This window comes from Miniopterus schreibersii (assembly GCF_964146895.1).
Source record: "Miniopterus schreibersii genome assembly, chromosome: 11".
NCBI classification, from domain to species: Eukaryota; Metazoa; Chordata; class Mammalia; order Chiroptera; family Miniopteridae; genus Miniopterus; species Miniopterus schreibersii.
The window spans coordinates 27,082,813-27,190,889 of NC_138111.1; the positions used below are offsets into that span (position 1 = coordinate 27,082,813).

Genomic DNA, 108,077 nt, shown 5'->3' on the forward strand with positions numbered 1-108,077 from the left:
CCCAATCAGCCCCCTTTGGAAAAAGGTACACGGGCCTGCATCATTCTACATTCGGTCCTGCCTTACCTCGTCAAAGGTGGAATGAGCTAACTGGTACCCTCTACTCACATGAAGATCTTCTACATCTTCACAGTTGCTGATACCACATCTTTCAGTGGTCCCCAAGCCAGTTTAACACAGTCAGGTCTGATCGTTTCAAGTCTTCAAGGCACTGCTCAGACTCTCCTGAATAAAAACTGGTCTCTCAGAGAGCTGCCCCTCCCCTGCGTCACTACCTGAGATGGATGTAAGAGGGGAAGGGGACTTTGCAGCAGCAGGAGAGTTGGACTCCTTGAGCAAGTGGTCCTCTGGCTTCCTACATCCAGGGAAGTGTTTCTGTGCCGTTTGCTGCTTACTCTGCTGGCAATCACAGCCCAACTCTGTGGCTGGTATAACCCTAGGATCCCTCTCAGCCTAAAAATAGCCTGAATGTGCCCTCTGGCAGAATACACTGCACTGTCTTCCCCTGGCATTATTTTTCTGAGTCTGGTTGTGATACCTATCACACCCCTCCGATGCCTGTGTACTGAGCACAGACGCAACAGAAACCCTTCATACAGTCTCTGCACCAAGGGCTTTCCCTGTGCATGTGGGAAATGCCCCACATGTTGACCTCCAGGGTCAGACGTTTTCAAAAAGTCTCACTGATGCCTCTTTCAAAATATATCTCCAGCCCAGTCGGCGTGGCTCAGTGGTTGATCACCCACCTGTGATCCAGGAGATCTTGGTTCGATTCCCCATCAGGGCACATGCCCGGGTTGCCGGCTCGATCCCTAGTCAGGGGTGTGCAGGAGGCAGCCGATCAATGACTCTCTCATCACTGATGTTTCTCTCTCTCTCTCTTCCTCTCCCTTCCTCTCTCTGAAATCAATAAAGATACATTAAAAAAACCAAAAAAACCCACATATATATATGTTTATCTCCAGTCCAGCCTGTGCGCTTGTTGTTGAGGGTCAGGGCACATGCGAGGTGGTGGGCTCAATCTTAGATTTCACAAAATTTTAAACTTCTGCTCTTCAAAAGACACCATAAAGTAAATAAAAAGGTGATACAGATGAAGCCACGTTGACACTGAAATGTTCATTTTTTTAAAAAATCATTAAAAATAAAAGGCCAATCCACAGACTGGGGAGAAATATTTTTAATTCATATTCTCACAAAGGACTGTACCCAGAATACATAAAGACCTCTTACAATGCAATAACAAGAAGCCAATTTTTTAAATGGACAAAACATTTAAATAGACTCAAGCAAACATGACATATTGGTGGAAATAAGCATATGAAAAGGTGTTCAATATTATTACTCACTGGGGAAATGCAAATTAAAACCACAACAAGATACCAACACACACCTACTAGGATGATTTTTGTTTTTTTTTAAACTAGTAATACCAAGTGCTGATGAGGAATCAGAGGAACAGGAACTCTCACAACACGGTGCTGGTAAAGCATAAAATTGTACAGCCACTTGGGAAAACTGCTTGGCAGGTTTTTTCCTTTTCAAGTTAAACATTCACTTACCATAAAACCTAAGATTTCACTCCTATGTATACAAACATATGTCCATAAAACAACATGTATATAAATGTTCCCAGCAGCTTCCAAAAAGTGGAAAACAACTTAAATGTCTACCAGCAGATGAATGGATAAACTAACTGTGGCATATCCAATAATGGAAAACTGCTCAGCAATAAAAAGGGATGAATTATTGATATACACAAAAACATGGATGAGTATCAAAAATATTATGCTGAATTAAAGGAACCAAACACAGAATCCATACTCTATTATTACATTTATATGAAGCTCTATAACAGGCAAAACTACTCGACAGTGATGGAAATTTGCTAAGTGAATGTCTGGGGTGGAGGAGGTGGGGGGCAGACTGATTGCAAAGGATAACGGGAATTTAGGGGATGACAGGAACAGTTTTCTATATATTGACTGGGGAAATGGTTACACAGGTACAAACATCTGCCAAAACTCACCGAATTGTACACTTAAAATAGGTGTGTTGTCTTGTATGTAAATTATATTTCAATAAAATTCAAAATTCTTTTGCAACAGTTAAGGAGTAATTTTGAAGTCTTTTTTGATATCAATAGTGGCTAGCCAATAAATCATTACAGAGGTTAATCAGCCCCTCGGTAGCACAGGATCATCCTCGAGCCAGCAACCTTCTCAAACCAACCAGAGGACTGGATTCTCTGCCCAGAGGAAATGGAGATTAGAGAATCTGTTTTCCAATTCACAGAAGTTAAGAGTGTGAGTTTGCACATCCTCTCATAATTAACCCGAGTTAATTTTTTAAAAATCAGACCTAGCCTAGCCGGGCGTGGCTCAGCGGTTAAGCATCGACCTAAGATCCAGGCGATCAGGGTTCAATTCCCGGTGAGGGCACATGCCCGGGTTGTGGGCTGCAGCCGATCAATGACTCTCTCATCATTAATGTTTCTATCTCTCTCTCTCCCTCTCCTTTCCTCTCTCTGAAGTCAATATATTTTTTTTTTAATTTTTTTAAATCAGACCTAAGCTATGATGAATTTTCTAAAAAGCTTTTTTTATCAGAAAGTTAATGCTTCAAAAGTGAAGAATTTCCATTGTGGGAAAACAGAACACCTCTAGTACATATTCTGATTGGGGCTGGACCTTCCAAAGGCAAAATATCATCTGGATGTATTCTGGCAGGTGCGCACACACACACACGACCGGCAGAAATGCTCCCTGGCCACACTCTACATGGCATAGGGGGACAGTGGCTCCACAATCAAGGAGCAGGTTTAGAATAGCCAGATGTTTTTATCAGGTTTTTATTGATGTAACTCGACTTACAAATGTTTATTACGATGACTTTTTTCTTCTTAATTCTCACCCAAGGATATGTTTTTGTTTCTCATTGATTCCAGAGAGAGAAGAAGCGGGGGGAGGGAGAGAGAGAGGGAGAGAAGCTTCGTTCCACACACGCCCCAGCTGGGGACTGAACTGCAACCTGAGTATGTGTCCTAAATGGGAATAAAACCTGAGACCCTTCAGTGCACGGGATGATGCTCCAACCACTAAGCCGCACCAGCCAGAGCTATTCCGATCACTATCAGGCACTGGCCTGGCCAGTGTGGCTCAGTTGGCTGGAGCGTGCCCAGACACCAAAAGGTGGTGGGTTTGATTCCCAGTCAGGGCACATACCCAGGATTCGGGTTCAATCCCTGGTTCCGGGCATGTGCGGGAGGCAAATGATGGATGTTTCTCTCTTACATTGATACTTCTTTCTCTCTCTCCCTTCCTTCCTCTAAGATCAATAAACAATAATATTAACCTATTTAAAAAAACTATCAGGCACTGGAAAAGCTTTCTGTGTAAGCACAGGAAGGGGAGAAAACAAAGTAAAACTTGATTAACTGCCCTCTACCTGCCTGCCCTACCTTACACCTCTCCTCACCTCCATCCCCTCAACTCTTGGCCCCCTCAACCCTCAGTAAGTGTTAAAACCACACCAGAAGGTTTGGGTTGGGCGAAAAGTAAAGGAACACCTAGGATGAAGCTATAGATAAGAAGTGGGGGCAGAGGTGATTAATTCAATGACATTTGTCTTTGTAGTCTCCAGCATCCATGTCCCCTTGCTAAGAGTACTCGGATGTCCTTTCAGGCAATTAACTCTCCCACTTGGGTACAGCCTTGTTGGGAGAGTAAAATCAAATGTTTGCCCTCCCTTGACAAAAACCAAGGAGTTTCCCTCTGGGCTCCTTCCCCCAGATGCTTTCTTCCTATATCCAGGTACAGCCATCTAAACTTGACCAATCAAATGGTCTCCTGAGACTTGTCTTCTGTAGCTGAGTGATTGGAGAAGTAAAGAAATGGTTTGCAGTGGAGCCAAGCAAGAGAGTCGAGCAGTTGCTTCTCTGTCAGCTCCAAGCCTGGTTCCATAGGTTTCCCTTCCATCCTGTGAGGCTCTCCTAAGTGGAGAAATAAATATTTTAAGTCTCCCCTTCCTCCCCATCCCCTTTCCTTTCTCAATCCACTTTATCAGGGTTAATGTCTGTTACCAATTTGGTGTGTTTTCTTCCAGACAACTTATATACATCTCATTTTTGTTTTTAAAAATGCATGGATGTGTACTACAAATAGGATTATATTAAACATATTGTTATGCAACTTTTTATGAGATTTGATTGTCTATTTATTTTGTATCTTCTCATCATTCCTGATTAAAACTATATGCAAAAATCCTGCTAAAGTTAAAGTCTAGGGGTAGGGTGGGGCTCAATCTCACTATAATATGGCCCATTAATTACCCATAACAGGATGGATTTGGGCTCAGTTCAGCTGAACAATGAAGATCCTAAAGAATGTTAACAGTGTGTCAGGCTGAAAAGTTCTTTTAGACAGTAAGAAGGCTCGTAAGCAGGGAAATCTCATGATGAAGATAACCTTTCATGAAGAATAACATGGCAACAGTGTATGTGATATAGATCAGAAGGAGGAGAGACTGGATGGCAGGGAGACTAGTTCAGTGGCTAATAGGAAGTAGTAGTGCTGAGGAAACAAAATTCTGGACTACAGCCATGGCCAGTGAAACAGAAAGAAACTTTTACTGAATTATAAGAAGGTAGACTAATACAGTGGAAAAAGCAAATGACTGGAATTAGAGGAGCTAGATTTGAATTCCAACTCTGAATTTATTAGCTCTGTGACTTTTTGGCAAGGCACTTTCCTGTTCCATATCTCAGTTTGCCTGTCAATAAAATGAAGAACTTGGAATATCAGGGCCTCTAAGATTATTTTTCAAAAGGACCCTTCTTTTTTTTTTTTTTCTAAAAAACTTTTAAAAAGCAAGATTGTTCTAGTTGAAGCATGGCTAACGGGCTCAGAGCACCAGCTATCCTTAATTTCACCTCTCAGCCACCTCAGAGGCATTCTTGAAGAATCTCCAGAGGACTAGGGAACAACATTTGAGAAATCTCTAAAGACTTTACTACCAACTCTAATATTTAATGACTCAAGGGGGTAAAACTGGCAGAGACAGGTGCCTAGGAAAATAGCAATGACTTTAATAGCTGCCACAAAATCATATAATAGAAAGGGTGAACTGACTTCCAATAAATTTGCCTGCTTCTGCTTATAGGCCAAACCCAAGTTAATATCCAAAATCTCATCCAAATCTTGTGCAAATGGTAATCTAACCTCTTTATAAACAATTTAGTCACAAATAATTCATGCCTAATTCAGCTCATTCCAATTTGAGGTCCTCTGACTATTCAAATGTTCTTCCTTAGTAAGCCAAATTCTGTCTCCCATCACTGTCATCTGAAATAAAGGTCTGTGTTCCACCTCTGAAACTAAACCAAATAAATCTAACCCCTCTTCCACAGGACAGTCTCAACTGTTTGAAAAGAGCTATTAAGTCTGCCTTATTACCCTTGATTCTCTCTTGCTCTGACCTGCCATGAATGTTCCACAGAGGTGGTCCACTCCAGTCTGGGTCAATTCAACATTTTCTAAGCATCTAAATGCAAGCAGATTTTCATTTATTCGTGGGTTTAAAGACTTAATCAAACCAGATGATATTCCTTACAATAAATGCCTAGCTTCATAACGAAATGTAAATAGAACCCAAATTCATTATATGTTAACTATTCTTTTCTTGCTAAACATGAGCTGCTCCCAGTGTATCAGAAGTAGGTTGCTAAATCTTTGACCCAAAGCAAATTGTGAAAACATCTAGCCCGGAATCCAAAGAAATCCAAGACTCAAGGTCCAACGAAGCAAGTATAAATGACTCTACAGCTCATAATCTTACCAACTCCTAGGGGAATATAATTCTTACCAGTACAAAATTCAATGATCACCAACATAACATGGAATATCAATGTGAAAAAGCTTCATTCCCCATTCTTCATCCCACCCATTCCTTATTCCACTACCAGGTCTGCAAAATCAGGGTCTGGGGCTTGGGCCTAGGTATCTGCCATTTTGGGTAGTTCGAGAATGGGGAGTAGAAAGTACGACTGAGTCCCAAAGGAGAAAGCAAGCGGGCATAGCCACAGTCTGTGATTCCTTGTGGGAGCGCTCAGCCTTTACGGTTTCCTGTGCTCCAGTTGTCCTGGTAACCTGAGGCCTCCCTATTTGTGTTGGCATCATGAGGCCAAGAGCGGAAGCAAAGCTGGAACACCAGGAAGACTTGCAGGGAAAAAATGTGGGTAATGCAGCAGTTATGCCACAGGAGGGTCAAGCCTAGGGCATAAAAATTACCTGTTTGGGTAGGGGCTGGGGGTACTGTCATGTAAAAACTTGATTTCCAGATTCCACTTCCAGCATTTCTAATTCAGTTGGCCTAGGATGAGATCAGGAACCTGCAATTTTAAGAGGCTACCTCCTACCAAGTAAGACAAAGACCACACTTTTGAAAATCTAGGCTAAGCAAACAAATCAACAATTGGGGCCCTAGCTGGTTTGACTGAGTGGTTAGAACGTCGGCCCACAGACTGAAGGGTCCTGGGTTCAATTCCAGCCAAGGGCACGTACCTCGGTTACAAGCTCCATCCCTGCCACCACTCCAGCTGCGCGCAGGAGGCAACCAATGTGTCTCTTTCACATGTTTCTCTCTCTCCCTTCCACTCTCTCTGAAAAGCAATGGAAAAAAATATCCTCAGGTGAGGATTAGAAAACAACCACACACAATTGGGGAGAAAAAGTATAACCATCTGTCAACTTCAGAGAGGTGATATTCTAGAACAGTAGTTCCCAACAAGGGATGAGGGTGGGGAAATTTTGCCCTCCAGGGCACATCTGGCAATGCCTGGAGCTATTTTGGGTTGTCACAACTGAGAGGGTATCTCTGCTGTCTAGTTGGTAGAGGTTGGGGATGCTGCTAAACATTGCACAGGACAGCCCCACACCCCGACAAGAGATTACCCAGCCCACAACAGTGGTGCCATGACTGAGAGGATATTCTGCCCCTCAACCCCATCACCCCCAATCCACAGAAATCAATGCTCTGTACACAGTTTTATGTCACAGTACAGAGACTTATGAGAGATCCCCTGTAAAAATTGATACCCCAAAAATAATTTTTTTTAAAAATAGTGAATGTTATTAAAAATCTGGATAAGGAGGAGATGAGATAAATAGACAATAAAGGGAGGGAGGTATGGACAACAATGGTGAGGGAATCAAGGGAGGAAGAGGCACTGGGTGACAGCAGTGGGAAATGAATGCTGCTCCCTCCTCGGGTACAGCCTACTCACATGCAGAAGACTGGTAAAGAGGCGATAAACTTATTAAAATTAACATTGAAGCAAAACCAAAAAAAATGAAAGACAAATGGATAAAGGAACTGTGAAGAATTAGCTTTAGGATTTGTCAAGCATAGATCTGGAATGAAAAGATGTTAGAGAAACTCCTGGAAAGAATGCTAAGAAAAGAATATGAGAGGACTCCTAGGAGGTCAAGAATTATGTGAGAAAGGAAAAAGCTGTTATTTGTGATCTTCTAGCCCCAATCACACCCAAGAAAGATGGGTCCAGAAGAAGTTCCTTGGTTTTCCTGAGCAGAGCTAATGAAGGGGAGAGGAGCTGGAGAAACATGAGCACACCGAAGAACTCTCCTCAGAGGGGAAGAGGGCGGGAGTGGTGCTGAGACAATGGACTGGGGCGCAAAGAGGAGGAGGAAAGCGGTTTGTGAGAAAGAAAAGAGAAGGGAGAGATTTAGCAGCCACTGTCAGGAAAGGGACTTTCGGGACCCTTTCTCTTAGGGAAAGAGAGAGATTAAATGAGAAAGTTTTTGAACTTTTGCTTTGAGTTATGGATGAGATAAAACCTTCATCTTCTCCCCTTTCTAAGAAATCTTCCATAAAAACTGACATTACTATCAGGACTCTTTGGAGTTGAGTTTGGGTTTTTTCTCAGTTGTGACAACATGTAAAACTGGCTTCCAAACAGATCAAGAGCCCAGTTACACATGTTTTCCGTGTCTGAGGTGACCATAAGACGTTTTAGAACAGCCAAAAGACAGCCATGTGACAAGGTACTAAGTCACAGAGTTTTTAGAGCTAACACAAGAGTTACTCGCCTCATCAGGCTATTTAAATTTAAATTAACTAAAATTAAGTAGAATTAGAATCCTGTTTCTTAGTCACGCTTAGAAACGTACAGTGTTCAATAGCCCCAAGTGGCTGGTGGCTAATGATGAGACAGGACAGGTAAAGAACATTTCCACCATTGCAGAAAGTTCTACTCAACAGTGCTGGAGTAAAAAGAAAAAAAAAAAATTTCTTTTAAAAAGAACTTAGACAAATAAGCTAACAAAACCAAACCCTTTTCAAATCTTTAAAGAGCTGCCACACTGAAAAAGAAGTAGATTTCTTCCATATTGTTTCAAAGGGCAAAACTAAGGGGAAATATGAGATGTTATAGCAAGACAGATTTCAGCTTAATAACTATCTAAGAACTAAAGCCAGACAACAGGGGAACTGGCAGCCTCCCCTGCAGGAGGAGGTAATCCATCCCCTTCAGTAGAGACAGTCAAGCAAAGCCTATCGATCATCTTTCAGGAACAAGAACTACATGCCTTCTGCCTATCTAGTTCTGAGTCTATAATTTTAAAAAAAGCAATTTACAAATGAGATAAAAGTGTCTCATAAATGGAATTTTAAAAGTTACTACTGCATTAAGCAGATTGTGGAGCAGGCAGGAAAAATAAAAGCAAATAGACAGGGAATTTAGTCAAAACTGGGTGGGGGGAGGTATTTATTGGTGGTAAGGGCCCTCATGAATGCAAGGGAAAAAAACAAAAAACCAGAAAAATCTGGTGAGAATGGTTCCAGTGGGAAGAGATGAGGTAGGAAAACTTCAATGTGGATTATTAATGAAAACTTAACTATAACTGAAATCAAAACTACAACCATAAAATCTTTTCTATTCTCTGCCAGAGAGACTATTGGGCTGTTCGGGTATAGCAATTGTATGTTATTGAAACTCTGGCCCCTCCATCCCATCCACCTGCCATTCACCACAGCCTTACAAGTCTCTCTCAGCTCCTGAAACAGCCTCTTTCACGAGGTCTCTTCATCCTCACAGCAATGGCTCTCCTCTCAGCCCTACCCAGTCTATACAGAATGCCAAACGATGCTCTCTTAAACTTCTATCCCACCTATAAACTGATCCATCCTCATCTTCCACCCCAAAATACATTTGGCCTGATTATAATATAATGTAATATACTAAATACATATTCATGTTCTTTTTTTTGTTGCTGCTAAATCTTCACCTGAGGATATTTTTTCCACTGATTTTTAGAGTGAGTGAAAGGGAGGGAGAGGAGAGAGACACACATTGACTGGTTGCCTCCCACAGGCACCCTGAACCTGCAACCCAGACACGTGCCCTTGACCGGCAATCGAAGCCACAACCCTTCGGTGCTCAGGCTGACACTAACCACTGAACCATGCCAGTAAGGGCCATATTCATACTCCTATATTGACTTATGGTTCTATAATCTGTGCATTTTAGTCTGTGTGTGTGTGTATGAACATGAGAACATTTATGCACACACGTGATAATATCTACTTTTGATAAGCATTTAGGAATCTGACACTAAGATTATGAAGTCCACTACACAGTGCCTAGTCCTACACCAGGCTTAAGTGGACTTTACAATAATGGCATGTCATGCTTCTGGATGCAGAATGTGGGAAGAAGAGACTGAAGTACATGTGAATTTGAAAACTTTTTTTTCTTGTAGGAAAAATAATGGAAACATAAGTATCTTTTCTATATCTAGAAGAATGTTTAATCACAAAAAGAAGGCTGAAGCCTTGCAAGTATAATAGAGTTTACAAACAGTCCAGAATGGGAAAAAGGGGATAGAAGACAGAAGTGGATCAAGCAGAATTAAGAAAGTACAACCTTTTAAAAATCTGAGGTCTTCCCAAGGGAAAGAAGAAAAAAGAGAAGATTTCAACAAGAGAGTGTTAAAGATGGAGAAGAGCCAGAAAGGGCTGTGAGCTTAAAAAAATAATAAAATTCAATGAAGAAGCAGTGGTGTATGTTGGCAAAGAGAAGTGTTGAGTTGAGGGGAGGGAGAATTTATAGTAGAGGAAGTTGGTGTGAAGTTTTCCTCTAAAGATGCCCAGCAGAGCAAAGAAGGAATGAAGGCAAAGGCCACTGGGAATAAGGTAGGGCTGGAGCTGAAACAGCACAGGAGAAAGCAACTGGGCCCAAAGTAGGAATTTTTTTTTTAATTAACTGACCCAGATTTTCTTGTTTGGGGCCAAAGGCAACTGCAGGGTTTAAGGATCTTTAAAATAAATTATAAAGATCCTAACCCTTATAATTGCCATTGGCCCAAGACAACATAAATTATAAAGATAATAATAGAATTAGAGTGAGTTTCTGAGACAAGTACCAAATACCATTTTAGAGCTGGTTTTAGAAGAGAAATTGGACTTACAAATTGCTATGCTATAGAAATACCGTTGTGAATAAAACAGCTTTAGCTTTCTCTCTTTATCAGCCACAGGGTAAATATATAAACTTTGCAGCTACATACAAATCCACAGAAGATAGTATGTAACCTAACATATATGGTAAAACTTAGTTGCTTGTCTTTGTATACTGTAGCCCAATGCCTCCATTCCAAGAAATATTTTACCTAGATCAAGAATACATAGGGCAGGTTAAAGAGCAGAACAGAAAAAAATTAAGGTTAAAAATAAAGACCATAATATGAAGGAGAGGAAAACTAGATGTACGATGCTACTAATACAGAAAACAGGGACATTAACAACACAGAGTTCAGTCAAATCAATAAGGGAAAAACGGAGGCAAGACAAAGGAAAAGAATCAACGCTATGTAACTAATCTTGATAGCCTCACTTTGGATTTTAAGTCAAATACTGAATCAAATTTTTCAATTAAAAAAATTCAACGGAATTAAATTGATAAAGTGTAGTCATGCAACTTTATATGACTACAAAAAGTAGCAAGTGACTCTTTTTTTCCTTACAGAGACTGAATGGCAGGCAGCAGTGCAAGACACAGATAATCTTGCCTACTCACTCACTACTCTTCCTGCTCAGAGACCAAATCCAAATTCCTTACACCTGGCATTCAAAGCCTTTAATGACCTAGCCACAACTGTACCCGAATAACCCTAACTCCCCCTACTCCTTACGCCTACTCTTCACGGTCCCAGTGCACAGGCCTCTGGACCGATCTTATCTCTAGGGGTTGGCCATCTCCACCTTCCTACCGGACAGGAGTCTCCTGCCTGCAGGCTCTGGTTGGCCAAGGCCTACACTGGCGAGGTACGGTCCTGCAGCCCGCCCCCCAGTCCTCATTGTGGTCTCCGCAGCCCTGCGACCCCCTCCCCTTTCTGAGCCTCCCAAACTCGGACTCTCCGTTTTGCCCGGGCCCCTTTCCCTCCCCACGCGAGGGCCTTCTCCCTGTTCCACGACGTCCTCCCGGCGGCTCGCTCCTGCCTGCCTCCTTTCAGGAACAAGCTCTGCCTTCTGCCTCTATGAGGTCTTTCTCACCTGGGGCAAAACCAGGACCTGGACCACTCAGCACACCCCTCCCCCATCCCCAACTCTCCCAGGTGCTCCCACCACCCTCCCGGTGCTTCCCCGAGCCTGCCCGGCGCCCCTCTGGAGCTCCTGTTCCCCAAATCTCCCCGCCGCCGCAGCCAATCCCTCCTATCCGGCCAAGGCGGTGGGGGTCAGCGGTGACTCACCCGAGGGCTGGCCGGCGGCTGGGGGACCGGAATGCGCTCACTTCCTTAGCAGCACGCACCTGCCCGGCACCGCTGGAGCGCTGCCCAGCCGGGCCTCCGGCGGATGTTTTCTGTCCCCGCGCTGGCGGCGCCCGCCAAACGCCCCCGCGCCAACCGAGACGGCCCCCGCAACTGGCATCTCCAAGGCCGCAGGAATCACGGGGTTGAGCCCTAACCACTGACACCCCTACACACACACTTGCTCATTCAGAAGCTGGGCCCTCACCCCGAGAAGCTACAGACGCGCGCGCACGCAAACCCCCCACTCCCCCAGGCATTCAAGTGGGTTCGACCAACACCTCCCCGCCGCTCCCCAATTTCTGGAAAAGGGATCTTGGCTCAGCCGCAACCTTTCTTCCCAGAAGCCCCCTACTCCTACCTCGTCTTCATTACAGACAGTTCTCACTTCTGTCCCCATTGCCTCACATCAGTCCCAATCCCCACTAGGCCCCCTTTGCCTTCTAGCACCACCACCACCTTCAGGCTTTCTAGCTCCCCCTCTAGTGTCCACCCCCTATTGGGTTGGCTCCAGGATGCAGGAACACGAGGTAGTCTATGGTCCAGACTTCAGGTGTCAGCTAGTGTACTTCCCACAGAAAGGCTGCGGCACAGCTACTGACCACTAACAGGGCTTTCGGGGCCCATGTGGCAGGGCTTCTGACCCACCTGCTCCAGCCCAGAGAGCAGTTCAGGGCCATGCCTCCCCACGTCAGCCTTCATCAGGGCACCCTGCTTCAACCCTGAGTTCTCTTCTGCCTCTTGGCACTCCTCTAAAGGGAAAGGGTATCAGACCTGACTAGGCTGAATGTGCGGTAGTCTGCATCTCCCTCCACTTATGCTGTCTCCTTGGAAGAGAACAGACGAAGTTTGAGGTGGGCTGAGGAATTGTTTCTGAAGGTGAAAGGGTGAGAGGCAGGGTAGCCCTCTACAAAAGTCAGCCAGAGGGGTTGTATCGGATCCACTGGATGACAGGGAGTGGGAGTCTTGGGAGTAAATGGAACTGGAGACTTAGAAGGAAAAATAAAATACATGCCAAAGTGATTGGCCCTGTAGGTAGGAGGAGAATACCTGGAACAGAGGTCTCTGGAGTGCAGAAAAATGAAAGAAATCTAGGTTAGCCAGGGGCCATTAGTATTGAAGAGACAGCCAGCATTCGACTGATCAGAAAGGAGAACTTGAGAGTTTGCATGAGTGAGAAAGGGAAGAAATGGGTAAAAATCCATGAGAAAAAGCAGGGGTCCTAAGTAAGCTGGGAGGGTAAGAAAATGCTCTCTCTTCCCAGGGTGGAAGAGAGGTACTGGCCTAGGAAAAAGTCTTATCAGCAACACTGTTTCTCAGACCAAACACTTAGGATTTCTAGACTACAAGGACCAAAATCAAAATACTCTGGAGCTAGTTTTTGAAGGAGGCGGTGGGATGATGTGGAGCATGTGTGAAAGGGACAGAGGTCTATGCCAGGAGATAGCTGGAGCTCAATGTCGTTAAAAGGAGTATGGACCCATTTTGTCTCCGAGCTCTAGCACCAACCTCAGTAGCTAATCTTTTCTGAGGGCTATGTGCTAGGGACAGACAACATGCGCTACTAGCTTAATCCTCTTAACAACCCTATGAGTGTTGCTATCCCAACTTATAGATAAGGAAACCAGTTTAGAGAGGTGAAGTAACTTGCCCAAAGTCACATAGCTCTTAAGTGGAGTCAGGATGTGAATCCAAGTAGTCTGACTCTGCAACCTCTGCTCTTAGTCACCCATCTTGGGGCTCTCCACAACCTGCAGGAAACCCAAAAGAGGACGTCAAAGGATAAATTCCTAAATCCTCATTCCACAGTGTACAAGAAAGAGGAGTACCTCTGGGAAACTGGAATGATTCATAACATTAGAGCATTTAAGAGATGTTCCTCTTTGAAAGAACCATCCCCATAGGGAGAGATCGTGTATCTGCTGTATGTTTGGGTGATGAACGATGGATAAGCCATCTCTGGATGCCTGTGGAAAAGAGACACCCCACCCCGTCACCCCCATCTCTGAGGGGCAGCCATGTCTCTAGGATACTTCAGGGAGACCCTGTCCTAGGGTCTGAGAGAAACATTCTCCACTCCAGGTGCCTGTTTGCTCTCCTGGAGCCTCTGGCCGTCGCACCCTACAGCAGCTCCTCGGTTTGGCTGGGGCACAGGATTAGCCATCCCCAGGAAATGCCTCCCTCCGGTCCAGGCAGGGATCCCAGCATATCCACCCCTGGAGAGAGTGTGTGTGGTATTGTGGGGTGGGGTGGGGTGGGAGATGGTGGAATGCTTCCTTCTCTCCAGGTCAGAGAAGAGATCTGGGGACCACTTGGGGGCCCTCACCCCTCCCACCTCCTTGCTGGGGGAGTGCCCAGTCCAGTGCCCCTTCCATGGCCACCTCCCTCCCCCTAGCTGTGCAGGGGCATGAATCAGCTCTCACAGCTTGTTAAAGCTGGACCTCTTGTTTTCATGCCCTCACCCCAGGAAACAGAGTTACAGCTTTTCCAGCTCTACTCAGCAGGGGGCCAGGGTCCTCACTTTATAAACATCTCCAAGCCTGTGAGAGCAGAGGGCACGGAGATGGTGTGAGACAGGAGCCCAAGGGAAAAGACAGAAACTAAGACTCAAGGAGAGAAACAAAGAAAAGCCAAGGAGACAAGACCTGAGTAGCCTGAACAGAAGACGAGAAGGGTCCAAAAGGGCTGTGCTACCGAAATGGCCCTAAGGATGCTCTGGGCTGGACAGGCTAAGGGGATCTTGGGAGGCTGGGGGATCATCTGCTTGGTGATATCTCTGCTCCTTCAGCACCCAGGAGTCCACAGCAAATGCTACTTTCAAGCTCAAGGTAAAGCTGGGTGAGGCATTAGGAAAGGGCGAGAAGCAGAGGGCATTCACTGGGAGGAGCAGGGCTTAGAGATGACCCTGTATCAGAATACCAGGACTCCCTCCAGCTCGGAAACAGGAGAGATTAAATATGGGCACAGTGTGCACTTAACTCTCTCCTACTCCAGGGTGATTCCATCTGCCGCCACGGCTCCCCTACACACTAACATTTCCTGTTCTTCCCTAGCCCCCTGCCACTATGAAGGGAAATATTTTACCCTGGGTGAGTCTTGGCTCCGCAAGGATTGTTTCCACTGCACCTGTCTGCATCCTGTCGGTGTGGGCTGCTGTGACACGTGAGTGACCAAAAATGGCCAGAGAGAATGGCTCTGATGTGAGTGACTGAGAGGTGGCCAGGGCATGACTAGATTCTGTCCTGTTAGAATGAATAGAATAGCAGTATGAGGCTGGCCGAACTTCAAGGTACCAACAAGAGTGTGAGAGAGAAGGCTTTAGGCTACAAAGTGAGGGAGGGAGGGGTGGATCTAGGGGGAAATATTCCTGCTATGAAATGAAAAACTCCATCTATGGTAGGTGAGAATTTAGTTAGGGGGACCAAAGGGGCACTAAGGGAAGATATGGGAGGAATGCTGGAAGAGAGGGAATATGGGGAGGGAATAATGGTGGCCCTCACTGTGCTAACTCCTTCCCCATCCTTTGGGTCCCCAGGTCCCAGCATCCCATCGACTTCCCTGCTGAGTGTGAGGTACGACAAGAGGCAGGAACCTGCCAATTTTCCCTGGTACAAAAATCTGACCCTCGGCTGCCCTGCAAAGGAGGAGGGCCTGACCCAGAGTGGGGCTCAGCTAACACCCCTGTTCCTGGGGCTCCTGCTCCCCACTCCAGCTAAACTCAATTGATCACCCTTCTGCTGACTGCCCACTGCTGCTGCCACTTCCAGGGAAACCACTAGCAGCTGCCAATTTATTCTGAATAAATAAATTAATGCTACAGCTGAAAGCCTGCTTCTTATTGTCCGTGCCATTGGGCCCCAGGTGGAAAAAATGGGCCCTACTAGAGTCCAGGTGCTGAGCTCTCAGTATCCTGAAGAAAGTAGTGCTGTGGTGGGCCAGTTTCAGATGGTTATGGTGCTGGTGCTGGGGCCTGGGGCTGCATATGAGGCCAGGGTCGGGCTTGTAGGCAGCACCTTGATGGGGAGGTCCCAGCTGAAGGTGTCTACAGGCACTTGCTCAGGCCCTGTCCAGGTGACAGGCTCTGGCTGCTCCACAGGAGGTAGGAGCACCAAACCTGGTTCTCGGGATGTTACAAATTCAAAATGCAATCGCCACTTCAGGGACACTGTGGAAAAAAGACATAGGCAGAGGCGTTAGAAGCCAGAAGTAAAAGCCAATGACGGGGTGAAGTTAGCAAATGAACAAAAACCTATATTCGGGAAGAGAGGGAGAAGTCTCGGGACAGGGAGCTAGGATCAAGGGTTTCTCCGAAGAAACCTAGTGTGTTAACCATCAACATGACAATAAGAATAGCAGTGTCAAGAACCTAATAACCCAAGTGTGAGGCAGTCAAGACTTGGGAGCCTGAAGTACAGGTGCTGGGGAATCTGAGATCAGTGAATCACAGGGTCCCAGTAAAAATGGGTAAAGAAGATCTGCAAAGCTGTTAAGAGTTTAGGGGTCAGTGCATCTAGGAAACAGGTTGAGGAGTTAATAAAGTATTAAGGATCAGAAGCTGGATGTGGGTATGTCTGTGAGTCTGTTAGGAATCAGGATCCATTACACTGTACCCAAGCACAATATTTTACTCTCTCTCCCCACCTCCGATAATGGTCAGGGTCTCACCAATGGCTGTGCAGAAGCCTGGGGTGGAGCTGAGAGGGATGGGGAGAGAGAAGCTGGTTCTGGTTGTATGTAGGCAGGACTCCTGGTGTCGGGCATGAGTCACATGGGACACAGAGGGCGTACCCCCTGCCCCACGGCGCCGCTGGTACTCAGGCTGTACACGCTCCTCGGTCTGCAAGCTTACTGAAAACTGGGAGCAAGAAAAATGTGTGCTAGCAGGCATTGGGAACTGCTGACTCTAGGTGACAGGGCAGCCCAACCTCAATCTGCTTTACCAAGACCCTGAGTGACCCCACCATCCACTTCTACATACTACCCCTCTTTATGCAGGCCCTTCTCCTACCCTAGCCCTTCAGGCCCAGCACCCCAAAAGCCCCTCTCCCTTCTCACCTGCAAACAAGCTACAGTTCCTTCCCCTAGGTTTAAGGTCCCCACCACATCCTCGCCAAGTCTGTATACAGATTTGAAGATGCCAAATGTCCCAACTTTTCCTCGGCCATCACTGATATTGTATAGATCTGGGGAAAACGGGACAGTGTAAGCCTGGAGTCCACACTGGAGAATGTCTAGGGCTGGGAGCCAGAGGCCAAAAGGTAGGGCTTTTCTTTAGAATCTGGGGTGAGATGTCGGTGGACCCTCAGAAGCATATGGCAGTTAGGAGAACCTGCTCTGAGATGGGAACACCGAGAGGGGAGGATGGGACAGGGCAGTTTCAAAGGGCTCTCACGGAGGCTGCGGCAGGACGTGGCAGCCATGAGGCGCTCCCCAGCCAGCTCCGCCGGCCGTGAATCCTTCCTCCCACCTTCATCCTCCTCCAAGAACGGACTGGAGGGGGCCACAGCCTCATCCTGGGGGAACCGGACATCTTGAAGGCCTAGAGAGAGAACGAGCAGAGGAGCGCTGGGAGGGAACAGACGTAAGAGGAGAGGTTAGGCTCCTCAAACCTGAGGGGGCTGGAGGTAGGGGAGCCGTGGCTGAGGTGCACACTAAATCCCTTCTCCAGAACCCCCCTTCCACAACCCACACACGCCTTCACTAAGACCAGGAAGCTTCCCTCCCGCTCACAAGCTCTCTCAATATTATTTCTGCTTTGGTGAGGGTCTTCCCTAGCCCTTCCCTCCAGGAACCCTTACTTACCAGTTAGCACAAGAACCCTCAGAGGGACCCTGAGTAAAGTGATGGGTGAGTTGACACGCTGGCAGCCAATGGTCAGTTTGTAGACATACTTAACTGACTGACCTCGAAAGGAGGGTGGTCCCTCTACGGGCAGCACTTCACTGTAGGAGTCTGGTTGGGAAGTAGTAGTCAGGGCAGCCAGAGGCAGCCAGCCAGAAGTCCTCCCTCCAGGAATCTTGGGAGGAGTGGGAGACAGTCACTTACATGATTTGGACTCTCCAGGGTCTAGCCTCAGGTCACAGAATAGGATTTTTGGTGGAGTGGAAAGGATACACTGACCCCTCTCACCTAAAAGAGATAAAGACTACAGTTTAATTACTCTAGTGTCCAGTACTGGACGAGGCTAGCACAGCAAGTGTGGGTAGTAAGTACTGCTAACAAATGGCAGCCTACAGTAAGCTACCCCTCTTTTCTTGCTGTGAGATAGCAACAATCTTACACCCCCAAGTAACAATTACAATCCCCCCATATCCCCAAGTCACTGAGACTATAATGACCCACTGGACAACTTAAAAATTTCACCCTCTGGTGAAAATTACTCCATTCCCACCAAAGGCAAATGTCCCGTCTCTAACCTCGGTGTGGCAGAAAGACAGTCTGGCTCTCAGGCTGAACATCTGGCTGATTGGAGTCTGGGGGAGGCAGTGCTACTCGACTCTCACTGGCATGGAACTGACAGTGGATCTGGGCACTGGCCCAGGCCAGAGCCTCACTATGGGAGGAAGTAAAGGAGGCATCAGAGAGGGAGTTCCTGACCTCACCAATGCTCTCCCAAACTCCCTACCACACTGTCTAGAGACCAACATGGTTAGGTGGCTGTCTTAGGGATCAGGAAATCCAGAACCGCAAAAAGAAACCATTATTACCAGAGTGAAAGGGGGGTCAGGGGAAGGCAGAAGAGGGTAAAGAGGGGATAAATGGTGACGGAAGACTGTGGGTAGTGAACACACTACACAATATACAGATGATGTATTACAAAATTGTATACTTGAAACCTATATAATTTTATCAGCCAATGTCACCCCAATAAATTCAATGAAAAGAAAAAGAAAAAGAGACTGCTAAACAAAGAGAAGTATACTGTGGCTAAAAGAGAATGGGGGGGAAGGGAGAAAAGGGGAGTGGAGGGTTATGTCTACCACATCTGTTCACCAGCCCTTTCCTGCAATGACAGCACAATGCGCAGGAAGGTGGTGGTGTAGCTACAGGACGACCTGAGATCTGGCTTAGCGCTATGGATACCAGGCCTCCTCCCACAAAGACCACCGTCCTCCGAACCAGCATTCCCACCTGGATGCAGAAGTGGCCGTGGGGGGCAGGGGGTTGGTGACAGTCACCACACACTCCAGCGCCTCCCCCGCCAGAAACACAGGACCTCGGCTCAGCTCTGCTACCACTTCAATCATGGCAGCTCCGGAATGGGACCTAGAAGGAAACAAAGGGGGCCAGAAGTCAGTGCCAGGGCAGGGAGGGGTGTCCGAGTGGAGCCTGGGGGTAGGGACCAGAGTGTCAGAGGGAAACGCCTGCACTGGGGGGCGGGGAGGTGGGGGGGGGGGTACGGGGGGGCAGCTGCATAGGGGGAGGGCGTCACCGCGGGTCCCAGACGCCCGCCCCTCTCTGAGTGCCGGGTTAGTCCCCTACCCCCCTGAACCCCCAGCACGGCCTCTGCCCCCCTCCCTCAAGGTTCCACTTTCCAGGCCCAGACCCCGGGCACTAGTCATCTCGCGCCCCCAGGCCGGGCACCTCGAAAGGTGGAAACTGGGGGTCTCGGCACACCCAGGCCCTCACCTGTCGCCCCTCCCAGACCCTGCCCGGTGCGTCGCGGCGTCCGCGGCAGAGGCGGGACTTCCCTTCAGCCCCCTCCCGGGACCGAGCCCCTTCCTGCCGGAAGCGCCCGGCTGGCCCGACCGGAAGCGGCTCGAGTCCCGCCGCCTTGGGTCACCTTCCCACGGCCTGGCACCTGGGCGCGGGCGCCGCCCCAGACATCGGCCGGTGCCCAACCCTGGGGGACCTGGTGCCGCGGCCCGGGGACCAGGCGGAGGCTGCCGCGAGCTCCCAGGCCGGTCCCGGGGGCGGTGCCTTGCGGGCCGGTTCCCCGGGCTCCTCCCCTCTCCGCAGGCCCAGTAGTCGCCCTTTGGCCCGGCAAGCTAATCATCGCGGCCCAATGACGACGAGGCCCGACCCTTCCCGCCCAGGACCGAGAGAGACTACTGACGGGGAGCCCAAGGCGGCATCATTGCTGTCGCCTCCGCCGCAGCTGCAGCAACAGTTCCCGGGGTCAACAGAGACACCTGCTCACCTCAGCTTTCCCCAGCGCCCGGCCCTCCAGGACGGCACCTAACAATCGGCACCCGCATCTGGACTTGGCTGGCGAGATACTGTGTATCTAAAGGCTCGGGACCTGGGGCCATCGAGGTCGTGGGGACCCAGGATCCAGGGAACATGGGAACCGAAGTCCCAGCTTCGGAGCAGACCAACTGTGCCAAAGGGGATCCACAGGTGTATTGTCCTGAAGATACTGGAGGCACTGAGGCTGTGGAGGTTACTGACTGCGAGAGACCTGAGGACAGTCGATCCCAACATGAGTTGGGCTACAGCAATCCAGAGGACTCTGGGCAGCTGATGGCTTCCTACGAGGGTAAAGCTAAGGGCTACCAGGTGCCTTCCTTTGGCTGGCGCATCTGCTTGGCTCATGAGTTTGCAGAGAAGAGGAAACCTTTTAATGCCAATGACATCTCCCTAAAAAACCTGATAAAGCATCTGGGCATGGGCTTGAGGTGAGTAGATCCCATTGCCTAGAGTACCATAGGCTTCACTTTGTTCCAGCACAAGACTTCCAGCAGGGTTGGGGAAGGGTGAGAAAGCAGGTTTGTGCCTTGTCCCAGTCAAGTGGCCCCTATCCCCAACATATTCTGAGCCCTGATTTTGGAGAATGAGACCAGGTCGCACCTTTTTGCAACCTTTTACTCCCCGTAAATTGTCTTTTTAGCAGGAAAGAGTAGAAGCATCAGGGCTGCTGCAGTCAGCCTTTCTCATTAAGCTCCCTCTCACTCCCTCTTTTCCAAAGACTGCTCTTTGGAGTTAGCTATATTTTGCGGTAGGACGGGAAAGGATAGTGTGGCTGCTGAGATACTGACACAATGTTGTTTTATGTGGGACGGGGTGGTTCTCAGATTCTCCTGAGCATCTGGAGTATTCTCTATACCTCATTTAGGCGCACCACATTACAGTCCAACACTCATCAAGCTTTAGTTCCAAGGAGTCGGTGAGAGCCTGCCTGCTCTCTCAACCCTAAGGAGAGGGTGATGAGAAGTGCTGTTCACTCTACTCAGACAGGTCCTGACATAAAAAGCAAAGACCTTTGATCAGAGCAGCACTGTCATAGGTGTCCCCAAACCTCTTGGGAAGTCTTCGAGCCTGCCTTGGTGACCTCTCCCTCCGCACTCTCCCAAAGATTGCAGACACCCGAAGAGCTTATTCTGGGCTGTAGAACTCCTCTGGATCCCTCCAGATCCCCACCAAGTTCAAAAACTAGTGATGAGAAGCTGAGACCTATTAGCAGGAACAGGTGGATGTGAGGACAAAAAGCATCACCCTGAGGTCATCCTGAGTCAGTCCATACAGTAAACACAGAGCCAGGCAGGGAGGCATAAAGGTTGGGAAACCCAGCCCTGACAGCCTTTAAAGGGATCCTTCCCTACCCTGGCCTGTGTTGCTCAGTGGTTAGAGCATCATCAGCATGCACCAGGTCTCAGGTTCGATTCTCAGTCGGCGCATGCATGAGAGTCAACCTATAGATGTTTCTCATATCGATGTTTCTCTCTCCCTCTCCCTTTCTCTCTCTTTAGAATCAATGAAAAGACATATCCTAGGGTGAGGATTTAAAAGTAAATAAATAAAGGGGTACTTCCCTTTCTCAGTCAGTACTGTGGGACTGAGGAGTCCGTTTACCTAACTCCAGCCCTGGGCAGTGGGAAGGGCCTCGCCCTCCAGGCTGCTTCTGAAACTTACCCAGCCTAATCTTTGTGTCAAAATAGGGCTAGGTTGCTAAGAGAAGCACACTGGGGTGCATGTGGTGGGGACATTGAAGTCAAGAACAGGTGGGGTCCTGGCCGGGTGGCTGTGTTGGTTGGAGTATCATCCCATACACCAAAAGGTTGCAGGTTTGAAACATTCCCGGTCAGGACACATACCTAATTGGGGCACTTATGGGAGGCAACTGATCAGTGTTTCTCTCTTACATTGATGTTTCTCCCTCCCTCCCTCTCTCTCTCTCCTCCCCTTCCTCTCTCTCTAAAAATCAATAAAAACATATCCTTAGGTGAGGATTAAGAAAAAAGGAGAGGTGGGTATCCTAGCCCCTCTCTCCCTATGTATGAGCTGAGTCATAGAAGCCTGAAGCTATGCTCAGCCCCCTGGACCTTGGCTTCCCAATACCAGGATAGGGTGGTGGCCATTGACACAGGGCTTTTGGAATGGGATGAGGTCCTGTACTGAGGAGAAAGCAGGAGTGAGACAAGGAAGAATTCTGAATGATAATTCTTAAGTTGGGGCTGAAATTATGAGGAAGGCCAAATAAATGAAGAATGGCCAACTGCTAAATTAAGGGAGTGGGAGAAAGGCAGACTCTAAAAGAAAGCTGAACTAAGGATACTCTAATCAGGAGCTCCAGCCTGGACAGTGTGGCTCAACAGTTGAGCATCAACCTATGATCCAGGAGATCACGGTTCAATTCCCGGTCAGGGCACATGCCTGGGTTGCCGGCTGGATCCCCAGTAGGGGGAGTGCAGGAGGCAGCCGGTCAAAGATTGATTCTCTCATCATTGATGTTTCTGTCTCCTTCTCCCTTCCTCTCTCTGAAATCAATAAAGATATATATATATATATATATATATGTATGTGTGCGTATATATATATATATATATATATAAACAAACAAACAAAATATATATATATGCACACATACATATATATATATATTTTGTTTGTTTCTTTCTTTCTTTTTAAAGAGCTCCAGCAAGACAGAGTTTTCTTGGCCTCAGTGTGATAAGAACTCAATTTTGATTGCTCTCCTTTCCAGAGTCCATTCATTCAGTAAATATTTATTGAGTGCCACTTCTATGCTAGATATTCCTTTGTTCTACCTATCCTCATACCTTGCATTTCCCCATCGCTGCCCTAATCCCCACTGCATTCCTCTTTCCCTTCACCAATCCTTTCTGGCCTCTAGTTTCAAAGTCCAGTTTCCTCTAAGCTGGTAGGGAAGATCTCCTACCTTCCCATCATCTCATCCTTTGTCTTCCCTTCCTTTCCTCCTACCCCCAGAACATACCTCCCTATTCCTGAAGCACATTTCTTCTCTCCTTGCTCCTGTCCGTGTTCATCTCTCTTATGCTCCACTGTTTGTACAATCATATGTAAATTCAGCAAATATTTATTGACTAGCCCATGTGCCCTGCCTGTGCTTGAAGCTATGGATAATAATCAACTAGTCTTTGTCACTGTCCCTTTCCCCAAGGAACTTAACAGTATGTCAGACTCACATGAGGAACGCAGAAATAACGACAGTGTCTGATTGGAAATTGAGATAGTGTATGTACAAGTAATGATCATACTTGACACAGGTATTCCCCTTTATGTCCTTCCTATCTATTATGTCATTTGCTCATTCCATGAGGTAGGTAGGGCAGGAGGTATCCCCATTTTGTAGATGAGGAAACTGAGGCTCAGAAGGGTTACTTACACAATTACATGGTTAAATGTGTTGTGCTTGGATAGTGGGTATAAAATGGCTGGGTAGGAAGGAGAGTAGAATTGGGAGAGTCTCTCAGGGCAGGGGTTGCTTAGTGAGGACCCACCCTGAATTGGAATTTGTAGAAAGTAAAATTGGAAAATGATCTAGGACAGATGTCATTGAATCCCAAACAATCATTTTCCTGTGGGACATAGAGCTGTGACAAGCCCAGGAAAACTTTGAGGGTTTTTTGAAGACTTTACTGGGATATTATGAGAAAGCAGAATCACAAAGCTTACAGTTTAGAAACCATAATTGGCCTTTCAACACCTGAGACAAAAGCTGCTGGGGTAAGCTAAAACAGTAGCAGTGGAGTTAGAGGTGAGGAAAGACCAGAAAGCTCCCAAGGAAAACAGTGAGGAGAAACAAAGACAGTCCCACATTGTGAGCTGGGGTGACTGGAAAAATGAGGGCACCTTTAACTGTAGAGAAGTTGAGGGGAGACATTTGGGAAGCAAAGGTGTTGGATCCCTGGAACATTTAATAAGAAATCACAGCTGGGTGTCAAGAGGTAGGTGACTGCGGCCCAGGAGGCAACACCCACAACCCCTTTCATTCACATTGCCTCGTGCTCCTCAGGTACTTGCAGTGGTGGTACCAGAAGACTCAGGTGGAGAAGAAGAAACCTTTCATTGACCTCATCAACTGTGTACCCCTGAGACAAATCTATGGTGAGCCTCATCCCAGTTCTGCCCTGTTCATAGAGGGCCCAACCTCCAGAGAGGGCATGGAGCTAGGCAATGATGCTTCTAGCTTAGGCAAGCTTTACTGCCCCCACCCCCTAGAGTTTTTCCCCCCAGCTTTATTTATAATTGACATATAACATTGTATAATTTAAGGTGTATAACATATTGATTTCATATTCCCATGATTTTTAGAGGAACCCATCTTTATAGTCTAAAAGGTGAGAAATGGGCTTGTTTTCCTTCCCCCATTACCTCAGTAACTATCCTGATTCTCTCTCTAGGTTGTCCTTTGGGTGGCATCGGGGGAGGCACTATCACCCGAGGCTGGAGAGGCCAGTTCTGTCGTTGGCAGCTTAATCCTGGAATGTACCAGCACCGGACAGTCATTGCTGACCAAGTAAGAGCCAGGCAGTGGAGGAGAGGGCCAAGACAGTACCTTCCCAGGCCAGGAAGGGCCTCTTGGCTAGTGTAGGATGTGGTAGGTAGATGTGTACATGATTCAGTCCAATACGTCCTTTCAGGATGCTTTCTGTGTGCCTAGCCCTATGTACTATAGGAATGAGACCCTCACAGAACACATGCTCCTTGAAAGAGTAAAGAGCCCTGGCACCTCTGTGCCCTCCATTTCTCTAATAATGCCTCCTACTTCCTTGCTGCCCCAGCTCCACTAGCTGAGCCAGAACTCAGCCACAGAGAGTGCAGAGAATCCCCAGATCACTTCACCTGGTTGGAAGAACATGTGGTAGGACCAGAAGGGAAAATAAAACCAGTCTACAAATGCATGGGGAAAACAGCTGCACATAGAGCACCGACTGCTCACCCTGATTTGCCAGCCTTCAAGCAGAGGTTAGCTCCTCTGCTGGTGATCACTCTTCTGTCTGGCTGAGGGCCTGGGAAGCCCTTCCTCACCCAGGCATAGATCTCTAGCCTCCTTCCCTTTTCTGAAGCTTTGCTTCTTTTCCCTGTTCCTTCATCACACGTGAGCCTAAGCTTGCCAGAGGCATGTGATCTACTTTTCATCATCTCTCTCTAGTGACCTCCCATGTTGAGTTGTCCACCAAGTTCCTATTTCCTGTCTGAGGGATGCCTCCAGCCTCAGCTCATCTTCAAAGGAGAAATGACTAGCAGACCTTGAGTTCAATTAATGACAGCGCCCTTCCTAGCTAGATTTACCAGCCCTGCCCAATGGTCCCAAGCTTCCTCTCTGGCTCATTCCTCAGGTATCCCAAGGGGAATGCCCTCCAGAATGGTGACTCTACAGTTAAAGTAATTATTGCATGCTTAACATGTGCTGGGATTTTTGTGTAATATTTAATATTTAAAGACAATCCTACAAGGTAAGTGTCATTATTATGCTCATTTATAGATGAGGAAACTAAGATCTAAAGAGGTTTAGTAACATGCCCAAGATCATATGGTTGGTAAAGGAAGCACTGGGATTCAGAACCAGTTCCCTCTGTGGTTAAAAGCTCATGGTCTTAACCATTATCTACTATTACAGAAACAAAAAAACTACTTTATAGATATGTTTAAAAATATCAGGCCTACTTTGAACCAAGGGAAGAGATATCAACCCCTCAGAGCCCCAACCTCCAGAGGCTTAATGGTTTTTTTAATCCTCACCCAAGGATATGCTTTTATTGATCTTTTAGAGAGAGAGGAAGGGAGAGAAAGAAAACCATCTATGTGAGAGAGAAACATTGATCGGTTGCCTCTCATACATGCCCCAACCAGGGACTGAACCCGAAACCTAGGTATGTGCCCTGACCGGGAATTGAACCCACAACCTTTTTACACTCCAACCAACTGAGCCACCCGGCCACGGCGAAGCTTAAATTTGTATTAAGGGAACAGGACTTTGAGAAAATGGAGACTGTGAGACCACATCAATGCCAGAATGAGAGGGACGGATAGTACACTAAGAAAAAAGGGACACTGCTGTGGATGCCCATTCTCTGCCTACACATGCCAACTCTGCCTGACTGATTGGGACTCATAGCTGGAGAGGGTGACCTCAGTGAACTAGAGAGGGCCCCTGTCCTCAACCCATGGAGCAGTCAGTCGGGTCAGAATGTAAGTAAACACATTATAACATACTACACTAAAGGCTTAGGGGGATACACAGGAGAACAACTCTGCTTGAAGAGAGGAGATGGGATTTGGCCTAAGCCTTGAAGGATTGGGGCGAGGGGGAGGTTCACCAGATGGAAAATGAGCCTGGGCAAAGGTATGTAGAAGAGAAAATGTGTGCTCAAGGAATAGTGAGTATTTGATATGACCAGAATACAGGTCTTTCAACAGGTAATGAGTCTAATGGGCAGGGACGGGCCAGATCAAGGTCTTGAAAGCCAGGTAGAAGAGTTTAGTCTGAGGGCCATGGGGAATCACTGGAACATAAACACAGACTAACATATCTTGATTTGTCTATAAGAAAGATCACTCCAGATGAGTAGGGGTAGAGGGTAAGAGCAGAGACAGTGAGGGCCCAGCTTAGGGCAATAAGACCACAGTAGTAAGAAGGGAGAGGAAGTCTGGGAGATAGATGGAGAAGGAGGCAGGATTAGTGATGACTCACTGAGCTTGGAGGAGAGGCCTGCAGGATGAGCGAGGCTGTGATGCAGTGGTAACCATTGCAGGCTCTGGAAGGGGAGGAGCTACTTTGAGGGGAGGGAGACTAGTTAAGCGCCTATGGGTTACCCCTTTCTAGCCTCTCTTCTTTCTTGATTTAGTTCACAGTGTGCTTGCGTCGGGAAGGGCAGACTGTGTACCAGCAAGTCCTGTCCTTGGAGCGCCCGAGTGTCCTGCGCAGCTGGAACTGGGGCCTGTGTGGGTACTTTGCATTCTACCATGCCCTCTATCCCCGAGCCTGGACTGTCTATCGGCTTCCTGGCCAGAATGTCACCCTCACTTGCCGCCAGATCACACCCATTTTGCCCCATGACTACCAGGTGAGATTCCCTGTTTCTTCCATTGTCCTCCCTTCCCTGGGATCTGTCTCTGCTGGAAATTCCATGACCTGTGAAAGAAGGGGTTTTTTGCATGAACATCATGCTGGTTTCCCAGGACCACTGCCCAACTGTTCTTCTGTCTCCTGGTAGACAGCCTGCCTGGGGATATGGGGAGATGCTAGTGGAAATCAAGAGTATATTGTGAATATTTGAGTCAGGTCCTTGGTGTGAGGCTTGGCCATGAGGAGTGGGCCCAGGAGGGGCTACACCGGGACCATCTGAGTCTGATCTTTTGCTCCCAGGACAGCAGTCTGCCTGTAGGAGTCTTTGTGTGGGATGTGGAAAATGAAGGGGACGAAGCCCTGGATGTGTCCATCATGTTCTCCATGCGGAATGGACTGGGAGGTGGGGACGATGCCCAAGGGGGTTTATGGAATGAGCCCTTCTGTCTGGAGCGTGATGGAGAGTCTGTACAGGGGCTGCTGCTGCATCATCCAACCCTTCCAAATCCCTACACGATGGCGGTGGCTGCACGACTCACGGTACGGAGCAGCCTGTCCTATGCTATACCTTAACCCTGAACCCCTGCCCCCAACTGGCCCGAGCCCACCCCATCCCACCATGATCTCTTCACTTGCTAATCTCCTGAGTCCCACCCTCACCACAGCCCTTAAGCCTCTAGAACTTGGAGGAAGTGGGAATATGTAACAGGAAATAGAGTGTTTGTCAGAAGCCAGCATACTTGTGGAGCTTCCCCTCACAGCCTTTGGCCCCTTAACAGGCAGATACAACGGTAACCCACGTCACAGCTTTTGACCCCGATGGCACTGGGAAGCAGGTGTGGCAGGATCTACTTCAAGATGGACAGCTGGACTCCCCTGCTGGTGATGGGGGGGTCTAACAGGGAGGTGGTGGGGAGAGAGGTTGTCCCTGTCTTGGGAGCAGGGTGGGAGCTCCCAAGCTCTCATGTTAAGGAGCCCTGGGGCTGAAGGGGGTGCCTGTGCTGATTCCTCTTGTGCTTCTCAGGTCGAAGCACCCTCTCGCAGAAAGGGGTAGGCATCGCTGGGGCTGTGTGTGTTACGGGTAAGCTGCCACCTCGAGGCCGGTGCCGCCTAGAGTTCTCACTGGCTTGGGACATGCCCAGAATCATGTTTGGAGCTCAGGGCCAGGTCTACTACAGGTGAGGGGACCGAGAGAGTATAGGGATCCAAGGTGGTAGGGCTCTGACCGGGAGCCCATGTTCTCATCCCTTCCCTTTCTTTCCACCCCAGGCGGTACACAAGGTTCTTTGGCTCAGGTGGTGATGCAGCACCCGCCCTTAGTCACTATGCACTGTGCCAGTACCCAGAGTGGGAAGAGAGGATCTCGGCTTGGCAGAGGCCAGTACTAGATGACAGGTACCAATGGGGCCCATCTCCTAACTTTGTCCCAGGCACTCACACTCCATCTAGGACTCCTTGATTCACTCTCCACCCACCAAAGTCAGCAGTTGGGCTAGGATTCACTTGGTGCCCCTCCGCCTCCCACTGAACCCCAGAGTCCTTTCTTTCCTGGGAGGTCCACACACATTAGACCATCCCATCCTCCTGACTCCCCAGGTCCTTGCCTGCCTGGTACAAATCTGCACTCTTCAATGAACTATACTTCCTGGCTGATGGAGGAACAATATGGCTGGAAGTTCCTGAGGACTCTCTACCGGAGGAGCTGGCAGGGAGCATGTGTCAGCTCCGCCCCATCCTTACGGAGTACGGTCGATTTGGCTACCTTGAAGGTACGGCTGCTGGTGGGCCATAGTATGGCAGGCCGTATCTGTGAGGCCAGTTAGTGCCCTACTACCAAGCAGGATGGTAAGTTTTGCCTGCCCCAAGTTATTGGTTGGGATGAGGGGTAACTGGCAGGTATGGGTGCCCCTCCCCTAACTCTAGAGGACAAGCTAGGGAGGGAGGGGAATACAAAGGGGAAGCAGGAATTCTGGCAACAGTGTGTCTCCCTCATTCCTCCAGGTCAGGAGTATCGCATGTACAACACATATGATGTCCACTTCTACGCTTCCTTTGCCCTCATCATGCTTTGGCCCAAACTTGAGCTCAGCCTGCAGTATGACATGGGTGAGGGTCTCTTTTGTGCCTCTTCTGTCCTCTCAGCTCCCCATACCCCTGAACCTTTGTGATCCCTCAGATTGTCTTTTCCCCCAAATATGTATCTACATCCTGTTTATTGGTTTCCTTCTGGGGTCACACGCACAGCTCTGTACCACCCCAAGCCTGCCCATTCTCTGACCCCCCAACTTGTATGTCTGCTCCCCCAGCTCTGGCCACACTCAGGGAAGACCTGACATGGCGACGGTACCTGATGAGTGGGATAATGGCACCTGTGAAAAGGAGGAATGTCATCCCCCATGATATTGGGGACCCAGGTAAAAGTCCTTCCACCTCAAGGTCAGCTTCCCTCCCTCAGCTTTTGCACCTTCTACCCTACCCACCAATGCAAATAAACCAGGTTTCCTTCTCTCCCGCAGATGATGAGCCATGGCTCCGTGTCAATGCATATGTGATCCATGATACTGCTGACTGGAAGGACCTGAATCTGAAGTTTGTGCTGCAGGTTTATCGGGACTATTACCTGACGGGGGACCAGGACTTCCTGAGGGACATGTGGCCTGTGTGTCTGGTAAGGGATGCATGTACAGTGGCCAGTGCCAGGGGCATGACTGGTGTTTGGGGAGAGACAACTGGCTATTGTCTTTCCTTAGTATCTAGGTCTTCAGTATCTTGGTCCCTTTCTAGGCCGTGATGGAGTCTGAAATGAAGTTTGACAAGGACCAAGATGGACTCATTGAAAATGGAGGCTATGCAGACCAGACCTATGATGCATGGGTCACCACAGGCCCCAGGTTGGGGAATAGGAACTTCTAGGGGGTCTGAGGTGGGAAACTAAGCATTAAGGGATGGTGGGCTCAAGGAAGAGTGACTCATCACCTGTTATATGGCATGGGAGTGGCTGGAGCTGCCAGTCTGATCCCTAAACCTATTTTCCTAATCAGTGCTTACTGTGGAGGACTGTGGCTGGCAGCTGTGGCTATGATGGTCCAGATGGCTGCTCTTTGTGGGACACAGGACATCCAAGATAAGTTTTCTTCCATCCTTAGCCGGGGCCAGCAAGCCTATGAGAGACTGCTGTGGAATGGTGAGTTGGGGGATCCTAAAGAGTCTTAAGGCAGCTATGTGAACACAAGGAGACTTACTTTTGCCCTTCCTCCACTTCAGGTCGCTATTACAACTATGATTGTAGCTCTCAACCTCAGTCCTGTAGCATCATGTCTGACCAGTGTGCTGGCCAGTGGTTCCTGAGGGCCAGTGGCCTAGGAGAAGGAGACACTGAGGTAAGAGAGACTAGGAGGAGGAACCAGAAAGGTGGGTTTTTCCTGGAGGTACAAAGCAAATTTCAGAGACCGTGTTTCTGGCTTTGCCCCTCTAGGTATTTCCTACCCCACACGTGGTTCGTGCTCTCCAAACTATCTTCGAGTTCAATGTCCAGGCCTTTGCAGGAGGGGCCATGGGTGCTGTGAATGGGATGCAGCCCCATGGTGTCCCTGACAGATCCAGTGTCCAGTCTGATGAAGTCTGGGTGGGTGTGGTCTATGGGCTGGCAGCCACCATGATCCAGGAGGTAATGCACTACCTTCCCCATCTCTCTCATCTTTACCATGGCCCAGCACACTTCCTCAGCCCTCAAACATTTGTACTGCCTAACCCAATGCCATCTTATTCACCCAAAAAGCCTCCCTTTTTTCCCTGGCATGCATTCCATCTCTTACCTTCAGTCTTCTGCCTATGGGTTAAGTTTATCTACCCCATTAGCTGGGAACTGCCTGAGAGCAAAGACCCTATTGTGTCCATCTGTACAGCTAAACTGACCATTCAGAAGTTGCCAACTAATATGACTGTCATCTCTCCCTACAGGGCCTAACTTGGGAGGGCTTCCAGACAGCTGAAGGCTGCTACCGTACTGTGTGGGAGCGCCTGGGCCTGGCCTTCCAGACCCCTGAGGCATACTGCCAACAGCGAGTGTTCCGCTCTCTGGCCTATATGCGGCCACTGAGCATCTGGGCCATGCAGCTGGCCCTGCAGCAGCAGCAGCATAAAAAGGCCTCCAGACCAATAGCCGAACAGGGCACAGGACTAAGCACAGGGTCTAAACTCGGACCAAAGGAAGTCATGGCAAATCCAAGCCCAGAGTGAGCCCTCTGAACTATGGGAGGGAGACACTAACAGCCTAGCCTTCCACCTGGCATTTACTCCTCCCCTATCCCCGAGTCTCCTGCAACCCTGAGCCACCAGACAATCATGCCCCGTCCCTTCTCCCCACCCAACCATGCCAGTAAAGGGGTTGAGGGTGACCCAAGCATCAGAATCACTTATTTATTTCCTCACCCCATCCCCTCACTGCATGTTCAAGGTCAGTTGATTCCCCCAGGCCCATTCATGGGGTGATAGACATACATGGGTACAAATAAAAGACCCAGAAAGCTGATAAGTGTGATGTGTTTGAGCCCTGAGGCTTCCTGACAGGGCACAGAAGCTAAAACTAGCCCTCTTCTATTCCTTTGCATTTGAACAGACTGGAGAGCCCAGGCCTCCCACCTAGCCTGAGTATCTGCCCTGCAAGATAACAGATATGGGGCTGGGGGCAGGAAGCCATTCCCCCTCTCTTGTGAGATTTGCATGCAGGGGAAGGATGGGACCTGGGCAGGGGAACTTTGAGAAGAAATCAGGGAGTAGTAACTTCAGGGGAGGCTCTGTGCCAGGAGCCTGAGGCAGGTGCGAGGGCAGGCAGCAAGAGTTGCCAGGAGCCTGGAGTTCATGATCTGAGCTATCCTCTGGTACCTCCGACTGTAGGACAGACAGCTGCAGCTGATGAGGGAGGGCACGAAGCTGGCGGGATAATACTGAGGAGAAAAAGACTCTTTAGAGGCAGGCCCAGCTTCTCCCACTAGTTCCCCCTTAATGGTATCAAGCCCCTCACCTCTATGCTCAGCTGGCAGGCTCCCCCTTGTGTCAGAGGAGTACATAGCAGGTACAAAGATGAGACAGAAGCAAAACAGTAGGACCTGGAACACAAGAAAAGGAAAGGATGGAGAGCTGGATTGCACCCATCCCTGCACCTGGGAGAGGGATCTCTCCTTCCATCACCATCCTTACCAAGACACAAGTGCTGCTGCTGCTGGTTTTGTTTGATATCTGAATCACCATGGCCTGGAGTCTCCTCAACTGATCCAGGAGGGACCTAGAAGGGGACAGTGAACAGCATCTGACCTGGCACTGAGATACAATGAAACCCTCCGGTTAAGGTCACCTCTCCAAAAAAAAATTTTTTTTAACTTAATAACAGGTATTCCTCCTGTATACATGAGAGACCCAGAAACACTGAGTAACTCTCTTTTTTGCCCTATTTTTGCAAATGACTTCCTCTCTGTGGACAAAATACCTGTTAATCATTAAAACACACACCTCTGCGCCTGTCCTGACTTAACTCCTTTGCAAATAGTCAGTGGTTCTACACTGCCTAATTAGCTATGCAGGTAATCCTCACCAGGCAGTCTATGTTCTCTACCTCTGGCCCAACTCACCTGTTAGGGTTCCAGCCAAACTGGACTATTCTGTGCTCTCCCTAGAATGTTCCTATCCCTATCTCTACCCCTGGAATCCTATCTATTATCAAATGTCATCTGCCCCATGTGGTCTTTCTTACTCTGTCTTTCTTGATACTTAACTTACCCTTCGTTAGGTGTGAATTTATTCCCCATTACTATGACCTTCTTAGAATCAGAAACCCACTAAAGGCCAAACACCAGACCTTGTGTGTGGGAGCTGCCCTGCTGGAAATCAAGCGTGGAGCAGGGAAAGAGTGGGACAGTATTAAATGAGAGGGATGAGAAAGGAGGGATGTTAGAGAGTTGCTTACATATTCTGTTCCTCCAGGAGCTGTACTTTGTTCTGTAGTTCCAGATTCTGGGCTGTGTATTTCAAGACCCTGAGGGAGTAACAGGGATGTGGGGATATGGTCTATATCCTCCCTTCAAACACCTACCACTTCCAGCTATTTCTATTACCCCCACCCCAGAGTCCCTCTCCCATTATACCTGCTCTCTAAACCCCCCACATACACCTTCTTCTTCCTGCGGCTCTCTTGAGCAGACTTCTTATTTCGAATCTTCCTCCGCACTCGTTTCAGAACTTGTTCCTCTAGCTGAGAGAATACAAGGAAAGGGGGTATCGTCAGAACACTGGACCAAAGAGTTGTAAGGCAACTGAGTTCAATCATCTTCCTAATGCAGGAATCCCTTCTACCAATTCCCTGACCAATAGGCACTTGGCATCTGCCTGAATGCCTCCAAGGACCAGGTGTTAACACCCTCATAAGCCAGACCATTTTAAACAATTTTATTCATTAAAAATCCTCCTTATCCTGAGCGAACATTTGCCTCTATAATTTCTATTCATTGGACTTACCTAATACCTCATCTCTGGGGCCATAGAGAACAAATTAAATGACCCTTAGCTATTTTTAAGGCACTCAACATTTCCTCATTTAATCTGGGCAAAAATTTTAACTCATCTCCTCAGGATGGACCACATCCTTTTAATATCTGTCAAATATCTGGACTCTAAACTGGACACGAAGATGTGGTCTGGCCAGTACAAAGGAGAACAAGAGAGGCACTACCCTTCTAGAGGCAATACCTCTACAGCCTCCAAACCTCATTCACCTTTTTAGTAGCCATATCACACAGCTGACTCATACTTTTAAATTAGAATTTCTTAATCTTTCTGTCAGTGAACATTGACTTCATCACAGTATCACAATATCGTGCTTGTGAAGTGGCCACTCATTGCTTGAAACTTAAAACTCTGGAATTTAGATTTATTCTTGTTATACTACTCGATATAGCCTAAAAACTTAATTCTACCTGTCAGGTACAGGTGGATTACCATGAAGCCAGTGAAATTTAAGTGTCAAAATCCCTTGCTTGCAGTCCTTTCCAAGTCCCTATACCAATGCACTGATAATTTTTAATTCTTTCTTAAAGAGAACACCAAAATTTGTGTAAGCCCTACAAAGCCAGGATCTGTCCCCGCATCCAGCATATCAACTATATCCCCCAGCTTCCTATTAGCAGTAAGTTTGCTAAATTTCTCACTTCAGTCCTTTTTCACATTACTGATAAAATTAACAGAACTGGCCTAATTGGGACTCACAACCCCCCTCCAGCCTTTACTCAACCATTTGAAGTCTTACCTTAGTGAGAGGACCTGTTCCAGGCAGAGTAAGCCCCTCCTGCTCCAATAGCCTCTTTTCCTCATCTGTCAATATCAGCCCAACAGTCTCCTGGGGTTAGGAAAGGTGGGCAGCAGAGTTGCAAGGGGAATGAGGAATCCGGTCCCCACCTCTGCAATGTGGGAATAATCCTCCCGTGAATCAAATCAAGTACCTGCTCTGCCGGGTCCTCCACATGCAGTGGAGTCATCTGGGCCCCCTCGTTTCCACAGTTCCCACTATCTGCAAAAGGGAAAGTGAAAAGCCAGGTTCACGAGTCCTCTCCCTCCCCCCAAACTTCACTATTTCATACTCACCTAGATCTATGGAAACATGTTCTTGTGAGAGAGAGTAGGTGTGATCATGGTGGACAAAACGGGGATCAGAGTTGCTGAAAATGTTCAACGATGCTGGGGGACTCGGCAGGGAGCTCAGGAAATCCTCTACGTCCCAATCGCTTAGTGCCTACACAGGGTTCAAATGAACAGTCCTTGACCTATCACCACCTCATGCCTCATAAACACCCCGCCCTGCGCCAACCCGACTCAGAGCCCCAGAGCCACCTCAGAAAGCGGCAACTCCCAGTCCAGTGGAGCCTCGAAGACCTCGTCGGGCACCGCCCCCAAATCTCCCCTTTCCTCTAGCAGAAAGCCCAGTAGGTCCTGTTCACCCGGGTCCAACGCCAGCTCCATCTGGGAAATCTACGGAAAGAATGGGTAGAAATACAGGAGTTCACCCCTCCACCTGGCCCCGACCCCGAATCCCATGCCCGACACCCACCGATTGTCAGTCGGCCCCACCTAAACGCTACTCCCTCCTCGGCCAGCTTCTAGCCTTCGGATCTTGATTCTCCACAGCTTCCAACACAACGGAAGTGACGCGCGTTCCCGCAAAGCATTCTGGGACTTGGAGTTCCCTGAGACGCGGAAGTGGCCTAGGTGCCGCGCCACGTCCCGGGAGCTATGCAAATCGAGGGGACGTCCCTGCCGCCTTCTCACACCCTGAGGGCGGGCATTCTGGGGAACCGGCTCCGCCTCCGCCCCAAGCTAGGGAAACGAAGTTTCCGAGACTAAAGGGGATTTCGAGCGCAGTTCGAGAGTTTTCCCCCTGCTGCGCCGCACCCTTGCTTCCTGCTGGGGAGGGGCGGCCCGTGTTCCGCGCGATCCCGAGCATCGAGAGTTGGGGCCAGAGCAGCTTCCTGCAGTCCCCGCAACCATAGAGCGCGGGCCCAGGGCGCCGCCCACGGGTGGGGGACGTTCGGGGACGGAAGTGGCCTAAAGAGTGCCGAAGGGAGGGCGAGGCCGGATCCCGAGAGCCACCGAGAGAACGAACCGGCTAGCGGGCCGGCGGGCGGGGCATAATCCAGGCAGCGCAGGTAGGTCGGACCGGGACCAGCGGGAGCCTTTGGGTGGGGCCGCGAGGCCAGGCCCGGGAGACGGGCGGGCGGGGCCCTTGACTCTTCTGCGCCTCCTGTTTTGGGTCTTCTTGGGGAGGTCAGCGTCCAGTCTATCTAGGCTTGAGCTCGAAATTAAAGTAGACCCTTTTGCGGGAGCCACGCCCTTTCTGGGAGCACATCTCTGTCTCAGATAAGTTTTGGGGAGGGCGAGGAGTGGGGTGACAGTAAGGTGCAGGGCGGGTATCGACTTTGAGGTTAGCTGATAGCGGGTTATGTGAGTAGGAAAGCTTTGGGAGAGTTTGGGATTACGTGGAATTGGGTGAACTCAAGGTTAGCTTTAGAAGTTACAGAGCCAGGGTTAAAATTTAGAGTTATTAGTATGAGTCAGGTCTTTTTTATGTATGGAAAGTTTGGATTAAGGCCATTATTTTGTTTTTTAGGATGGCCAACGTAAGTCAGAGTTCAGGGTCAACAACAGGAATTAGGTTAGAAATTCAGCCTTTAGGGATTAGAGAACCATGGCATAGTCAGTTTTAGGACTAAATAGTGAAGGGTTGAGTCAGGAAAGGAATGAATGTCAAAGCCGGTATTGGGAAACAGGAAACAAATTAGGGTCAAGGTTAATGTTAGGAATTAGGGTCAGTTTTAGACGTTGTAGTTGAGGTCAAGGTCGATGACCTAAGGCAGGTAAAATTTAAAAGATTGACTGAGCTTCCCCATCATTTTATAGCACTCTCCTGCAACTTTCACCCACTCATTCACCTGCATACCCCTTAGTCATGTGCTGAATACCCCACCCCTAGCCCAACACAACTGGCAAGTAACCCTGGTCCCTGCTCTGTGCCATCCCCTGATTGTAAACCTCCTTAATTTCTTGGTGTAGTTGTAGATCCCCTTCCCCCACTCCCCAAACAGAAAAGAGGAAATGAGACCCAAAGAGGAAACTGGGTCTTGCAGATCCCACGCCCAGCCAGGCCACTGACCACACCCCCATTTCACTCCCAGCCTGACCCTGCCACTGACCGAAGCACTATCCCTTACTCAGTCTGACCCAGCCACTGGTTGCCTCGCCTCCTCCCCTCCACAACTCCAGCTTTGCTTAGACACTACCAGTGTCCCTTCACTCTCCTCCATCCCAGCCTAATTTAGCCACTGACCACAGCCCCATCTCTTCTCAACCTTCTGTAGCCTGATCTAGCCTCTGACCTCACTTCATCATTCCCTGATTTAGCCACTGTCCACATAATTGTTCTTCCCCTTCTTCCAGCCTGATCCAGTGGCTGATTATATAAGTATTTTCCCTACTACCATCTTCCCCAGCCTTCCTCTATACCAGGAGTAAGGAACATTTTTGCAGCCAAGGGCCATTTGGATATTTATAACGTCATTTGCAGGCCATACAAAATTATCAACTTAAAAATTAGTTGTGAAAAAAGCTCCTAGATTTATTGAATTTCAAGTCCCACCTGCAGTTGCTTTGGCAGGGCTAGACCAAATGATTTTGGGGGCCAGACATTCCCCACCCCTACTCTATGCCTTGTCTTCCCCATTTCCAGCTTGATATAATCACTAACCCCATCCCTTCTTTTTTTAATTTTAAGAGGAGATATGTGCATGCATTTTATTTTTTTTAATTACAGTTGACATACAATATTATATTAATTTCAGGTTTGCAACACAGTGTTTAGGCATTTATTTATTTACCTTACAAAGTGATCATACCGATAAGTCTAGTACCCGTCTGACACAGTACACTAACCTCATCCCTTCTGCCCCTACCTGGTACTAACCACATCCCCATCCCCTTTTCCCTACAGCCTTGCCACATCCTCTAACCATAGCCTCATCTTCTCATTCCCAGCTCAGCCTGATCCTTTCTTTCCCCCTTCCCAGTTTCTTACCTACACTCAAGCTGCCCCAGCTACTGAACGGCTGCTAATGACAAGAAGCTATGGGACCCCAACCTGACTTTGGGTCCTGGTCCCTTATGGTTGACAGGACAGACTGTCATCAGGTCCTGTCTGTTCTACCTCTTAAAATTTCTAATGAGTGGCATCCTTCTCTCCACTATTCTATCTCTGGTTTTATTATCTCTCACTTGTGCTAATGCAGTGTCTTTCTAACTAATCTCCAAGGTAACTGCCAGAGTTATTTTTCTAAAATCCAGTTCTGGTTATGTCTTTTCTGCTCACAGCCTCCCTTAGCTTATGTTACCCTCTCGTAGGTCAAATCCCTCATACTTCTTCTCTCTAGTCCTCCCCTGCCTTTTCATCCTAATCCTGACTTTCCCATCACTGCTCCCTTGCAGGTACCCTGTGCTTCAGCCAGCCTGTCTACTCACTTCCCTGAATGCTCCTCCGTGATTTCCTGCTGCTTCACCTTTGCTTATGCTATTCTCTCTGCCTGGAATGTTACCCCTGACTCATCTGCGGCTGGTGTAGTGGAGAGCTTGGGCTTTGCAGTCAGAGAGACCTGGGTTCGGATCCTGGCTTCACAATTTAGGTGTGTGACTTTGGGTAAATATCTTGAACAAGTGTTTAACTTCTTTGAACCTCATTTTTATAATCTGTAAAAGTGGAAATAATGACACCTACCTTGCAGGGTTGTTGTAAGGGTTAAGTGAAATTGTGTATGCAAAGCAATGGACAAATAGTTAATAAAAAGATAGCTCACTATTATTTTATCTTTATTTTTTTAAATCCTGACTTCTAAGGACACTTTTCATGGAGACTATGTTGTCCTCCTTCCCTAACCTGAAGGGATCCTCCCCTGAGCACACAACCTCTTACCACATCCTGCCCCGTGGTGTAATTCTGTAGTTATCCACTAATCTGACTGGGAGCCCCTTGAGGGCAAAGGCTAGGTAGGGCTTACTCTTGGTTCCCAGCCACTAAAAGTTTGACCCAGGGTCTTCCCTACCACAGGTCTTCAGAAATGCTTACTGGATGAATGGAGGGAGAATGTCTATATGATGGGAGAAGAGATGTAGGGAGACTGTTGTGCTTGCTGATAGAGGTGTATTTGTGGGGAAGCTGTGTGTGTGGGATGAGGTCTTTATGGGAAGATAATGTGGTTGTGCTGGGATCTGTGTAGGGGCTGCATGTTTGAGATAGCGTGTACCTAGAAACAATGTAAGGAGCTTTGTGGGAAAGAGCTCTGTGCATAGGCTGGGGTGCATTTGGGGAGAATGAATATGCATGGGTAAGGGTGTATGTAGGTGAGCAGGGGCTGTGTTGTGGGAGGTCAGATCCAGATCTTCAGCTGCCCCTTCCAGCCCTAAATGAGCCTCCAGCAACGTGAGGCCGGATATGTCAGTCTCACCCACAACCCTCACTACCCCCCTCCTCGTGGTTGCGGACTCAGAGGCCAAATTTGGTAACAGACTGAGTGTTACTCCCCCAACTTTCTTCCATTCTGACTCTCTTCGGCTTTCTCTCTCCCTTTGTACCTCTCTATAACCCCTTGTCTTTCTGCAACTCTGTTTGTGGGTATCTGCTCTGACTGTATTCTCCATGTGCCCCAAATTCCTTACCCCCAGTACACTTACATTCCATTCCTTGCTGGGATTTGACCTCCTGTCCTCCTCTCCCCCACCCCCCTCCAATTGCCCAACTCCTCTGGAATGTATCTCAGGAATGTCTTGAGGGAGGAGGAGTTCCCTGGGAGGGGGACATGGGGGGGTGTTGTTGCTGTTCCATAAAACATGGAGAGGGTAACAAAGTTCTCAGGCTATGGCAGGAACTGGGTAGCTTCTCCCTATACTTGTTCTATGCCCTCATCACCCCCAATTCATTCCTCAGTTCCCTTTCCTCCCTCACCCTCTTGTAGCTATGTGGATATCCAGTTAGAACCAGCCTAAGAGTAAGGGTAGGCATGACTCAACTCCCTTATCGGGGTCTCAGCAGAGGTTTCCGTACTTGAGGAAGAAGGGGGTGTCCATATGTCCGGAGGAAATGGGGAGAGATGTGCAATTTCAGCTTAGGGTGGAGGGTCCTTTCAGTCTTGCCCTCAGCTCCTCTGACTCCTCTACCAGCTTCGCTCCAACCCTCCAGAGACCCCACATCCAGGTCTGTCCAACTCCTGGGAGAAGTGCCCGAGGAATGGGGAGGTGGGCAGAGAGCTGGAACTGGGGAGACTGGGAGGGTCCTCTCTCTTTGGGAGTAAAGATAGTGAGCTGTGGTTTCCTCTCTTTTGAGACTCTGGACTATTGAGGATGTCAAAAATGGTCCATCAGATCCTCACCCAGACCCTTCCCACCTCTGCCTCCTGTCCCCTGTTTCTTTCTAAATTTTCAATCTCCCTCAACCCATGCTTTCTAACCTCTTCACCCCCCAAAAAATACCCCTTCCCAACTTCCCTGGTTTTCAACTGCCTTCTGTACTCCAACACTCCCACTTCTGCTTCCATTTTTGCCCCTAGTCCTGCTTTCCCTTGGGGCTAGCAGTTGGCCAAGAGGGGAACGAGCAGCCTAGATGTGCTCACTCTCTTAGTTAAGAAGCACCAATCCCCTCATGGAGCTGGGTCACATCATCAGCTGCCGGGCAGACTTGTCCTCTTGTGCACTGTGCGCCACCTGCTGCCTCTAGTGGCTCCTCCAGCCCACTAAGAGATGGTGACAGAAGGGTGTGGGGACGGGACAGGTTGGGACTAGCATCCTGAGAAGCACTGAAAATACCTTCAGGGAAGGCCTCTGAGACTGAGGGCAAAGTCTCTGAAGGACTTACTGAAGAGGAGTTAGCATAGGAGGAGTTGTGAGGATTTGTTGACTTAGAAGGAGCAGGGACTGAGAAGGACTCGGTTCTTTCTCTGTCCTGCCTTGAACTTTCCCCCTCTCCCCATCTTCCACAGGGTCTGATTCCCCTTCTGCAAAATAGAAGAGTTGACTGGATAATTTCTGAGATCCCTTTGGATTAGAGGGTCATTATTCTAGTTTGATTTCCAGGGAAGCCAAATATGGGCCAAGCTCCTTGGGGAGCCCCCCAGCATCCCAAGTTAAAGGAAAGCTGGGACAGGAGTGGGCCTAGATGGCTTGAATGGCCAGTATTTGATCTCCCTGCCAGACTACCTAGAGTCTGTGTTTGCAGGCTTCAAAAGCCCTTGGGAATTATCTAATATAACATCTTCATTTTGTAGAGAAGGAAGCTGAAGCTGTGAGAGGGAAGGTCATGCGATGAGTCAGGGCAGAGCTCTGAAAATCCAAGACAGGGAAAAGCCAGCAGGATTTAGTGGGAGACAGAGAGAAAAAGGCTGAACTAGGAAAAGATGAAAACAAGGCAGAGTCAGGGCTGGGAAAGGAGCAGGGACAAGGTAAGAGAGAGACACTTGGAAGAAAGAAGGGAGGCACAGATTCCAGTGGTAAGGACAGGGCACTGTGCTCAGGTAACATTGAATTTCAGACCTGCTCTTGCACCTTGCACAGCAGCCTTTCCTTCAGACATCGTAGATGGTTGGTACTGGTCCTTTTGAAGTAACTAATCTTTCACTCTTTAGAATTAAATAAAACAAAAACAACCTCATTGCTATCTGCTTTGGTGAGTTCCTTTCAAAAACAGCCCTCCCTGGGACTCCATCTGGGGGACCTCCTCTCCTCCTATGAGGGTGTTCTAATGCCCTGATGCCATGGGACAGGTGTAGCCAGCCTGGAGAGGAGAAGCTGCCACCATGGTTGCACTTTCGCTGAAGATCAGCATTGGGAATGTGGTGAAGACGATGCAATTCGAGCCGTCTACCATGGTGTACGACGCTTGTCGCATCATTCGTGAACGTATCCCAGAGGCCCCAGCTGGCCCTCGTGAGTCTGATTACCCATGTGGCTGGGGTGGGAGTCCTCGGTCCCTTCTCTGTTCCCAGGCTCTTGGCCTTGAAGGATGACCCTATTTATTGTCCCCTAAGGCTACTCATCCCTCAGGTCTATGCTCCATGGTTCCCGTCCTCACCTTTAAGCCCTGAGTCACTGGGGAAATAGTAAGGGCAGTGGCACAGCCATTCAGCCACGTTGGGGTCCTCATAAGTCTGAGGTGGTCCATTCTCTCTTTTAGCCAGCGACTTTGGGCTGTTTCTGTCAGATGATGACCCCAAAAAGGGTATATGGCTGGAGGCCGGGAAAGCTTTGGATTACTACATGCTCCGAAATGGGGTGAGTATCACTTCATCAAGGATCACCAACATCCTCTTCCGTCAACTTCCCTGTTCCACCTTCTATTTTTTCAGCACCCACATCTGTTGTCTCTGACCCCTCCCGTGCTTTCTATCACAGACAGTCATACTACCTGCTTTTGAGTGACTCACTGTAGTCCTTTTAGTAATCTCCTTTCCTCCCCTCTGACTGTGTTAAAAGGAAGTAATACCGCTAGCTTTAAGTGGGCCCCTACCTCCTATTCCTGCCCCAACAGGACACCATGGAGTACAGGAAGAAACAGAGGCCCCTGAAGATCCGTATGCTGGATGGAACTGTGAAGACTATCATGGTGGATGACTCTAAGACTGTCACCGACATGCTTATGACCATCTGTGCCCGCATTGGTAAGGGGTCTCGGTGGGGCTGACGGCTTGGGCAGGGAACTCCAACTCTGGCAAAAGATGCTGCTACCAACCCCTCCCCCTCCCCCAGGCATCACCAACCATGATGAATATTCTCTGGTTCGAGAGCTGATGGAAGAGAAGAAGGAGGACGTGACCGGCACCTTACGGAAGGACAAGACTCTGCTACGGGATGAAAAGAAGATGGAGAAACTAAAGCAGAAATTGCACACAGATGACGAGTGTAAGCAGAAGTAGAAAAGAGAGGGCACTGGAAGTGGTCAGGGTGGCAGGGGGCAGCCATTTATTTTTATTTATTGAGGACCTGCTTTCACAAGGCACTGTTTTAGACACCGGGTATGCAACAGTAAGAAAACAGAGTCCTATACTCATAGAACATAGCGTATTAGTGAGAGGAGGTAGGAGATGAAGAAATGAACAAGCGGAAAGCCAGAGACCAGGCGGCACAGGGGCCGTGGGGGCTTGGCATTGAGCAGACTGTGTGTGTCCCAGTGAACTGGCTGGACCATGGTCGCACCCTAAGGGAACAGGGAGTGGAGGAGAACGAGACGCTTCTGCTGCGGAGGAAGTTCTTCTACTCGGACCAGAACGTGGACTCCCGGGACCCTGTACAGCTGAATCTTCTTTATGTGCAGGTGTGGAGAGGACTTGCCTGGGGTGGTGGAGGTAGGGAGAGGGGACCATGAAGGGCATCCCTTTGCCCACACAAAGTTTGCCTCCTTTCCCTGTGCTCTCCAGGCACGTGATGATATCCTGAATGGCTCCCACCCTGTCTCATTTGACAAAGCCTGTGAGTTTGCTGGCTTCCAATGCCAGATCCAGTTTGGGCCCCACAATGAGCAGAAGCACAAGGCCGGCTTCCTTGAGTGAGTGACTCACATTCCACACCCCATCTGGGCCTAGGACTCTTGCCTTTGTGACACCAATCATCCTGTCTCCATCCCAGGCCTTCTCACCCCATTTTCTCTCCTGAGATACCAGAGTTTGACCCACATAGGTACCCTTTTAGCTTCCATCAGCCATTTATCTCCTTACTGGTCCCATATGGAATACGAAATAGTCCAAATCTCTGCCCCTGCTACCTATGTCTGAAGAATTCTACTGCAGTCGCCAGAGGGAAATAGGGTACATTTTTACTCATAGGGAACATTACATTTAAAAAGTCTTCATCCTCTGGTGTTGCTCAGAATGTAGAGTTTGGCTTGACTTTCTCAGCTTCCTACAGGCATGGTCATCCTTCTAGTGAGTGCCTTCTGTACCTGGTTCCCTGAAATTCTGTTCCTGACCCTCTTTCCCTCAGGGACTGAGCTTCCAACTCAAGTTCCCTCAGTCCTTTTCCCTGTAGGGACAGACACAGGCTGCATTCAAGAGCTAATGCTCAGTCACCTCAATTTCAGGGACAATTTGGACTCTGTTCGCTCAGAGTTTTCCTTCCCAAAGATAACACTGTCCTAGACATTTCCTCACACCCCTAGGCCCACAGTCCATGGCCCATATATCCCTGATGCTGTCCACTACATGCTGATCCTCCCTTTTCTGGTATAGCCTGAAGGACTTCCTGCCCAAGGAGTATGTGAAGCAGAAGGGAGAGCGTAAGATCTTCCAGGTGAATGGGGACAGGGGAGAGTGTTTGGTATGACCTGGGAGCTTTGCTGCTTAATCCTACTGACTAAATGGACCCCCGCCCCTTCCCCGTCTGCTCCTTCCTCTCTTCCAACCACCAAGCTTTTCTCCCACCTTTCCTGTGCCAAGAAAGCAGAAGACCTGGGCTTTTAATCTCAGCTCCATCACTACATTTGCCTTGGAATTCAATTCAATATTCTTGTTTTCTTTTGTTTACCTCTAACGTGGGATAACAGTACCTTCCCTGCGTAGGGTTGATAGGAGAATCGTATGAGATAGTATACCTGAAATTAGTGTGAAAAGTATGTCTTTGTACAAATATAAGGTGTTATCCCCACTCTTTGAATATTCAGCCCAAAAGGCCTTCTATTTGACCTACTTTCTAACTATCCATTCACATCTCCAGAATGTCTGCAAGTTCCCTAACTATATCCCTTGAACTTTTGCTTCTGCAGATCCTTTATCAGCCCCCAGAGCTTCACCCTCTCATTTCTCATACCCTGCACCCCCTAACCTTTATAGTTAACATCCCAACCTAACTCTTTGTGATATTAGCCTCCCCATATTTTGCTAAATCTTTTCTCATTTCATGCTCTAAGGCACACAAGAATTGTGGACAGATGAGTGAAATTGAGGCCAAGGTACGCTACGTGAAGCTAGCACGTTCTCTCAAGACATATGGTGTCTCCTTCTTCCTGGTTAAGGTGGGTTATGGAGTTATGGACCCTTCTCACTGCCCTTCTTATTTCCACTCTTACCCTTGCCTATCTGAAAGTCTGATCCTGCCCTCAGTCTCATTTCCCAGCATTCCCTAAGAGTCCTATTCTCTACCTTGTGAAAACTTTTCCATTGTCAGTTCTCCACCACCACTTCTCTCCCTACCTTGTGTTTTCCCTCCCTTTCCGTTTTCCCTGAAGTAGCTTTGTCCTGGGCCCATCCATAGACACCCTAGTTTAGTACTCCTTCCCACCTCAGCACGCCCTTGTGGTCTTGATCTGACCTGACCATTCACTTCTCATTCAACCTCTGACCTATAACTCCAATGACAACCTCTGCCTCACAGGAAAAGATGAAAGGAAAGAATAAGCTGGTGCCCAGGCTTCTGGGTATCACTAAGGAGTGTGTGATGCGAGTGGATGAGAAGACCAAAGAGGTGATCCAGGAATGGAACCTCACCAACATCAAACGCTGGGCTGCCTCTCCCAAGAGCTTCACCTTGGTGAGCCTGGGGGCTCAGAGGGGAAAGGGTTTGGAATTTTCAGAGAAGGTGCAGCTGCAGAGGTCTCTCTACCTCCCTTGGGGCAGGTGCACTGAATGTAACTCCAGAAAAAAAAGAAAACTTTGGAACTATTGCAGGAGCACGGAGGTTAGAGTAGAGGAGAAACTGCTGGAGAGTTGAGTGATGCTTAAATGAAACGTACTCTTTAAAATCAGCAGAACAAAATTGTAAACATTAAGCTGAGATCATAGGAAACTTGGGGAGAGGGAAGAAAAAGGTAATTGAAAAACATGCTTTCCCTCTTTCAGCAGCAACTGTACACTGTAATTTTCTGCTCTGGCTTTATATTTTGGTATTAACTTGATGAAGTACCCCAATGAGAGAAATTAGTAAATGCTAGTTTTCCATTTTCAAAGCTGGTGCTAACCTTCAAGTGTGGTCATTTAACGGTAAATGTTAATGTCCTTCTAATCTTATTATCCTGAGAGAAAAGAGATTTCCTAAATGGCATGTGTAGCATAAAGACCACTCCTCAGAAATAAAATATTTCCCTCCTAGAGGGCTATTGGCATGGGGAGAAACCCTTATCAGCTCGACCTTGGAGCTCCCATCCTGCCCTTTCCCATCCTGGATAGATTGCCAAGCTTTCCCACTGAGCCCAACCTTATCACCCTAGGATTTCGGGGACTACCAAGATGGCTACTACTCAGTACAGACAACTGAGGGGGAGCAGATCGCACAGCTCATTGCCGGCTACATCGATATCATCCTGAAGAAGGTGTGCACTCCTGCCCCACCAGCCTTCTCTTTATCTCACCTTCTCCCCAAGCTGCTCCTTTAGAAATGGGGACCCCGCTTCTGGAAAACAGCTGATTTGGGAAAGGAGGCTACCTCTCCCTCACTTCCTGTTTAACTCTTGTTCCTTTTTCCTTTTTACAGAAAAAAAGCAAAGACCATTTTGGGATGGAAGGAGATGAGGAGTCTACTATGCTAGAGGACTCAGTTTCCCCCAAAAAGTATGAAGGGAGCAGGGCTCATCCCATCCTTCAGGGGCAGGAAGGCCAGCCTTGACCCCCCAGACTGTTAGGGGGTATGGAATCCTTAGGATGGTTCTTTAACTAGTTGAAGGCTGTAATGAGACCTCACACACACCCCAGACCACAGAACCTGTGAAGGCGGTAGAGCTGGGTGGGAAGGGGATGAGAGGAAGACCTCTGAGTGCTCCTCAGTATTTCCCCTGTCTAGGTCGACAGTCCTTCAGCAGCAATATAACCGGGTGGGGAAAGTGGAGCATGGCTCTGTGGCCCTGCCTGCCATCATGCGCTCTGGAGCCTCTGGTCCTGAGAATTTCCAGATGGGCAGCATGCCACCTGCCCAGCAGCAGATTACCAGTGGCCAGATGCACCGAGGACACATGCCTCCTTTGGTAAGAGTGCCCCCACTGCCACCACAGTATTAACCCTGCCCCCACCCTCAGCTGAGCCTAGTCACAAGTTAAGCAGTCTTTTCCCCTGTCCCTATTTGTATTCCTCTCTCTAGCCTCATGTCCTCATTTATCTTCTCTTCCCTTAAGTGTTCCCTCTTACTTCTCTCCTTGTAGACCTCAGCCCAGCAGGCACTCACTGGAACCATCAACTCCAGCATGCAGGCTGTGCAGGCTGCCCAGGCCACTCTGGATGACTTTGACACTCTGCCCCCTCTGGGCCAGGATGCTGTGAGTATGGGATGGAAGAGAGGCCAACTGTATTGAAGCTGGGACTCCAAGGAACAGGGTTGGGGTTAATCAAAACAGAGCAGATCTTGAATTTTGTTTCTCTTTCTCTCAGGCCTCTAAGGCCTGGCGGAAGAACAAGATGGATGAATCAAAGCATGAGATCCACTCCCAGGTAGATGCCATCACAGCCGGTACTGCCTCCGTGGTGAACCTGACAGCGGGTAGGCTGGATGCCAAGCTCATTGTGTGTGGTGGGATAGGGGGAGGGGGAGGGTGTGCAAGCATGAGTGTGACTGGCTCGGGTGTGACTGCACCTTGACTCATGGAAGGGACTATGTGTGTATGTCTCGGGACATGTGTGTGAGTAAGTGCCTGTGACTGTGTTCCTTCCCAGCTATCGTCTAGTCTGCCCTGCCTCTCACACATGCTCCTCTTCCTCCCCTCAGGGGACCCTGCAGAGACAGACTATACTGCAGTGGGCTGTGCAGTCACCACAATCTCCTCCAACCTGACGGAGATGTCCCGTGGTGTGAAGCTGCTCGCTGCCCTGCTGGAGGATGAAGGCAGCAGTGGCCGTCCCCTGCTGCAGGCAGCCAAGGGCCTTGCGGGGGCAGTGTCAGAACTGCTGCGCAGTGCCCAGCCAGCCAGTGCTGAGGTCAGGGTCCACGGGAATGGAGCTAGGGAGGGTAGATGGTTTGAGCCCAAGGAATAGGGGACAGTTCAAGCTACAGAATAAAAGTGTGGGATCCATGGGCACGTAGGACCTGTGGGCGTGTGGGAAGGGATTGGGCAGCTTCTGACTGGTGTTCACTCTCCACAGCCCCGTCAGAACCTGCTGCAAGCAGCTGGGAACGTGGGCCAGGCCAGTGGGGAGCTGTTGCAACAAATTGGGGAAAGTGATACTGACCCCCACTTCCAGGTTGGTGACTTACCCAACCCCCAGAACCCCAGCTTTGAAGAGGTGACCTCTGATCCTGAGTCCAGCTCCTAGTCCTGCTATTCTGACTTGACCCCTCAGAGTTAACCTGAACCTGTTTCCAGGAATGATACTGGGAACCTTCAACTCTTTTTTTTTTAGGAGATGAGAATTCAGAATCTCTGAGTCCAAACTTAACCTGCTAGTTCATCCTTGGCCCTAATTGATGATATTTTTTAGCCGTCTGTCATCTTTTTCCCTATCTTTCCCATACGTAACCCCAGCCCTTACTCGAGAACATCTTAAACCCCTTCCAATCCTTTAGACCTTACCACCTTGAGGACACTGTTCCTCTAGCCCCCCCCCCCTTTCCCCACTCCATGCCAGTTTCCTCATTTGACTTGTCATCCTGGATTTCCCATGCAGATATGTGCACCCAGAGGGTCTGGGGTTCGATCTCCCCACGATCCCCCCACGGTAATGGCCTCTGGCCTGGGCCTTCCCAGCTTTGTCCTCTGAGCCGCATACACTCGCTTCTGCACCTCTCCCCCAGCCTCCTGGGGGAGCAGGACATGATGGGAGATGGGGAGGCAGGGCTTGGGAAATGGGATCCGGGAGGGTAGTGCAGGGACTTGTTCCCAAGGCTCCATGGTAACTGCTCCCAACCAAGAATGAGAAGAAATGAAGAAAAGAAGCTGGGGATGGGAGGGACTGCTAAAAGTACCTCCTCTCTCCATCCTGCTGTAACAGCGCTGCCCTTCCCTCCCATTGCTGACCGAGTGTATCCGCCTCACACATTTCTCCCTTTGGTGTAGGCTCTGTTTCTCTTGGTGTGGGTTCTGTCCTACTGGGTGCTGAAGGCAGGGGCTTGGGGTAGGTTCTGGTTGCTTCTGCATACACTGTCATGTGATTGGAGTCAGTGGGAATAATGAACCAGCTTACGCCTCTGAGAAGGGTCCAGGGATCCACGCCTGATCTCAGACCATACTTACTGCTTTTTTCTCACAGGAGGTGCTAATGCAACTAGCCAAGGCCGTGGCAAGTGCTGCAGCTGCCCTGGTCCTCAAGGCCAAGAGTGTGGCACAGCGGACAGAGGACTCAGGGCTTCAGACCCAGGTTATTGCTGCAGCAACACAGTGTGCCCTGTCCACCTCCCAGCTGGTGGCCTGTACCAAGGTGAGTCCCAAAGGTTGCTCTAGCCCATGCCGAAGAGTGGTGCTGCCACCCACACAAGAGCCTCTCACTTTATCTCTTTAGTTCCTGCAGCCTCTTTACCCAACCCAGTGAGAAATACCCCACCTCATGACTCCTTTCCCTTGCCTACATTTCTGACATTCAGTTTTCCCACAGGTGGTGGCACCCACAATCAGCTCACCTGTCTGCCAAGAGCAGCTGGTGGAGGCCGGACGACTAGTAGCCAAAGCTGTGGAGGGCTGTGTGTCTGCTTCCCAGGCAGCAACAGAGGATGGGCAGCTATTACGGGGGGTAGGAGCAGCAGCTACATCTGTCACCCAGGCCCTGAATGAGCTGCTGCAGCATGTGAGGGCCCATGCCTCCGGGGCTGGGCCTGCTGGCCGTTATGACCAGGCCACTGACACCATTCTTACTGTCACTGAGAACATCTTCAGCTCCATGGGTGATGCTGGTAAGGACACCACCTCTGGGAAGACAGAGAACCCCACTGAGGTTCACCAAGCCCACTGGACATTCCCTTGCAGACCTGACACCTCCCCCTAAGGACTCAGCACAGTAGACTGGGTTCCCCATTTGTAATGCAGGAATAGAATCCCTGCTCTGCCTTCCATGGCACATTAAAGAGTACATGAAAGTGTATACAGAGACACATGCAAAGTGGCACTGTTAGGAGATAGGCTTCCCCACTCAATTCCACCCCATCACCCCAAAAGCCTTTACAAAAAGTGTCTCATCCTCTCAAAACTGTTTGCTGAAAATACCCATTGAAGACTATTTTCCCTCCCATCAAAGCTCACTGGGAAATCTGTTTTTCACCAAGATCCTAAGCCTAGAAAATCATAACTCCAAGGAGATCACACGAGAATTTCCCCCCAGTCTCTGTGGTGACAAAAAGCCTCATCTCTACCTTGTCTGCACCATTTTCTTGCGCCCCTGGGACCCTCTCAGTGTCTCTGGCTTCCTCACCTGATTGAGCCCTGTCCCCTCAGGTGAGATGGTGCGACAGGCCCGCATCCTAGCCCAGGCTACCTCTGACCTGGTCAATGCCATCAAGGCTGATGCTGAAGGGGAGAGTGACCTGGAGAATTCCCGCAAGCTATTAAGTGCTGCCAAGATCCTAGCTGATGCCACAGCCAAGATGGTGGAGGCTGCCAAGGTACAGAACTTCTGTGTAGACTCCCAGCCCTGAAAGGAAGTAGACCATTCCGGATGGTCACCTTCATCTGATGGGAAAGACCCAGGTAAAGCAGAAAATACAAGAGAACAAACACAGGAGCACTTAGGAAGTAAATGTGTCCCTAAGTTACCGGTGGACGGTGGCCCAGGCTTCCAGCCTATATGATTTCCAGAGTCCTTGCTGACTGATTGACAACTGTACCCTTTTTCTTCCTCTGAATCCAAGGTCTGCTGTTCCTACTTCCCCCTACTTTGCTGCCACCACCTGCCTGGGATCCCTCTGCTTCCTGGTTTCTCCTATGAATGCACATAGGCCTCAGTCCCAGGGCTTCCACTGTTAGCACTGCAAAGACAAGGCAGTGGGACACAGGGACACAGGGTGCAGAGGACTACCAGGAAGAAGCTGAAAGACTCCCAGGTCCCCTGAGCTCAGGTGTTTCAGTTTGCAGGAGTAATTGGATCCCCTGCTTTGGTATTGCTCTAAACTGCATTCTTCTTGTCCAGAGAATCCTGCTTACCCCCATTTGCTAGTAGTATTTTGTGGGGAGTCAGGGGAGAAACATGGCTTTTTTCCTGAAGAAGGAAAGAAACAGTTTCACGTAAAGAAGGGAGTTCAGCATCCCACAGGGAATCCAGGGTCCACCCAAGATTTCCCATTCGCCTGCCTGAGGTGTCTCCTCTCAGTGGTGATTACCTTTCAGTAGGGATATTAGAAATGACTTAAGGAGAAAAAGTCTGAGTCTGGAGAGATCAGAGCAGAGTTTATTGAGGGTCCACAGGGATGCTGGATAACGACTGTCTGTCTCTCCACCCCTTAGGGAGCAGCTGCCCACCCTGACAGTGAGGAGCAGCAGCAGCGGCTACGGGAGGCAGCTGAGGGTCTACGCATGGCAACTAATGCGGCTGCACAGAATGCCATCAAGAAAAAGCTGGTGCAGCGCCTGGAGGTGAGGCTGGGAAATAAACCAGGAGCAAGAGTGTGAGTCCTGTGGGGGGCCTGAAACTGGGAGGGACATGTGAAGAGAGAGTCACTTCATATTTCCTTGGAGGATGTCATGGGCAGAGTAGGCCAGGGACTGGGTATGAAATGCCTGGGGCTTATCCTGACTACTCTGTCCTCACAGCACGCAGCCAAACAGGCTGCAGCCTCAGCTACGCAGACCATCGCTGCGGCCCAACATGCAGCCTCCACCCCCAAAGTCTCTGCTGGCCCCCAGCCCCTGCTGGTGCAGAGCTGCAAGGTGAGACCCCCTTGAAGCATGTGAGGGTGGGAGGAGGTGCGGGAGGAGAGGGACTTTCCCCCAGCCTTAGAGGGAGAGGGGGTGATGCTCACGACATTTTCTTCTACAGGCTGTGGCAGAGCAGATTCCACTACTGGTGCAGGGCGTCCGAGGGAGCCAAGCCCAGCCTGACAGTCCCAGTGCTCAGCTAGCCCTCATTGCTGCCAGCCAGAGCTTCCTTCAGGCAAGGCACCCTCTCCCCACCTCTCAGACCAAACCCTTCCCACGCTCCTGAGTCCCCTAGAGCTCCCACAATTTAAATCTCTGCCAATAGCCTCTGTCCAGTACTGAGCCCCAGTGTTCACATCCTATCATTAGTCCCTGTACCAAGCTCAGAGGAAGGATGGTACCCTTTATCTGCCTGCCTGTTCCCCAACAGCCAGGTGGGAAGATGGTGGCAGCTGCGAAGGCCTCAGTACCCACAATTCAGGACCAGGCTTCGGCCATGCAGCTGAGTCAGTGTGCTAAAAACCTTGGCACCGCATTGGCTGAGCTCCGCACCGCTGCCCAGAAGGTATGGGAGTTGGCTTGCTTTTTGGAAGATGAGGGTAGAGTCCTGTGATAATGGGGAATCTGTAGAATAATCTAAAACGGATACTCATGTAACCTGAGGCATCAGTGGGATATAGCAGTACCTCCTACACCCCAAACCCCCATGTCATTGTAGGCTCAGGAAGCCTGTGGGCCTTTGGAGATGGATTCTGCACTGAGTGTGGTACAGAATCTAGAGAGAGACCTGCAGGAGGTGAAGGCAGCTGCTCGAGACGGCAAGCTTAAACCCTTACCTGGAGAGACAGTAAGTATTCTTAAGACTTCATTCTTACTCAAACCCTGATGTCTTTCTTCCCACCTATGCCCCAGAGCTGCCCAAAACCTCATTTAAACTGCTGCTGTCCCCACATAGCTTCTCACGTTCCCGCTTTCCATTTCCTGTTGTATCTGAGCACCCCCCTGAGACTCCCCATTTAACCCTAGATGGAGAAATGTGCCCAGGACCTGGGCAACAGCACCAAAGCAGTGAGCTCCGCCATCGCCCAGTTGTTGGGGGAGGTTGCCCAGGGCAATGAAAATTATGCAGGTCTGTGGGCAGGGCCAGGAATGGGACATATGGTGAGGGGGGTGGGGGAATAAGGAGCTGGGTGAGGGATGGGGCCTCACAGGAAACCACTGGGACCAGGGCCTGTTCATGAAGGTACCTTTTCCCCTTTCCTTCCTCTCCTGTCTTCCCAGGCATTGCAGCACGGGATGTGGCAGGTGGGCTGCGGTCACTGGCCCAGGCCGCTAGGGGCGTAGCTGCCCTGACGTCAGATCCTGCAGTGCAGGCCATTGTGCTTGACACGGCCAGTGATGTACTGGACAAGGCCAGCAGCCTCATTGAGGAGGCAAAAAAGGCCACTGGTCATCCAGGGGACCCTGAGAGCCAGCAACGGCTTGCCCAGGTCAGGTATTGGGAAGGGGCCACTTCCTCCCTCTCCCCCAGATCCCATGAGAAGGCCCACTCCGATGGGGCAAAGCCTCATCCGCACTGACGAAGGGACAGCTTCTCAGTTCTGCTCTTGAGATCTCCTCCTGGATCCCATACTTTCTCTCCATCCTAGTACACGTGTCTCAGGCTGAGGCAGGGGCACATCTAAACACCAGGTTTGGGAAATTTGATCGCTGTTACTTGATACTCTAACTTCAGCCTACTCAGCTGCAACACCCCTTTCCCCCTTTCACTTTCAGAAGCAGTAGAGCAGTTATCTTTTGTGTCCCATAGGTGGAAGAGGGAATCTCCCAAATTGTTTCCACTTTGACAGTGTCCCATCTCCTTCCTACCTCAGGTGGCTAAAGCAGTGACCCAGGCACTGAATCGCTGTGTCAGTTGCCTGCCTGGCCAGAGAGATGTGGATAACGCCTTGAGAGCAGTGGGAGATGCCAGCAAGCGACTTCTCAGTGACTCGGTAGGTAGGACTAGGGGTGTGGGGGGAACATAGGAGCCCAAGAAATCCAAGCTTCTTTCATCTCTAGACCTCTCCTTGAGCCTGATTTCCCAGATTTATTCCTTTTCATTGCTCCCAAGCTCTGGAACCACCTCCCAGCACTCCTTTACCAAGGTCTCCCTCACATTCTTGCATCTGACTTTTTCTCTGACCCTGCAGCTTCCCCCCAGCACTGGGACATTTCAAGAAGCTCAGAGCCGATTGAATGAAGCTGCTGCTGGGCTGAACCAGGCAGCCACAGAACTGGTGCAGGCCTCTCGGGGAACCCCTCAGGACCTGGCTCGAGCCTCAGGCCGATTTGGACAGGACTTCAGCACCTTCTTGGAAGCTGGCGTGGAGATGGCAGGACAGGCTCCGGTATGAAGAGGCACAGGGTCTGGTTCAAGGGTTAGATAGGAGGCACCTGTGTGACCATGGAGTCCTGCCCTGCTCCTGGCTCCCTCCCCTCCCCAGTGTCTAGCAGTACTTCAGTGCGTGGACAGAAGATACCTTTTAGAGACAGGTAAGAAGGGACTGGACATTGTGTTGACCTCTTCACCTTCAACAGAGCCAGGAGGACCGAGCCCAGGTTGTGTCCAACTTGAAGGGCATCTCTATGTCTTCAAGTAAACTTCTTCTGGCTGCCAAGGCTCTGTCCACAGACCCGGCTGCTCCCAACCTCAAGAGTCAGCTGGCTGCAGCTGCCCGGTAAGTAGGACCTGGGAAGCCCAGTTCTAGAACATTGGAGAGCCTGGGGAAGGGGCATTTCTTGAGATGTCCCTGGCTTAGAAGTGGTTCCATACAGAAGAGAAGTAACTAGTAGGAATGATAACCTGTGCACCCATTCACTCAGCACTCTGCTCCTCCCAGGGCTGTGACTGATAGTATCAACCAGCTCATCACCATGTGCACCCAGCAGGCACCAGGCCAGAAAGAGTGTGACAATGCCCTGCGAGAATTGGAGGTGGGCACTTGGCAGGGTTGAGGTTGAGGAAGGTGTTCTGAGTTTGGGATGAGGGGTATCTTACTTTGCTCTCCACCTATAACAGACGGTCCGGGAACTCCTAGAGAACCCAGTCCAGCCCATCAACGATATGTCCTACTTTGGCTGCCTGGACAGTGTAATGGAGAATTCAAAGGTAAGTGCAGCTGGGAACCCAGGAGGCCAAAGGGCAGGAAGATGGAACTAACCAGGGGCTGCTCTACCCCACTGATGATAGAACCTGACTCCTGATACCCTCTGTTCCTCAGGTACTGGGTGAGGCCATGACTGGCATCTCCCAAAATGCCAAGAATGGAAACCTGCCGGAGTTTGGAGAGGCCATTGCCACAGCTTCCAAGGCCCTCTGTGGCTTCACTGAGGCAGCTGCACAGGTTATTCTCAGTTCCTGAAATGCCCCTGCTTTCCCTTCCCCACCTTGTGCAGCCTGACACACACATTATGTTTGCAAAGCCAACTCTATGGAAACGGGTTCTTTACCCCTCCTGAAGTACAGAGGTTTGTCAGTAATCAGAACACCAACAGTTCTGATCACTGTCACCCCTGAACCCAGGTACTTGGGTTATGATTACACTGTCCTACCATTGGGCCTTTTCCAGCCCTGGCTTTCTTGGTATATACTAATTAGCATATGTCAATAATTTTTCACATACTTATTACTTTATTAAAATAGTATCAGTGACTAAATTTCCAGTCATCTGCATTACCACTTAACTTTGCTTTTTCTACATTATAAAATATAAAGTAACCTATTAGCTCTGAGAGTATTTTGCTTTAGTATATAAAATTTTAATACTCACTTGAGAGTTTATCATCTCAGACTGCTTCCCTAAAAGCCTACCTTTCAGCTCCCTCAATCTCCCCTACCTCCCATTGCCCTTTTCTGTTGGGTGGCCTCCTCTAAATGGCTTGACTTATTTCTGGGAGAGCTTAAAGAGGAAAAAGCACAGCTATCATGCGTTGAATTACGAACCAAACCTTATGATGGTCTTTGAAGCATAAAAAAATTTTGGCAACCATTACACCCATTCCCCTTTCCTCTTTCCAAATCGTTAAAGCTTGGAAGTGTTGTAAATGTTAATTAGGCTAACAACCTCCATAGTTTTAGAACTATGTCTAAAAGAGGCTTTGCATGCAGGGGGTGGGCTGGGGAGCTTTCTATTGTGTCACTATAGTTTGTTAATACCTTTAATTTGTTATTAACTTATTAGCGATGGTTTATTTGTTAGTAATCATTTCATTAACATTGTTTAATAACTTAAGTTGTTAATACCTAATTTGTGTAGTTTGTTAATACCTCCACTCACATAGAACCCTGGTCACTAAACTTACTCCTACTCTCTTTTGTCCCCACTATCCCTATTTGACTTCTACCTGAGGAATATTCTTTATTTCTCTCTCCCCAGGCTGCATATCTGGTTGGTGTCTCTGACCCCAACAGCCAAGCTGGACAGCAAGGACTGGTGGAGCCCACACAGTTTGCCCGTGCAAACCAGGCAATTCAGATGGCCTGTCAGAGTTTGGGAGAGCCTGGCTGTACCCAGGCCCAGGTAATTCAAGGGAACAGGTACCATGGGCAAGTCTGGTAAAGGATACCGAGCCAGGATGGACTGGCCCCGTGGGGAAGGAGAGGGCGGAGCGCCATCTCACACCTTCCACACACAGCTTCTCTTTGGGTGATTGTCTTTTCCTGCCACATTTCTCATAGTTCTTTCAGTTACTGCTAAGTTCACAACTTCTCTGTAGATGTTTGAGCTTACTCTCCTACTGACCCTATTACAATTTCTCCATTATTGTGTCTGTCTGTCATTTCCCCCTTCCTCACACCCTGTTCATCTTTGGGTGTCTCTGTCTCCCAGATCTTTCTTAGTTAGACTTCCAGAGGTATTGCTCTCCATCCCCCAACCTAAATTGACTCTTCCCTGGGTGTGTACTCTTCCCTCCTGCCCTCATCATGGCTCTTCCACATGTCTGTCTCCTCAGGTGCTCTCTGCAGCCACCATTGTGGCCAAACACACCTCTGCACTGTGTAACAGCTGCCGCCTGGCTTCTGCTCGTACCGCCAATCCTACTGCCAAGCGCCAGTTTGTCCAGTCAGCCAAGGAGGTGGCCAACAGCACAGCCAATCTTGTCAAGACCATCAAGGTTCCCAGTGTTTGAATTCTCAGCCTTTCCCTGACCTATCCAGTCTTCTCTCCCCTGAACTCCCCCCCCCCCCCAATCATTCCCCAAGGCCTTCTACCAAATCCCTCCTTCCTGAGCCCAAGTCCTTTCCTATTTATACTGGTCATTACCAGCCTGTCCCTGCACCTTTACGCCCAGGAGGGAGACCTGGGCTACGCCTCCTTTGCCTCTAGTCCCTCCTGAGGGCCTCTGTGTCACCCATTTCCAGGCACTAGATGGGGCCTTCACAGAGGAGAACCGTGCCCAGTGCCAGGCAGCAACAGCCCCTCTACTGGAGGCTGTGGACAATCTGAGTGCCTTTGCATCCAACCCTGAGTTCGCCAGCATTCCTGCCCAGATCAGCCCTGAGGTGAGGTTGACGTGAAAGGAGAGCTAGTGGGCCAGCAGCCACCTCATCTCCTTGTCAGTTGCAAGACTCACCTCCCTCCTCCCCACTCCCCAGGGCCGGGCTGCCATGGAGCCCATTGTAATCTCTGCCAAGACAATGTTGGAGAGTGCTGGGGGACTAATCCAGACAGCTCGAGCCCTGGCAGTCAATCCCCGGGACCCCCCACGCTGGTCAGTGCTGGCTGGCCATTCCCGTACTGTCTCGGACTCCATTAAGAAGCTTATTACAAGCATGAGGTATTGGGATGGAGAACCCTTGTGATGGGTACATACACTGTGGCAGAATGGAGGGGTGGGTGCTTAAGTGCAATTGGATGGGATAGTGTTGGAGGACTCCTGTTATCAGATTTGGGGGATATAGGGATAGATAGGCTAGCTTTGTTTTAAAGGGATATTCTTGGTGTTAGAGCCTGTGATGTATCTGCAGGGACAAGGCTCCAGGGCAGCTGGAGTGTGATACGGCCATTGCAGCTCTGAATAGCTGTTTACGGGACCTAGACCAGGCTTCCCTTGCTGCAGTCAGCCAGCAGCTTGCTCCCCGTGAGGGAATCTCTCAGGAGGTAAGGAGGAAGAGGGTTATGTGCAAAGTGGTGTCTGGGAAGAGAGAGGACAGACTTGAAGGAGACAGATTCCAGAATGGGCTTCACAGGGACATCAAGAAGCTGGAACATGCCAAGGGGGTTAGTTAGTTAGGTTAGTATGGAAGGAAGCGTGGGGTCCTGTGCAAGTAGAGGGTCCTATTCTAGGTTACAAGGCTAAAGTCTGCTTCCTCTCCAGGCCTTGCACACTCAAATGCTCACTGCAGTGCAGGAAATCTCCCATCTTATTGAGCCGCTGGCCAGTGCTGCCCGAGCTGAAGCCTCCCAGCTGGGACACAAGGTATCTGGGGAGACAAGTGGGGAGTCCCAGGGGTAGGGTAAAAGAGGGTACCTGGTCCAGCTGACCACTATTCCAACACTTTGCTTCAGGTGTCTCAGATGGCCCAGTACTTTGAGCCACTCACCCTGGCTGCAGTGGGTGCTGCCTCCAAGACCCTGAGCCACCCACAGCAGATGGCACTCCTGGACCAGACTAAAACCTTGGCAGAGTCTGCCTTGCAGTTGCTGTACACAGCCAAGGAGGCTGGCGGCAACCCCAAGGTATTGAGGGCTGGGAGGGAGGGGCTGCTAGTTAAGGGCTGGAGAAGCAGGAACAGGACCCCACCTCCACTCACTCACTCTAACCCACAGCAAGCAGCTCACACCCAGGAAGCCCTGGAGGAGGCTGTGCAGATGATGACAGAGGCCGTAGAGGACCTGACAACAACCCTCAATGAGGCAGCCAGTGCTGCTGGAGTCGTTGGGGGCATGGTGGACTCCATCACCCAGGCCATCAACCAGGTTAGAGTCTTGGGGTGCCTGTGAACACTGAGGCTACCCTGGGCCAGGGTTCCAGAGACCCTGACAATCTTTGTCCTTCCCTTATGCTACCCCCTCAGCTAGATGAAGGACCAATGGGTGAACCAGAAGGTTCCTTCGTGGATTACCAGACAACTATGGTGCGGACAGCCAAAGCCATTGCTGTCACCGTTCAAGAGATGGTAAGTTTGGGAGAGTTTAAGAGGACTTCCCTTGGGGAGCTGAGTTTGGACATAACTTCACCCTTTCCATTATTACCAGGTAACCAAGTCAAACACCAGCCCTGAGGAGCTGGGCCCTCTTGCTAACCAACTGACCAGTGATTACGGACGTCTGGCCTCACAGGCCAAGCCTGCAGCTGTGGCTGCTGAAAATGAAGAGGTAAACATAGAGGCAGCCGTGACCTTCCCCCTGCTTCTCACAGAGAACCCCAGTGGCATATCCCTTGTCCCCACCATGTCAGCCTTTGTGGCTGTCCCACCCACAACTCCACCTAGTCTTTCATAGAATGAGGAACACACCCTCAGGGCCTGTGACCTAGGATATCCCAGTCTGCCACTGTTGTCTCTGCCCGCTCTCCTCTGGGCCTATGACTGCTGCTTTGCTCTACTACAAGTCTGTATTCTCTTCTTAGTTCTTCCTTCTCTAAGCTCCTGGCTTTCCAAGAAAGCAAGTAATTGGATCTCAGCAAGATACACCTAATCCCCAACCCCAAAACTCTCCACAACTGCATACAGGCCAAGTTGTAATCCATGGCCCTCTGATTTCAAATACCCTAGCATAAAGTGCTTCTCCCCTCTCCTCTTCACTGTGCTTAATACAATCCTCACCAGCTGGTGCCCACATGCTATTATTATCCATGTGTAGGAGGTGACCTCCTGCCGGAAGGATGTGAAACAGGAAAAGTCTCTGTGCTGCGATGCATGTTTTCTTAGATACTCAGTGACTTCCAAGCACAGTGGAAATGTCTGAGTGCCTCTGGTAAAATCCACCTCCCTTTTCCATCTGCTCACAGATAGGAGCCCACATCAAGCACCGGGTACAGGAGCTGGGGCACGGCTGTTCTGCTCTCGTCACCAAGGCAGGTGCCCTGCAATGTAGTCCCAGTGATGCCTACACCAAGAAGGAACTCATAGAGTGTGCCCGGAGAGTCTCTGAAAAGGTGACAGTGCTCATCCATGCAGACTGGGGGACTGGCCCTCCAGCCCTGCAGCCTTTCCCATCCTTCAGCTTTCCCAGCCCTCTCCTCTGTTCCTTCTCCCAGCACTCAGTGACCTTTCCATTTCACATGGCACCTACCAGAGTCACCGTGTGACTTCCCACCCCTAGGTCTCCCATGTACTGGCTGCACTCCAAGCTGGGAATCGTGGCACCCAGGCCTGCATCACGGCGGCCAGTGCTGTGTCCGGCATCATTGCCGACCTTGACACCACGATCATGTTCGCTACAGCCGGCACACTCAACCGTGAGGGTGCTGAAACTTTTGCTGACCACCGGTGAGGAGGGAATGGGGTCTCAGAAAGGCAGGGTGGGGGTAGGGCCAGAAGAGGATGGAGGGGCAGGGGACCTGAGGAGAGCTGACTGGGCCGGGCCCTCCTTCAGGGAGGGCATACTGAAGACTGCAAAGATGCTGGTGGAGGACACCAAGGTCCTGGTGCAGAATGCAGCTGGGAGCCAGGAGAAGTTGGCACAGGCCGCCCAGTCTTCTGTAGGCACTATCACCCGCCTCGCTGATGTGGTCAAGCTGGGTGCAGCCAGCCTGGGAGCTGAGGACCCCGAGACCCAGGTATTCACCTGACACCCCTAATTCTGGTCAGATCCACTTCTTGTTCCCCCTTTTCCTCCCACAGACCAGAGCCTCTGCTCTCCCACACAGGTGGTGCTGATCAATGCAGTGAAAGATGTGGCCAAGGCCCTGGGAGACCTCATTAGTGCAACAAAGGCTGCAGCTGGCAAAGTTGGGGATGACCCTGCTGTGTGGCAGCTCAAGAACTCTGCCAAGGTTGGAGGGAATGAGAGCAACCTCAGGAGAGGGAGCAGATCAACGTGCTTCCCCCATTCCTTAAATGATCCCTCCCCCCACTACTCTGATGCCCCTAGGTGATGGTGACCAATGTGACATCATTGCTCAAGACTGTGAAAGCTGTGGAAGATGAGGCTACCAAAGGCACACGGGCCCTGGAGGCAACCACAGAACACATACGGCAGGAACTGGCGGTGAGCACGAGTCTGGGGCATCAGGACCTCAAGTGAGAGAGAGGGGTTGTGCTAGACTGAAGCTGTATCTCACATGTGTTCACAGAAATGTAAACACATTCTCCTCATTCATTGCCAAACCTTTTTTTTAAATGTATCTTTATTGATTTCAGAGAGAGAGGAAGGGAGAGAGAGAGAGAAACATCAATGATGTGAGAGTTATTGATCGGCTGCCTCCTGCACGTCCCCTGCTGGGGATCGAGCCCACAACCCGGGTGTGTGCCCTGACCAGGAATCAAACCGCAATCTCCTGGACCCTAGGTCGATGCTGAACTGCTGAGCCACTCTATCCGGGCACCAAACTTTTTTTTTTTTTTTTTTTTTAATATATCTTTATTGATTTCAGAGAGAGGAAAGGAGAGGGAGAGATAGAAACATCAGTGATGAGAGAGTCATTGATCAGCTAGCCCGCAACCTGGGCATGTGCCCTGACCGGGAATTGAACCCTGATCACCTGGATCCTAGGTCGATGCTCAACTGCTGAGCTATGCCCGGCCAGGCTGGGCACCAAACTTCTTAACGGAGCTATACTCAGATCTTTCCCTCCTCACCGTTTTACTCTTTAGCATTTGACAGCTATCTTCTTTCACCACCATCCTCCCACTTTCTCCCATCATTAGTGGCCTATTAGTTGCCACATTCAGTGGCCTCTTCTTGGCCTCCATCCTCTTCACACATTTCCAGAACATTTGAGTGGTAGTAAGCCTGTCTTTGAAATTCTTTCTCCCTTTGGCTTTCTGGACATTGGTTTTTCTCTTGCCTGACACATCATCTACAATCATCATTGCATCACCTTCAACCTAGTAAACAAAGAGGCCTTCCCAAAGTTCTACAGATAGCCTTCTTTCTCTACTCTCTGTCAAATTCAACCATTTTCGTTATGTTCTCTAAGAAGTTGACTTCCAATTCTAAGCTTAGCTATTTTCAACGGCCTGTTTGACATTACCACCGAGATGCAGTACGTTCCAGCCAGCTGTTCTTCCTGACATGCTGCTTACTTGCTGCTAATGGTGGTAACAACCTCCAGGCATGAAGATTCCCCTCAGTCATCTCTGACTTCACTGTTTATTTGCCGTATCAGATCATTGCCAAGTCCTCCCAACTACCCTTCTCCGTTCTCTTTTGGTCTCACCCCTCCTCGCCCTCCCCCACTGGGACTGCTGAACCAGTTTTCTACCTGGTCTCCCTGCCTTTAGTCTCTGTCAGTCTCATCTCTCCTATTCATCTTTCTCATTTCTGAATTCATCCTTCTGATAATCTGTTTTCATCTCTACTTGGAAATGTCCAAATTGAAACTTTTAACTTTCTGCTTCCCAAACCTGATCATTCCTTCGTTCTTTCCATCTCAGTAAATGTCACCTGTTAGTAACTCAGTTCCTAAAGCCAGAAACCCAGCTTTAATGTTTTCCTCTTGTTCCCCACATCTAGGCCCATCAGCAAGTCCTGTTAGTGTTCTCTCCGGATCTCATTTTCTCTTTTCCTCATCTCTACTACCAGCACCTTGTCCAAACAACCATCAGTCCTTAGTTGTATTTATGTCATAGCCTCAATCTTATTTCCCTGCTTCTACAACTCACCAGCCTCCCCTCCCAATCCATTTTCTCTACACAGAAGCCAGAATTATCTTTTTAAAATATAAATTAGGTCGTGTCACTTCACTACTTATAACCCTTTAGTGACTGCCCTGGCTTCTGTGGTAGATTCACACTTCTTACCATCACTGGCCATTTCCTATGGCCCCTGCTGACTTTCCCAAACCCATCCTGTCCCTCTCTTCTCCTTTTCCATACCCAGTCCCATCGCACTCTGTCAGTTCTTGCCCAGTGTAGGCCCTTGCACTTGCTTCTCTCCAGCTATTTTAACATTTGGCTCCTTCCAATCCTTCAGGCTTCAGCTTAAATGTCTGCTCACTAGAGAGGCCTTCCCTGACCACTGATCTGAAATAGGACCTCATTTTTATTTCTCATCATAGCATCCTCTCTATTTTCTTCAAAGCCCAGATCATGTCTTTAGTTTTTCTGCTTGTTTACTTACTTTTCGTCTGTCCAAAATAGAATATAAGCTCCACAAGAATAAGGATCTTGTCTACCTTTTCCCCTGTTGCATTCCTAGCACCTCACATAGAATCTGCCACCTCGCTGATCTGTAATAATTTGTTGGAAGGACACATACATCGAGATATTTTTATTACTTTTATATATTATGTAAAATTCTAAGTTCCTTGGTCTAATATTCAAGGCCCCAACAGCCTTTTTTCCACCATCCATATAGTCTAGAATACTCCTTAATACTGTCCCGCTTGATATCCTGGTTACTCATGCCCTACCACTTACCTAAAATACACTTCTGTTACCTATATCTCTTTTTATAATTTTTATTTTTAGAGGACTTTCACTGAAGTTGGGGACAGTGAAACAAGAAAGGGTCTAGAATAATAGGAGAGGGACTAGGTGGGGAAGTGAGCTTAGACTGAGCTGCTTTGGCTCACTAAGAAGTCAGAGAAAAAGGGGCCTTTGAGACAGGTTCAGGGGGCTTGCCCAGGATGAACTGCTGAACTGCTGCTGCCCATTGCTGGGGTCTCTTGAGAGTTTAGGAAATGCATACCTATGGGGGAATAAGAGGGATGGGGAGGGGAAAGGCCCGTGAGGGAGAGTGAATATCTCTGTTCCCTGTATCTCTTAAGACCCAATGCCCTCTTGCCCTGCCTCAGCCACTTACCCCTTCAGGCTCCTCTGTAGCTTAGGAATAAGAAGCCCACCTCAAAAGCTGCTTCTTTAATTTCAAGCTCTCCCCAATTACTTCAGTCAGAAATGATGACCCTGCTGGACCCTGCTGCCTGCTATAATATTAGCTGAGTCTGTGAACTTCTCCGAGGACTTGACCTACGATGAGAACTCAGTGAATGCTTGCTGAGTGAACACATGAATGAATGAACCAGATTAGCCAAGTGCTACATTGTCTTACAGTCTCACTATAAAATGTTTTTCCTTGTTCTGCCCCAATAGGTCTTCTGTTCCCCAGAGCCGCCTGCCAAGACCTCTACCCCAGAAGATTTCATCCGAATGACCAAGGGTATCACCATGGCAACAGCCAAGGCTGTTGCCGCTGGCAACTCCTGTCGCCAGGAGGATGTCATTGCCACAGCCAACCTGAGTCGTCGTGCTATTGCAGATATGCTTCGGGCTTGCAAGGTAGTAGCCCTGGTAGTGAGGCACCTTTAGGGCAGAACATGGTAGGGGAGAAACTACAGAGGTTTGGGAGACCTGGAGCTCTTTGGGATCCCAAAGTTAACATATTACTCTGTGGTATAGGAAGCTGCTTACCACCCAGAAGTGGCCCCTGATGTGCGGCTTCGAGCCCTGCACTATGGCCGGGAATGTGCCAATGGTTACCTGGAACTGCTGGACCATGTGCTCCTGGTAAGGAGGAAGTCATCTGCTCCTCATACCAGCTTCCCTGAACGCACAGTCCTCTTGCCACATGCCTTAAACCCAGCTCTAATTTTTCATTCAAATCCCCACCCCACCCCATTCATCCTATTTCCCAAATCTGTTCTTATTTCCAAGCCTCCCTTCCACCAGGGCCCCATTATTCTTAGCATCTTTGGTCCTTTCACTCACCTCTTTCTCTTCTTTTTCTTATCTCCTCTCTTCCCACCTGACCTCCTCCTTCTCTACCTTCATCATCTCTTCTTTCTTCTCATTTCATCATTCTCCTTGCTCCTTGTCAGCCGGTGAGTGACATGCAGCCCACTGTCTTGACCATGTGTGCCGAGTGCACCTGGATAGGCAGCGTGGTGTTTCAGGGCTGTGGTATGGAGTGGTTTAGGGATGGTGCTGAGGGCCATGGTCTGCCCCATTTTTAGGTCAGGGTAGAAGCTAAGGTCTGATGCTCTCTGTTCCCTTCCCCTTTCTTCCCCAGACCCTGCAGAAGCCAAGCCCAGAATTGAAGCAGCAATTGACAGGACACTCAAAACGTGTAGCTGGTTCAGTCACTGAGCTCATCCAGGCTGCTGAGGCCATGAAGGGTGAGGGGTGACCAGGGCCAGGGAGGAAAGGGAAACCTTTGTCATGGGGAGATCCCTGCTTCCTGGTTGGACTGCTCTGAGGTAGCCTCTGCCAGTATTCCCCACAGGTGCCAGAGGCCTGGTGATACTAACCATGCTGCCCAGTGCTCCTGACCTCCCTGCTCTGGCTTACCCCCTTCCTTCCCCACTTCTTCCCACCAGGAACAGAGTGGGTAGACCCAGAGGACCCCACAGTCATTGCTGAGAATGAGCTCCTGGGAGCTGCAGCTGCCATTGAGGCTGCAGCCAAAAAGCTGGAGCAGCTGAAGCCCCGGGCCAAACCCAAGGTCAGTCCTGCTCCCTCCCTCTTTCCTACCCTCCTAATGGCAGAATGTCCCCACCTTCAGCCCCCTCTTATTTTGCATCTCTCTCTGCAACCTTTGTCTCCATTGCAGGAGGCGGATGAATCCTTGAACTTTGAGGAACAGATACTGGAAGCTGCCAAGTCCATTGCAGCTGCCACAAGTGCCCTAGTAAAGGCTGCATCAGCTGCCCAGAGGGAGCTGGTAGCCCAAGGGAAGGTAGGTACTTGGATACCCAGAAGCATGGGGACAGCAGCATCTTTGTAACAGGAGGCTTTTACATACATACAGAGAGTACAGGTCTGAGCAGGCTCTCCTCCCTCCTCCACAGGTGGGTGCCATTCCAGCCAACGCACTGGATGATGGGCAATGGTCCCAGGGCCTCATTTCTGCTGTGAGTATACAACACCCACTAGGTCTCTCTGAGCTAGAAAGACTTGAGAAGGCTAGAGAGGGGATGGACCAGGGTAAGAGGCACATTTTAATCCTATTTTCTCACTTTAGGCCCGGATGGTGGCTGCAGCCACCAACAATCTGTGTGAGGCAGCCAATGCAGCTGTACAAGGCCACGCCAGCCAAGAGAAGCTCATCTCATCAGCCAAGCAAGTAGCTGCCTCCACAGCCCAGCTCCTTGTGGCCTGCAAGGTCAAGGCTGACCAGGACTCTGAGGCAATGAAACGGCTTCAGGTGAGGAACCTTCACCCATCCCATTGAACCTTGGGCTGTGCTGCTTTAAATTGTCCCCTCCAAGGCATGCTTTTCGGGGGGGAGGGGGGCGGGGGGGGGATTCTCTCACCTGAGACCCTACCTGTATTCTCAACCTCTTGCTGCCTTCTCTTTGCCCAGGTTGCCGGCAATGCGGTGAAGCGAGCCTCGGACAACCTGGTGAAGGCGGCGCAAAAGGCCGCAGCCTTTGAAGACCAGGAGAATGAGACAGTGGTGGTGAAGGAGAAGATGGTCGGGGGCATTGCCCAGGTGAGCTTTGCCCCAGACACTCAGCAACACTGTCAGTAGGGCAGTAACGTTGCCTGTGCTGGTCCCAGCTACCCTGTACCCTAATGCACATACTCACTGAACTGAGTTCCTGACCTCCATCCCTCAGATCATTGCCGCCCAGGAAGAGATGCTCCGGAAGGAACGAGAGCTGGAAGAGGCGCGGAAGAAGCTGGCCCAGATCCGACAGCAACAGTACAAGTTCCTGCCTTCAGAGCTTCGAGATGAGCACTAACGTAGCCGCTTCTATTTAATGCAGACCCAGCCCAGAGACTGTGCCTGCCACTACCAAAGCCTTCTGGGCTGTCGGGCCCAACCTGCCCAATCCCAGCACTCCCCAAAGTGCCTGCCAAACCCCGGGCCTGGCCCCGCCCAGTCCCGCTGCACATCCCCGTCCCCTCCCAGCTCCAAGTGCCTTCATGCCCTAGGGCCCCCTAAGTGCCTGCCCCTCCCTAGAGTATTAACGCTCCAAGAGTATTAACGCTGCTGTACCTCAATCTGAACCTGCCAGGGCCCCAGCCCATTCCACCTGCCAGCAGCTTCTGGCAAGTCCCCACAGCCTCAGCTCTACTCATCCTTTTTGATACTATCCTCCTCACACCCCAGCTACCGATGGTGGCTGTGGGATCAGAAGCCCCAAACAGGTCATGCTCCAATAAAGGTGATTCTGCCTGCAACTCTGCCCGGCGTCATGAGGAGATGAGAGAATCCCCAGGACAGTGGGGAGAGAATGGGATTGAGTTCTGTCACCAGCTTGATCTGACTCAGGAATGGAGTGGGGCAGACTGTGGCAATCTGCCCTCTGAGGCCCCTTCCTCTTCCTTGCACCCAGATTCCTAAAGTCATCCTAGTTGGGAAGCTCTCCCAGAGAAGTCATACTCCTGTTGTCCCCTATTTCACTGGCCAGTGCCCATGCCTCACCAACTGTCATTCTACTGTGGCAAGGACAACAGCTGCCACTGTGCTTTGTGGCTACCAGGGACACACTGTTCTTCATAACTGCTCAGAGTATGTGAACAAATCCAGTTCCTGGCCAAATTCGAATTTTCAAAAGCTAAAAATAATAAGCCTATAAAATACAAGTGTCTGAGCCTAAGAGAATTATGGGTACAGATTTGGTTGAGGCATTTAACAAGCAAAAAAATCCAACTGGGGCACTTTTAGTCCCTCTGAGATCTTATCCCACTGCCTAGAACAGCACTAGAAGAAAAACTGAAAAAGCTTGACCCAGGTGTGAGACTACAGTTAGGAGCAGAGCTCCCCTAGTGGCCGCGCCAGTGCTGGGCGCTCTGTTCCAGCTGCCCTGTGATCTGGAAGTTCCCGGAGGGAGGTGGTCAGGGAGGAAGGAGGTGAGTGATGTGTGCTTCCACTTCCTTCTGCATTCATCCCCTCTGTCCACACTGCATGGACTATCTGGAAGACCCCATAGGTCTGCCACTGTTCCCATGCGTGATTTTTTTAGCCAACTCTGTTGCCCAGTATGTTATTCCCATCTGCTGCTACTCTGCGCACCGTTCGCCTCCCTGAAGCCATGACACCTACTCCCACCCTGTTAAGAGTCAGTATAAAGTAGACGGAATTACTTTGTCCTTCCCAGGGCAGTGCATTGAGGAAGGTGCCAACTTCCTACCACTACCCCGTCACCTTTGATTCATTCAATATTTACTAAGCGATGCCCGTGCTAAGTACTGGAACATAGAGATGTATTATCACCTCCCTGACGCAGAGGACCGACAACTCCAATACACTGCTGTGGCCCTCTAACCCCAAATTGTGTCCTAGCGTTGTGAGTTGAGGATCTTAGGGATCAAATCCATTCTCCAACCTCCCCAACAAGTGGTAGTCCAGACTGAACTTCAGCTATGAGCCCAGGACAGCTGTTCACTCCTGCTACCACTTCCCTGTCATGTCTCTACGTCCCCGATCACATACCTCTCACCAGTGATGCCCCAGGGAGCCTTCTGGAGAGTGAATCGAATACCTGTTAGACCAGCAGTTCTTAAAATGTCCTCAGGCATAGGGGTTCCCAGGACCCTCCCAGGGGTCCATAGGTGAAGATTATTTTCATTGTAATACTAGGACATTATTTTCCTTTTTCGCAGTGTTAGCATTTGTGCTGATGGTGCAAAAACCTTGGGTAAACTGCCTTAACACAAATCAAGGCAGTGTACTAATAGTCATTGTATTCTCACCACCATGTACTAGCAATTTAAAAAACAAATGCTGGCTTCACTCAAGACTGTCCTTAATGAAGCAGTGAAACCTTATTGATTTTATTCCATCTTATTCCTTGAGTAGCAAGTGTTCTCAGTGTTCTCTGTGATGAACTGGGAAGTGAGCACAGGGCACTTCTGCTGGACTTGAGAGTATGACAGTGTCTTGAGGAAAGCACTTGGGCGGTTTTTTGAGTTGTGAACTGAACCAGCTGCTTTTTTCATGGAGCTCCACATTGACTTGAAAGAGTAACTGGCAGACAAAGCATGATTATCAGACGGGTAGCAAGCTGACCTTTTCCCAAAAAGGAACAAAGCGAGTCTGTCAATTCAGAGAAAAACCTGACAGTATTTATTGCCAATGATAGCACTGGAGCTTTCAAGTAAAAATTAGAATTTTGAAAACCTGTATCTGCCACCATGAACTTCACAACTTCCCAAAACGTAAAACAGACTTTGCTGTTGAAACCAATCCTGATATTTAGGAACATGATTTTTTTTTTTTTTTTAATAATGCATACTGAAATGTATCAACATTTGGAACATCTGCATAGCTCAGTGAGTCAATGTTTTTTTCCAAATGACCAATGCATGATGTTACAAAATTACCCCTGGGTGAAAGATCCAACCAAAGTGCAATACAGACCAATGGATTTTAATGTAAAATAATAAAAGTTATAGATATGGTTTCAGGTTCCACATGAACCCTTATGGTTAAGGGTTTTTAACCCTTAAGAAACTACCATTTGTCAAGTGTTAGTGTCATAGCAAGAAGAATATTCACAATTACCTGAAAAAGCTATAAATATACTACTCTCTTTCCCACTGTGTTTCTGAGACTAGATTTTCTTCACTGTATAGTACTTAAAACAAACCAAAGTATAGCAACAGATAGAAAGCCAAGTAGATTCTGAGAAAGCAGTTGTCCTTTATTAAGCCAGAGATTAAGAAGATTTGCAAAAATGTAAAATAACTGCCATCCTCACTAATTTGGGGAGGTGAATATAGTTATTTTTCATGAAAAACATGTTAACATGATTGTGTATTTCTTTCTATGACAATATTTTAAATTTTTCTCAATTTCCTTTTTAATACGGTAAGTATTGATAGATACAACATACTTCAACAAAAGCTTTTTGGATTTTCAAATGCCATCCTTAAATTCTAAGAGTGTAAGGGGTTCTAAGACAAAAAGTTTGAGAACTGCCACACTAGACCATGAGTTCTAGATCCTCATAGTATTGGTATCTTTGCATTCCTGGAATATAATGCATAAAAAGTTCACCTGGCAAAGGTTTATCAAGTGCCAACTTTATGCCTGGTGCCGTGCTAGGCATGGGGGATTCAGAATTTAAAAAGACAGTCCCTGTTCTGAAGGACTCACAGACCGGTGGAGGAGACAAACAGGTATGAGAACAGTTATAAAAGGGACTATGATGAGAGTGATAGGAGCCTGCACCATGAGCATACACCTATTAAGTGGAGGGGGTGGAAGAGGAAGTAGCCAGGGGATGCTTCCCAGAAGAGCAGACACTCATGTGAGTCCATAGGGCCACCAGATTTCAGCCAAGGGAGAGCATTTTAGGGGGAGGGAACAGAGTGCAGAAAAGGTAGAGGCTTTAAGAAAAGTATGGCTATTTCCAGTGCCTACAGTAGCTCAATATGAATGCAGCAAGAAGTACAAGTCTGTATATTGGGGGTGAGCTTGAGAATGAAAGATGAGGCTAGAGAGCTCCGCAGGGGCCAAAACAAAGGGCCGTCTATACCATATTAAGAAATCTGGACTTTTATCCTAGAGGGAGGGAGTAGGGAGGGTTTTGGAGGGTTCTAGTATCCGCTTTGCACCAAATTTTAAAAAGACCTTGGGTAGCAATGTAGAGGACTAGTTGAATGAGTGAGTTGGAGAACCAGGAGTAAGACCACCACAGACCCAGGCAGGAGGTAATAAAAGGAACTGCCCAAGGCCACCCCAGGGACTCTGAAGAGGAACCTCCTAAGTAGGAAGCAGAATCCACAGGATTAAGTGGATGTGGGGAGTGAGGAACAGGGGAGCGCTTGATCATGCCCAGGGGTCAAGCACTGGCTACAGCTGGATGGAGGTACCTTCAGGAGTTTGGGGAAGGCGAGGGAAGCAGGGAGTTAGTATACGGTCAGGCTAGTTCCCCGAGTAGCGGCAGGCAGCTAAACAGATCTCAATGCATTTGCGTGCCCCCCCCTCCGCCGCCCCGGTTCCCACGGTTCCTACCCCCACCAGCAAAAGCCAGGCCTCCCACCCCGCCGCCCCTGGGGAGCGAGGCGGAGCGCTGCGCCCCGCTTCCTCGCCTGGTCTCCCTTAACCACGCCGAGGCCGCCTCCGCTTCCTCTCCCCACCCCATCCCGAGAAAGACGAAAACAGCCCCGCGCGGGGCTCCACGCTCCCCGACCCCAGGAGCCCGCTCCGGCGACTGCTCCCCGCGGTGCGGGCTGGAGGAGGGGGGCCGCCTCTCCCCGGCTCCCGGCGCGGGGCCCAGTAACTCTTCCCCACGGCCCCAGCCTCCTCCGCCCCAGACCAGCCCCGCCTCCCCACGGAGAAACATCCCAAAAAAGGGCAGAAAAGATATTTCGGCGTAAAGTTGGCCCACGGGGAAGAGAGGAGAGCCCGCAGGGAGAAGGGAGGGAAAGCGGGGGCGAGGTAGGGGTGACTGGAGGGGCGGTCGGACTCCTCGAGCGAGGAGGGGAACGAGGAGGGGCGGGCAGGGACGCGCCCCGGGTGGGGGTGAGGGCGGGCGGCGCGCGTGTCCCGCCCGGCTCTAGCCGCGTGGAAAATATGCGGGGCACGTGGGGGCGGGGCGGGCAGGACTCGGAGTTGGGTTCCCAGCCGCCTGGCGACTGTAGAGGAGGGGCCCTGGCTCCTGGGGCTGGGGCCGAAAGGGGAAGCGAGGGGAGGAGAGGTCAAGCCCGCCCTTGGGGGCAGCAACCCCGGGCCGCGCTCTGCACCGCGACCAGGGCTCTGGGCTCGCCTCCTGCCTCAGTTTCCCCAAGTCCCTGGTGAGGCTCTCCGTTATCACTACCACATCGGTAACGCAAATCCAGAGTCTGGGACTCCGGGTAAACTGAGGCACTCGAACCGCGGTGGAGCCCCGCCTCCCAAGAGACATTTAATCTGGGGGGGATTTACAGGAAACTTCTAAATTAAGGTCTGCGGCTGCTGCAGCTAAGGGGGGGCACGCAGGTCCCTGGGCCTGGGCAGCTGCCGTGAGCTCACGCCCTGAAATAGCCCCGGGGGCCCCAGCCGCAGCTGCCACCCGGCCGGGCTGTCACTCAGAGTCGGCTCAGAGCCCCCCAGCCCGAGGGTCTCCTCCCCTCCCCTCCCCTCCCCTCCCCTCCCCAGAGTTAGGGTTTTTTTACCAGACCGTCAGGGCTACTTTCCCTTCCGACGGCTTGGGGGGGGGGGGAGGCGGGGCCCCGAGGAGGCGGTCCAGCGGGGGTGGGCGCGGGGGGCGACCGACCCCCCCGCCCCCGTCCGGGCAGCGCTTCTGCCCCTACAAGGTTTGGGTCGCGGCAGGGGAGGGTCCCGGCCCCCGGCTCCGCCCGGTTCCTCCCCTCCTTTTAGGCACTCGCGCGGCTGGAACACCCCAGTCCCGCCTGGTGCTCCTCGCCCACCGCCCGCGCGCCCGGTCCGCGCAGCCAGCCCGCAGCCAGCCCATTCCTCCCGGTCCGCACCGCCGCCGGCCCGCCCGTCCCCCGCCGCAGCCATGGACGCCATCAAGAAGAAGATGCAGATGCTAAAGCTGGACAAGGAAAATGCCATCGACCGCGCCGAGCAGGCCGAGGCCGACAAGAAGCAAGCTGAGGACCGCTGCAAGCAGGTGGGGGCCCAGGGCCTAGTGCAACCCCCTACCCCACCCCCACCCCAAAGAGGGTGGGATAGGCCCTGCCCTGCCCTGGGCCCCTTATCCTAGGGCCTGCTCGCTAAGGCTCTCTCTCAGCCCAGTGCCGGGAGGTTGGACCCTCACAGTGCCCCCAGGAACCTAGCCAGAGCCACACTTCAGCTACCCACCATAGCCTGGGGAGCCACAGTCCCCCAGTTTCCACTCCTGCCCTTGCGCAGCAATAATGGGCCCTGCTTCTCCCAGGCTGGACACTCTCTCTGCCCCCATCAGTTCCCTCCAACACCCCTGGCTGCACTGTCCCTCCTCTGCTAGCCCTTCTCCCTGACTGCCTCTAAATGTCTCTCAGTACCCCCTCACACACCCTGCCTCCTCTCTGAGCCTGGGCCTGGCTGACCAAGGATTCTGTCTCCCAGCTGGAGGAGGAACAGCAGGCCCTCCAGAAGAAGCTGAAAGGGACTGAGGATGAGGTGGAAAAGTATTCAGAGGCAGTGAAGGACGCCCAGGAGAAACTGGAGCTGGCCGAGAAGAAGGCTACTGACGTGAGTGTGGACCTGGGGGATGGTGGAGAGTTTGCGCATTGGGAGGGGTCCTGGACTTGGGGATGAAGGGAGTGGGGAGCTACATATCCCAGCACCAGGACAAAAATGTTTTCCCTCAGGAACCCGGGCCAGGGCAAGCTTGCACAAATAATCCCAAGCAGTGGGTAAATCAAAACCACCTACCACTTCCTCCAGAGGACGTAGTAGCCTTGTAATTCCATTTGGCTCCAGCTCCTTGAATGTACAGTGTTCAAACAGTGAGTCATCGTGGGATTGGGTGGTAGAAGAATTTACCATCCACCTCAATTAATCCTCCAGCTGAAAATGGAGAGGAAACTATAGCTACATTTGTGGGGTGTGGGGTGTTTGTGTAGGTGTTGTTAGGCAGGAGGAGAGGAACCTGACTTGAGTTACACTCCTGGGGGGGGGCATTAGAAATTCCCTGGTCCTGACCTCTGGCTCTAGTAGCCCTGCTGTGCACTGGGGCCCCAGCTCAGGTTTAAAAGGCCCCTCATTTACCCTCATTAAGTTGTCAGCCTCGAGACCATGCCAGGCCACGGGGCAGAGGGACAGGGCCACAACTGCCAGGGCAGCTACTTTGGCAGGTCTTGCTTACTCAGATTTCTCTGCCCACCCCACACCCCCTAAGCAGACTTCTCTAGCTCCTGTCATTCCCAACCCCCACCTTGAGGTAGTAGAATGGTCATAAGACTTTGGACATAGTTACTTTTACCATTCTCTGCCTCAGTTTCCCCATTTGCCTTGTACCCAGGATTGTTTTAAGTTTAAGATGAGCCTACTGTTGTGTTGGTGGGATGGGGGATTAGCATAAGCATGGTCTGACCATGAGATCAGAAATGGCATTACTGTTTGTGTTGACCATTACCCATGTTTCCTACTTCCCTCCCCCAATTCCCACCCTAGGCTGGTTTCTCTGACCTCCGGCCTTTGGTGTTGGTTCTCCACCAGCCTTGGCACTTGGGAGGGAGCTGACCTGCAGCTGCTAGCAAAGACAACCCTGGACATCTGACACTCTATAAATAACCAAGGCCCAGTGCAGCTGGAGGCAGAACTGGAAACCCAAGGAGCTGGGTGGGGGCTGGAGGGGAGGAGGGTGGACAGGGACAGAGCATGGGAAGCTGGGCAGCAGTGCCAGGAGTAGAAAGAAAACTGCCCAAACTTATTTTGTGACCTTGAACGCAGCACTTAACTTACAGAGTTCCTTCCTCCATTTCTCCCTTTCCTGCTTCCTATTTGTCCAGTGGGGACAGTAGTGCCTGTCTATTGTTAGAGAGCAGTATCCATAGCCAAGAAGAGCTTGAAAAGCAGAAAATGGTCAATGTTAGTCCTATTATGAGGACCCCAGGACTTCTCAGTTATTTTGTCACTCCACTATCATGAAGCATTTTCCTTTCAAAGTTTCAACTTTCTCTAGAGTAGACCCCCACAATGTCCCCATGTCATTCTTCCCAACCCCCAGTGCTATCCACAGAGTCTTTCCACATTGAGTCACCTGGCCCTATGCCCTTGATGGGCTCTTGTCACTGTAGGTGGCCTTCAGCACCTGGAGGACAAGCCGACTACTTTCTATATATGGTACTATGTTTCTTCCGCCCGATAGTACCACCCAGGACCTGCTTTCAACCCCCTCTGCCTCCAGTGCTGCCACCCGTCTCTTCCCTCTCACTTACTTCTTCCCCTATACTAATCCTTTCTCCTCTCCATTTTTAAATCTCAGGGTCTCTATGTCTTTGTCTCTGATGAAGAGCCAGGGATAACCTAACGTTTATGGAGTGTGGACTCTGCAGGCAATGTGCTCAAGTGCTTTTTGCATGTTATTTTATTTCCCAAAATCATCAGAATTGCTTGGAAGCTTAAAAATTTTTTTTCCAAGTTCCTGCCCTGGAGATCTCAGTTCAGTGGATCTAGCAAGGAGCTAGAGAACCTGTTTAGTTATATAAGCCCCTTAGGTGGTCCTATTAACAGCCTACAAAGAAGGAACTGTTATTGTCAACTCAGATCTAAAAAGGAGGAAACTGAGGCTTAGACAGACTAAATAAGTTGCCCAAGATCACACAAGTGTTGAGTGGCTGAGCTTGGCTCAAAGAAAACAGTCTGAATCAGAGCTGATTCTCTTAACACCAAACTGGACTGCTTCTCTCATTTTCTTTTGTTGGGGCCCTTCTTGCTCTGCCCTCTCTCTTTTTTTTAAAATCCTCACCCAAGGATATTTCTTCCATTGCTTTTCAGAGAGAGTGGAAGGGAGGAAGAGAGAGAAACATCTATGTGAGAGAGAAACATTGATTGGTTGCCTCCTAATGTGCCCTAACTGGAGCCAGGGTTTGAGCCTGCAACCCAGGTATGTGCTCTTGGCCGGAACTGAACCCCGGGACCCTTCAGTCTGCAGATCGACATTCTAACCACTGAGCCCAACTGGCTAGGTCTGCCCTCTCTTTTTCTCAAGATACCATCAGTTTCCATGGAACTTCTCCAAAACCTGCATGGCTTTGCCTCTGTATTTCAGGATCAGTGTCTGAGTATCCCTCACTCACACTGTCCTTGTACCGCCCCCAGTTGCCTCCCTGCCTTGCCAGGGAACCCCTTTCTACAGCCGTGGATGTTCCATACAGGTTGGGCTTGCCTCCTAACCCCTTGCTGGGAGTCTGCCTGGCAACTAGTAACGTCACTTGAGCTTGAGTCTATGATTGGCTATTTTAAGCAGCATTGCTTTTAGGTTGGCCTGATTCTTCCCCACTCCTTTACCTTGGCGGGCTCTGCTGTGGAGTCGGGGCTGCCTCAGACCTGGTCCCAACACTTGGAGTGTTCTCTGTGGGGACAGAGCTACATGCAGATAACCATTGGGAGCCTAATTATGCACAGTGCCTGAATTGGTCCTGTAGCAGAGGAGTGGAGCTTGTCTAGGAATGCATATTTGGGGCTGGAGCATAGAGTCTGGGCAGAAGATATAGATGGTTGGTTAGAGGGTAAAAAATAGGAAGACAGGAAGCATAGACTCTGTCTAATAAGAATCTAACCATCCTCTGGAGCCTCGCTGATCTTCATCCAAGGTAGACAAAGCCTTTCTGATCTCTAACCTTTAACCCATAGGCCGAGGCAGATGTGGCCTCCCTGAACCGCCGCATTCAGCTGGTAGAGGAGGAGCTGGACCGGGCGCAGGAGCGCCTGGCTACAGCCCTGCAAAAGCTAGAGGAGGCTGAGAAGGCAGCTGATGAGAGTGAGAGGTGGGCAGGGGGCCCTCAGCGTTGAGCCAGGGAGGGGGGATGCTGTCTCTGCTGGTCCTGACCCCACTCTCACCCCTCTCCCTGCCTCTCAGAGGAATGAAGGTCATTGAAAACCGAGCCATGAAGGATGAGGAAAAGATGGAGCTGCAGGAGATGCAGCTGAAGGAGGCCAAGCACATCGCTGAGGACTCAGATCGCAAATATGAGGAGGTGACAGCCCTGCTCCACTTCCTTGTCACTCCCAAGCCCCAAACACCCCCAGTCATTCACCATGGATCTATTCCTTCTCTCTCCTCCCTCACCCCAGGTGGCCAGGAAGCTGGTGATCCTGGAAGGAGAGCTGGAGCGCTCAGAAGAGAGAGCTGAGGTGGCTGAGAGGTAAGGATACGCTGGGCTGGCAAGTGAGACTTAGCCTGAGCCCTTGGTTATGGGGCACTCTGCACAGTGGGGAGGCAGTTTCTCAGACTTGGGACCATAAGGTCAGGTCCTGTCATCTGACCCCTACCCGCTGCCCCCAGCCGAGCCAGGCAGCTGGAGGAGGAACTTCGAACCATGGACCAGGCCCTCAAGTCCCTGATGGCCTCAGAGGAGGAGGTAGTAACCTCTCTGGACCTTTCTGGGCAATGGCGCCTTCTCTCATCTCACCTTCCCCTCCATCTCAGGCTGCTCTCTCTCATCTGCTGGGGGTCGGGAAGGGCCTGGGCTTCCAAACTCTGCCTGCTGTCACTCTCACAACTTTGCTCTTCTCTTCTCTCCTCCCCCCTCCCCCACTGTGCCATCTCCACTGTCTCCCCCCACTGTGCCCTCACACCCCACCCTGCCACACACCCCCTGCAGTAAATGTGGGGACCTAGAGGAGGAGCTGAAAATTGTTACCAACAACTTGAAATCCCTGGAAGCCCAAGCAGACAAGGTAGAGGGGGGTAGAGGGGCAGTGAGGATGGGGTCCTGCAGGGGAGGGAGGCGATGGGCCCAAGCAGGGTGGGGCTGGGTGTTCCATGGAGACAAGATCATGAGTAGCCTGTGGGGCTCAGGAGAAATGAAGGATTTATGGGGACAATCTACTAATGGCATGTGTATGTCCCTAAAAGTATTCCACCAAAGAAGATAAATATGAAGAGGAGATCAAACTGCTGGAGGAGAAGCTAAAGGAGGTGAGTCCTTCCAGTCTCCACCCTCCCCTCAAGCCCCACAGTCCCTACCAGAGACTGCCTGTGGCAGAAAATTTGGAGATAGTGATAGAAGAGAAGGAAGGCCTCATTTTTTTGTCATTTCCACATCTTGCCTTTACTCCCAGGCTGAGACCCGAGCAGAGTTTGCCGAAAGGTCTGTGGCAAAGTTGGAGAAAACCATCGATGACCTGGAAGGTAAAGGGGATCTCCCCTGTACCCCCAAACTGCACTCCCCATGACTGTCAGTCTGCCCCTTATCTTTGCATCCCATTATATATGCTACAGATAAATTAGGGTTGGACCACCTAGGACTCTACAAACTCTGGTGGTCGGTGCCTACCATTTATTTACATATTTGTAACCAGCTACAACTCCAGTGCTTCTCAAACTTGAGCATGCTTGAAAATTCCCCAGAGGTTTTAAAATGCAGATTTCTGGGTCTTACTCGGAAATGATTGCTGACTTTGGGCTGGAGAATTTGTATATCTAACAAGCTCTCTGGTAAAGCTGATGCTGCTGATTGGTCCTCAGACCACACTTTGAGTAGCACCGATTCCATCTCCAAGTGCAACACAGTAGAGCTATATCACAGAGACTTCTTTATTACATAGAGAGCTATTTGGTTTAATATCTAGGTTTGCAAAACAACATTGATATAAAGTACTACTTTAAGCTAGATTTGGTGTAAATAATCATCCAGGTATTTGCTAGTCTATGCCTATTTCTCATTATCACATTGTACCTAAAACTGTCTTTCCTTTCTATTGTACGATAACCCTTCACTTTCATAATTCCAATTTCTCTTGCTTCCAGCCTTCTCAGGCAAGCCTCATTTTTAAAAAAATATGTTTTTATTGATTTCAGAGAGAGTAAGGGAGAGGGAGAGAGAGAGATAGCAACATCAATGATGAGAGAGTCATTGATCTGCTGCCTCCTGCACACCTCCCACTGGGGATCGAGCCCGCAACCGGGGCATGTGCCCTGACCAGGAATCAAACCATGATTTCCTGGATCCTAGGTCGATACTCAACCATTGAGCCATGCCAGCTGGGCAAGCATCAATTTTATCTCCAACTTTGTAAGACTTTAGGTCTTTCTGGCTTGAGCACCCTTCCCTTGAAGCAAGCACTCCTGCTTATCCAAAGGACTATGCCCTCAGGTCCCCAGAAGAGACAGGAACTCCTGGGAGAAGAACCAATTTAGGGTACAGAGAAGAACAAAAGAGACGGGTACAGAGAGGGGAGGAGGGGACCCTGACGACTGTCTAGCCTGCTCTCTGGCCTCTCTCTCTCTCATCTTTGTCCACCTCTCTGATTCTTGTTCTCTCTTTCCATTATCCTCTCTCCTTCCTTTCCTCGTTCCCTCTATTCCCTCTCCCCACACTCCCACCCATCCCTGGACCCCTCCAGACGAAGTCTATGCGCAGAAGATGAAGTACAAGGCCATCAGTGAGGAGCTGGACAACGCACTCAATGACATCACCTCTCTCTGAGCCCCTCACCAGTGTGGCCCCTCTTCTCTCCTCTCCTTTCTATTCTCTCTGAGGAGGGATCAGTCAGGAGGAGCAAAAATTGCCAGCATTGCACAGCCAGGCTGGGCACAGCCTAGGAGAGTACCCATCACATGTGCTGCCCACCCTGGCACTGGCTTCTTCCTTCTATCCACCCACTTCCCCCTCCCCCCGCCAGCCTCTACCTCTCTCTGCTGCTTAATAAACTCAACTTGGTCTCCATGCTGTTTTCCTGCCCTCCAGAGAACACTTCCTTTACCCCCACAAGAGCACTGCTGAGACCTTGGCTCTTATAGTCACCCCAATATTGTGACACCCACAAAACTCTGTGGTCCACACTGAAATCCCCTCTGCACAGCACTCACAGTCTGTCGCTCTGTCACTGCTGCATGTGAGCATGGTATAACTCCATCAGTCACCGTGAGCTCTCTGGTGCCCCTGCACACCCAGGCCTGTCACTGACCTTGAAGCGCTGAGCTGGGGTTCCAGGATCTCAAGGAATGACCGGAAGGGAATGGGGTGGTGAGGTGAAGGGGAGGGGCAAGCAGGTTGTGAAAGGTCTGAGATGAAGTTTGGAAAAACATTGGATGCCAGCAACATGGGGTTTTCACTGCAGGTCTGTTTTCTGCTCAAATCTGTCTGTCTGTCTATCCCTCCCTTTCCTGGCTCAGTCTTTGTCCTTCCTTCTGTTTCCAACTCTCTTAAACCTTCTAAAGGATGAGGGTAAGTTAGTTTTTGACTCAGGCCTTCCCATCCCACTTCCATGACTCCAGAGTCTTGAGTGAGGCATCCGTGTCTGTCCTGGTCAGTCCATCCATTTGTCCCTACCACGGGGTCCTCAGATCCCTGAATGCTTGTGTCTTCATGAGCCGCCAACCCCCTCCATGTCTGTCTGCCACATCCCCTGTCCATGCCTCCCCATGTCTCTCTCCTCATGTCCCCCCTTCCCCTCATGTGTTGCTTCCTCTCACAGAGACCTTGGCCAGTGCCAAGGAGGAGAACGTGGAGATTCACCAGACCCTCGACCAGACCCTGCTGGAGCTCAACAATCTGTGAGGGTTGGCCCTGCCTCCAGCCAGGCTACAGTTGCCGCCCCACCCAATAAAACTGATGTTACTGGCATTGCAGGGCCCTTTAAGCCTTTCTTTGGTGTTGGCAATGGTGGTGGTGGTTTTCCAAAGTGGAGAAGGCTGAGAGGATGCCTGAGGGGAGCAATGGAGTTGGAAGGTCCCGAGTGAGCAGGGCCCGGTTCCATGCTCTGTGACACTTCCTTTTCCATAGTAGCCAAGGTGTGGGGGTGCTGCACTCATTTAGGAGGGGTTGTGAATAGTCTGGGTGAAGCAGACAGGACTGGTAGGGCTGGGGTTACATCTAGGCCCTTACTCTTCAAAGAGCAGAGGAGCTGCTGTCAGCATGACTGCCCCATCCCAACAGGTGGCTGAGCTGGACAACACAATCTGAAGGCAAAACTGCAAAGCTACACAGCTTTTACTTGAGCAGGGTGAAAGCCCCAAAGCCTCAATGTGAATTTAAGCCTAGATGCTAAGACTGCCCTACTCCCAGATACATACACTGGTCTACATATATGTACATGCGTGCGCATGCGCACACACACACACGGCCATTTCAACAATCTCAGTCAGTTCTGTTCCCTTCCTGATAGCAGGATGCCCCACCACCACCAAAGATGTCCATACCCTAATCCTGTGAAATATTACCTAACGTGGGAAGGGACCTTGTGATTAAGCCAAGGGTTGTAAGATGGGGAGATTATCCTGGGTTATCAGGATAGGCCCAATATAGTCACAAGGGTGCTTATAAGAGGGAGGTAAGAAGGTCAAAGTTGCAGGAGAAGTGACAATGGAAGCAAGAGTTTGGAGTGATGGGAGGCAGAGGCCACAAGCCAAGGAATGCTTGGCTTCTAGAAGCTGAAAAGGGCAAGGAAACAGTCTCCCCTCAGTGTCCAGAAGGAACCAGTCCTGCCAACACCTCCAGAAATCTAAGAGAATAAATTCACATTACCGTGAAGTTTGTGATAATTTGTTACAGCAGCAGTAGGAAATGGATACCCCATCCTGATTTAGGGAACAAAGCTACCTTCCACATATTTTTATTTAAAACATTTATTTAAAAAAAATCTTTGGTGATTAAAAAGGAAGTGGTGTAATAAGGACAGAACAAAGTCTCCAGCTCCCCCTCAGACTCCTCTGGCTGGCTTCTCTGCACTTTCTCCAAGTTCCAGGCCTCTAGGCAACAGTCTCTGTGACCTCTGCTGGATGGTAGCTGGCGGTCCCTTTGGTCCCACTTGGATGTCTACATGACAGGGAAGCCTAATCAGAAAACTGGCCCAGGATGAGCTCCTTTGTGTGCAGTTTGCATGAAGCTGTTCTGGACTCCACATAGGCAGTGGGGGCTGTGCCTGAGCAAGAGGGTCAGTATAATACATACTTTTGCTGCCTTCTCATTTGCACAAGGAAGGCCACGCTGGTGACCGCAAAAAGAATGCCAAAAACCAGGGCCAGGATGTCACCTGTAGGGAGAGGAGAGGCTGCCTCAGGGAGTGAAGAGAGTCAGTCAGGGTTCCCTCAGGGCCTGCTTCTATATATCTCCCCACCCTGGCCCTAAGCTCTCCAGCTGCCCCCAGCACATCAGAATCTAGAAGAGACCAGCAACGGGATGGAGATGGGTACATAAGAAGGGGTAAAATAACCACCCTTTTCCCCCCCTAAAAATGAAGTAAAAGGCCGTTTTGGAAGGAGGGTGCTAGGAGATTTTTGGAGCTTCATTTGACCAACTCTTGCCCTTGGGGACAATAAAGGACACCCCCTACCACCACCTTGATCTGACACTCTGTCCTATTGGGGTTGGAGGTCTGCTCTGCAGAACAGGAGAGGCCCTAGATGTGGTCCTGACTAGCCCCTGGGACTAAACTGTGCCAAGGGTTGTCCCCAGCATAAGGAGCCAGAGAAGAGGCCCAGACTCACCAACAGCGAGGCAGGAATTCAGGTGGACTGAAGAGGAAAAGGAGACGTTAGAGCCGGGGCTGTGACACCAGTGACAGGCAAATGAGGACACATGGGAGGATGAGAAACCTGTGGCTGGGGAACACGGTAACATGGGGTACGGGACAAAGCTGCACCTGGCTCCACAGTCTGCTCCACTCCAGCAGGGAAGGAGGCCTCAATCATTCGCCCATTCAAAGGCTGCATGGCTCGGAAGTTCAGCTGTAGCCGAGAGTCCCGGGGTCCCCACAGGGAGCTAGAGAGGCTGTGGAGCTAGGGAGGTCATTAGACAGTGGAAGGAGGGCTCAAGACAAGAAAACGAAAGGACCATAGGCCTACTCACAGCCCACGCATCAGGTCTCCACCCTCTATGTTCCCCTCTTTCTCCCACACGGCCCTTTCACTATGCCTCCTCTTCCTCACCTCATTCTAGACCCCTTTCCTGACATCCCCCACATCCACACGTTTCAGCCCCACCTGCTTAGCACTCAGTCTCACTGTGTGGTTGAAAACAGTCCAGATGACCCCTTGGGCACAGGGGGGGGTTGTCAGAGACCCCTCATATCGGAAGTAGCGGCTGAGGTCGGAGGGCAGCAGTGCAGATACATCCAGTCCTGGGACCCAAGTCTCTGAGTCTGTGGAAAGGACCTGTGCTGGAATCTCACCTAGATGGCTCCCCTCCAAAGCTTGGGTGTAGGGATACAGTTTCATATCCCAGAAGCCAAGCTGACTCAGTTCCCTGAGACCACTTCTTCACTAGGCGTATCCCTTCCCAAAACTCAGCACAGACAACTTAGGAGAAAGCAAAGGGCTTTGGGGCCTCACAGAGTAAGAGAATTGCTCCTTAGTTCCTCCCTCAGAGTCTCCACTCTTACTTTGCATACTATGATAACATGCTGGACCACAGGTTTAAGCCCAGAGAAGATAAAAAAGGAAAATGAGCTGAATAACTTATAAATAAATATGTTTATAACTATAAAACACACACACAAAACTCAAAAAGCACAGCTCCCTCTAGTTTAGCAAAACTTAAGATCCAGTAGGGTGAGATTTAAAATGACCCAGAGTGACTGAGAAGAAAAAGATTTCCTACAAAAGTATTTACAAATTTAAAATATGTGATGCTTATGAAGGAGAATAGATAGTTTTCAGAAAAATTTTAGTTCTCCAGACTCAACCCCTGAAGTTCCAAACACTATTTTTTAATTTTTTTTTTTTTGGTCTTATTTGGTTTGGGTCTTACTCTGTTTTTTATGTTTGGTGTTTGGTTTTAAACCATAAAACCTGTGAGCAGAAGTTTGCCTTTGCCTGTTTGCCTCTGTTCAGCTTCATAGTTACTATCAAGATCCTAGTCATTCAGTTCACACATCAACACTCTCCCTATGGAAGGGACCCCCATCTCCATACCTTCCTCAGCAATTTCTTCCAAATGAGACAGCAACTGCTCATAGGCGCTGTTTTCTTCTGGGCCTTCCTAGGAGATGACAGTGCAAGACAGGTAATACACGTATCTAGGGCTATAGCTAGAGGCCTGAAGGTGAGGTGGGGTTCCCACAGTCCTCCCTCGTTTCTCAGCTCTGAGAATGCCAGAGGAAACAAAATCTTATGTATTACTCAGAGTTGATTTACTCTTGTTCTGCAAACTAACCTAACAAGCTCAGCAGGCTAGTTTTCTATTGCAAATTGGAGGAGCCGGAGGAGGAGGAAGGTGGGCCACTCATATCGTGAGGATACAAGGCCCTCATGACCTGGGCCCCATTCCTGAAAACCATAATGACCTTTGTACTCATGTTACCTCTGCATTCACATTAATAATCCATGTGATTGACTTGGAGGAAAGACATGTTATTTCCGAGGCACTTATCTGAACTTTGTGATTTGAAGCTGGCGTTGAGTCAGTTAGGGTATGAGTGAACCTAGCACCTGTGTCCTGGTCCCTTCATTTTAGTAGCTTCCTCTAATCACTGTGTATGTAGCCTTGATCATTATAGGTCCAAAGAGGTCACTAAATGTTTCTCTAGACTTGACTGCATTTCACAAAGGGGACATTATTGTTATAGGGGCATTAGAGAAATTACTCTTCCTGATGTCCACTTTATTGCATCTGTCATTCCCTGAATGGGCCATATTCTGAGTCTTTGCACATACCATTTGCTCTGCATGGAACATCTTTTCTTTCCCACTAGTGAAGTCTTCAAGTTTCACCTCCTCTGAGAAGCCTTCCCTGACCACTTCTGTTACTCTGTTCCGTTGTATATGTCTACCATATCAGCTGTCTTTAGAGACAAGGATCCAAGTTTCTGAATCCATTTTTAGGCCCAGTGCCTCCCTCACAGTGGGTGTTGAATGAATGGACTAAGGAGTGAATGAGGTTGATAAGGAGGTGCTGCCAGGGTGAATATGCATACTGAGCCCGGGGGGGCATGGGGAAGCAGGGTGTGGGGGGTGTACAGGGCTGGTACCTGCAGAAAGGCGGCCAACACGGCCAGGCCCCCTGGGCGTCCCAAGGCCTCGTCAACTTTGGCAAATGCAGTACTCAGATGAACCACGTGGATCTGCAAAGGACAGGCGGGTAGGAATGGGCAAGATCCCCTCCCCCCACGCCCACCTTAGTCCCTCTGCAGGCAGCGGCGCGCTCACCTCGGCAGGGAAACGGTGGCCGCCTACTGTGTGCTCCGAGCCTGGGCGCCCCGCAGCCCCCCAGTGCAGATGCAGCTGCAGGGCCCGGTACTCCCGCCCGGGACCCAGAGCCATCTGCAGCCCCGGAGGCAGAGTCAGCTGCACTGCGGAGGGAGAGCGGGTGAGCCGGCCGCTGGCCGCCGCGCCGCCCGACAGCCAGCCTAACCCCCCGCGCCGGCGGGACTGTCCCTCTCCTCAAGGCCCGGTCCCCAGAGAGCCTCCGCCCCTCGCCTGAGGCTCCGCCCGGGGCCGCCTCACCCGTGTGGCCATTGTTCCGAAGGCGCAGTTTGGGCCGTGGCGGGAGTTCAAAGCCAAGGAGCTCCAGGGGCCGAAGGGCGGGGCAAAATGCGGTGAGCTGCGGGCGGATATCTACCGGAGACTGGAAGCGGTCGGCGCAGGCTGGAAACACCTGGGGCCAGGGCGGCTCGCCTGCGGTGGCAGAGTACGGACGGGAAGTCCAGGGATAGGATCGGGAATTTTTAGGGAGTAGGATGGGACAAGCGAAGAGGTGGAGTCTGAAGACAGTGGGGAAAGAGAAATCGGAATGTGCGCAGACGGAGGTAGCGGGCACTGCGGGGGTCAGGCGGGTGCGGATGGGGGGGGACGCCCAGGACTGGAGCTCGGTGATGGCCGGGAGGCAGGTGGGCAGAGCTGGGCCTGTGCCGGGCCGGCTGTCTCACCTCCATAGCGCCAGTGACTGTGGTCATCCCCTGCGCAAATGAGAAGGGTTAGGAGTCGGGTCTTTGAGCCCAGCCCCCACCCCACCCCACCCCTAGTGGCCAGACGAGGTGGGCCCCGCTCACTAGCAGGAATTCACAAACTCAGGTGGGCATAGCAGCGAACAGAAATGCCCAAAGCTGACCAGATGTAAAGCGCAACAGTGCAGCCAAACAGAATACCACAGCCTGGCGGCCGCACGGAGATCCTACCGGTCCTGCAGATGCCAGTTTGCAACCACTGTGTTAGTAAAATGGGGGGGCTCAGTCCCCAGGCCCAAATTAGTAGAGCATCTTTCCTTTCTCCCTTACCTATCCCTCCTCCCTGCTCATCCCTCTTCCCTTTCTGGTCTCCAACTCTTTTCCCAAAGTTCCTGGCTTGGGAGTCAAGATACCAGGACCCCCTACAGGTTGTTTCCTTCTTCCTAGATCTGTTTCCTCACCTGTAAACTGAAGATGAGGTCATGTCCACAAGCCCTTCCTGCTCTTCCGCTCCCCCTCTTTCCTCTTCACTTCCCTCATACTCTTACTTCTCTTTACCTAACGTTTTCTCTCTTTTCATGTTCCGCAACCTTCCCCTCGCTTTCCCACCTCTTCCTACCCTTGTCTCTCCATCCGCCCCCTTTTTTGCTCTGAAAGGGGGGAAGGGCCTGGTATCACTGGAACCCCTGGGGTTGGGAAAAGCTACCGTCAGAGTACAGGCTCCTTTCCTTTCCTGAATAATCTCTGCTTGGCTGGGAGCTTAGTGAAAGGAGACACAAACCTCCTGGAACCTAGATTTGGAGGGCTGATGACTGCTTACCTTTGTTGTTCCTTTGAATGTCAGTGGGAGTCTCAGTAGTGGGCAGATCCTCTAACTTCAGAGAGTCCTCCTCTGTTTCAGTCTTCATTCCTGGTGGGTCCGCCTCTCCACGTAGATCCTCTTCACTGGGCAGGTCCTCCTCACCCAGCGGGTCATCTTCCCCAGATGAATTTCCTCCCACGGAGGGAGTCCCCTGCATCTGGGATAGGCTCTGGGGATGGGCAGGTACCAAGAGCAGCAGTAAGAGCAGCAGTTGCACAGTGGGGCCTGGAGCAGGGGCTGAGATCAACAGAGGGAGCCAGGGACTGGGGCACAGGGGAGCCATGTGGCTGACTGTACGGTGTTCCAGACACGGTGTGTGCGGGCTGTACGTGCATTGGAAACAGGAGCTGGTGGGGGAGGAGCAAGCCTGGAGGGGAGCAGGCTGACTCACAGAGTGCCCTTTTGTAGAGATGGAGCCAAAGTCCCTCGGGTCTGCCTGGCCCTGTGCCCCCTCCTCGATACCATGGCCTGGATTGGGGTGGAGTGAGGGCAGGTGTGTGCACAGGCACAAGGTTATCGGGGTCATGGGCTCAGCCTGGAACCCAAGGCACCACCTGGCACTGCACAGGCTTTCCCTGGGCACCTCCCGGCGGCCTGCCAGCCAGCCTCAGCTAACACTGGCCTGCTTCCCAGCCCCAGGCAGAGAAGGGGAAAGACAGGGAGCTGGGGCCCCCATGTCCGCTGGCTGAGAGGAGAGCAGTCCATGTGTGCATCCCCTGCCCAGCCAGGGAGCAGGAAAGGGGGAGGGCAAGCTGCTGCAGGAGCTCAGGGAGGGGGGTGGATGGATAGGTGGGAGGTAAATCTGAGTATGAATGGAAAACTGAGTATATGTACAAGAGGGACTCTTATGGGTTTAAACTAAATTTAGTTTTCATCATATTACACCTCTGCTCAAAAACCTTCACTGACTTCCCACTGTCTCCCAAAGTCTCTTCCATCTGTCCATCTTCTCCCTCTAGTTGACTTCCATGTCCCTTCAAATTTTACCCAAGAGACCTTCCCATCTTATCTCTTCCTACTGTTCTTCATACTCCAGCCAAATTAAACTATTCATTTTTCCCCAAAACCTTTGACCACCTTTGTTCATCTAGTTATCACTGCTGGGAATGCCTGCTATTCACTCTCTCTTTTTTTTAAAAAAATTTTTTTAATTGATTTTTTTTTTTTTTTTTAAAGAGAGAGGGGAAAGGAGAGGGAGAGAAAAAAAGATCGATGTGAGAGTGAAACATTGATTGGCTGCCTCCTACTGGAGATCAAGCCCTGAGCGGAAATCAGTTTGGCAACATTTTGGTATATGGGACAACTCCCAACCAACTGAGCCACACTGGCCAGGGCAGCCATTCACTCTTTTTTTTTTAGCATCTACCATATGTCAGGCACCTGGCTAGAGGTATGGAAATGAACAAGATAGCTGCTGTCCTGGGGAGCTCACCATCTAGGGAGTGAGGGCAAATACTACCATAAGGTTTAGGGGAGAGAGATGAATTCTGCTTCAGAAAGTAATACAGAAGTAGCCAAATTTGGTCAGGGCTATGAAAAAGAAGCAGTTCAATTTGGTAAAAATGATGGGAGAATTGTATTCTGGGCAAACGGGAGGCATCAAATATTTTGAGCAGGAGAATGACAGAATTCAATTCCTATATTTGGTCATGTTGAGGGATGGTGTGGAGCATGGATTGGAGGGGAAGAGTAGGTGCTAGGAGACAAGTGAGAGGACCCCAAGAATGGGCTTGGGGTTCCCAGTCTCTGCCTATTCATTTAATGAACATTTATTGAGCCTCCTCCAGTTCTCCAGGTACTGTCCTAGGTCCTAGGGATACAGCATTGGACTGGAAACAGCCTCTACTGTTGTGTATCTCACATTGTAGTAAAGCCCCTATGGTTTCGACAAACCAAAAGAGAGTAAGGCCATCTCAGGAGGTTGCAGGGGTTAGGGCATGGACATATCTTTATGATTGTACATGTTAATCAAATATATTGAAATATTTCTAATTCTGTTGGTAACTAGGGTTACTCCGGGGTGCTACTGCTACCCCAGCTCCTACCTGGGGACTCTCCTGACCTTCTCATGATCTCTTATCACAGCATGGCTCCAGAACCCCACTTATATGCCACAGTCAGCTTCTACTCTGATGGATCAGTGCTTGTGCACCCACTACCATGTTAAATAGTTTTACCACCTCCCCCGTCTAAATCCATTCTGTTATTCAAGACTCAGCTCAAAAGCCACTTCTTTCAGGAAGTCTTTCTTGACTAACTTTGTACCATAGGAAGAGATTTCTGGTGCCTCAGTACTTTGTCTGCCCTCACTGATAACCTTGCCCACCATCTAATGCATTTTAGGATGATTTATGACATTTTTATCTGTTCTAATAGCCTTGAGCTCCATAAGGGCAGGGTCCAGTATTTGATTGATTGAGTCATTATTTTATTCAACACCCATTATTAAGCATTGTCTCTCTGCAGATCACCTTGCCTGAACCTGAGAAAAACCAAATTGACTAAGCTGACTTCCTTGCCCTGAAGGAGCTCATTGTCAATAACCTGTGCATGTTGAATCACAACTGTTCCAGGTGCATGATATCACATTTTTATGGCATCCCAGAATATCTGCCTTGTCAGAGTGACTGCCATACTGTATACCAAAAGCTTATGTGGCCAAACAACAGCTGTCCTCAAAATAGTCATTTTAGAAGATAATTAGCCTAACCATCTAGGTTGCCATTTCTGGACCAAATTAAGAGCCATCCATTCATGGCAATCTGATCCAGTGTGCACTCTGGACGGTCAGCTCATGGTCTTGGTCAGCTATGTTGTCAGCACCTTGACACATGGAAGGTCCATGGTGATATCTAAATTGGATGGAGCTGGAAAAGATGGAATGTGGTAACAAGTGATCTAGTTGAGGTGGAAGAGGTTATGGGAAGCACAGGAGACAGAAACACCATGCTAACTGGAGTCTGGCGTTCTTATATCTTGACATCTTTTCCAACACCAATCCCAGCTTTATTTCATTTTCCCTTTTTCCAAATATTCTGAATGTTACCATCGTTTTGCTTTTTAGGTCTCTGTCAGGATCTCTTTGTATACTTCTCGTTGCTACTCTGTATGTTCACACATCTCCCTGCCTTCTCTGCTGCTTTCTCTCAGTACTTCAGAGTCCAGATCTGTGTCTAGGTGCAGATCTCTCTTTGTTACAGCTCCATAATTTTCCAAATGCCATTCTGCATGGTGCTGCCTCTTTCTCGAATTCTCTGTTTCTTTGTGTGACTGTGTCTTTGGTCTGGGTGGGGAATGTGGACTCTGACCTGGTATCATACCTTGGCAGCTGGGAGTCTGCCAACCCCCAAAACAGGTTTGAACTTCCAGAGTCTTGTTCCCTGAGCCTCCTTCCCCAGGCTGGGACAGAGTGTACTCAGGACTAATTGACTGGGCCCCCCCCCCCTCCACACACACACCTGGCACACAACCTTAAAGCCAAGTCTCTGGTCATTAGGATCTGTTTCTATCCCAGGATTGCAGAGGAGGGCGCTATTCCCTGGTGGGTAGGAGGAGAAAAAGCCTCCTACTCCCCAGCCATGGACTGGAAGCAAAGACAGACGGAAGCCCTTCTGGGGCCTTGAGGCTGACCTGTAGTTCTGGCCTACCTCCTCATCTATGTTTGTTTCATAGGACTTCTGTGGCAAACTACCACAAACTGGGTGGCTTAAAACAACAGAATCTTTTTTTCTTTCACAGTTCTGGAAGCTAGAAATCTGCAATCCAGGTGTTGGCAGGGCCCTGCTCCTTCTAAAGGCTTTAGAGCCTCTTCTAGCTTCTGGCGGCTCCAAGCATTCCATGGCTTGTGGCTGCATAACTCTAATCTCTGCCTCCATCTTCACATGGGCTTCTCCTCTTGCCCCTGTCTCTCCACTGGGTGTCTCTTTTAGGAACATGTCATTGGATAGGGCCCACCAGGATAACCCAGAATCTTATTTCAAGATTTTTAACTTAATTACATCTGCAAAGACCCTTTTTCCAAATAAGTTCATATTCACAGGTTGCAGGGGTTAGGGTGTGGACGTATCTTTATGGGGACCACCAATTAGCCCACTATGACATTAGCCATCTTAGAACTGAAGTGGATGCACAGGGTGAGAAGAAATGGGTTTGTTTTGGCGACTCTCATACCTTCTGCCCTCATCCCTCTTCATATGTTTTGTAGGCAATTTCACCCACTTCCAGGTTTCTACAAATTCATGACAGCCAAGTATCCCTATGTTGGCCTCTCTTCTCCATGTCAGATCCATAACCACCTGCCTAATCAACATCCCCACACCCTTGGTGATATGATTGAGTTGCTGGATTGAGCTAACCCTATGGCCTACCTGCATCTGGACTTTTCAGTAACATAAGCCAATAAAATCTCTTACTGTTTAACCACTTTGAGTTTACTATTACCTATGACATAGTCTTACTGGTATAAATTCCTCCCATGGCTTGGCCTCTGTCTGTCTCTCCAGTCTCCTTTTTCATCACTCTTCCCTTTGCAATTTATGCTCTAGTCTTATTGAACTTCTAGCAGTTCCTCAAATGCACTGTGTGCGTGCATGTGTGTGTGTGTGTTATTTCCAAGTTCACTTTCTCACCTCTACTCCACTGCCAACCCTGCCCCATCAGGTTTTGCTCATCCTTCAGGTATCAATTGATATTGTTACTTCCTCCAAGAAGCCTTCCCTGACTCCTAGATGAGGTCACTCCTGCCTGCATAGAAGCCTATACATCCTTTGTAATGTTTATCTCACTTTATGGCGACTCCTTCCCATGTCAGCCTTGCTGGACTATAAGCATCCAAACAGCAGAGGCCATATTTCATTATCCACCATTTCATCTCCATGCCTAGCACAGGATGTGGCATATAAGAGGCATTTAATTTTTGTAGAATAACTGATAATTGTTGCTGAAAACATCCCTAGGGCTCCTCTGGCATCCAGTGAGTTGAAAGCAGAGGTTGAAGGTAATTAAAGGATAGAGAAGCTGTTGACTGCCTTCTGACCCTCTCCCACTGGTCCCTCCTTCCTTTGGCTTTGGGAGTAGAGTTGGAAGTAGAGAGTCTGTTTCAGGTAGACTATGGGGTGTGTCTGACTTGCTCTGTGGGAGACTTGGTCCCCAGGAAATCACTTGTCTCTAATTATCTTAAGTGTGTCTTCTTAGTGTTTCCCTCTTCTTCCTCCACATTTGGATGATTCCCCCATCTGAGCTCACAGTAAGCTCTATAAAGCACACTCACATACTGGCAGCACGCCTAAACACACCCATCACCACTACACCCGAGGTGCTCTGCTCTGTTCTCATCAACTGGGCCCAAGGTGATACCGACTACTATGAGATTATCTGTCCCCTTCCTCACTTGAGATCTTAGTGTAAACTATCCCACATTCTCTTGAGAATGTAACCAGTCTTCCAACTATATGGTTTCACCAGTTTCCTTGTGACCTGAGTTCAAGGTATAATCTGACCCAAACTCTCTCTTTCCTCCACCAAGCCCTTCAAGTTTTTTCTCCCTGATCTAAGTCCAGCATTTCTCCTTTCTCAGAATTCTTAGAATGTCAGAGAGCTAGAGGGGACCTCAGATCCCCAATAGTACCTTGGTTCTTGGCGACGGGCCTAGATTCCTAGGAGTCCAGAGTGGTAGGAATGGGGTCTAAAGTCTATCTAAAACTTTAGTTTTTAATATCATTTTTAGTTACAAAGTAATGCACACATGCTCAAGCAGAAAACTTAGGAAAGGCAGAAAAGTATAAGGGAATTTTAAAAATCACCCTTTTTGTCCTATTCACTGCTTTAACCTCAACGATCTAGTGCCTGGCACTGATTAGGTGCTTAATAAATATTTGCTGAATAAAGTATTCTCAGTCTCACCTCCCAGAGACAAAAACTACTGCTTTATCCTTCTAGTCATATATATTATACATAAATTGGATCATATTGTACAAACAGCTATGTGGTCTGCTTTCTTTTTCTCAGCAATACACTATGTACCTTTTCCCACATTGATAGCTTTTTAACATCATTTCAATGCTTTCATATTATGCCTTCAAATGGCTGTACCACATTTTCCCAGCCAATTTACTACCTTTGGGCAATTAGGTGTTTTTCAGTTTTCTATTGTTACAAACAATGTTGTGGAGCACATTCTGGCACATATATTTTTGTCCACATATCTGTTTCTTTAGAATGCATTCCTAGAAGTGGAATTGCTAGGTCATAAGAGTAGGCACACTTTAAGATTTCTCATACCTACCGACAAAACGGCACTTCCAATTAATTGACCCTCCAGGGCTACTGCCAATTTTCAAAAGAACTAAATTAGGAAAATCTGGTACATATTGTCTTTCACTAGGTATCACAGACTAATCAACTGCAAGATTTTGCCTTTGGTCATAATTAAGCAATTCTGAACCACTGTGTTAGTTATTGACACCTGCTGACCAGAAGCTAATTGGCTGTCAGATTTTGGAACAAGAAAACGAATTAGTAACTTAAAACCTATAAGCTTTTGTCCAGGGGCCAAAATATTTCAAACTTTGTGACCCGTGGGAGCTCCTAAGTGTAAAGAAGCATTGGGGAAGACCGAACCCCAGCGTCTGGCATGGGCCCCGTACGGAATATGTACTGCAACTATTGCACCATTCCCAGTTCTACAGCTGGGACACTGAGGCCCTGCCAGTGTCTGCACTCCCAAGTCTAGGCCGCTGCCCCAATTTAGCGCCGCGCAGGAGGGCCTTTCACCTGCCCCACTCCGCCCTGTCCCGGCGGCCCGCAAGCACCTGCAGCGCCGCCCTGGCGGTGGGGCGAGGCCGTAGCGGGGACCAGACAGGCCGGCAGCCGCTCCCGCTCCGTCCCGCGCAGCCTCCCGGCGCCAGGGGGCGCGCCCCTCTCGCTGCCCCGCCCCCGGAGCGGTTAGCATTTGAATCTCCGGCGGGCTGTGGCCGGAAGTGTCGACCGGTCAGCTAGGCATGGAGACCCCGGGCCCCAGGGCTCGGTGCCCGGTGCGAGAGCAGCGTGACCGCTGGGAGCGCAAACGCGCCTGCACCGCCCGGGAGCTGCTGGAGACCGAGCGGCGCTACCAGGAACAGCTGGGGCTGGTGGCCACGGTGGGGACCCTGCACGCTGTCTCGTACGGGGCAGGGACCCCAGGGTGTGGGAGGGTCTCCTTGAGGTCGGTGATCCCGAGTACGGGGGTCTGCCCGGGGCTGCATGGGGGGCTGGGCAGACTTCTACAGGTTCTAGCTACGCCTTGGCGTCGGCCTCGGCCTCGGCCTCGGCCTGCAGACTGTACACAGGTGTTCTCTCCTCCCGCAGTACTTCGTGGGGATTCTGAGAGCCAAGGGCACCCTGCGACCAGCAGAGCGCCAGGCCCTCTTTGGGCCCTGGGAGCACATTTACGTTGCCAGCCAGTGAGTGGAAGGGGCGTGGGGAGAGGGAAGGAGGGAGAGCCCTGGCTTCGGGCAGTGCGCGGAACTTGGAGTCAGCCAATGACCTCACCTGTGGTCCTGGCCCAGTGCCCCAGTTCACCATCTGTAAAATGGGGTAACAGCACTACCTATGGGGCAGAGTTGAAAGAATTAAATGTGGTGCTTGAGCATTTCTTTGGCAGCTCTTTGATTGTCCTCACTCACGCAGAGAGCTGCTTCCCTATCTGGAAGAAGGGCACTGGGGACAGGGGCTGGAGGGCTTCTGCCCCCACCTGCAGCTCTACACCCAATTTGCTGCCAATGCAGAGAGGTCCCGGACCACCCTGCAGGTAACTTGAAGATGACCTCAAGTCCTTCCTCTTGCCCCATACATTTCCTCTTCATCTGGAGACCCAAACCTCATTGATACCATTTTGCATTTATAGAGCACTTCAGGTGCCCAGTTCTTTGCTAAGTTCCCTGTAGGGAGACAGGGGTTCTCTCAGGAGCACACAGCTTACTGAGGGCTGGGGATGTGTACACAGGTGAATACAATGTAAGGAGTGCCTTCTCCCTCTGCTGCCCCCCCTTTCTCCTCACACCAGGAACAACTAAAGAAAAGCAAACGTTTCCGGAGGTTTGTGAGGCTTCAGGAAGGCCGCCCTGAGTTTGGGGGCCTTCAGCTGCAGGACCTGCTCCCTTTGCCTCTGCAGAGGCTTCAGCAGTGAGTGAACTCACCCTGACTCAGCCAACTTCTCTTTTCTGAGTCCCTCAGCTTTGTGGAGTCTGTCCCAATGCCTCTCTCCTGGGACAAATTGCTCCTAAAATCCGTTGGCAAGAGTAAATGTGAACCTACTGGAGTACCTGGAGTCTGTAGCCTCAGGCCCTTAGCTGGGACTGTGGAACTCTACATTGAAGTGAGGCTTGTAATAGGGCCAGTGACGTGGTATTTGGAAGAGTTTGCTGAGATGAGAGGCTGGTCCGGCTTAGAACTTCTGAAGCATCTACCCCTGACTCTTCAGTGTGGGATGGGAAGGGGCCATGTGGTGTCAGCTCAGGTTTTGAAAGAGGGATACAATAGCCAGAAGCTGATTTTTCCTGGCTTTGCAATGGAAGTATGTGTAGGGGGTTATATGTGTGTCAGGCAGAGGGAATTTTCCCCAGCTCTACTTCCCCTCATAGACTTCCAACTGTCTAATTCTAGGTATGAGAACCTTGTTGTCGCTTTGGCTGAAAACACAAGTCCCAACAGCCCTGACCACCCACAGCTCACACGTATGTTCTTACTCTGCCAAAACTCAGGCAGAAGGCTGCCTTTCTTGTATCCCTTCCCGGTTGTGACCTCCAATAATGTCTGGTATGACCCTACCTTCAACATGTACATGATGTCTCTATTGTCCTGCCTACTCTTCAAGAAGTTAGACCCTAACCCTGGTCCCCTCAGGAATAGCCTTTCTTTCTCCACCGCCAGTACCCAAAGTCAAAGATGTGCCGGGAATGGGGTTGGGGATGTTATTCCAGGGTCTGCTCGGCTGATAAGTGAGACCGCCCAGAGAGTCCACACCATTGGTCAGCAACAGAAGAATGACCAGCACCTCCGGCGGGTCCAGGCTCTTCTCAGTGGACGCCAGGCAAAGGGGCTTACCTCAGGTAGTCTGTGTACTTCCCCCTCACCCCTCTTCTTCTATATTGTCAGCACAGACCCTGTTTCCTCAGCCTCCCTTTCCTTCTATTTCCATGGATCTTGGTTCTGGAGCTGCATCAGAATAACAGCTCTCCCATCCCCCAGGTCGCTGGTTCCTACGCCAGGGCTGGCTGTTGGTGGTGCCTCCCCGTGGGGAACCTCGGCCCCGCATGTTCTTCCTGTTCTCTGATGTGCTTCTCATGGCCAAGCCTCGACCCCCATTGCACCTGCTGCAGAGTGGCACCTTTGTCTGCCGGGCCCTCTACCCCATGGACCAGTGTCAACTCCACAGGGTCTTTGGTCATTCGGGAGGCCCTTGTGGTGGACTGCTCAGTGTAAGTAATAAGATGCGAATCCTAGGTAAGGTAGGAGAGGCCCAACATGTAGCTGTTTATCTCCTTGGCCTGGGCCCCTTTCAGAGGAAATGAGCCATGTACATTGAGAGAGGATAACTGAGTCTTTGGGGTTCATACTTAGTTCTCAACTCAGTCCTGAATGACACCCATGGGAGCAGCAAGGCCTTCAGCTTTAGCCTGGACTTTTCTGAGCCATGCACTAAGAGGTGGTCTCTCCCTAGCTGTCGTTTCCCCAGGAGAAGCTACTGCTTATGTCCACAGACCAAGAGGAACTGTTGCACTGGTATCACAGTCTAACTTTGGCCATCAGGTAAGTTGTGTGTTTCCTTGGTAAGAGTGTTTGATGAGGCCTAGGAGCTGGAGATGAACAGTTCTGATCCTATCTTATGTCCCACGTCTGTCTGGGACACCTCCCTAACCCCACCCCTACCCTGTAGGTGATTTTTGTCTGAATAGAGTGCCAATGCCTGAACGGACTATCTTCTCTCCACAGCAGCCAGAAGAACTAGAAGAATCTTACAAATTCCAGAACCCAGGATACTTCAGGGATAGGTCAGGGTCAAGAGTACTAAACTAAGCAAAACACAGTCCTTCATGGTTTGAGAAGGGTCATTTTGTGTTTGCTTGGGACTGGGTTATTTGACCAGCTCTTAATTAAGAATCGGGAAACCAAGTCTGACCCATTTGAACTTCTGCTGGACCAGCCCCTCTAGCACAGATGGAGGGGTTTGGGGCTGATAAGCTTGGTGCTGTGTCAATGGCCTGTTGTTCAAGGCTGTGGCTTTGCAAACTTGGCTATTTTTATAGTTTATTTTCCCACTGGATTTAAGTAAAGGTTTTTTTTTGTTTGCTTTTTTGGAAAGGTCTTTCTGTCTCAGCTATGTGATATGAGAAAAGGGATTTCTGTGCCCAGAAGGCATGATAGTCGCCTCAGGAATACAAGGAAAAGAACCAGAGCTCCCTCTATCTTCTCAGCTCTCACACTGGGAGGCAGCATCTTTTTGTCCTAATAAGGAAAGCTTTTCAAGAAGGGCCAGTTGTTCTTAGGCACCTAGTATGGGTGTGTGTGACCAGCTGGAATGAAAAAGCACGCAGGAGCATCCAGTCACAAGAACAGAATTTGTTTTACTAAACCTTCAGCTGTTGTCCCTCCTTCCCAGAGGGGGCTGTGACTGGGGTCCTTTGCTGCATCTTCTCCTTAGCCCCTGCTCCACTCCCCAAGGAGGAGCTGGGTTCCTTGTCTCTGTGCTCCAGTTTAGGGGCTCTTCCCCGGCCTGACAGCCACCAGCCTCCTCATGTTCCTCCTTTATACACAAGTCCTCAGGAAACGGTATGCTGGCCTCTGTGAGGGGAAGATCAGGCATGTTCCGGTTTCAGATACTTTGTTTCTACCTCCACCAGACTCTCATCCCCAGCCTGTTACCTGGTTCTGGAACCTCCAAGCCCTTGTTTGGCATATTCTTTTGTAGCAGCTGGTGGATGGTGTGTAACTTCATGTTCAGAAGCTCCTGCTGTGCTCCAGCCAGGGTAGTCACACTGTGGATATGTCCACTCAGAAGCTGCCCAATCTATGTCCCCACTTCTCACCTGCCACACATTGCTCTCCTTACCGCTCAAAAAGGGGGTCCAGCTGGGCCATCAGATTGTTCAGGTGTTGTTCTGTCTGGGCCAGCTGTTGTGTCAACTGGGCAAGCTGGTGCTCTGGAGGCGAGGGAGAAAAGGAGAGCAAGGGTTACTTACCTTCTGCTGTCCCCTAATTCCCCACCAAGTACAGACTTCTGCAAAACCCACCTGACTGCAATGATTCCTTCTTGCCTGCCTCCTCTTGGAGAATGGCAGCCTCATCTTTCCCCTGCTACGGAAGAAGGAAAGGGTGATACTGCAGCAACAAGGTTCCCCATCACTTGTCTCCAAAGCCAGTAAGAGGAGGAGGAAGAGGAGGAGGAGAATTTGAGGTAGAGAAAACTATTGGATTTTTACCTCAGAGAATCACAATCACATCTAGCCCAGCTCCTCACTCAGGACATGAAGCAGCCTGTCAGTGCATCCTCACAAGCGGTCATTCAGTCTACAGTAACGCCTCCAGGGAAAGAGCAGCTCCCTCCAGTTTGATAAAGCTCTGGCTGGTAGTTTATATACAAAGCCCAAAATTGTCCATGTATCTTTTTTTCATTGTGCTGATTAGAGCCTTCCAAAATCATGTATTTTCAACATGACAGCCACTCAGGAATTTGAAAACAATGGTCATTCCCCCCTCCCCACTCCTTCCCCATGTCTTCTCTGGTTTAATATCATCAATCTTTTTCAGTCAGTGCTCATTTGACACGACTTTCAATGGTTGCTTTACTGAGCTTGTGCTCTTAAAGCAGTGCCATGAAGAGAATAAAATTCTCCAGGAGTGTTCTGATCAGAAGATAAAGCACAATACTTATTTGGGAGGTGGGTTGTCACATCACACAAATGAACTTTATTAGCCAACTAATAAACTGCTGCTGTTATGTCCAAGAATAGAATTTATCTATCCTTATCAAACTTCATCATTAAATTCAGTCCTTTATCCTAGCCCGTCAAGTCTATTTGGGGTCATGATCAGCTATCCCTTCTAGTTTTACATCATCTCCAAATTGGTTCAGCCCTCTATTTCCCAATGCAACTGAGTGACAGGGCCAGGGCTGCAGATACAGCCCTGGGAGGTACTACTTTCCATTTCAACAGTTTCAGTCCACCGACATGTACTGTCAGTTCATATTTCAGGGCCTCCTTCCCAAGAACATGAGCCTGCTTGGAACCATGAACTCAAAAAACACTGACTACAGTAATCAACCTCTTGTGCCAAGGTAGGAATCTCACTGGAACTCCACACTTCCTGGGTTCAAATCCCAGCTCCACCAGTTACTAGCTCTGACCTTGAGTCACTTAATCACTTCATTGGCTTGTTGGGAGGACTAAACGTGATGCTCATTATTTACAACTGACTACGCGCCCTTCACAGCCATTACCTCGCTGGAGGCAATGGATGCTCAAAATAACTCCATAATGTCGGGAAGTCAAGGAACTACTGTTCGTTTCACAGACCGGAAGATGTCTCCGGTTCTTGGCACCATAACGCCCCCATGGGAAATTCAGGCCCGGGGCATCCCCACCCCTGGCCTTCCCGCACCTGCAAGCACTTATATAGCACAAAAGCCACCACAGCCGCCGTGTACAGCGCCCCCAAAGGCAACGCCTGAGCCGGCTCGTGCTGGTCCTTGGGCGGCGCCCGCCGCCGGGGTTCCGTGGCCTTAGGGCCGACTTGGGTGGGGTCCCCTGCGGAGGAGGGCAGAGGAGGGTCAACAGAGCTGCGACCTGGGACCCCTGGGCAGTCCCAGCCTCCCCCCAGCAGCCCTCGCTGGTACCTGGGTGTGCCCGGAGGTCGAGGCTGGGGTGGTCTCCGAGGACCCCGGGCAGCGCAGACATAAGTAGCAACCCCAGTACACCAGCGGGCGAGGCCGCGCTCGCCATTGTGGGCCGACAGACTAAGGCCCGGCGCCGCCGGAGGCCGCAGGGCGCGCCAGTGCTCATGCGTAGGTGTGCGGGTCTGGTTCTGCCCTCCCAGAAAACCACGCCCACCTCACTGTGTGGGCGGGGCATGTAGATTTGCATAGGACTATTGGCCCAGCTTTCCTATATTACTTCATTTCTTATCTACTTAGGTATTCTATATTAGCAAGAATGCCTCCAGAAGTCTTAGGAGATTATGCCAGAAAGTAATTTTTATTTCTTAAACCACCAATCTTTTCGCCCTAAACGAAAGATAAATTTGCTGACGGACGTATAAAAGGTCGGGGTGACAAAGTTCCCTGGTACAGCTCGTGCTGAAGGCCTGTTACCTAGGCTACAGACGGAGGACCTGGTTCCTTATTTGCGCCTAGGGGAAAGTCCCCGGACCCGCCGGCAGAGAGTGCCGCGTGCGCGTGCGCGTAGACTTCCCTGCCTCTCGCTCTTAAGCCCGCCAAGAAGCGAACCCGCCCCGGCGGGGGAGCTGAGCGGCGTGTTGGCCGGGCGTCGTCCGTCAGCTTGTCTAGTTACGCAGGCAGTGCGCCCCCGCGCACCAACCTCACGGGGCTCATTCTCAGCGCGGCTGCATTTTGGAAAGCAGCCGGTTACGGCTCAGTTTGTATCATTCTTTCTCCACTGATGTTTTTAACGTGAGCTGCTGTGAACCAGCCATTCCCCTTTTGCAACAGCTAATAACGTCTACACAATACACAACGTTAAGATCTCAGTTCAAACCCTTCATTCAGAATAAACTTTCAGTTTATTAATTACTGCAGCTATTGTATCACATCAATTATATCACAATAAAGCTGGAAAAATCCATTTTGATTCATTAAAATCAATTCATTAAAAATCAATTAGTCAATTAACTACCGCTAGACTAAATGCCACGAAAGCGGAGGCCATATCTCTTTTTCGTTAAGATTTTATTCTTACAGCCTAGCTGGCTCTATCAAGCACTCAAGGAATCCTTGTTGAATTAAATTAATATTTTCAAAATGACCCAACAGTTAAATATAATTAAGGTAGTTCAGGAGGCAGCTCACATGATGTTTCTCTGTCTCTGTCTCTCTTCCTCCTTCCCTTCCTCTCTCCTTTCCTCCCTCTCTCCCTCTCTCTCTAAAAATCAATAAAAAGTTTCTTTCATATTAAGCAACAGACATACAAATAGGAAAAGTCTTAACCATAAGGATGTTTGGCAAAGCCTTATAAAAATTTCATTTCACAATAAATTCCAGAAATTTTCAATATAAAAACTCTGAGGTCACCTAGAATGACATAAAGTAATTCAAGTTTAATTTCTTTGACTTTATAATCATTGTGCTATCCTCGTTTATTATAAATCCATGGGTTAAATATGGGAATATGTACTATCATAGGAGTTGAAGACAGAGATAGTATCCAAAGAGAACTTGAACAACTCCAAAATGTTAAGAACTAATTCTAGATATAAACACACTTAGATGAATCTGCTTATGTCAGTGGCCAATTGTATAATTGGGAGTTCTCTAGATTAAGTTCCATGTAGATTACAATGTTTTTTTAAAGGATAAGTAATACAAATGTGCTAATTTGAAGCTTCTGTATTATGAAAGCTCATCAGTTACCACAACAATTTAGAACTTAGATCTACAAAAGATTTTTCAGAGAGGAGTACTTTATCACTGACATTTTTTAGAATTGCTGGAACATGGTAATAAAAAGGAGACTGATTTTTAGTTGGTTTTATTTTTAAATTCTCTACAGATGATACCCTCTTATTGCCTGCAACCGGAGGATCAGGACTTCTCCTTCCATTCCCATCCTTGGCACACCACTGCAATCATTTAAAATTAAAACACACACACAAAACACAATATATTGTATGGACCAGACAAAACATATCTTTGACCTCTGGTCTATAGTTCAGATTTGGAACTTAAACTCCCTCTTCCCACATCAGTGGCCTCCCACTGATTGGGCTGTCTCTGGGCATGGCAGGTACTCCATTCCCTGTAGTGAACAAGTGCAAAGACAGGTTCAGTGTCCCAGGATTTCTTTACAGGGGCAGAGGTTTCTTTAATTCAACTCACTTTTGAGATTGATAGTTCTTAGGGACAGTTTGAAGTGGGTCAGGAGGGAGTAATCTAGCTTTCTCTATCCCCAAACTGTTATACCAGTAATAACAACGGCAGCGGTCATCTTAACATTCACTGTGGATCAGCCTTGGGTGCAGTGAGACGGTACATACCGGGAGATCTCCCAGGCCCATCCCACTTTACAGCATGCTCATCGAGGACCGCATTCTCAGACTTGGAGAGCAAAATCAGGCACCCTGTGGCATAAGGGACTCTCATAAAGCCTGGCTTCCTTGTCTTGGGGGTCCTGCCTCGTGCCATTTCTGCCCTCCTTGGAGTCTTCGTGGGCTCACCTACACAGTGGCACAAGTTTGCCTCTCTCTTCTTGGCCAAAGTGGGTACAGGGCAAAGGGGAGGGGGTGTGGGGTGGGGTGGTGCGGAAGTTTAGGAGCTGCTGGGTGGCGCAGGTGCAGGCACTGGGCGGTGTCTGTTCTTTTGCTCATCCCTCCCCTCCCCCTTCCTCCCCGGAAACCAGCAACTTTGCCATCACCAGTATTGAGGATGATGAGCTGTGGGGGCCTGGCCCAGGGAGGGGTGGGAGTAAGGGGGGCTGCTGCAGCTGTCAGACCATAAACGAGGCCTAGACCTAGGCTCAGGGCAGGATGCCTGCACACTCATCAGCAGTCATGAACAGAGGTGGCAACTGCACGGATCCAGACACGCTAGTGCCCGGTAAGCGGGGCGGGGCAGGGACAGGGGGAGGGGTCACGTGGCCCCGGGTCCCATCTGCTGGGATCTGGAGGGTTGGGCTGGGCAGTAACACCCACCCCTCTATTCTCTCACATCCACAGGAATCCCCTCCTTTACCCAGGCCTGGGGATTGTGGGCCCTCTTAGGGGCTGTGGTGCTGCTGCTTCTCATCTCACTGGCTGCACACTTGTCCCGATGGACTAGTGGCTGGAGCAGGAACCATCCAGGACAGGGACAGTGAGTGGGGGAAAACAGAAATGGGATCATTGAGAATTTCTCCTTACCAAGAAGTCCCCACTTATCCCCTAAACTTTGTATTGCAGTTCTGGAGGGTCTGTGGAAGAGGTCCCCCTGTATGGGAACCTGCATTATCTGAAGACAGGTAGGAAGCTGGTAGAGGGGAGAGGCGCAGAGGTCAGGTCCTGGGTGGATGGGATGAAGGGCTGTGAGAGGAGGAACAAGAGGTGATGGTCACTTCCTGTTACCTGTCCCAGGACGACTGTCTCAAGAACCAGGGCCAGACCAGCAGGATCCAACACCTGGAGGCCCCACCAGGGTGAGTCAGTTGTGGCTGAGGAAGAGGGGAGGAAGGAAGTGGGGGGCTCTTTTTCAAGGGTCCAGTGAACTTCTAACAGCCTTGCTATCTCCAGGCTGCAGAGGAGGTGATGTGCTATACTAGCCTGCAGCTGCGGCCTCCTCAGGGCCGGATCCCGAGTCCTGGAACCCCCATCAAGTACTCGGAGGTGGTGCTGGACTCTGAGCCAAAGTCCCAGGCCTCAGGCCCTGAACCGGAGCTCTATGCCTCAGTGTGTGCCCAGACCCGCAGAGCCCGGGCTTCCTTCCCAGACCAGGCCTATGCCAACAGCCAGACTGCACCCAGCTGAGATGTAGGGCATCCCACGGTGAGGCATGCATCGCCCCAGCCTCGTCTGTTGCAGGGGTTACTGCTACCCTGGTCCGGGGCATGACTATTTCCCAACAAATCCCCAAAGACAGTCAGCCAGTGCCCAGTCACAGGAGGTGATGTTCCTCAAACCTCCTATCTGACCTGTGGGGGAGGTATCTCAGGGGAAAAGCAGGCCCCCAGTTTCTTGAGGATGAAGGAAACAGAGGCAGTGGCCCCCTCTCCGCTTCCTCCTCCTTCCGGAGTTTTACCAGATCCTCCCCACTATTGCTCTCTTACAGTGTACCCCTGACACCTTAGTGTCTCCTCAGACACAGGAAGTGGGCAGTGGGGGAGGGGGTAAGAGCCTAAGAGGACCTGGGTGGGTATACCCCTAGGGAGTCCACAGCTGGGGGTGGGGCGTGGTCCTGGAACCAAGCAACCTGAGGAACCCAAGCCTGGCTTCTGATCTGAGATCTGAGAACCCTGGCAGGAGAATACCAGTCTGCATCCTAATGCCTCTGTTGTGTTCCCAAGTTTTTAAATAAAATTTCTCAAAGTGTTTAGATTTTACCTACTGGGCTACAAACCTGCAATAGACCACACATGATGGGAATGTGAGTTTTGCTGTCTGCACAGAGCACTTCCCAGGGGAGTCTAGCTGGGGAAAAGGGCCCAAGAGGAGCTGCCTCATCAACACTGCGGGGGTGAGTGCCAGGGGTGGAGGCCAGAGCCCAGCTCCTCAGATGCTGGTGTGCTGCTAGAACGTCCTCAGAATTTACACTCAGAGTCTCTCCAGTCCCATCACCTGGAGTCTGCAAACTCACCAGCCCCTGACCTACTCTCTCCATGAACTCTGTAACTGTGCTGCACCCCTCCCTCCCCCAAGCTGTGGTCTACGCCATCTCCCCTTAGTGCCTCTGTAGAGGCAGGTGCGGCTTGACAGGCATGAGGTTAGAGGGATAGAAGAAAGAGGAAACTGAGGCTTTTATTTAGAAACTTCTCTCCTTCCCACTTAGACTCCCAGAGAAGCCAGTGCAGGGAAGCCTGCGCCTGAGACCGGCCTGGTGGTCCCAATAAGAAAGGGGACCTCCCCTGCACGCTCGCGCTCTCTCTCTCTCTCGCTCTCTCTCTCTCTCTCTCTCTCTCACATCCAAATGCCCTGGGGTTCTTGGATCTGAGGACCCCAACCTGTGCCTCTCCACAAGAGGCCAGGGTCGAGGTTAAGAGCAGGCAGTGGGGCTGTGTGGGAGGACTGTGACTGCGGGGGCGGGCACCGGATGCGCGGAACCACTGGCAGCGGGATGTGGGGTTCTGAGGCTGCTGTGCTGAAGACGGCTCAACGTGCCCACGACCTGAAGAACTGAGGGCTTGACTCCTGGGGCCCGCCAGGAACCGCAGCTGAGGCCGCAAACGTCCCCAACCCAGACCAGCTCTCCCCGCGGGGCTCTGCGGCACCGGCTGCCTCCCGCCGATTCAGGACCAAGCTCCGAGCGCCCCCTCGTGGCGTGGTGCGGCCTCGCCACCACCTCTGCGCAGGCGTGACGCTGCCTGGTCCGCGGCATGCTGGGAGATGAAGTCCAGAGGTTTCGGGCCCGCCCTGGAGTCTAGCCGGGGATGGCGCTGAGCAGGGCGCTGCGGCGGCCAGAGTTCGCAGAACGTAGAGGACTCTGTGTGGAGCTGGGTATGACTAGGACTTTTTCCTTCCAGTCTCCGAAGCCTGGATCCTCTGCCTTCTCTTTCGCCTGCAGCCCTTTGATTTTTCTTACCTTCTTATCCGGCCTGTCACTGAGGCTCAGCCCTAGCCTAGGACCTCATGACTGCGCGCCGGGTCTGTGCAACTTCCTACCCGATCCCCGCGTCTGGGCAGCGGGATGCCCCTCAGACGCCCCCTGAGGGCCCCCTGCCACATCCCCCCAGCTGGTTTAGTTGTCTCTTTACCAAATACCTGGGAGTCCTCTCCCTTTCCATAGCTCCGGGCGCTTCCCCAGTGGCCTCCCTGGTCCCACCGGCGTTTGTTTACAGGCAGGAGGAATGCGCGTCCCAAGCAGACTCCCAGGAGCGCGTCCTTAGGGGGAGCCACGAGGGCCTTTTGGGGCCCCGCTTCCCCCCTGTTCCTGAGACCCCAGCTGGGAGGACAGGGATAAGCCCAAGACGCAAAGAAGAAGGGTCTTTGGGATGGTCAAAGGTTCAATGATAGGAAGTTCTTAACGAATTATTTATAGGTGGGGAGGGGCCCCCGAAGCCATCCGAAGCCATCCAACCCAGGCTCCTCCGTCTTGGGTCTTGCGCTGCACTCTGTCAAGTGGAGTCTAAACTTTCAAAATGGTTTTGGCTACAAGGAGGGTAACATATCAGGGACATGGAGAGAGGCCAAGCCTTAATGACTTCATTTGAAACCTTGGATCCAGCCATGCCCAGAACTAGATCTGCCTCCTGAACTTTTTGGTTATGTAAGCTAATAAATTCCTTTTTTGCTTAGTCAATCTAAGATTTTTTTATCTCTTGCAACTTTGAGTTCTGACCTTCTAATAATGGCTTGTTTTTAAGTCTTCTGGTGATTATCACTTTATCTTTCAATGATACTTAGACTCGTCAGAGAGAGGAGATTCTGTGCATCCAGCCACCCTAGGAAGACCTCCCTTACACCCCCCCTCTGATCACTCTCAGCTATAGGTGGGGAACTTTAAGTGGGCTCTGCTGAGGTCTTGGCAGAGAATTTGAGGACAAATTTCTGGAAAAGAGCCTCAGAGCCAAGAGCAAGGCAACAAGTCCCAGAAACAGCCTGCTTCCCAGGAACAATCAATGGCTTTGCCGAGTCTCCCCTACTCTCCAAAAAAACTAATGAAGGATTGAATTTCTCAGCCCTCGAGTCTAGGAAATGCAGGCAAAACAGAGGGCAGAGGTCTGCTGGAGGAAACAGATGAATCTCTGACCGAAAAAATGTGTGAAGCTCAAACACAGATTTCCCTGAACTAGAAAATGTGGTATCAGAACTAAGAATTTCCATGGATAAATTAAAGGAGAGGATGTCACTGTTAAAACCCCAAAACAGGTCTAGAAAATTAAAGATGAAGCATCTCAAAATGTAACAAAAATATGGAGATGCAAATCATGTGGTTAAAGATGGGAGACTGGAACAGACCCAGGAGACTTAACTCAATTTCTATGAGTTCCTGGTGAATAAAGGAACAGGAGAGGAGAGGTCATCATTAAATAATAGATTAAATTTCCCTGAGCTAAGATTTAAGTTCCAGACTGGACTAGATAGGAAAAGACACACACTTAGCCATATACAGGTTAAAATTCCTAAGTTCTAAGGATATGGGAAATCTTAGAGCACATTTTCAGGCAGAAAGTTCTTTCTTCTTACCTGCTACCCTAGAAGTTAAAAGGCCACAAAACTGAACGTGAAATAATGAAAGAAAAGGCCTGTAACCCAGACCCAGCCAAGGAGGAAAGAAAGATATTAAAGATTTGCAAAAGGCACCAAGTATCTCATCTGAGAAATACTTTTAAAACTCTAATGAGCCCTGGCCTGGGGCGGGGGGCTAAGTTGGTTGGAGCCTCGCCCCATACACCAAAAGGTTTCAGGTCTGATTCCCAGTCAGAGCACATACCTGGATAGGCTCAATCCCTGGTTGGGGCTTGTAGAGGAGGCAACCAATCGATGTGTCTCTCCCACGTAGATCTTTCTGTCTCTCTCTTCCTTCCATTCTCTCTGAAAAGCAATGGAAAAACATCTTCAGGTGAGGATTAAAAAATGTATATATAAAATTAATAAAAACATCCTCAGGTGAGTATTAAAAAACGCACGAATGAAGCAACAAATGGATCAGAGCAGAGACTTCAAAATAGGGGAAGATGAAGAGGAAAGCAAGCAGTGAGGAGCAATGAACCATGGTCTATATTTTTCTATCTATAGCTCTATATATTTATAACATGTAATATAAATGCTAAATAAGGTCTCTTGGAACAGACAGAACACACTGTAAGGGAAACTCTAATAAGTATTAAGTTATCGCAATGAAACTCTGGAATCAGCTGGTGGGTATCAGGGGAAGGTAAGTGTTCCAGGACCTAAGGAAGGGAGAGTGAGAGGGGTGGGGGAAGGGTAGTGAAAGTAATTTAAGACCATATATATTAGGGTGGGGAGGAAGTAGAAGATAAGTGGAGTATGATGGAAATAGTTGTTCTGTAAAATAGTTGTTTCACATACTAGAACAGCCATGTGTCTAAGAGAACAGGGCAAGGGACGGTAACTATTAATAAAATGACAAACTCCAAATTAACAAGGGGGAACTCTTCTTTCCCTTTCCTAGCAAAGGAAAAGAGTTCACAACAATGTTTAAACATTTAAAACCAAGTAAGATGAAACTAATAAATCATATATGTCACTCATTACAGTAAATATGAGTGGACGGAATTCTTCTATTAAAAGACTGTCAGATTTTGTTATAAATTAAATTCTGGCCCATATTACGGAAAAGAAAGACACTTAAAGCAAAGTGATAAAGATGCAAAATAAAGATGCAGGAAAGGTATACAAGGCAGTGAAACAGAAAGCGGAGATAATACTGATATTCAGCAAGGGCAGTGAGTTACAGGTTGAAAGCGGTGTGAGGGTTGCCTGCAAAGAAGTAGGAGGGAACTTTAGGGGTGATGGACATTTTCTGTATCTTGATTCTGGTGGTGGTACATGACTGAATATCTTTGTCAAAACTCATAAGATTGTACACTTAAAATTGATGAAATTTATTGCATGTAAATTATAATACAGTAAAGCTGGTTTTAAAAAAGAACAAAATTATCATGTTCACAAAATATAAATGCTGACTGAAAAAACAGTGTAATACCAGAAACCCTCTCAATTACCCTGTATTATATATCCCTGAAATGCCATAAAGATAGCAAGCTTTAAAAAAAGGAAAAATAGTAGTACTTATTTCAATAAATTATAAAAAGAACAAAAAAAAAGAAACCAAAAGTAATAGGGATATAACAAAAACTGACATAAATGAAATGCAATGAAATGCAAATGAAAGTACACTTAAATTATGATCTTTATTAAAGAGCATAAATTAAAAAAAAGTTCTTAAATGGGCTAGTAAAATAAACTCGCAAGTCTAAGTAAGGGGGGGAAGAGAGTAAAAACAGGATTAATTATGAGAAAGAAAACATCATTACAAATATGGGAAAGAAAGAATTATAAAAAAGTGAAACTTAAAATTTCTTTTTTTTTTTAAACATATCTTTATTGATTTCAGAGAGAGGAAAGGAGGGGGAGAGAGATAGAAACATCAATGATGAGAGAGTCATTGATCGGCTGCAGCCCACAACCCGGGCATGTGCCCTGACCGGGAATCGAACCCCGATCGCCTGGATCCTAGGTCAACGCTCAACCGCTGAGCCACACCTGGCCGGGCAAAATTTCTTAACTAATATAAAAATTTAGAGGAAATGGATATATTTCAGGAAAAATATAAATTACCAAAATTGATCCAAGAGAAATAGGAAAGCTTGAAGAGTTCAACTTATCCTAGAAAAGACTAAAATAGAAAAATGATTAAAGA

At 49.7% G+C, this 108,077-nt stretch overlaps 10 protein-coding genes across 35 annotated transcripts; 6 read left to right on the top strand and 4 right to left on the bottom strand.

The window, feature by feature from the left end:
* Positions 1–1,165: 1,165 nt before the first annotated feature.
* On the bottom strand, positions 1,166–19,734 carry RGP1 (RGP1 homolog, RAB6A GEF complex partner 1). Of its 6 annotated transcripts, none has more exons than XR_013999930.1 (10): positions 19,452–19,734; positions 18,954–19,088; positions 18,239–18,375; positions 17,868–17,951; positions 17,625–17,774; positions 17,215–17,361; positions 16,878–17,005; positions 16,488–16,677; positions 15,704–15,987; positions 1,166–3,991 (listed from the first exon to the last, which is right to left on the bottom strand). XR_013999930.1 is itself a non-coding variant. In XM_081152424.1 (9 exons), the coding sequence occupies exons 2-9, from the start codon at positions 19,067–19,069 to the stop codon at positions 15,764–15,766; spliced, it is 1,176 nt and encodes a 391-aa protein (XP_081008550.1). In that variant the 5' UTR covers positions 19,070–19,088; positions 19,452–19,734; the 3' UTR covers positions 15,594–15,763. The 6 variants fall into 6 exon arrangements, 3 of the variants coding, with proteins under 3 accessions (XP_081008550.1, XP_081008549.1, XP_081008551.1); XR_013999931.1 differs by lacking the exon at positions 1,166–3,991 and adding an exon at positions 13,489–13,573; XR_013999932.1 differs by lacking the exon at positions 1,166–3,991 and adding an exon at positions 14,999–15,064.
* Positions 14,429–15,538, top strand: MSMP (microseminoprotein, prostate associated; the record flags this gene model as incomplete). The annotated part of the gene is made up of 3 exons (XM_081152437.1): positions 14,429–14,650; positions 14,876–14,984; positions 15,358–15,538. The coding sequence occupies exons 1-3, from the start codon at positions 14,521–14,523 to the stop codon at positions 15,536–15,538; spliced, it is 420 nt and encodes a 139-aa protein (XP_081008563.1). The 5' UTR covers positions 14,429–14,520.
* On the top strand, positions 19,685–31,957 carry GBA2 (glucosylceramidase beta 2). Of its 2 annotated transcripts, none has more exons than XM_081152421.1 (17): positions 19,685–20,440; positions 24,037–24,128; positions 24,425–24,540; positions 26,873–27,091; positions 27,394–27,633; positions 27,873–27,975; positions 28,118–28,271; positions 28,363–28,488; positions 28,690–28,862; positions 29,095–29,199; positions 29,400–29,507; positions 29,610–29,761; positions 29,878–29,984; positions 30,135–30,277; positions 30,358–30,473; positions 30,569–30,760; positions 31,054–31,957. In XM_081152421.1, the coding sequence occupies exons 1-17, from the start codon at positions 20,106–20,108 to the stop codon at positions 31,330–31,332; spliced, it is 2,760 nt and encodes a 919-aa protein (XP_081008547.1). In that variant the 5' UTR covers positions 19,685–20,105; the 3' UTR covers positions 31,333–31,957. The 2 variants fall into 2 exon arrangements, with proteins under 2 accessions (XP_081008547.1, XP_081008548.1); XM_081152422.1 differs by having other exon boundaries at positions 19,803–20,440; positions 27,399–27,633.
* Positions 31,499–35,334, bottom strand: CREB3 (cAMP responsive element binding protein 3). 4 transcript variants are annotated; one of them, XM_081152426.1, is made up of 10 exons: positions 35,209–35,334; positions 34,972–35,109; positions 34,726–34,873; positions 34,584–34,651; positions 34,391–34,480; positions 33,234–33,340; positions 33,056–33,124; positions 32,293–32,377; positions 32,117–32,201; positions 31,499–32,039 (listed from the first exon to the last, which is right to left on the bottom strand). In XM_081152426.1, the coding sequence occupies exons 2-10, from the start codon at positions 35,098–35,100 to the stop codon at positions 31,735–31,737; spliced, it is 1,086 nt and encodes a 361-aa protein (XP_081008552.1). In that variant the 5' UTR covers positions 35,101–35,109; positions 35,209–35,334; the 3' UTR covers positions 31,499–31,734. The 4 variants fall into 4 exon arrangements, with proteins under 4 accessions (XP_081008552.1, XP_081008554.1, XP_081008553.1 ...); XM_081152428.1 differs by having other exon boundaries at positions 33,258–33,340; positions 35,209–35,292; XM_081152427.1 differs by having other exon boundaries at positions 35,189–35,279.
* A 122-nt stretch (positions 35,335–35,456) lies between these two features.
* TLN1 (talin 1) lies at positions 35,457–66,689 on the top strand. Of its 4 annotated transcripts, XM_081152418.1 has the most exons (59): positions 35,542–35,783; positions 38,113–38,306; positions 41,433–41,595; positions 41,843–41,940; positions 42,197–42,326; positions 42,415–42,567; positions 42,837–42,979; positions 43,083–43,210; positions 43,890–43,950; positions 44,567–44,671; positions 45,031–45,186; positions 45,863–45,964; positions 46,126–46,202; positions 46,432–46,612; positions 46,787–46,900; positions 47,013–47,121; positions 47,347–47,555; positions 47,721–47,819; positions 48,243–48,293; positions 48,825–48,992; positions 49,167–49,461; positions 50,000–50,166; positions 51,005–51,133; positions 51,311–51,427; positions 51,537–51,650; positions 51,846–51,980; positions 52,134–52,262; positions 52,442–52,544; positions 52,697–52,905; positions 53,290–53,409; positions 53,608–53,805; positions 53,996–54,135; positions 54,298–54,391; positions 54,477–54,566; positions 54,679–54,801; positions 55,834–55,977; positions 56,411–56,572; positions 56,820–56,960; positions 57,054–57,235; positions 57,426–57,558; positions 57,776–57,877; positions 57,967–58,137; positions 58,228–58,377; positions 58,476–58,577; positions 58,657–58,776; positions 59,411–59,557; positions 59,725–59,891; positions 59,998–60,181; positions 60,272–60,397; positions 60,496–60,612; positions 63,657–63,842; positions 63,963–64,070; positions 64,573–64,678; positions 64,880–65,004; positions 65,113–65,238; positions 65,351–65,413; positions 65,524–65,706; positions 65,866–65,994; positions 66,122–66,689. In XM_081152418.1, the coding sequence occupies exons 3-59, from the start codon at positions 41,466–41,468 to the stop codon at positions 66,245–66,247; spliced, it is 7,677 nt and encodes a 2,558-aa protein (XP_081008544.1). In that variant the 5' UTR covers positions 35,542–35,783; positions 38,113–38,306; positions 41,433–41,465; the 3' UTR covers positions 66,248–66,689. The 4 variants fall into 4 exon arrangements, with proteins under 4 accessions (XP_081008543.1, XP_081008545.1, XP_081008544.1 ...); XM_081152417.1 differs by lacking the exon at positions 38,113–38,306 and having other exon boundaries at positions 35,457–35,783; XM_081152420.1 differs by lacking the exon at positions 48,243–48,293.
* A 449-nt stretch (positions 66,690–67,138) lies between these two features.
* TPM2 (tropomyosin 2) lies at positions 67,139–79,655 on the top strand. 7 transcript variants are annotated; one of them, XM_081152432.1, is made up of 10 exons: positions 67,139–67,361; positions 71,818–72,073; positions 72,511–72,636; positions 75,745–75,878; positions 75,971–76,088; positions 76,186–76,256; positions 76,716–76,791; positions 76,970–77,032; positions 77,176–77,245; positions 78,460–78,782. In XM_081152432.1, the coding sequence occupies exons 2-10, from the start codon at positions 71,960–71,962 to the stop codon at positions 78,540–78,542; spliced, it is 855 nt and encodes a 284-aa protein (XP_081008558.1). In that variant the 5' UTR covers positions 67,139–67,361; positions 71,818–71,959; the 3' UTR covers positions 78,543–78,782. The 7 variants fall into 7 exon arrangements, 6 of the variants coding, with proteins under 6 accessions (XP_081008558.1, XP_081008557.1, XP_081008556.1 ...); XM_081152431.1 differs by lacking the exon at positions 67,139–67,361 and adding an exon at positions 70,788–70,896; XM_081152430.1 differs by lacking the exon at positions 67,139–67,361 and adding an exon at positions 71,133–71,252.
* A 1,019-nt stretch (positions 79,656–80,674) lies between these two features.
* On the bottom strand, positions 80,675–86,113 carry CA9 (carbonic anhydrase 9). Of its 5 annotated transcripts, none has more exons than XM_081150611.1 (11): positions 85,760–86,113; positions 84,922–84,951; positions 84,500–84,670; positions 84,203–84,345; positions 84,025–84,117; positions 82,970–83,036; positions 82,061–82,197; positions 81,700–81,835; positions 81,545–81,571; positions 81,009–81,090; positions 80,675–80,873 (listed from the first exon to the last, which is right to left on the bottom strand). In XM_081150611.1, exons 1-11 carry the CDS (start codon positions 86,082–86,084, stop codon positions 80,807–80,809), a joined length of 1,278 nt encoding a protein of 425 aa, XP_081006737.1. In that variant the 5' UTR covers positions 86,085–86,113; the 3' UTR covers positions 80,675–80,806. The 5 variants fall into 5 exon arrangements, with proteins under 5 accessions (XP_081006737.1, XP_081006736.1, XP_081006735.1 ...); XM_081150610.1 differs by having other exon boundaries at positions 81,685–81,835; XM_081150609.1 differs by having other exon boundaries at positions 82,040–82,197.
* Positions 86,114–92,758: 6,645 nt separating this feature from the next.
* On the top strand, positions 92,759–96,367 carry ARHGEF39 (Rho guanine nucleotide exchange factor 39). Of its 3 annotated transcripts, none has more exons than XM_081150613.1 (9): positions 92,759–92,937; positions 93,146–93,240; positions 93,467–93,587; positions 93,843–93,961; positions 94,442–94,512; positions 94,759–94,890; positions 95,027–95,256; positions 95,499–95,587; positions 95,771–96,367. In XM_081150613.1, the coding sequence occupies exons 1-9, from the start codon at positions 92,800–92,802 to the stop codon at positions 95,784–95,786; spliced, it is 1,011 nt and encodes a 336-aa protein (XP_081006739.1). In that variant the 5' UTR covers positions 92,759–92,799; the 3' UTR covers positions 95,787–96,367. The 3 variants fall into 3 exon arrangements, with proteins under 3 accessions (XP_081006739.1, XP_081006741.1, XP_081006740.1); XM_081150615.1 differs by having other exon boundaries at positions 92,779–92,937; positions 95,774–96,367; XM_081150614.1 differs by having other exon boundaries at positions 92,779–92,937; positions 94,759–94,887.
* Positions 96,368–96,382: 15 nt separating this feature from the next.
* Positions 96,383–98,874, bottom strand: CCDC107 (coiled-coil domain containing 107). 2 transcript variants are annotated; one of them, XM_081150616.1, is made up of 6 exons: positions 98,673–98,874; positions 98,438–98,583; positions 97,069–97,132; positions 96,888–96,978; positions 96,701–96,813; positions 96,383–96,619 (listed from the first exon to the last, which is right to left on the bottom strand). In XM_081150616.1, the coding sequence occupies exons 1-6, from the start codon at positions 98,836–98,838 to the stop codon at positions 96,414–96,416; spliced, it is 786 nt and encodes a 261-aa protein (XP_081006742.1). In that variant the 5' UTR covers positions 98,839–98,874; the 3' UTR covers positions 96,383–96,413. The 2 variants fall into 2 exon arrangements, with proteins under 2 accessions (XP_081006742.1, XP_081006743.1); XM_081150617.1 differs by having other exon boundaries at positions 97,069–97,129; positions 98,673–98,872.
* Positions 98,875–101,422: 2,548 nt separating this feature from the next.
* SIT1 (signaling threshold regulating transmembrane adaptor 1) lies at positions 101,423–103,076 on the top strand. Its single transcript, XM_081151391.1, has 5 exons — positions 101,423–101,603; positions 101,723–101,858; positions 101,945–102,003; positions 102,116–102,177; positions 102,272–103,076. The coding sequence occupies exons 1-5, from the start codon at positions 101,534–101,536 to the stop codon at positions 102,503–102,505; spliced, it is 561 nt and encodes a 186-aa protein (XP_081007517.1). The 5' UTR covers positions 101,423–101,533; the 3' UTR covers positions 102,506–103,076.
* The last annotated feature ends 5,001 nt before the right edge of the window (positions 103,077–108,077 follow it).

Bases quoted from the DNA above. Each gene is read 5' to 3' on its own strand.
- RGP1 (XM_081152424.1), bottom strand. From the start codon at position 19,069: ATGATTGAAGTGGTAGCAGAGCTGAGCCGAGGTCCTGTGTTTCTGGCG. The intron at 18,376-18,953 runs GTGGGAATGCTG...TTCCTCCCATAG, and splicing joins ACGGCCACTTCTGCATCCAG to TGAGGCTCTGGCCTGGGCCA. The intron at 17,362-17,624 runs GTAAGTAAGGGT...TTCTCTCTCTAG, and splicing joins GAGGGTTCTTGTGCTAACTG to GCCTTCAAGATGTCCGGTTC.
- GBA2 (XM_081152421.1), top strand. From the start codon at position 20,106: ATGGGAACCGAAGTCCCAGCTTCGGAGCAGACCAACTGTGCCAAAGGG. The intron at 27,976-28,117 runs GTGATGGGGGGG...TGTGCTTCTCAG, and splicing joins ACAGCTGGACTCCCCTGCTG to GTCGAAGCACCCTCTCGCAG. The intron at 29,200-29,399 runs GTGAGGGTCTCT...CTGCTCCCCCAG, and splicing joins CAGCCTGCAGTATGACATGG to CTCTGGCCACACTCAGGGAA.
- CREB3 (XM_081152426.1), bottom strand. From the start codon at position 35,100: ATGGAGCTGGCGTTGGACCCGGGTGAACAGGACCTACTGGGCTTTCTG. The intron at 33,341-34,390 runs GTAAGACTTCAA...GTATTCTCTCAG, and splicing joins GAACAGGTCCTCTCACTAAG to CTAGAGGAACAAGTTCTGAA. The intron at 32,040-32,116 runs GTGAGGGGCTTG...TTTTCTCCTCAG, and splicing joins CCTGCCAGCTGAGCATAGAG to TATTATCCCGCCAGCTTCGT.
- TLN1 (XM_081152417.1), top strand. From the start codon at position 41,466: ATGGTTGCACTTTCGCTGAAGATCAGCATTGGGAATGTGGTGAAGACG. The intron at 65,239-65,350 runs GTAGGTACTTGG...CCTCCTCCACAG, and splicing joins AGCTGGTAGCCCAAGGGAAG to GTGGGTGCCATTCCAGCCAA. The intron at 65,414-65,523 runs GTGAGTATACAA...TTCTCACTTTAG, and splicing joins CCCAGGGCCTCATTTCTGCT to GCCCGGATGGTGGCTGCAGC.
- TPM2 (XM_081152432.1), top strand. From the start codon at position 71,960: ATGGACGCCATCAAGAAGAAGATGCAGATGCTAAAGCTGGACAAGGAA. The intron at 72,637-75,744 runs GTGAGTGTGGAC...TTTAACCCATAG, and splicing joins CCGAGAAGAAGGCTACTGAC to GCCGAGGCAGATGTGGCCTC. The intron at 76,089-76,185 runs GTGACAGCCCTG...CCCTCACCCCAG, and splicing joins CAGATCGCAAATATGAGGAG to GTGGCCAGGAAGCTGGTGAT.
- CA9 (XM_081150608.1), bottom strand. From the start codon at position 86,084: ATGGCTCCCCTGTGCCCCAGTCCCTGGCTCCCTCTGTTGATCTCAGCC. The intron at 84,346-84,499 runs GTGAGGCGGCCC...CTCCCTCCGCAG, and splicing joins TCGGAACAATGGCCACACGG to TGCAGCTGACTCTGCCTCCG. The intron at 82,198-82,969 runs GTATGGAGATGG...TCCTTTCCACAG, and splicing joins GGAAGAAATTGCTGAGGAAG to ACTCAGAGACTTGGGTCCCA.
- ARHGEF39 (XM_081150613.1), top strand. From the start codon at position 92,800: ATGGAGACCCCGGGCCCCAGGGCTCGGTGCCCGGTGCGAGAGCAGCGT. The intron at 92,938-93,145 runs GTGGGGACCCTG...CTCCTCCCGCAG, and splicing joins AGCTGGGGCTGGTGGCCACG to TACTTCGTGGGGATTCTGAG. The intron at 93,241-93,466 runs GTGAGTGGAAGG...TCACTCACGCAG, and splicing joins CACATTTACGTTGCCAGCCA to AGAGCTGCTTCCCTATCTGG.
- CCDC107 (XM_081150616.1), bottom strand. From the start codon at position 98,838: ATGAGCACTGGCGCGCCCTGCGGCCTCCGGCGGCGCCGGGCCTTAGTC. The intron at 96,979-97,068 runs GTGGGTTTTGCA...CCTCGCCTCCAG, and splicing joins GAAGGAATCATTGCAGTCAG to AGCACCAGCTTGCCCAGTTG. The intron at 96,620-96,700 runs GTAACAGGCTGG...TTCCCCTCACAG, and splicing joins CTTGGAGGTTCCAGAACCAG to AGGCCAGCATACCGTTTCCT.
- SIT1 (XM_081151391.1), top strand. From the start codon at position 101,534: ATGCCTGCACACTCATCAGCAGTCATGAACAGAGGTGGCAACTGCACG. The intron at 101,604-101,722 runs GTAAGCGGGGCG...TCACATCCACAG, and splicing joins TCCAGACACGCTAGTGCCCG to GAATCCCCTCCTTTACCCAG. The intron at 102,004-102,115 runs GTAGGAAGCTGG...TACCTGTCCCAG, and splicing joins CCTGCATTATCTGAAGACAG to GACGACTGTCTCAAGAACCA.